This window comes from Ammodytes marinus (genome assembly GCF_949987685.1).
Source record: "Ammodytes marinus genome assembly, chromosome: 16".
NCBI classification, from domain to species: Eukaryota; Metazoa; Chordata; class Actinopteri; order Uranoscopiformes; family Ammodytidae; genus Ammodytes; species Ammodytes marinus.
Window position 1 is genome coordinate 27,605,105 of NC_137220.1, and position 126,657 is coordinate 27,731,761.

Here is a 126,657-nt window from a genome sequence, read left to right on the forward strand (position 1 = left end):
CACTGATATTATTACATTACAGTGGAAAAACTGCATTGATGAATTTGTGAACAAGGGCAGGTCACATTAAGGCTACCTTGAAATGCACTTCACTAAAAAACAAACTTGTGGTCAAGTCAGACCGGGCGGCAGACCAAGTGCAGATTGCTGATAGCAGATGGTTTAGATAACACGGCATTTGAACAGGAGCGATAAGTGACAAACTGCAGTGGCTGGAAAATGATTCCAGAAATTCAACCATGAATCCCCACGATGTAGGGTACCTCAAGAGAAGCCTCTAGCTATAGTGACCAACAAAGTGTCCCCGGCTAACTCAATAACGAGCACTTCGTAAAAAATCGCAATTCTAAATAAACATGACTTGCAAATAATAGATATTTGTGCAGTGATCTTGTAAAATGTAATAAAACCAATCGTTTGTGATGACATTTCAGTTCACACGTGGAACTATCACCAAACTAAAAGAAATACATGCAAAGGGTATTACCGTTGCCAGCATGTGATTCCGCTTATTTCTCCAGTCTGTCGCTACTTCACCGCTGCTCATCTTCTCAGCAGCATGTCCTCTCAGCTCAAGTGGCTGCGCTGTAATCCAACTTTCAGAATAAACTACCGCCGGCTTCGGAAAGAAGTCTGGTGTCCTGTCAGCGACCGCGAAACAGGTTTCAGTGGTTGGGCAAAAAGGCTTAACAGGGAAATGCAATAAAGAAAAGTCCTCGGTTCGGCTCAGAGGCTTTAGAGTGAGCGAGAGACGCACCGCTGTTAACTCGCGCTCCTTGTACTCGTGTGACGTAGCCCATCAGGGAGGAGGGGGATGTTTAAACCAGGACCAGTGTGTGTGTGTGTGTGTGTGTGTGTGTGTGTGTGTGTGTGTGTGTGTGTGTGTGTGTGTGTGTGTGTGTGTGTGCGTGTGTGTGTGCGTGTGTGTGTGAGTAAGTTTTAGATATGTGATAGATAGATAGATAGATAGATAGATAGATAGATAGATAGATAGATAGATAGATAGATAGATAGATAGATAGATAGATAGATAGATAGATAGATAGATAGATAGATAGATAGATAGATAGATAGATAGATAGATAGATAGATTCAGTAAAATTCCTATTTTATTTCTTCTATCTGTTTGCATGGACTCATACGACTAAACTATTTGATTGCACTTTTATTCAATTTAGCAATATACTATTTTGGGACCTGTGTGTGTGTGTGTGTGTGTGTGTGTGTGTGTGTGTGTGTGTGTGTGTGTGTGTGTGTGTGTGTGTGTGTGTGTGTGTGTGTGTGTGTTCCTGAGAGACTGAGCTCTTCACTCTAATTTCATAAATAGTTTATTGACTGAGTGAACTTTGCCCTGCTCCCTGCGGACACCTCATTATGTGTGTTCATATCTCTGTTGTGCTCTCAGTTGTCAGTTTTGCAGAATTCGTAATTTTTTTATCCTCGCACGGCCATTTCATTTTCTGCACCGAGCGGAACTAATGCTATTGTAAAAGGGGTTTCGCAGGAATAGTTTTGGGCTGCAAATGAAGGTGGCATTTTATATGACTGTCACTGAGAGGCCAAGTTGAGCAAAAAACAGCGCCTCACTTGGTGATATTCATCCCTGACTGAAGCTGAATTTATATATTAGGCAGGGACTAGTCTGGCATGACCACTTCCGCCAGCGTCTATTCGCTTGCGTCGAAAAGTAACGCAGCCCTGACGCAGCCCCCTCCTTTTCCGGTTGCTGGCTTTCCCCTATTGTGCTCCCCCTCAAATTCGGAAACAAGGCAGTATGGCGAGTTTTGAAGAGAACTTTGACGGCGCTGTAAAACTAGCATGTTTGGCTCTTTCCGTCGAAAATTGCAAAGAACTTCAAAAGATTTGCTTACAGCATTTGCTGAGGAAGAAAGATGTTCTTGCCTGTTTTCCCACCGGCTATGGCAAAAGTTTTATATATCAAGCGTGGCCTATTGTGTGCAGCGAGCTAGCAGGAGTAAAGTTCAATTCGACCTCGGAGGCTTGTAAACATAGTATTGTGTTGGTAGTTTGCCCATTGGTCGCAATTATGGAAGATCAGGTGGGAACCCTACAGTCAAAGGGTATAGCTGCTGCTGTGTGTGGTCAAGATCCAGAAACTGACGAGAAAATAGCCGCCGGCCACTACTCAATCGTGTATGGATCAGCTGAAACACTCGTTGGAGATGACAAATGGAGAGCCATTTTACAGAAGGACGTTTTCCGAGAGCGATTGGTGGGGATTGCCGTGGACGAAGTGCACATCACCATCCACTGGTAAAATCAAAATATGATTAAACATATCCATTTAAGTTAACGTTAACGGAATGATATTAGATGTTTTGGCTACTAGAATTTACACGTATGGGGTTTCAATTGTACATAAATGTTAATTACAATATTGAAGCCCCCTTATAGCCTAGTTGACGTTAATAGTAGCTAAATTAATCCTGATTTTTAAAACACTGAATTAGGGAAAAGTGCGTATGAGGGATGTTCCACTTCAAAACAAGTCAACGTGTGTCAATAGGCCTAAGTGTGTCAACAAGTCAACGTGTGTCAACAAAAAAGAAAAACAAGATTGAATAATCAAATAATTCCTAACTAATAATAAATATTGGCATTAATGTATTGTTTTTAGGATTTAAGCATATTTTTACTCGGACTGTAGGCTACTCGTTTCATTAATATTATCAATAGTCCCTAGTATAGCCTACTCACTTTGTTTCATTAGGCCTACTGATTAGTGTTCTTAAAGATATTAAGTCAATAACAGAAGAGGACAAAACACAGCTCATCAATGATTAAACAAAACTATTCTATGAGTACATGATTTTTTTATTACAGCATACAACAAATGCAGGGAAAGTGATCAATTTTTAGTTTTTGGTAGCCTAAACAGTACAGAGAACCCTGGCGGTTCTAGTGTCAAATAAACATTAAATTAGTTGTTTAGCCTAAGAATGGGTCTATGTATTAATTTTTGGGATATTTATAGTTGAATGTAAGCAACATGCATAACTATTCATACCTGCATTCCCCCATTTTTCCTTTTATGTTATTACTTTTCTTTGTCAGTTAATTTGTAGTTGTTTGGTTCATTTAAAATATGGATTATATTTTGTCTTTATGATGAGGCTTTCTGTTCATAGTATTGCAATCCTTTCATTAGATTCTGTTCTGTGTGTACTTGTTTTAAGATGTGCGTATATAACACACATTCATAATATACGTAGCCTATATGTAGTTAAATTCCACCCTTTGCATGATAATTGTCTTCACATGCTTTGAACACATACCTCTGCATACTCACAGTAGATAAATAAAGGCCCTTATTTTTCTGATTCTGTATCAACCCATTCATAACTCAGTTAAAGTAAAATATACTGCATAAATATTATTTTTCTCTCCTTGGCTAATCACGCTGTCTTGTATGTTTTTTACTTAAAGGGGAGAAAGACAGGGGAACGAGGCTCCCTTCAGAGAGTGGTGCGGAAAAGTTGGAGAACTAAGGTCTCTTCTACCCACTTCAGTTCCACTCCTGGCAATGACTGCCACAGCCTCCAAAGCAATGAGACAGAAGTTGAGGAATAATCTTGGTATGCAACAATGTATAGAGCTTGTTAAAAGCCCAAGCCGTGACAACATCCGGCTTGCAACCAAAAAGGTCTCCTCAGATCCAGCTATCACTTTTGCATGGCTTTGTGGGGAGCTGGAAAGTAAAGGCCCAAGGACAGAAAAGGTCGTAATATACTGTAAGAGTATAGCCGACTGCTCAATGCTTTACTCTGATGTTTTCAAACTTACATTGGGCAAGCGTGCATGTTACCCAGTAGGTGCCAAAGATGTGTCTGTAAATAGACTGGTCGATATGTATCATTCTGCAACACCAGAGGATGTCAAACTACATATTATGAACTCGCTCAAAGAACCAATGTCGCTTCTCAGAGTTGTAATCGCCACTTCAGCACTTGGAATGGGTGTTGATTTCAAGGGTGTCAACAATGTAGTTAACTATGGGCCGCCAACAAACATTGAGGCCTACATGCAAGCCTTTGGAAGAGCAGGGCGAGATGGTTCTCAGGCACATTCAATTATTTTATATCACGGCAGACAACTACAATGCCTATCCGATGAAATGCTCATGTATGTATCGGAGGCAAAACAGTGTATGAGAGTTAAACTTCTGCAGCTGTTCGATGGTGAGAATACAAAGCCTCTTGCACTCAAACATGCATGTTGCAGCTTTTGTGCATTATCTTGTGATTGTCAAGACACCTGTGATGTACATGCAAGTCCACTGGAGAAACATGCAGGGGAAGGTTTGGTCCATAAAGAAAGAACTGTCACAGATGAACAGAGAACCAGTCTTCGTGAACGCTTACTGAGCATAACACATGACATGACACATCAAGGACTTTGTGGGACACTCTCAGTTTATTCCACACAACAAACAGAAAAGAACACAGGAGAACTTGTTATCAATGAGGTGATTGATTCAAGTAGTAGACTCTTCACATTGGTTGACATTTTTTGCAATGTACAGGTTTTTAAGGTTGATAAGGCCCAGGCAATACTGAACATAGTGTCAGAGGTTTTTCGTGATATAGAGGAATGCTATGAGGATGAAGAAAGCATAAATGTCGAAGATGAATTTGGAAACATGACATTGTTTTAATAAGGCTTGTCAGTGCTATGTAGTGGATAAAAACTACAGACAACAGCCTACAGTAAAGAGGATATGTACGGGGTGCACAAAGCTTTTAAGAGTAAAAAAAACATATTTGTGTGAACTACACAGTATTTTATTGACTATGTCAATATGGAGCACATTTTAAACCTTGAAAACACAAGATAAAAATTCTAGCATTTTCCAAACTCTGTATGAATCCTTAATGTGATAGTAACATATTTTAACTTAGCCTTCCTATATCCTAGCTGTTTCCACGACCATTTTATGACGGTATAATAGCAATTTTAGGCACGACCAGCAAATGTCTCTGCATGAAGGATGTGTATATGGGCTGTGAAACATTTTGATATGCTAACTCTTTTGAAAGTCTTTTTGAAATGTGGGCTGATAACATTTTGTTAAAGTAGTGTTTTTTTAAAGCCATACTTTAATTAGTAGGTTTAAAATCCTGTTCTTTGAAATATGTCATGAATGTGTACTGTTTAATTTGTCTGAGATTAAAAGCCGCCATTTACCTGTTTCAAATGTAATTTCTTTTTGTGCTCATTTATCCATTGCAGCACCTCAGCAACGTTTAGCCTTTGCAACGGATTGGGGGTGGTATGTTTGAATGTGGTGTATGTTCTTCCTGGTGTAAATCGGAACACTTTGTTATTTTGAAGAACTGCCACCATTTCTGAGATGTCAGCCTCTTTGTTTGCTTCTGCATGCAGTCCTGATTCTGGCTTCATTTCACAGTCCTGATCGAAGTTGGTCATCAGCTCGGTTAGCTCACCAATGGTCCGACTTATCTCTTTGGCTATGTTGAATTGCATATTTGCCCCTTGTTTGGCCATCAGATCTTTTGTGAGCCGCACAAAATGTTCACAATTTAGATCCAAGGCAATGTTTTTCCCAGCCCCACCACAGGCATTTATGGTCCTGTTCCATGTGAGCCGATGTGCCACACTTGGACTCAGAAGGCCATGGATATCAAGCTGCAGCTTGAGTGCCTCTAGGCTGTATTTGGTCCTTCCTGCTTGTTTGAAGTGTAGCATTTTGTATTTCCAGAGGCGGACAGTCCTTTGTCCGTCCCCCTCTTTAATGGAGTCCTGGAAATCCTGTTCCAGTAAGGCAAGCTTAAGGAACCCACTGTGGTAATTGAAGATCCCATCTGTGTATTGGCTGCCCTGGCTCTCCACTCTCCTGGTCGTCTTCTCTCCATGGTAAGCCATGAATAAGTTGTGACAATTCACGACATGTTTTGTAAGCCCTGCATGGTCTTTGAATGTTGTACTTCTACAGTCCTGGAAGTCACACTTCACAGGTGTATTCTGGGCCTGTGGGTTCGCCTGTGTGTTCTCTTCATCTCCTGCTCCTCGGTCTGGCAGTACCATGTTGTCATTCATGACAAACATGTCAACTATATTTAAGAGGTGTGTGTGGAACCAGTTACCCTTCTCCAAGTCAGACTGGAAGGTTGCAGGTGGAGGGTGAGTCTTTGGTGTGTCTTTTGTATTCTCCATCGAAAAGTAGTGCATAGCAGCAGCTATGATGGAAGCATTGGTCACATCTCTGATGAATGTGTTGCTTGGCCTGTACTTATCTCCTAGAGCAGTTGCTGAAACATCTCTTCTGTTAATAACGTTACGTAGTTGGTGGAGTGTACCCATATCTGCATTTGATGTGGTCTTATAATATTCTTTGAGAATCAGATCTGTGAAATTCATGCTACAATGAAAATCTGCGATCGCAGTGACAATGCCGTTTTGTCTACCATGTAATGTGTTTGCATTCTCTACTGATCGGAGGGCAGCATCAGCATTTTGTTTAGTTAGCTGATCTCCAGTAATGATGATTTTTACAGCTGGTTTCATAAAAATGTCTCCATTGACATCAGTAGGTACGTAAGGGACATATCTGTCATGTATGTAACCAAGCACTTTTATCATATCTGCTATGTTTTTTTCATCCGCATCAAAGAGTCCAAGGGGTGTTAGATCAGTTTTTTTGGTCATTTCAGACGAGAATGCATGTGGTATGTGCCACTGAAGGAGGTCTCTGAATGGGCTGAGGCATTGAAGGTGGGATACCAACACTCTTCCTATCAGTTCAGCAAATTCTTTCCTGAGATGGTCTTTGTCATTCTGATTGGGTAGTATGTCTGTTAGTGGGACTTCTAGCACAGACCTTCTGTTTTCTTGTGGCAGATGAGTTGCACTGACTCTCTCCTCATTACCAACCATTATCATCCAATGGTAATTTTTTTTTTGGTTGATCATTGTTATTGTATGAGGGGTCACACTGCGATCCAAGTTATCTATTGTAATTTGGACTGGAAAGTCAATCGAATTGATCTGTAAACAAAGAACAAAATTAGACACTTTTATCTGGAATTACAGAAGAGTTGATGGGATGTGACAGTGAAAAAAACTACTACAAATTGTCAAAAAATAAAAAAGTTTGACATGCACACTCAACACTCACAGACTTTACCAACCTGATTTGTAGCATGAGGATGCACGGCGGTCTGAGGTAGATCTGTTCCACTGAGCAGAAGAGGTGTGGAGGTACCTGCTGCATTATGTTCCTCACTAGGCTGGAACAACATAGAAACAGAGTGAACCATATGTAAATATCAAAATCCACTCTGTATAAGCATAGCAGGATAAATCAGCTACGTTAGAGCTATCACATCCTCAGTTAACTGGGCTACAAGCACTACCAGCCAGGCTACAGCCGCAGCCCACCGGGCTACATCCTCAGCTAGCTGGGCTACATCCACTGCCAGCCGGGCTTCAACCAAGGCCAACTGGGCTTCAACCACAGCCAACTGGGCTACATCCACTGCCAGCCGGGCTTCAACCAAGGCCAACTGTGCTTCAACCACAGCCAACTGGGCTTCAACCACGGCCAGCCGGGCTTCAACCACGGCCAGCCGGGCTTCAACCTCAACCACAGCCAGCCGGGCTTCAACCACGGCCAGCCGGGCTTCAACCACGGCCAGCCGGGCTTCAACCACGGCCAGCTGGGCTTCAACCACGGCCAGCCGGGCAACAATCACGGCAAAAGGTCTACACAGTGGTGACTCAGTCTGCCCTGCAGTCTGATACGCATGTTGACCCACAGCTTCCTGGTATCAAAGGTAACAATCCAATAGCAAAGTGTAACATTAACTCAAATAAAAAGCTATGTGTGGCCAGAGGGCTAAGGGATGTAAATGGGAAACAAATCATTAATCAGGCAATCACAAAAAAAAAAAAGTGGAAAGTATTTCAAACTGTCAACCACTCCAGAATAATATGGGATCCCAAAGTTAAACCTAAGGGTTTATTTGGTGGTCATCTTAACATAAGAAGTATTGTATCGAAAAGTGACCAAATCCAGCATTTACTAATGGAATCAAATTTAGATTTTCTCTGTCTATCTGAAACTTGGCTACATGAAAACTCACCAACTGCAGCACTAAACATACCAGGCTATCAAATGTATAGAAGAGATAGGGTGAAATCAAAGGGAGGCGGGGTTATGGTCTATCTGAAGGATTGTATCCAATGTAATGAATTACTGCTGTCAAACTGTGATTTGTAATGTATTGGCTTGACTATCACTCTATCACCACAAATGTCTTTTGTTCTTATTGTAATGTATCGCCCACCCTCCTCAAATAATGATTTTTATGAAAAATTCCAAAACATGCTCAAGGAATGTAATTTTAAGAAAGAGGTGATAATAATGGGAGATTTTAATGTAAATTGGGAAGATAGATCAATTAGAAAGAACCTCAAACAAATAACCGATGGGCTAGATCTCTCACAGCTGATTAAAGGTCCAACAAGAATAACCCAAATAAACAAACAAATAAAATAAATCACATCACTCTTTTATGTGATTTATTTATAGCTTTTTAGCCATTTGTAGTTTTGTGTGAATACCTCGTTTTCTTCTTCTTCTTCTTCTTCCTCTGAACACAACAGCTCGCATGGTGTCATGACATCAGATTCTATCCAAATGGATGGATCATGCTCTGGAGGTGTCGTGCTGCTTACAGTGTTGTCCTGTGGTAAACACATATTTAGTAGTGGTTATTACATAATACCTGATAATGTTTCATGTGGTGTATTAACATAACTCGTTTATTTTGTAATACAACTTGCCTGGCATTCATCTGAGGCTGAGTTTAGCTGCTGTGGCGTAAACTCTCCATCTGCTCCTCCAGAGGTAGGACTTGATGATGTGAACTGTTTGCATACATTATCTTTCCATTTGAGGAACTTGCTGTCCCATGCTTGTGCAATTTCTTTCAGCTTTGCAAGAGCCCTTCCATCAGATATACAGACACCCAATCGATTTAACCGTTGAAAACAACGTCTTTTGGCCCCTCCTCGACACATAACCAGAGCATTCCGATACATGTGTGCTGTCATTGACTGGCAGCGTGCTTGTAGGAGCATCGACCCAGCCATTGGTAATTTGTATTTTTTGGTCTTCCTGTGAGACATTGGCCGTGTTCCTGAATCAGTGACCTCTGTGGAGACTGAACTTGCAGACTCTAAAAACTTAAGAAAGGTCGGTGCGTTCCTCCTCCACTCTTCAACAACATCCATCATTTTAAAGTCCTTTAAATCTTTGATGCTATTCTTTCGGAGAATTGATTTGAATTTCAAGCTCGTTAGCTTCTTGCACTCCTTTTTGACAACATTAAGCACTTCTTGCACCACTGCATCAAACATGCCCGGGACAGACACAAAGGCGTGTGGAAGTCTGTTGAGACGTCCTTGAACAATATGTTCAACAACAAGCTCCAAGGGTCCTTTAACAATCCGACTTCTCCTGCTGTGTGCCGTTGTTATGATGACCTTTGAAAACAAAGGATTACATGTGTCAATGAGTGGTCTTAACAACTGTAACCATTTTCTATATAATTTCATAATAATTTTCTTTATGATTCTTTAATTACTGAGCATTACATATTTAAATGTGATTTTCAGTTTAACTAAGTGTTGTTTCTGGTGTGCCTTTCATAACAAACCTTTGTTATTTTAGGCACTCTTATGCTTTCAGTAGTTGATGCACCATGAACAACAACAGGCTGTAGCTGTGGCTGAAGTGGTGGCAGTTGCACCTGCGGTGGAGTTGTCTGTGGCAGTGGCAGTGTTTGAAGCTGTGGCTGAGGCCTATCCACCAGACTAGAGACAGCAGCCTAAAGTGGAGAAGAAAAACATGTTACCGTAACATGTCTTAATTTAGCCTTGCTACCAATTCCACATTTACAATTTCCATGACATTTGATATCAGGATTATCTAGCCGAAATTTAAGAGTACATTTACCACAAGCTAATTTCTCTACAATATGTATATGTGTTGTGAAATGCTAACCTGAACGGATTGTGCTGACCAAACCACTGGTACCGTAGTTGCAGGTTTCCTTCTCTCTGCTCCTTCAGTAGCTGGCTGAGTTACATGTTGGGACTGGGGGGCAAAGATAACTTTATTATAGGCATAATTATTTTGGTGACAGTTATTAACTGTATTTGTTTAACTTATTATCAAAGAGGATGAATGAAATCAAAGTGTAAAAAAGTTAGGGGGTGATGCTGTTATGGAAATGAAAAAGCAAAGATGGTAAGTGACAAAATACTATAATACTGTACTGAAGGACATATAAGCATAACATATAGAAACTGTGTTAATGATAAGATAGTGAAGTTACCCAGTTAGGGCTTTAATTAAGAAATAATTACATGATTTAGTGAAAGGCAAGAGGTGAGATGTATTAACACAAAAAAACCGCTACACAGTTGTTAAATTTGAACACATAAGGGCAAAAGAGTCAAAGGCAAGTGAAAAAAAGGTATGCCAAGAAGAAGCTCGAGATGGGGTTATTACATGGTGATTTTGATTAAATAGAATGTGTTACTTAAAAGGTATGTTACAAAACAAGTGAGATTCTCCCTTATAGTTCCAAAAGGCACTCCATTTGAGGTGAGGTACGTCAGGACGAGGAATACTCCAAACATTGAAGTTTGTAGCACTTGGGGAGAAAATAACAATTATTGTTTATTTATTTATGACAAAAAAACAGATTGAAATTTAGACTATAAGCTAAACCTTATTATAAAAACATTATAGTATTTTGACTCATATCTATGCGTACATGCAGGTTAAATAGAGTAACATTAACACATCTCTGGACAGTATAACCTTAATTGGTGGTAAATGGCATTATATAGGCAAGTTTTCGAAATTGTTTGTGGAACTACACATCCAATCTTGTTTAATTTTAATAAAATGTAATTACTGATAGGACTATCTGATTTCATTGCAATGGCAGGACCTGTCATTTTGAAATTACCTTGGAAAAGCCCAGACTCCGTCTGGCAGGACTCTCCCCAGGGACGATGCGTTTGCTGCCATGACCATCGCGGGTTGGTGTGGATTTTGCGCATCTTTTCACTCTGACAGCGGCATGCGCGTTTGACATTGATTTAACCAATGAACCGATCCGTTCAACTTCACAACAGCACTTATGATATTTGTTTAACAGCGTTCTACAAGAACCACATACAAATTTTAAAACGTCTGTCGTTTTGATAGGTCCCGTGAGCTCCTCCAGGGCCAACGTGTATGGTGTCTTGACATCATTGTGAGAAAGAAACAAACTATGTTTGTTCTTTTTCACTATAAAAGCATCTCCACATAGGCGACATACATCTTTAATCGTTTTTTGTGGCGTTTGCGTTTGCGGTTGGGATTCAGCCATCTCTCTGACAGCCTCTGGACGTGAAGACGTTCCATCAAAATAAGTTCCCCCCCGGCACTATTTTGCATGTACACCGCTGCTGTTTCCCGGGGTTAGCCCCGCCCTAGATGATTGTGATTGGTTTAAACAAATACAAACAGGCTAGCCCAGTTTCCCCCGGTTTCCCCACCCGAATAGACGGCTCTAAACAGAGTGCTTCCAGACCATACTATTTGCTGTGCTGTAGTTTGGTCTGGCTTCGCGAGACTAGGCAGGGACTGCATCATGTAAAAAAACGTGGACTAGCTGTGTCGTAGCGTAAGGTCAGGTGGATGGGCTCAAAAAGGATAAGCTACAAAAAATGCATTGAATACTGTCAACGTTTCCAGAATGAATGGGGAAATCTTTGTGGTCCAACTCTAAAGCCTCATGGCATATTAAAGGTGAAGTAAGCGATATATTTACGTTAAGTGTTAAATCGCTCTTTATTCATAAAGTGATCACTTATATAGTGTGTGCGTTTCATAAAGCCGATCTCTCAGTCACCTGCTCTGCAAGTAATCGGCAAATAAACTTTTAGGGGATCCCTAAACTGATATCCAATCAGAAGAAAGAACGCTTCAAACCGGCACCCGTCTCACTGCCGGTGCACATGCAGAGCGACAGATGGGTGAATGTTTATGCACCTACAATGGCGGAGCAGGTAAAAATCCTTCCCAATGTCTGTTTTGATGGTTTTTATCATGTTTCATCACACTTGCATATCTGAGATGATGCTAGATAACTCGCTGCTTGAAGACATTAATGTGGTGACGTGGGGACGAGGGAGGGGACTGCTAACTGCAGTCAGTGACAGGAAGTTAGCTAAACTGACCATTCCGCTTACTGAACCTTTAACTCACAGTCTTGGGAATGTCCTGCACACTTGGCCCAATGAATCGATTACCCCGCCTTGCAGTGGATTTGACTGCATATCGCACTTTGAATAAAATCCCTCCCATGTCGACCCTTGCTGAAATGGAGGTGAAGACAGCTGTTTGCTGTTGCAGTTAATCCCTGAACCAAAAAAAACATTCCATTTTTCGTCTTGCAAAACAAACACCCACATAGAGTTTTTAACTTGAACTTTGCCCGTGCACAGGGTTCAAGGTCCTGCTGCATGTGTCAATAATTCCTGCAGAGCTGAAGCAACGTTCCTCTTGACAGAATTCTTCCAAAAAATAAAATGGTTTACGCCCTATTCTGCCATACATGAAAGTGAATCATTTGAATGAATGCTTGTTGAATAGGAGAAGCTTGGTGCCTTACACTGTAATTCTGTGATTACATTATACTCTTTGATGTAAGACATGTATTATAAAGGTTGACTGAGTGGTGATGTTAGAACTGCCTCGAGCCTTCTGGGGCTACTGTTTAATTCAAAATGCTACAATAGCATCTACCGCACAGACATCACTGACTTTATATGATATGCTTTTAAATCAGGTTAAAATAATGAAAAGTACCCCGCAGGTATTTTAATTTACAGCTATTTAATTAGCCTACTGGCCTATGTATATTCTGTTTGACTGAAATTCCAAATGTCCTCTTGCTTAACAACTATTTGATTAAAGCATTATAAAAGCACACAAGCTATACAATGTCTACAATTGGATTGGGGGATGTGAAAAGACACATTTCATATGTGCCCTTTGTACAATTGACTAAAATGTAATTAACTTAACTTAACTTAAACAACTAAGACATAAACCTTGTCCTTAAAAAAAAGACGATCAGGGTACAACATGGAAAACACATTAAGACTCTTCATACTATTTCTGAAAATAGAAAAGACCACATAGTGTTAACCCAGTGACAGTGAAAGTGTGTGTGTGTGTGCGTGTGTGTGCGTGTTTGCGTGTGTGTGTGTGTGTGAGTGTGTGTGAGGGGAGCAGCCCTCAGACCATCCAACAGAGGGAGCCAGTGAGTCAAATAAACACAGCTGAATTGACACACTGTATGTGATGAGACCATAGATACTGTAGTATATAAAAGGATGAGACTCACCTCAATTAAAAATGTAAATATGGCTTCTGATGCATACAAAGACTCCTACACTCAAAGGTATTGTTTTCTGCTGTCTCTGTTGAGGCTGCAATCTCTGCATTATCAGGACCACATTAAATTATAGCAGACAAATTTTTTTCAGTAACTGCATGCAAGGTTAATATTTAAAGAGAGATTATTCCCACTGCAAAAGGCAATGTGAACACTGGATGTATAGCTGAGATGATAATAATATCTTCTGGTTTTGGAGTAGGACTAGACAAAAGCTGGCAGGGGGAATAGATCAAATCAAATCAGTTTTATTTGTATAGCCCAAAATCACAAATACATTTGTCACAGTGGGCTTTACATTTCATACAATATGATATATGATACAATATGATACAATATGACACCCTGCCCTTACACCCTTAGCTCGGCTGAGAAAAAACTCCCAGTAAAAACCCTTTACCGGGAATAAAAAAAAATTAAAGAAATCTCAGGGAGAGTCAACAGAGTAAGGGATCCCTCTCCCAGGACGGACATACTGCAATAGATGTCATAAGTAGAGAAAATCACGAAGGAATTTGATCATTGACCAGGTGATTACATGGTAATACTAAGTAAAGTGCGAATAGTGTGGATGCAGGAAGACTTCAGATGCTGCCAGAGGATCCACACCGTCTCGTCTCCACCAGGGAAAACTAAGGTTTCCATCGCCGGGATTACATCCCACGTCTCCAGGTGGCGTTCTTAACCACTGCAACATCTTTCACGTTGATGGTCCATTCTCAGATGTTACCGGAGCGGGGACCAGATCCACACCGTCTCGTCACAACCAGGGAAAACTGGAAGAGGACAGACAGGCAACCAGTGAGCAAAGCACAAATTAATTTAAAGATTGAACAAGCAAGCGAATAGAAAGAGTACTATCCTGATGGACGGTGAATCAGTGCTGATGTGAGGCAATAGCAGGCGGGGAGCATCCGTTCCTAGGACGGCTGATTCCGCACAGAACTCGGAGTCAGTTGAGTAGCATGGAGAGTGCTTGGTAGACAGAGGGAGAGAACCCCCAGGGCAACGCTCAGCCAATCATGGAAGATAGACAGAGGAGAACAAATGTCAGAGAAATGGTATCAGTTATGCAATTAGCGTCGGCAGGACAATTTTTCAGTGGGAGGACAACCGGTACTCAGGCCCAGACAAACCGAGACCGAGGCAGCTCCTCAAGGCTGTTAATAATAACGCTATAACAATGTTAAACAATATGAACACAATTAACATTAAATTACATTGATTTACACTCTACCATTCCCCACCGACACACAATCGGCGCCAGCCCCCCAGACCCAGAGCCTGCCCCCCAGCACCCCGCCCCCAGAGAGCACGCCCCAGTGCGGCACTAGTCCCGAGGAGGACCGGGGCCATAGATAGAAAATAGAGTATAGAATAGGGAAATAGCCAAATGCACCGCTGCCACGAGGAGCAACCACAGCCTAAACCCCCAGAGGGGCGGCCCGTACAGCCCACTCGGGCCCGCCGGACCGGCCATGCCCAGCCCATGAGGCAAGGCCAGAGGCGCCAAGCACAAAGGGCGCGACGCATCCGCCGCCGCCATCGGCACACCCAGAGCTAGGACCGGCCGGAGGAGCACCGACGCCGGGCAGCGAAACACAGACGCCAACAGCGACGCCACAGAGCGGACCGCCAGGCAGGGATAAATGATTAAAACAGTTTAAAAACAGTTAAAACGAAAATTGCATAGATTGCTTCTATCCGCCCCACGACAATCTATTATCTCCCGAGGCGGTCAAAAGCAACCCGCGTCAAACGATTAAAAACATCGCAGTGCCCACCTACCAGTGCAACAATTACACAATCTGCACCCGATGCCCCATTTCCACCCCACCCAACGGTCCAGTCAGGCAATAGCACGGCGCCACTGCAGACGCCTGAGCACGCACCCCGACACCACCACCCCCCCGGCGACCCCCAGCCCAGAGCACACCAATGACAGCGGCAGGCAGTGCCGCCGCCCAAGTGCCCCACCCCCAGCCCCGTCAGCCGACATGACCACCCAGCCAAGCCCCGGAGGCTGCCGCGACCGCCTGTCCAGAGGCAAGGCATGGTCCCACCCCCCAGCAGCGGTGCCCACGGTCAGACGCCAATTTGCCGTAGTGACCGTGATGGGGCATATCGCGCAACTAGGTCAGACAAATATGAAGGTGCAAGCCCATTTAATGCCTTATAGGTCAATAGCAGCACCTTAAAGTCGGATCTGACATGAACCGGAAGCCAGTGGAGCGACGCAAGAACGGGGGTGATGTGGTCGTATTTTCTAGTTCTGGTCAAAAGCCTCGCCGCAGCATTTTGTACCTTTTGCAAGCTTCGAGTACTTGCCCTGGGAAACCCAGACAGTAGTACGTTACAATAGTCAAGCCGAGAAGAGACGAAGGCGTGTATTAATATTTCCGCATCAGCCATGGACAGACTGGATCGTATTTTTGATATATTCTGTAAGTGAAAAAACGCAGTTTTGGTAATCTCTTTGACGTGTTGATCAAAGGACAGGTTGGAGTCGAACTTAACACCAAGATTTCTTGCTGTTAAGCTTTGAGAGATAACGCAATTGTCGGAATTAATTGTCAGTTGCTCAAGCTGATTTCTAACGTGTGCGGGACCGATTAATAACAATACATTTTTTTCTGAATTTAAGAGCAGAAAGTTTTGCGACATCCAGCTTTTAACAGCGGATAGGCAGGCCTCTAAATTAGCGATTTGGGTAACATCATTAACTTTGACCGGGACATAGAGCTGAGTATCATCCGCATAGCAGTGAAAATTGACCCCTAAGCTACAAATAATTTGACCAATCGGAGAAATATGCAAAGAGAAAAGCAGAGGTCCAAGAACAGATCCTTGAGGTACTCCGTATTTCACGTCAATGAATATGGATGTACTGTTGTTGTAGGAGATGCACTGAGTTCTACCGGATAGGTATGATTTCAGCCAATCGTGGGCCGGCCCTGTAAAGCAGGTTTTCCAGCCGATCCAGGAGTATGTCATGGTCGATGGTGTCAAACGCTGCACTGAGGTCCAACAATAGAAGCACCGAGGCCGTATTGGAGTCCATCATCAACAGAGCATCATTAACTACTTTAGTGAGCGCGGTTTCAGTCGAGTGACGTGCCCTAAAGGCAGACTGAAACGGTTCAAAAAGTTGATTACTAGTCAAGTGATCAGAGAGCTGTTGCGCCACTACACGTTCTAGTTTTTTGGATAAAAAAGGCAAATTTGACACTGGGCGATAATTACTCAGATCATCAGGATCCAAATTGGGTTTCTTGACAAGGGGTTTCACCACAGCAGCCTTAAAGGAAGTGGGAACAGTACCAGTCATTAATGAAAGGTTGACAACATCATGTATTGTAGGACCCAGGGTTTGCCAGAGTTCTTTGAACAATTTGGCAGGCAAGGGATCAAGAAGGCAGGTCGTTGGTTTTGAGTTTTTGACTATTTCAGTCAGTTCTTCATACGGAACAGGCTCAAAGTTATTAAGTAAACCGATATTACGCTTACACGTAGCTATCATGCAATTCGTTGTACCAAAGGAACTGATTTGGTTTCTAATATAGGTAATTTTACTATCAAAATAGTCAATAAAATTTTGCGCAGTGTGGATTGAGCGATTTGATGATTGCGTTTTTTTTGTAAGTTTGGCAACAGTGTCAAATAACATTTTTGGATTACTCTTATTCCTATTAATAAGAGAAGAGTAATAGGCCTTCTTTGCTACATTCAGAGCACGCTTGTAGATAGATAGAGAGGTGAACAGTGTTGTGTTGTGAGTCAGCTGTAGACTGGCCTTTGATCTCTGTGCGCCCTTGGAGAGGAGACAGGCTTGTTTTCAGAGCCTGGTCATGCTCTTTGAGCCCATCCACTCAATTGGCATTTGGCAGCCCTCATACTTCCCATGCCAGACAAAGAGATCTGTGGCATACAGAACATTCTTTAATTGTTTTTCTGATTTGAGCTTTTTGACATATCGCTTGTTTGTGTTCATAATATACAGTACATTGTGCCTAAAACTCATTATCCAGTTCATTTAAAGGCATGTATTGTACATGCATGGGGAAATATAGTAACCATGAATACCATCCATTTTGGATTATTTTATGCTTCACTTCCTCTTTAGTCACCACATTAGCATCCATTGACACAGTTAAGGCTTTGAATAGAGGGCATCCATTAGAGCAATCAGAAAGTTTCAAAACAAAGTCTACTACACTGAAAAAAAATAAACATTGGATGAACTTTAAAACAATTAATTTCAGGTTACACCAAATTCATTTTTTACATTGAATCAAAGCTAAAATATTAGATGTGACAGATTACTTAAATTGTTTTGGTTCATCCCATGTTTATTTTTTTTTTATGACTTTAAATATTTCACTTTTCCAAGAACTGTTAAAAAAATCCAGATTAAATAGAAGAAGAAAAATGGTCTTCACTAAATATTGCTTAAACCCAGTGTGTGTTTGTGTGTAAAACGGTGTTGGGTATAACATGCTGTTCAGAGAACATTTTCAATACAATGAACTCTATTTCTGCCTCTGATTCAACACAATTTTTTTCCTAGTTCATCATTTTCATCAAACACTTCTGTCTTAAATTCTATCTCTCACTTGTCAAAGGTCACTTTACCTTTTTTACCGCTTTTTGAACCGCCTCGCTGATTCATTGGTTATGAGAAAGGATACGCCGCAAATCAAAGGAACTCACTTGGAACCAGTTTAACTCTGAAAAGAAACAGTCCATTGTGGAAGTACTTGAGCAATTGTTATGGCATGAGGTATAAGTGACGTCAGTGGCGGTAGCAATACTGGAACAACACATACATTCCCAAAGCAGGCAACTTGAGGTAACATTGGAACAGCCTATCTGTGTATGTTTCCATTTAAGCCTCCACGTCTGCTCATGTGATGGCCTGAGTGTTCTGCAGCCAGGTCCCCATCAGCAGTAATGGCAGGGTGTTCAAAGAGGAGCTGACAGATGTACAGTCATGCTGAAAGACTATCAGCTCTGTTCTCACTCTGCTCCTCTGACAGCCAGCTGGCCACAACACCATTCCCCCCCCCCGGCCAGTCTGTTAAAGAGAGCGAAGTGGGTGCATCTCACATCACACTCAACTCTATTTCCACACGCTTAAGTGAAAAGTGCAGTACCTTCTCCTGAATACACACTGGGTTGGTGGCACCCGCAGGATCTTTTACAATAGAGAGGCTTCAGTGGGTCATTCTTTTTTGGCAGACTTCCATCTTGTAATTGTGCACATGTGCATTCTGCCTCGTTTCCACCGAGTAGAGCGGGTCGGGTCGGAGCGGCTCAGAGCGGGACAGCTCGCTTTTAAGAATCTCGGTGGTGTTTCCACCGCTGACCCTACCCTTACTGGTAGGGCGGGGTTTAGCTGGACTTTGATAGCCGCCGCCAGAAGATGGGTCAATCTATCAGGCTGTGGAACAACTGTCAAGCCAGCGGTCTCTCGTTTTTGCTTGGTCAAACCAGCCGCTTCTTTATTTATTCCCCCCGTGTTGTGAGCATATTATGGTAATGGTAAATAGAGGCGGCTCGGTGCAAGCCGACAGAGACAGTGAGCGAACAGCGTTGGCTGCGGCAGCTACGTGACATTGTAGCAGTGGGACACAGTGTAGCCAACTGATTAATTTAATGACGAGGAAAAACACCACACAATAAACAGTGCTGCGCTCACATGTTCGCCAAACACAAGACTCTCTTCTCTCTTGCCGAGGTGACGCCAGACGGCGGAAATTATTATTTCGACCAATCAATGGAAGGCAGTGTGTAGCTCTGCCTTTTCGGCACCCTTTCAGGCGGCTGGTACTCCAACGGAGGAGTACCGAAAATATTAGCGGCTTAGAGCGGTTAGACTCGCTAATATCCGTACCCTACCCAACTTTTGGCAAATGGAAAGCCGAAGTAACCGGACCGAACCGCTCCGACCCAACCCGCTCTACTCATAGGCATTATATCTGTAACACTTTTATCCAGCAGTGTCTTACATTAGCAGCATACACACATATAATACATCGTGAATGTCACATTGCTACACTTAGAACTTCTCTTATGAAGACACATTTTTCTGTAATTACAGTTCTGAGAAAAACCAGTTTATATACTTCACAAGAGGAGTTAAAGTTGTTGGCAGTACCATTGCTATACACTGAAAAAGACATGTATAATCCTTACAACTATGTTTAAGCCTTAAATACATTTTATGTGTATGTCTTGGATTATTGTTTTTTTCACCAAGGGGTTCCTCTTTAAATTTTTAATGTTGCAGTGTTAGAGGAGCATGCAATTGAAGAATGTCAGTGCGAACGATTGCTCCTTTTTAAGAAGCTGATTGAGAACATATGTTTTGATGACTTTAAAGTTCAATTCAACCACCACTTGTGTACTTTAAATAATTAAATAACAAGGTGCGTGTTATAACCAGTTTCTGTTGTAATGAGCATCTTTCTGAGAAAAAATGACTTAAGTATTCAGGACATTAGAGAATTCTTTTTGCCTGGGTGGAGAGCTCAGTACTCAATGACAAAGCAAGTCAAACGGTGTGTATAATTATTCTGAGAACAGAGGCAGGTGTTTATTTCTGTGCTACAATAGAGCAGCAGCTCATGTCACAGAGTTTAAAAATAGCCATTTGGTGGATGGTGTTATCACCCTATTCACACAACTCCTGACCAATACAGACAGTGTCTTTTACTCCCCCTTTATGTTGTCAACTTAAAGCCATGCTTACTCCCTCTTAAGTAGGGTTAACATTACAGATGTATGTACTGTACGTAAATCCAATAAATGCAGTCTCCAATGATCAAGACACACATAGACAAAAAGAGCAGCCCAGCTGTATTTTTCCTCGGAATTACCCTAGAAGCAGTCTGGCAGCATTTGACAACAACATTTGTAAAATTAAGTACATGATTAAAAAGTTTGTTTAAATTAAAATATGTTAACAGGAAGATAAATCCAAGGATCTGGTCTTAATGTGGTAAAAGTTGTTTTTGGGGGGAAAGTATTTTTTATTCTTGCCTTCAGGTCACTCAGCTTTGCGGGAAAGCTGTCTGTTTGGGCCTGTTGAAGGAGAAGGGCCTTACCCTTCAGGCTCCCTGGCAGCTTGGAGTGCTCAGGTCCTGCCAGGTTTGTGCTAAAGGCTTGGACCTGCAGAGTGCTTACAGCAGAGGGCTGACTGAGGTTGCGTTCCGAATCGCATACTTTCTACTATATAGTATGTAGAAAAAAGATGTAGGATGTCCCGATTCTTGTGGCCAGATTTAGGATGGTTAGAAGTACCCGGATGTCCTACTTCATGCGGCCAAGATTGTTAGTGTTGAAAAGTGCATCCTATTTGGGCGATTCTGACCCACAATCCAGTGCGCACGTGAAGTGACGTAACATCGACGAAGCCTCCATATGAAAACAAACGGGGATGCGACGGATATAAAAGCAAGAGGCAAGATCAAGGCGCTGATGAAATAAGAGAGAAAAGTATGTCCCAATAGTATGCCTACTGCATCCTAACTAGATTTTTTTTATCGTCGGATGTAGTATGTAGAATAGAAAAAAGAAAGAGTATGCGATTCGGAACGCAACCAGAGTCTCTCTAATGAGGGTGAGCGCTTCTCTGGCCACAAGGCCTCAGGTTGAGCCACAGAGGCAGGCAGGATTTGCCACGGGTTGTAGACAGGTGATGTTGGCTTTCAACATAATCTCCAGTCTTCCATGTCAGATCATCTGGGCATCTTTACATCTGACAGGTTTGGCAGCGGGCCGGTTAGGCTGGGTCAAGTCAAGTACCTATCTAAAGCTGTTGTGGTATATGGAGCGATGAAGCCCAGAGGATGATGCTGGCTGTTCATGATATAGTAGAAGTATTTTGTGCAGAAAACCTCGGGGGTCCACACTCACTCAAACATTCAGGTGAGATTTGTATTTGATGATACAGCTTTGTGGGCTTTCATATGAATGTCGGTTACATTCACGCCATTAAGCCTGTCAGCTCCACAAAACTCTTATCAGTGTGGCAGCGTTTTCAAACTTGCTCCCCCCCACCCCCCTTAACGAAAGGTCACCACTTCCACCATGCTGGGCTGATTACACAATTCTGCAAACAGGTTTTGTATATCCTCTCATCACAGCAAAATGCAAACAATAAAATGATCAGCTAGCTGTGAAAAGTCTTTGTCAACATGATTTGTGTTTGTTGTTGCTCCAAAATTCATTCTCCAACACTGTATTGACTCAAATCATCAACATCTACTCTGTTATTAAGTGGTGTTTGACATTGTATTCATCACTCACCCAAAACAGCTTTGTTTAACTGAGCCACTGCTTTATTTAACATAAATAACATTTATCTAAATAAGATCTATTTGAATATAATTATGTATAATGAAGAGTGGAAGAGGGATTAAGGTAACTATTGTTTTCATGTAAGATATTGTCGGCATTTCTGAATTCTTTAAAGAGACTGCGGGTCTGTATTTCGCATGTTCAAAAACACTTATTATTTTGACACTGAGTCAAATCTAAAAGCATGTCCTGTTTTGTAGCTAGCTATGATTAATGCTTAATCACATCTGATTGTCTGATTCCATAATTAATTCCATTTAAAAGTGATTGCTAAATGAAACTCTGAGTTGTTTGTTGGTTAGCTGCTGCAAGACTAAGGCACCATAATTATGGTAATTACAGCATTAGAATGGTATCATTAGAAATAATGGCTGGGAAACCTGGTGGAATACGTATTCTTCCTATTTTGGCTGTAGGCCATTCGGTGAGTTCCACTGTATACGTTATAAACCCATTAAAAGGCATCAGTTCAGTAGCTACTCAAACACATGCACATATCTAGTCATTCCCTGGAGTGCAGCAAATACTGATATTCATGTCAACATATAAATGAAAGCCACTGCTGCACTGATGTTGAGACAATGTGTTGTAAGTAAAAGATGATGGCTTTTTCCTGCAGTTTGGACCATTGTGCTGTTTCATCAAATATCATGAATGAATCATAAACTAAAACTTCAAATCAACCCCCTCTGTACATTAATAATATATTTATTTATATATATATAGCACCTTTAAAAACAATGGTTTACAAAGTGCTTTAACAAAATACATACGAGCAAGTACAATCAAATAAATACATACTAATAAAAAAACATCTAAGACAGTGACACAGCAGCGTTCATGATTGATGATGTTCCCTCTAGGGTGTTTCTTTTACAGAAACAAGAAACAATGGAGTTTAAACTTAATGCTAACGTGCTGATGTTGAGCAGGTCATTTCTATCACCATGACCTTACCTTAATATTGATAACATTTGCATATTAGCTTGTGTTTCATTTTGGCAATTTAGTATTTAGTCATAAATCAAACAACTGGAAGTAGCCTACTTTGGACCTTGGGGCTGTAGATGACAAGTTAAAAAAAAGTGATTACAGTTTATTGTCAGGTTAAGGTGCGTACCAGAATCCATCCCTCTATGCATCCAATAGTCAAGACATTTAATTTAGAACCACAGCTGTTCCCCTCATGGTGGCACTAGAGGAAAAGTCTCAGGATCACCAAAGCCATAAGGATTCATCCTCTGGGGACCACACATGGGTTGACATCACCATCCCTGCAGCCATGCCACTACCATGACTAAAAATCAGTTTCACTTTTAGTCTGATGCTAGGTGTTTTTAAAGCAAGCACTGTGACACTTTGTACTCCTTCTCAGCTGGCGTGTGAGTGGGTGCTGTTTTGCAGAGCTGGTTGTAATACCCTGATGATCACGTTTAGTCTCTTGATTTTGGATATGATGTCTGAAGGTTAGCAAGTATGCATTAATCATACTTATTAATTACTTGGTTTTTCATCTAATTGGTTTGTGTAGCCATGACCCTGACACGTGCAGTGGTTAATGTCCCAGATGACCTATCATAAAATGCACTCACTTCAGAGATAGCAAGTTTCACTTCCAAACTAAATTGAAAAGTTTGCAGCCTGCATCTCTTTGATGCAGTTGAGACTGAACTCATTTCAGAGTAATATATCATGCCATCGGAAAATGTATCATTCAAACAGTGTTGTAACACAGTAGACACTCATAGCATCAGACCTCATACGAGCAGTTATAAAAGTAGTGAAATTACCAAGGTCCCAAACATCGACTAACAGTGTCAGGGAGCAATGGAGGTCGATATCCTCGAGAGCACTGGAAAGGGGAGAGCCCTGTTGCCGAGCTTGGAAGTGTATTGTGAGCATACTCCACCCATAGGAGCTGCTTGGACCAGGAGGACGGGTTCTGGGATGTGATGCAGCGCAAGGCAGTTCATCCGCTCAGTCTGGCCGTTGGATTGAGGATGGAAACCAGAGGATAAGCTGACCGTGGCCCCCAACAGCTGGCAAAACTCTGTCCAGAAACGAAAAGTGTACTGCGGCCCCCGGTCGTAGACAATGTCACAGGGAAGGCCGTGCAGACGGAAAACATGATGCAACATAAGTTCAGCTGTTTCCTTGGCAGATGGTAATTTGGGCAATGGAACAAACTGAGCAGATTTAGAAAATCTGTCCACAATAGTAAGAATAGTGGTGTTACCCTCGGGGGGAGGCAGTCCGGTGACGGAGTCGATCGAGATGTGGGACCACGGACAACGAGGAATAGGCAGTGACTGAAGAAGGCTGGAAGGGGCATGGCGAGCGATCTTGTGCTGAGAGCAAACACGGCAAGCAGCGATGAACTCCTTGGTGTCCTCTTCCATGGTAGCACACCAGAACCGTTGCTTCAGCAGAGCTAGGGTGCGCCTAACCCCTGGATGACAGGCAAGGCGAGAAGAATGTTCCCACTGGAGGACCTGAGAGCGGAGATTCACAGGCGCATACAGGCGATTATCAGGGCAAGCACTGGGAGCCGGGTGGTCGGCCTGAGACTGTTTTACCTTGTCCACAATGTCCCAGGTAACTGCGCCGATGACCATCTTAGTGGGGAGGATGTTCTCAGGTTGTGTGGGAAAGTGTTCGGATTGGAACTGACGCGACAGGGCATCTGGTTTGACGTTCCTTGAACCTGGGCGATAAGACAGGATAAAATCAAAACGATTAAAGAATAACGCCCACCTGGCCTGACGGGAGTTCAACCGTTTGGCTGACCGGATGTACTCCAGGTTTTTGTCCGTCCACACCACAAACGGATTATTCGCCCTCTCCAACCAGTGCCTCCACTCCTCGAGAGCCATCTTTACTGCCAATAGCTCCCGGTTTCCAACGTCATAATTCCTCGCTGCTGGAGACAATTTGCGGGAGAATAAGGCACATGGATGTAACTTTTGGTCTTTATCTGACCGCTGAGACAGGACTGCCCCCACCCCGGAGTCTGACGCATCCACCTCTACGACAAACTGGCATTCTGGATCTGGTAGGATGAGGATGGGAGCAGAAGAGAACCGTGATCTTAACTCACTGAACACCCTTCCTGCAGCAGGGGACCATTGGAAGGCTACCTTTTGGGAGCTGTCAGGGGAGCTGCTACAGAACTATAGTTGCGGATAAACCTACGATAGAAATTGGCAAACCCCAGGAACTGTTGAAGCTTCTTTCGAGTGGTGGGAACCGGCCAATCCACCACCGCTTTAACCTTGGTGGGATCCATATGAATACTTCCGACTGAAATTGTGTATCCCAGGGAAGACACCTCAGTGGCATGGAACTCAGACTTCTCCACCTTCACGAACAGCTGGTTCTCTAAGAGTCTCTGGAGAACCCTGCGGACATGCTGCACATGGTCCTGTTCAGACTTGGAGAAGATGAGGATGTCATCAAGATATACAAACACATTGAGAAAATCCCGGAGTACATCATTCACTAAGGCTTGGAATACTGCAGGAGCATTTGTGAGTCCGAAAGGCATTACCAGGTACTCGTAGTGGCCCCTAGGGGTATTGAACGCCGTCTTCCACTCATCCCCCTCCCGAATGCGATCTAGGTCATAGGCATTCCTGATATCAAGCTTGGTAAACACAGAGGGCCCCTTGCAAAAGTTCAAATGCAGAAGAGATGAGTGGGAGGGGGTACCTGTTCTTAATGGTGACATCATTCAGAACGCGGTAATCGATGCAGGGCCAGAGGGATTTTTCCTTCTTACCCACAAAGAAAAACCCTGCTCCAGCAGGAGATGAAGAGGGACGGATGAGGCCTGCTGCCAGTGAGTTGTTTATGTATTCGTCCATGGTCTTGGTTTCAGGGGCTGACAGAGAGTAGAGTCTCCCCCTGGGCGAGGATGAGCTAGGGAGGAGGTCAATGGCACAATCATACGGGCGGTGTGGGGGGAGAGAGGTGGCCCGTACCTTGTTAAACACCTCCTTTAAGTCGTAGTACTCCGACGGGACACCTGAGAGATCTGGGAACTCATTGGAAGAAGGGGTGTTGCAGGCAGGTAACAAAGCAGATTTCAGACAGACATTGATCACTCCATTGTAGAATGGAACCAGTTCTCCAGTCAATGTGTGGATTATGTTTAATTAACCAAGGATACCCCAGGATAACTGGCTGCTGAGGTGCATTTATCAGGTGAAAGGTTAGAGATTCAGTGTGGTTACCTGACATGCCCAGATGAAGAGGAACAGTGCGATGGGTTACAGTGCAGAGGAGACGCCCATCGAGAGCAGGAGCCTCAATAGGCTCGGCCAATGGTTCCTGGTTAATACCCAGCTGCATGGCAAGGCCCCGATCCAGAAGGTTAGTGTCGGCCCCAGAGTCAATGAGGACAGCGACAGTCCATTACAGTTGAGCTGGGCATGAAGTAGTGCTCGAGAGGGCCTTTCAGAGTTCCTGATACGGCTCACCAGCGCCCTCTGGATTCCTGGTGAGCCCTGTATTTTACTGGACAAGAAGACACGTAATGAACTCTCTCCCCGCAGTACATGCAGCAGTTCTCCCTTTGGCGCCGCTGTCGTTCAGCAGCTGACAGCCTGGTCCTGCCAAGCTGCATGGGCTCAACTGGGTCACTAGGGGCAGCAGGTGGAGGAGAAAATGTAGAAGTGGAAGGTGACGCTGGAGGACGTGGAAGGCTCCGGGAAGTGCTGGTCAGTGCCCTCTCTCGCCTCCTTTCCTGGAGACGTCCGTCGATGCGGATAGCTGTGGCGATGAGAACGTCTAAATCCGTTGGAGGGTCCCGAGCCGCCAGCTCGTCCTTGATGCCATCAGAAAGTCCGTTGTAGAAAGCGTCAGCCAGGGAGGTATTCCTGGCTGAGTTCCAGTCACTCTCCGCAGCGATAGTCCGGAACTCAATGAAATAATCAGTTACTCTCCGGCTCCCCTGAGCCAGGTTAAACAGACCACGAGCAGCCTCTCGACAAGGGGTAGCATGGTCAAACACCTTCCGAAGACCCTCTGAGAAGGCAGCCACAGAGGAACAAGCATGTACCCATCATGCATAGATTGTTTTCTTAATGTTGTGATGTCCTGTTTTCTTGGTGTCTTACTGTTGTGATGTTGTTGTTGTTGTGGTGTCCTAAATGTTGTGATTTTAGTGTTCGTATTGCGTTGTTGTGTTTTACTGTTGTGAAATTGTGTGTTATTGTTTTTATACTTCAGTTTCCCATCTTGACAGAGATGTATTACTCTGTTTCCTGCCCAGGGACTACAGATGAAAATTAGCTTATAGCTAAATCTGGTACTGCTTATGTGCTGTACATTGTCCCTGTTCAATAAACAAATAAATAAATAAATAAACAGAGAACCGACTGCTTCTCCCACTCGGCGGCGCCCCAGTTCCGGGCCCGCCCAGGTGATCATAAAAGCCACTCTCGACCTCTTCGTGGGATATGTGAGAGGCTGTAGTTCAAAAGTCAATGAGCACAGAGTCAGAAAAGAGCGGCAGGTATCTGGAGCTCCAGAAAAGCGCTCTAGAGCACTTAAGCGGGGCTCTGGACGGGAGACAGCAGGGACAGAAGGGCTGGTGGGTGGTTGAACCACTGGGGTCTGACTGGCCTGCGTGAGCTGCTGGAGCTGGCCGCTCAGAGTCTCCAATTGTTGATTGTGGCGTGCAGAAGCATCCCGGAAAGCCACTTCCATAGCGGTGAACTGTTTCAAATGCTGGTGTAGAGCGGCACCTTGTGCTGCCACTTCTTGCTTAATTAGCTCTGTGTCGGCTGGGTTCATTTTTTGGCCAGATTGTACTTTCAGGTTAACACAAAATGGCAGGCAAGAACCCAATAGCACGACAGACAACATTTCAGGTGCAGCAACAAAGTTTTAATAAGACAGACAGACAGACAGACAGACAGACAGACAGACAGACAGACAGACAGACAGACAGACAGGCAGTATGATAGAATAAGAACGCTGGAGAGCTATGTGAGCACAATAGACAATCTGGCAACTGACTGAGGGAAATTGAGTGGAATATATACTGAGGGGCTGATTAGCTGATTGGGAGCAGGTGAGTATGGGCAGACCAGGTGAATGTAATTAGCAGCTAGTGCAGAGCAGGAGGGAGTGGCAGGGTCTGAAATTACATGAGAGTTAGAACCAGGAAACAGACATAAGAAAAACTAAATTTTGGCTGAAGTTGTGACACACAGCATGTTTAAATTATAGTACATGTTTGTAGTGTTTCATGATAATGTTTTTTCTATTGTGTCTTAGATGAAGATTTGCTCATGTGGTGAGTCAGTGTGCACGTTGTCAATAACAATTATAATATCATTTTGGCTTTGGCAACTTGCCCGTCCACAGGGAATTATTCAAACGTCTGGTCCTGACTGGTACCACATACTACCTCCTGCAGCAGTGCCCATTTGCTATCATTTCCTAATTGCATGATTTAACAATGGCTTATGTAAGACGTGACTCAACTCTGTTACAATTATACCAACCACTGGAGCTGGCTAGAAAATGTTCTGTGTTCTGGTGTCTTTTTATATAAATAGGTCATTCATTATTTATTTGCAAGAACGGGAAATTGAAAAAGATTTGTCTATGATTAGATGTGTTTAGTCTTATTTATGGAATTCTTTATAAACTCATTCTCCTCTGGATATATTATCATTTTACTTCAAACTGTGGTGTGTTTCTATGTTCTTACATAATCTGGTAACACTGACACTTCTGGGTATGCCAAAAGGTAATGCTGAGATACAAACACAAGAAAGGAAATCGGGGGGGGGGTGTCCCACATCTCAGATCCTCTTGGGATCTCTCACTGTGTGCGCTCAATTTAAAATTCTACGCATATGAAACAAAATGAGATGTTTAATGGTAAGCAGCACTTTTGAATCAGACCAAACTTTATTGGATAGGGAAAAGTAAACCTGACCAATCATAAACTGTCCAGGGGAATTCAGTATGATGTAAACGTCATGTCACGTCTGCAGAAGCATCTGGTTCCAGTGGTGAAACCTTGCTGTCCTTGTCAAACATACACCCTGCATTCAAATCCCCTACTTCCCTAATATTTAGTATGCCAGAAAAAGATTTAGGATGTCCCAATACATGCACTTCAATTGTAGTATGCTGAAAATACATAAATGCCCCACTAACTCCAACTGTATTTTGCAGTATTCGTCTTTATTCTTGACATTTCTCGACATAATGAAAGAAAAATCTTCCTTATCTGATTTTTTTCTCTCCTGTGGCCCTTAAACTCTTCTGTACTTTAGTATGTAGTGTAGTAAAAAGAAAAAGTATGTGATTTGGAACACAGGGATAGTATGAAGTGTAGACGGCTACTGCCCCCGCAGGCCAAAAAGAGGTAAAGCAACCCAATAAGACCATTCTGTTCTTCGAGTCTATTTCTGTCTCTCTATAAATCTGGTTATTTAGACATCAATAAGACAATGGATCAATGGTTGTCTTTGTGTTCACATGGGAACAGAACATTGGGTTGTACACACCTAAGCACAGGCTAAAATGCAATTAGCCCCCCTGTAAAACAATCAATCCCAATCCCCCCTGACACATACTCACACACAGGCTTTACACTCTTACAAACAGTCTCTTTTCCACACTTCAGAGGGAGCCTTCCCTAGCTTGACTCAGGCTTCTCCATTTTTGAAGTGTTTTTGTGAGACAAAGCAAAGTTTTTATTTTTTTTCATTAGGTGATAAAAATGACAATACATGCTTTAGATACCAATGACATTTGCTGGTAGGCTTCTGATATAGTTCAGAGTCTCCAGTAATAATGACGGGCTGAAAGTGAGGATGAAACATATAACGCTCCAGGACACTCACACAGCATCAACAGACCACATGTCATGCCCAGGAGACCAGGGAATGAGAGTGGAGCAATAGCAAACATATCTTTAACCTCTGGTACAATTCAGTATTGGAAGAATTACTCAGCTCCCTCTCCTTATAAATAGGACTAGTCCACTGCAAGTAACATTTATTCTTTCTTATAAGTTACAGAAGTACCAACAGCAAAATAACTTGTTCTGTATTAGCTACAGTCAGGAAAAGAAGATTAGAAAATCCATTAAAAGTCCCACAGTGGGGAAAATGAAGGTTACAGCAACATCAGGATAGTGCAAATAATAATAACAAAATATTTAAAAAAATATAAAAATGTATAATATTATGCATGACATTGTTAGATTGTTCGTACAGATACATCGATGTGAAATCATCAAATGTAAGTTAGAGGTGGAGTATATCTATTTATTGTACAGTTAGGTAGTTTAGCCCAGTCAATGGTTCCCAACCCAAGGATTGGGCCCCATCATTGAGTCAAGTTAAGTACTATAGCTTCAAATAAACTAAACTACAAGTTTACACTTTGCGTTGATGTGATGTAAATCCCCTTTTGGTTTTGGAAGAGTTATAATCAATTTCATTTGAGGGGAGTTGGATGTTTGGTGATGAGAGACATGAACACTTGCAGGCATCCAACCGGGAGACTCGCTATACCCTCGGGATATCCCAAACTCCAGGAGATCCTCCCCTTCTGGTCAGTGTCAAATCAACCACTCTTTACAGAAACACACTTTCACTCAAGTTTGACGCACACACTGCATCACACTTCGCGGCACAGAAGAATATTCCACACTGGTGAGTAAAACCCACAACATTTGAACTTTTAAAAAACTCCATGGGTCAATTCGATTTTGTTAGATTGGGTTTATGCTCTGCAAGGTTTGTTACTAAGCCAAGCCTGTCACTCAATACATGTCCTCAAAAGAGAGGCAGGACTGAACAAGTGTTTCATGTTATGTCAACCTAAAGAAGAGGTTAACAAGATTTTTTTGTATAGGTGGTTAACCCTTCACCTACGCAACTTCAAAATCAGGTTTATATGACCAGTAACATTTTAGATTCTCACAGGTAAAAAAGATCTTTACGCGCCAACAAAATGATTTCGTCTTCAGCTAATGAACTGTTTCCATTTTATATCTACAGTAAGAACATATGTACTTTCATTTGACAAAAGCTGCAAATATTGTAACACTGAATGTATTCTATGTATTATATTTTTATTTATGAAACTGCTGAGTGATTTCAAATGATAAAAGAAAAAATAAATATGATGAGCAAATTATTAGTATTATTATTAATAATTGTATTCAGCACCTTATTAAGTGGTTCAAAATACTGTGTTATATTATTTGTATTTGTTGAATTTTTTCAGCAGATAAGCCTGAAGAAAAACACAATTGATTAGCCTGTCATTCCCCAGTCAGTGTGATTAGTCCTGCAGGGGTGTGTGTGGCCAGGGGGAGCCGGCAGCAGAGGGAGCTGAGAAACACCATCCACTGACGTAGCAAGGGAAAGTCATAGGTCTGACATTAAACCCCAATGGGCCTCTTGATGGCTGTACAAGAACGATCACAGCCTCTGGCTTCAATAGTCCATTCAGCGGAGAGAGAGAGCTTAGGTGTACTGCATGGGAAGACTCTCACAGTTTCAAGGAGGTCATGTAAATCGTCCTGAAATCAAAGCTGCTGAAAAATAGTCCAAGAGCCCAGAACAGAACCTTCCATTTAGGGCTCGTTTTATAAAAAGCTGATGAAAAAAAAAGAAGCTTCCATTTGTAGTCGTCCTGTCTGGTGCCAAATACAGAGAAACAACGCTCACATGGTTTGCTCAATCAATCCAATCATTAGTATTCATTTATTTTATAGTTTATCATCTTTTAGTGGTTAGTAATTAGCTTTAGGAAAAGCTGAAAGTCAGAAACAGCTTTTTAAATGTTCTAGTGCCCTTACTAGCAAGTGTACATGTGCACTGCAGAATGTGAACCTTGCGATTTTTATTTGGGAATAGCTGCCCTTTTATACTGCTGTGAAGGGGGTGGTGCTTTTAATATGACTCCCTTAAGTGAGTTAGGTGTTCCCGCATACATGGAGTCAAGGTTCCCAGAGGAAGGTCCACACACAGACACAATAACACGATAACAGCCCGAGGAGAAGCCCCAACGCTGTTTGTAACATGTTTTGGCTCTCAGAGAACTGTCTCGCTTTACTCTGCAACTACTTTAACTCCACTGGGATGACCACACTTTTGAGCATATTAGCAGGAGGGATTCTAATGAACAACAGTATATTCCACATGACACAGGCTGTATCATCTGAACTGGGCTGGAAAACACGATGAAGTAGGAGGAGAGCCCTTGATAAACACCTGGCTGTAATGGGACATTGTATGAGCGAGTGATGCCCAGATAATAATACATTATGTTAAAACCTGATCAACTATTCTTGTTTTTCTCCCATCAGGTTTTTTTGCAAGTGGTAGAATCATGGAGAGGAATGTATCTTCAACTCTCAACTCGAACTTCCTCCCGACTCAAGCTGCACCTCATAACACCACCATTGACATCAACGCCACGGTCAAACCCTTCAGTGTGTTTGACGGGTGTGACCACCAGGCGGAGGGCATCCTCTTTGACCTGGTCATGCAGTGCATCAACTTCACTGTGGGAATCCCGGCCAACATACTGGTCATCGCTATCCTCATCCGCAATCGCAAAGAGCCCACCACCTCTGACATATTCCTGGGCTGCCTGGCCTTCATGGACATTTACTTCAGTTCCATGACCCCTTTCCACTTACTTAACCTTTACCACTGGCAGAGCAAGGACATGTGGTCCGCCATGAAGTTCGCCTACGGTGTGAAAGACACCACCGCCCCGTTGTTTCTCTCCTGTATCTGCCTAGACCGATTCGTGGCTGTGCTGTTTCCAATCATGTTTGGGCAACTTAAACACATCAAGTACAGATTAGGCCTCACGGTGCTGGTGTTCTGCCTCACGTTTGCCTACTCAGCAGCCAAGATGGCGGGAGGCCTGCCCAACTTTGAGAAGGTGTTCACAGGTGAGGTCCTGGCAGCATTCACTTGGATGATTGTGTGTAATGTCAGCATCATGTGGGCCCTTAAGAAGTCCCGCGGTGCTGGCAAAGACCAGATGCATCCCATGAAGAAGAAGGCCTTCAAGATGGTGCTCTCTGTCCTCTGTATCATTGTGTTTAACTACCTGCCACCTGTGGCACTGTTCCCTTTTGAAGATCACTACCACCCTGATCTGTTCCGCTGCTACGTGCAGCCTGTGTGCTTTGCTTTCCTCAACATCAGCAGCACCATCCAGCCACTCGTCTATCTGTCTCGTCTGGAGAGGCTTCCTTTCCTGTCAGATGCCTGCGTTAAGAAGTGTTGCCCCTGTGTCTATGTAGGAAACAACAAAACCCCACCTGCACAAAACCCACCTGCTTAAATTCTACAACACCTATTACACATATGAGACCTTGTGTATGTTCAGTTTAAAATTGTGTCTCTAAAACATGATCTGGTATAGAAAGAACAAAAAAAATGTGAATACATGTTTTTATTTTTTAGTCACTGAATTGTTTTTCAAATATGTGAGTGATGAAGAGCAATCCTGAAAAACAATATGCTTCAATAAAGAGTCAACAGGTGGAAATAAATCCACATCTTTATTTTATGTTTTCATAAAGTGATCTTGTTCTGAACGAGTGCTTCGTACAAACGGCATGAGGTCCATGTGTTCAATAATAATTAAATTCTTTCAAATATTTGTATGACTTTGGCGCCATCATGTGTACAAAACACTGCACCGTACATTTAAATGAATACTTCTACCATATGCCTTCAATTTTTACTGTGCAAACACAATGATGATGAGAGAGAGAGAGAGAGAGAGAGAGAGTGTGTGTGTGTGTGTGTGTGTGTGTGTGTGAGTGTGTGTGTGTGTGTGTTCATAAAGTGCATGGTGCTGGAATGCTTACTAACATGACCCCCCCGCCCCCCTAATCCCATGTCCAACATAATATAATTTATCAGAAAATAGAAGAATAATACAACATTTACACAGCAGCTGCAGCATTCATTGGGAGTTCACAGGCAATTTAAAAGAATAACAAATGATCATAAACGACCATAACCCAATTATGTCCAACTATATTAGTATTTTTGGCTATATTTATGAACAAATAAATAAATAAAAGGAAATCCCTTAGCCCTTCTCAGTCTCAAGCCTAACCATTCTGTGTTTGTGCAGATTAAACAAACAAGATTTGACATGTTAATTAGTGAGTTTTAGAGGTGTTCGGACAGAGCCAGGCTAAAAAAAAAGAAAAAAAGTTCTTAGCCCCAGGATGCCAGGCCATTTCTGTTAGGACGGAGAAAAAACCAAGTGATAAAATGTTGCAAGCTGCAAAATGACTTGGATGAAGGATCATTTGGATGGCCTCTTAATCCTCTAATCTCAATAATAATTTAAAACACATCTTCAATTAAAACAGCCGTGGGAAACTCTTTTCTTTCAGGGTTAATAAACCAATTCTCAATTAATGACGCAACATCGTGACAAGTAACTTCTCTGGCATTATTCTCAATGGATGACTGCTCTGTGTGTAAAAATATGGTAGTAGACTTTCTTTAAATGTGTCTGTAAATGCGTAAATGAGTGTGTCATCAGCAGGATCATAGAAAGACACCATGCCTTTGTTGTAATCCAGTTGCACTTTGACTTGTTTGGGCGTTCTGGTCACCGTCAAAGGAGTAGGGGGCGAGGTCATTGCCCTCAACTCACCGTCCCGGAAACACAGCGTCCAGAAGCCGTTCTCCGGCCGAGCGGAGACCTCAGTGTTCCTAGGGACAGACAGAGAGGCCAGGCCCAGGAGCCAGTCCTCATTTCTGCCTGTTTCCACAACCCAATGGTGACTTCCTGAGCCCAGCGCCGCCATGCCTACCACCTCAGCGCTGAGGTGGAAACGCTCCGGGTTGTCAGGGCAACGGCTGGGCTGCTTGGAGTAGTAGAAGGAAGTGAGGTCGTCGGACAGGATGAGGCAGGGGTGTGCTGCGTTTGGGTCCAAGGTTACAGGAGCTAACAGACAGGAAATGAGCCATGCAGTGAGATTGATTGTTTCAAACAGGGTCTGGGTTGTACGAATCTACTCTTTCAACCTCTTGCACCTGAAGAAAATAATAATGACGCGCACTCACTATAGTCAATGTGGTCAAACACTTTCTCCCAGACTCGATCCTTGAGGTTGCCGAGATGCTTTGTCACATCGATCAGTAACCCGGACATGTTGTCTGAACCCAGCACTATGCTTTTCCCCCTGTAGTGACAACACATAGGCCTACCTTACACTGAAAGTTACACATCAAAAACCAGAAAGAGTGTGTGAATCTATACGTTTGACCTACCTCTCCTGAGTGGCTTTGAAATTCTGGAAAACAGAAACATTCACTGTCAAAGCGAGATGTTTTTGTGAACAATATATTTACAAGATATTATACTGGACAGCTACGGACCTTCAACAAGACCATATCCTCTTCCTTCAGCTCCTCCTGTATGACTGAGATGCTCTCTGTGAGGGACAGCACCTCCGCTGAAAGTTCTTTAAACTTGTCCTTCATCCCTGAAATCTTCTCCTCTTCTTCCTTCTTCACAGCTGCTATCCTGTCCGACTCTTCTCGGTAAAGGACCTGGTGTAGCTGCTCGAACTGGCTCTTGATCAATCTCTGTGTTTCCAGCGCCTGCCTCTGAAATGAGAAGATTGCAAATGATGTGTTTATTTGACTTTTTTTTTTTTTTTACTTTTCTTTTATTAAGAACAAGTACCCGTCATCTCACCACATCTCACCTTGATGTATTTCAATATGTCAGCAGAGGTCGTGTGAATTTGTGTGAGGTTGTCCAGTTTATCTTGTAAGCTCTTGAGGCATAGGGAAAGTTCATCCTGAAAAATCAAGCAGGCATTCATTCAGCAGTGATCAGATAGCTTAACAGCATGAGGTTTTTTTGTATTTTGAGTAGGCTACTTTGGATGTTTTAGGTCTGGAGACATGAGTGAGAGACAAGCAGGACAGACTTGTGGGACAGCATTCTATTCTGAGGTGTTACCTGTACTGTAGGTTAACAAGAACAGCAGTGTCTGCTTGGCCGGTTGCTATTTGAGTGTAATTGTGACACACATTGTAATGTTTATTCCCCCTTACCTTGCAGTCCAGCACTGCCTCTTCTACAGGCGAGCATTCATGATTCTTGTGCAGTTTGGAAGATTGACACACCACACAGATGGGCTGTTTGTCAACCAGACAGAAAAGCTTTAACATTTCCCCATGCAGATGACAGTTCATCTTATCTTCCAGCACTGAGCTTTGCCTCTTGACCTCCAACAGAGCTTCACAGACATTCTTCAGAGCCAGATTGGAGGGTGCACTGGACTTCGATGTTCTTTTCCTGCATATTGGACACTCACGTAAGCCCTTCTCCCAACAGCTCTTCAGGCAGCCCCTGCAGAAGCTGTGGCTACATGACAGCAAAACAGGGTCCGTAAAGATGTCACAGCATATTGGGCATGTGAGATCCTCTTCTGGGAGTGACATGACGAATCGCCTGTCATGTATAATGTGTTTAATCCACAGTTCAAAACAAGCATAAATTCTCTTGGTTTAAGCCCTTAACGATTCCTCGGTCAACAACATGATAAGTGAGCGTGCTAGTCTCCTGAAAGCCTCAGAGCACACTAACTGCCTTCCTATTGTTCTTGACATGAAGTAGCAAATGCTCGGGGTTTTCCTGCATGACTTGTGTGGGAGTAACTTAAATCGTGCGGCTGTGTGAAAGAGACTGTATGAAAGCAAGGCTGGGAAACAGGAAATGAAAGCCTATTGGCCAATCGTTGGACAGCTATAACAAAAATAACTTGCTGCTTGTTTGGAATGTCATCATTCAGGATATGAATGGGGATGTTTCACTGCTGACATACTACGTTAACAGCCGAAACTAAGTCTAAGTCGCTTTACAGTTTACCATTTAAACTTTGAGTTTGAAGCTGGCTAAACAAGCTCAGAGCAGTCAGAAATATCTTTACTATACAAACCAACAAGTCACTTATTGAAACTTATGGAATATGTGTTTATGTACTGTGTACTTGATATGAAAGGTTATTGATTATATGGCTTAGTAATATGTATATGTTTTATGTGACTTTCTCTGCTGCATATGTGATTTACAACACAGCTGTCAATTGGACAGTTATGCTGCATGCCAATGTTTCCTTAATTCGAACCATAGGATTATTTTTTACTAATCTGAAGAAAAAAAACTTGGATCCAAAAAAGATAGAATTTTATAAATGAAGCAGCCAAAGATAGATTAAACAACACTGTGAACATCTAATTCCTCTTTTGATATACTTCTGAAGAGAAGCAGCTTAAGATTTAAACATTTGGTACAGGTTTGTAGAATAATGGAATATAGATTCTGTAACCAAACAAGGTGCAGTATAGTGTTTGCCTTTTAGATTTCAGATTTCTTTATTTAGAAGGGACAGCGCACATTTATGAACATGAGCACCAAAGTTCAACATGTAAATGTGCCAGATTTAGCCATGCAGGCTAATTTTCACCTGTAGTCCCTGTAGGTAGATATCTTAAAAGAAACATTAAGAAAAGAAAAATACAAAAATACAAAACATAAACACAAAAACAAAATGACACAAGCACAGATAAGTAAAATGATACAATCATTTTTCCAACACATAACAGGTTGGTGACGTGTGAAAAATATGAAACAAGTAGCATACAGACAGATAAAAGTGCATGAACATTTGGCACGATTAAAACAAATAAGCATTTAAAGAAAGACAAAAAGCACAGACAAGGAGCATACAAGTGGCATGAATGCAGACAAAAACACATAAGCACAAACAAGTGCATACAAACAAGGAGCATAAACTCAGACACAAACACAATTAGTAAACACAAAGACAAACACACTATCCCAGATTATTATGGACGCATATTTGATTTGTCAGTAACCAGTTTTTTATAGATTTTGAGAAGGATTTGAGTGATGTAATGTTCCTTAGTTCTGTGGGTATGGTATTCCAAGTATGTGCTGCTCGATAGGAAAAGGCTGACTGCCCAAAATAACTTTTTCTATATGGTATTTTACAATCCCCTCTTGTGGATGCTCTGGTGGAAGAGTTTATATTTTGTTTAACAAATTCCTTTAGCGGAGGGGGAGCCATACCATGAAAGATTTTATATACAAGTAGAATGTCTGCCAACTTAATCATGTTTTCCCAGTTTAACAAATCCTATTTTATCAAGATTTTACAATCGAATTTGATTTTTTATCTAGCGTTTTCAAGGCCTGTTTAAAACGTGTTTCAACTGAGCGTAATGTGGTCCGTCCTGCCTGTGACCAGCTGGTAAGACAGTAATTAATATGTGAGAAAATCATAGCATGAAGGTACAACCTTGAGGCCTCTGTAGTTAAATTATTCCTGATGTATCTGAAATTTGATCAGTTGAATTTGATTTTGTTTAGGACTTTTTTAACTTGTGTTTTGAAAGTGAGCTTAGAATCTATCATTATTCCAAGGTACTTGATTTATTGCACCACTGAGAGTCTTCTCCCTTCTACTGTCACGTCTGGATCTGGATCGCTGTTTGCAGATTTTGAAAGGAACATACATACAGTGTTTTCAACATTTAGATGCAGACAGGAGTTTGCTAACCAATTTGAAATATTGACCAATGCAGCTGATAGTTCTTCTGCAGCTTGCTTCTTGTTTTTAGCATGTATATATATGACTGAATCATCAGCGTACATCTGACAGGTGACAGTAGGTGGACAGACTTCAGATAGGTCATTAATAAATAGACTGAATAACAAGGGACCAAAAATGGAACCTTGGGGTACACCCACACAAACTTCAGCTATATGTGAAATGCTATGATCCACTCAAACACATTGTTTCCTCTCTGTAAGGTGTGATTTTATCCATTTGATGACATCAGGTGAAACATTAAACTTAGATAACTTCGTAATTAAGACCTCATGATTAACTAAATCAAACGCTTTCTTTAAATCAAGAAAAACAGCCCCCACTACTCCACCCTTATCCAATTTAGCCCTAATATTTTCCAAAAGAAAACAATTAGCTGTTTCTGTAGAATGATGTTTTCTAAACCCAAATTGCATAGGATGTAATGGGAAGGAACCTGTATTTAAATGCACTGTGATCTGTTCAGAAATCAATTTTTCTGCAATTTTTGATACGGCTGGAAGAATGCTTATGGGTCTGTAGTTGCTAATGACAGTGTGATCCCCTGATTTGTATACTGGTGTAATTATAGCAGTCTTCCAGGAGCTGGGAAATACTCCTTCATTTATAGAACAATTTACAATATTTGAGATGGGAGGGATGAGTGTCTCCTTATGAGCTTTAATAAATACTGTGTCCATCCCATATACATCCTTTGCCCTTGAGCCATTAAGAGAGGATATAATCATATTCACTTTGGAGTTGGTAACTCCTCTAAGGGTGTATTCACACTGGGAAGGTCCGCTAGTTCACTTGCTTTGGTCCAGACCAAATAGAGTTTAGATTTTTTTCTTTTGGTGTGGTCCACTTTCATATTGCCCCTTTTGCAAGTGAACCAGCATTACGAAGCAAAACCACACGTGATCTGAGGTCATTCATTCATTGGACAGACATTCTGGGGTGGAGAGAGAAGCAGGAAGCACGAAGTGAAAACTGCGAAATATATAACTGATACGATATGGGGTTAAAAATAATAAATAAATAAATAGGCCTACATCTAGCCTATAAATAAAATAAAAAAACAAAAAATTATTGTTGTTTCATATGATTATAATATGTAGGCCTGTGTCAATGATGTGGCTTGTAGCCTACGATGTGAAACATAATATGTACTGTATTTTTGCTGCTGGACGGGCGGCTCGCGAGGAAATAGGCTCATGCTGACACACAGCTGATATAGCCGTGTGTCAGCTTTGTGTGAGTTCGGCGCAGCTCTGCTCCAAACTGACACGGGGATAGTATTGACGGTCCCGTAACATGGGAAGCAAAATAAAAACACGCACTTCATACAAAGCGCAGCGTGAACCTGTTGGCACTGTGCGGGAGACGCTCCCCTCTCCTTCATCTGATCGCTGAACACATCAGCATGTTTACGTGTCCTGTCTATCAAATGTAATATATTTGCTCGGGCTCCCGGTCAAACCACAACTAATCTTCCCAACAACGGCAACACTTTCCCATAATGTGAAGCTGACGGTGATTTATTAAAAAAGAAAAGGCACAGTGCTTCCTGCAATTGGGTCGGATCGAGTCCGGACAAATTCACTCCACAAACGAACTGCAGCAGAGTGCGTATGGAACCGCATCGAGACCACCTCTTCAGCTGGGTCTCAGATCGCTTGTTTGGTCCGCCCCCGAGTGCGATTGCTGTATTCACACATGTCTGAAAGATGCGCACCGAAGGTGGAAGTGCACCTGAGTTCGTTTCAACCGAACTAAACACGGCATGTGTGAATACACCCTAAAACTCAGAATGGGAGCATCTGCATCTAGAGGGGTGACAGAGTAATTTGATCCAGAAAAATTCTGAGACAGAGTTGTTGTTGAGTTTATAAACTTGACTTGAATCCTTTGTTACATTTCCCCCTGTGTTTAGTTCTATTGGTTTACTGATGGCATTTGATTTCCCTGTAAATTCTGCCAGATTTCTTTGGTATTCCCCCTAGATTCACGAATAGCATTATTAATGAAAAATGGTGCCTTTGCCTGCCTGAGTTCTTTTAAAACCTTGTTTCTTAGTGTGGTATAAGACCGCCTTTCATGAGCCAGTTTATTTTTGAGAGCCACATTAAGGGCATGATCCCTCTGTTTCATAAGTGACCGTATAGTGTCATTTATCCAAGGTAGATGGTTTCTTTTGCCTGGTTTACATTTCATTTTCCTCATGAAACTCTGTATAGTTGTTTCAAGTTTCACCATGAAAGAAGTACAATTATCATCTTTCATCTAACACTTTCATGTGCAAGCTGTTCATTCCAGTTGATTTGTTTAAATGCATTTTCCAGACTAGGTAACTGATTTTTCGGGATTTTAAACTGATCTAACTTTGGGTAGGTTACTAAATTTGATCTATTTTTTGAGTTTTCTTACGATCAGAATCATATTGTGGTCGGATAGCCCTGTGACCAAATTGTAAGATTTCTTTATTCTTTCTGGTCTATTTGTGAAAGCCAAGTCAATGAGTGTCTCTGATGAGCTTATTATCCTCGTTGGCCCCTCAATGACTTGTTGGAATTCCAAATGACTTGTAACACGTTTCAGCTCTTTCCTTTATGTTTTATCACTCCAGTTTATGTTAAAATCTCCTAATAAGATTATCTCATTTTTAGTATCACATTCCTTCAAAAGGGCATTAAATTTATCATAAAAGACAGTTTTTGTGGACGGTGGTCTATATATTCCAATCACAGTGAATGACATTTGGACTGAAATAATTAATTTGAGAACAATGCATTCTAAGTCATTTAAACAGGATATGTGAATTTGTGCACAATTTATACTGTCTTTGACATAAAATAATATTCCGCCACCCCGACCATCAGCCCTATCTCGTCTAAACATATTGTAGCCGTGAATGTTTAATACGTCACCAGGAGAGTTTTCGTGCAGCCATGTCTCTGATAAGCAAAGGAAGTCCAGATTTGATTCATACAGGAGATGCTGCAGTTGGTCAGTTTTAGGCTCCTGGAAAGAAAATATAACAGTTTTGGCTCAGTTAAAGATGAAGTAAGCGATTTATTTATGTTAATATAGGTGTTAAATCGCTCTTCATTCGTACAGTGATCACTTATAGTGTGTGCGTTTCATAAAGCCGATCTCTCTGTCACCCGCTCTGCAAGTAATCGGGATCCCACTACTGATAACCAATCAGAAGAGAGAACGATACAAACCGGCACTCGTCTCACTGCCGGTGCACGTGCAGAGCGACAGATGGGTGAATGTGTATGCTCCTACAATGGCGGAGCAGGTAAAAATCCTTCCCAATGTCTGTTTTGATGGTTTACAGATCTGAGATGATGCTAGATAACTCGCTGCTTGAAGACCTCAGTGCATGAATGTGGTGACGTGGGGACGAGGGAGGGGACCGCTAACTGCAGTCACTGACAGGAAGTTAGCTAAACTGACCATTCCGCTTACTGAACCTTTAAACAGACGTCATGTTAACTTTGAAACAACACAAACTGAACTGCTTTCATTTTAAAAACTATAGCTGAAGGAGATAAACTGCTCACACATGATCATATGTGTCTTAAAATGATAATCAGGTGCTCATTTGGACATTGGTGGAAGTTTTCATGTGGGCACCTGACTATTGTTCACAGACACATTTGGCAATCTATCCTTTAATGGACATATTGGTTAATAGGCTAAGTTTCTGCCCATTTGAAGAAAAAAAAGGAAGATCATCATCTTTCAACATATATTAAGCAATTACATTTCTACCTGACCTGTGTCTGCCTATAACATGTTCTCTATTGTTTTGTTTTCCTCTTAAGTAACCAGGACTGGGCTTGTGAAATCCTGCATGAATCAAAACCTGCAGGCTCTCTTTTTTCCCTGTCTTCACTTAGACTCGGCAAGTGAAGTGAAGACAGGGAAAAAAGAGAGACAAAGACGACGATCGCCTCAGGCGCAATTTTCACTCGACCACTAAATTGAAACATGTATTTTTCAAAATCAACATCTAGGCCATTATTCTCATATTTGATATCCTGGTCATGAATTGTGATTAAAAATTGATAAAAACGTGTTTTAGTATAATATATAATGTAGATGAGAGGCTGATTATTAAAACAACAGGTCACTTTTCGTTTTTCGTCTTTTGATTTCCAAACGGATATGTATTGAACGGAAGGTACACGGATTATGGTGCATTGGCTACAATGTGCTACACTGTTAAAGATGTAGGCTACAACCTCGACCTTGATGCTTAAGTGTGTAGCCACTTTGTGTATGTGTGGAGGGGGGTGTGAACACTCAGTCAGTGCGTGAGAATAATGACAATCTTACTGATGACTGATGCCGCTCCTCGCACCCTATCCGTCATGTCCACCAGGCCCGTTTCTAGACAGTTAAATTTGGGTGGGCCTGTAGAAATTTTAGGTGGGCACACTGGGCAGAGAGACCGAAGATGCGAGCGCCCTTGTGAGATCTCTGCGTCTGATTTTTGGCACATTTGCTGTGAATTGTGTAGAACACAATATGCAAATAATCTTTGAGTGTTGCTTTGTGGGAGATTTGATTCTTACATGTTTTTTTCCCAAATGTTTATGAATAACATATAATATACATTATATACAACATAGTGTATCTTTTTTTTTAATCGCAGTATTAACTGTAGGCAGCCTGAGCTGATTGAAGAGAAAGCTTCGGGACTGGGCAACCTGGATGGTGGTAGTCCAGAGCTATATACTATACACACTATATAGATATATAGTTTTTTTGGCTCCGATGTCCAGCTGGGTGAAAATAGTAGCCAGCCGAGGTCACGACCCTGCTAGGGGGTCCGGGGGTATGCCCCCCCGGGAGATTTTTTTTTACCTTTTTAAAGTGAAATGCATGAATCTGGTGCACTTTGAGAGGAAAATTAAGAGGCTAAATCTGAGGAATTTTGTGTGAACAAATAATTTGGAGACACTGGGTCGGATGAATTAGAAGCTATTGAAGAAAGACACATGGATTTTCCATAGAAATATACATTTAAAAAAAAATAATATGCAGGGTCCTCTGGGTTGGGCTTGGTGCTCTTTTTCTTTTACGGGACATATTTTTCTGTAATACTGTATAATGAATTCATTTAAATGCAGTGAGAGGAACGAAGCAGAAGAACTCTGTTGTCCAGTTATCTTTTTTTTCCACAGATGAGGCTGAAATAGGCTATAGACTATACACAGTGCATGGGCAACTGAGGGCAGCCCCATTTTCAAATATTTTTAAATAAACTCAATACACACTGTGCATGCCATGGACTTGAACGTGACGTGATCAGTTAACCTCGGATTACCTCACAGATGAACTGATTCAATTATTAAGCTATTAACTATCTACCAAAACATTGTATTCCTTTTATTGTATGATAATTTACATTTACATAATATGATGTTGATATCAAAAAAAAAAACTAAGTAAAAAACAAATTTGGGGGGGCCCCCCTGGCAGTCGGGACCCTAAGCAACCGCTCATTTCGCTTATGCCTCGGGCCGGCTCTGCTGACCAGTTACCACTATAAGCGGGTGGGTAACTTGGAGGCAGGCTGTCCTGCCCACCCAATAATACAATTAGAAGCAATGCATGGTAATGGTATATTCTTTAGTATTAATTAATGTATTTGACATTTTCTTGGACAGGGAATGAACAGGTCCGTCCGATAGTTTGTCTGGACTTCCACCTAAAAAAAACAAAAAAAAAATATATATTTTTTTTTTGATTGGGTGGGCACGGCCCACCCTGGCCCCTTGCTACCGCCGGCCCTGATGTCCACGGGTCTTGTTTCCTCCCTCTCTCCTCCGGTCCTTTGGTTGCCATGGAAACAGGGCTGGACTGGCCATCGGCCGTAATGGGCAATGCCCGGTGGGCCGGCAGGCATTTTGGGCCGGGCCCAAAATGACCCTCGGCTGTGTGACTCGGCCCTCGGCTGTGTGACTCGGCCCGGCCTGGCCAAGTCACACAGCCGAGGGCCGAGGTCCCTTCCCTCTCGGGAGTGCCATGGACATATAAATGTGCGTGCAGGCTGTCAACTAGGCCTACACCTGAAAGTTAAATAAAACTTTGTCCCAGGCCATTACTCATTATGATTGGTTCCAGGCTGGGCCTGGCCCAATCACACACACAGCAGAGGGCCGCCCATTCAGAGGCTGCATTGAATTGTATTATCACACATTCAACTTCTACTCGGTAATTATGAGCATCTGACGATGTCAGTTACATTCAGGGCCGTCGGACTGTGGTCAGGCTTGGGGGGCCCAAGGCACAGGGGGGTTGCACCCAAAAAAATAAAAAAATATTTTTTAATTTTTTTTACTGCCTCAATATAGGCCCCTGATCTTTGAAGGCCCAGATAAATGTTATTTAGGGAAAAAACAGACATCAGGGGGGGGGGCATTTCATTTGTCAGTACATTTTTGTTATTTTTTAAATAACATTGTTCGGGGCTACGAAGATCAGGGACTTATATTGGGCCTTAAAAAATACAAACAAAGGGAAAAAATTCCCGAAGCTGACTGGATTTTTTAAACATGTACATTTCTTCTTTCTGCGTTTTGGTCATTCTGTGTCTATAAATTATTCCAGAAAATAGTACTAAATAGCTTACATAGGAAACGGTTGATTTAGCCTTAGTTTTCTCCTCAAAGTGCACCAGATTGATGAATTTTACTTTAACATTAAAAAAAAAATCTTACGGGAGAGCATTCCCCCGGACCCCCCTAGAAGGTCCAGGGTCCACGACACAGTCTCCCAAATTCCTGTGAGAAACACTGTGTGTGTGCATGTTTATTAAGAGTCATTAGACCAGGGGTTGTGTTCAAGTACGCGTAATGATTTGGTCATTCATCAATAGAAACATTGTGTTGTTATCTGGCTCAGAGAGGGACCAGTCACTCATACGTTTTGGACTATAGACAAACATAGCTTTTACATGTTTGTATTGTAAGACCGCCTCTCAGAGGGCCCATCAGGACTTCCAAAATTTGGTGCAACGCCCCTGCCTCCGCATATCGTATAAAAAATCATGGTGGGCTGCCATGGCCAAAAATGCCAAGGCCGATTTTTTGTCCCAGTCCAGCCCTGCATGAAATGACGTCAAGTTAAAGCCCTATAGACGCTCATGAGAGGCGCTCCATCAGAAACATCCCGGACATGAGCCATGATATAGCCTAGTGAACCTCTACATTCCCTTATCTCCTATTTTACCATTGTCGAGTCCATCCATCCAAAATGCGTGAAATTGTGCATTTGCAAGCCGGTCAGTGCAGAAACCAGATCGGAGCCAAGGTAGCCTATTATTTTTCTTTCTTTTTTTTCTTCTTCTTTTTTTACTCTGTGTTCGGTTGTGCATTCTGGGCCTTGGGCGGGCTTTCATGTAGGGTTGGTTGCAAATAAATGAACTATCTAATCCATCCAACAAGAATAAACCCAGTGCGGTGTCCTGTCTTTAACTAGGCTAAAGCTTTGTGTAATTAATCACCATTGATGATTTAGTCATCGAAATTCTCTGAAGGGCACTTGGAACTTAAGACCCGTGCACGCTTGGATTTGCGTTGATTTGCAAACATTGACGCTCAAAGCGCTTGAAGTTGGCCTAGCGTATTTCATTTCAAATTAGCCTTGGATTGTACTGTCTTTTTTTTCAGACGTTGCAAGCCTTATAGTAGACATAATAGTAAGCTAATAATGTGGTAGTAACGATGTAGGCTAATCTTATTGCCACTGTAGAAGAAGCTCTGACCCCTCTGCACTCCAATTGCCAATTGCTGCTGAAAAAATGTCTGATTCCATTCTATTCGGAATGTTGTGATATTGTCAAATTGACACGATTGTATCTTTTGTAGGCCTAAGTAATTTGTAAGCTTGTGGATCTTTTATAGTAGCCTGCAGTGTGTTCTCGACTGTAGCATCAAAGACACTGTTCCATCAGATTATTGCTATCTGCTTGATGATTACTCCTGAAAGTAATCTGCATTTCAGACTAATAGACTGAAATTGAAATAGTCTAGCAGCTTTGCATATTTAAAGATAGCAAATGACAATGAAGTAGCACGCTATGGTATTTCAAGGTGTCATGCATCTTGGTATATGGTTACCTATGTTCAGCATTTTAAATCATTTGTATTGTATTTTTTTTAAACCTTGGGCTAAATCTTCCCATTCTCCTTCTATACCTTTTTTTCTCAGTTCTGGGAGGTGATCAGTGATGAGCAGGGCATTGATCCCACTGGTACCTACCATGGAGACAGCGACCTGCAGCTAGACCGGATCAGCGTCTATTACAATGAGGCTACAGCTACAGATCCATGTATAAAACGAAACAGAGCCAAGAGAACAATCTCTTTCCCTCCCTGCTCTAGCCGGCTCTCCTACTATGCAAAATCATTTGCATACATGTCTCTGTTTTTTCGAATTACAGAGAATGACATTGATAATCCAATTCTACCAGATTTCTGGTGGAAAGTATGTGCCCCGAACCGTCCTGGTGGATCTGGAAGCCTGGTACGATGGATTCAGTCAGATCCGGTCCTTTTGGGCAGATCTTCAGACCTGACAACTTCGTCTTCGGTAATGTGACTTTAGTGAAGATGCACCTATACCTGTAATCAAATGGTTGTGTGTTGATTCTTGCTTTGGTGTTTAACAAGAATAGTTTCCTACATCAATGAACGTTGATACTCTTCTTGACTGCAGGTCAGAGTGGAGTGGTAAACAACTGGGCCAAGGGCACAGAGGGAGCCGAGCTGGGGATGTGGTGAGGAAAGAGGTTGAGAGCTGCGACATCCTCCAGGGCTTCCAGCTCAATCACTCCCTGGGCGGAGGCACTGGCTCTGGCATGGGCACCCTGCTCATCAGGAGTACCCCGACCGCATCATACACCTTCAGCGCGGTTCCTTCTCCCAAGGTGTCTGACACTGTGGTGGAGCCCTATACAACACCACTCTCTCCGTCCACCAGCTTGTAGAAAACACAGATGAAACCTACTGCATTGACAATGAAGCTCTTTACGATATCTGTTTCCGTACACATCACCCACACCTATGGAGATCTCAACCATTTGGTGTTGGCCACCACGAGCGGGGTCACCACCTGTCTGCGTTTCCCCGGCCAGCTCAATGCTGACCTCCGTAAACTGGCCGTCAACATGGTGCCCTTCTCTTGTCTGCACGTCTTCATGCCTGGCTTTGCCCCCCTCACCAGCAGAGGCCGCCAGCAGCACCGCGCCCTGTCTGTGCCTGAGCTCACTCAGCAGATGTTCGACCCACGTCACGGCCGCTACCTCACCGTGGCTGCCGCGTTCCGGGGGCAGCATGTCCATGAAGGAGGTGGACGAGCAGATGCTGAATGTGCAGAACAAGAACAGCAGCTCAAAATGGCAGCCACTTTTTATAGGCACATTTTAACAGCACGGCCATCCAGGAGCTGTTCAAGCGCATCTCAGAGCAGTTCACCGCCATGTTCCTCCGTAAGGCCTTCCTCCACTGGTACACCGGTGAGGGCATGGACAGGATGGAGTTCACAGAGGCCGAGAGCAACATGAACGACCCGGTGTTCAAGTACCAGCAATACCACCACTGAGGAGGGAGAGTCTGAAGAAGAGGGAGAGGAGGATGTCGCCTAAAATCATCACCTCCTCAGCTTCCAAGCCTTACTCACATCACCAATCCCCCTCATCATTACTGAATGGTCTCCATCTTGACATTAATGTTTACCGATAGTAGTGACCATTTTGGTTCAAATGTTTTTGTATGTTGTGAAATGACTGAATTATTGGCGCCCTTTAATCTGGCCAGCCATTCAGGAATTTGAGATAGATTGATGTTTTAACTTGTGAAGCCTTGGAATTGGAGGATTAATACAATCTGATTCAAAGGCCACTTTGAGAGGCCTGTGAGTTTGTATTGATTCATTTGATATGTGCTCTGAAATTTTTACAGACCTTATTGCACCTCACCTTTCCGTCCTGCACATGCTGACAAGTGAAGTAGTGAAGGTCAGGCCAAATATAATAAATTGCACAGGGAAACGCTTAGGGTGGTTAGCCTGGTCCAACCAGACCATCGTACTTCATTTCATTTGTACAGAAGGTCTGGAAGTGCTGTAATTGGCAAACGTTGACTCACTTGGAGGCGGGTGTCTGTCGAAGTTTAAAACTATTGGATCTGCCCAGTGCCACTCTGGATTAGCCAACCAATCGCATCACGTTTGGTCGTCACGTGTGTCATGAGCCGGCTTTTGACGGTGCGTTCCAGTTGGACAGGGAACTCGGAAATTTCTGACTTCACTACATATTGTGGTCTATGGATCTACCGGTACCTGGCAACGGTAACTTGTTAAGAGCCTAACGTTTAGTTATTTGGACGAGAAAGGTTTTAGGCGTCCATACTTTCGCGAGCAGATGCACTGGAACATAGACAGGTCGGAACTCGAAACTACCAAGTCGGAAATCTCCTTCTTCCGAGTATAAAGGAAAGCAGCATTCAACTGAAACTGGAGCTCTGTTCGCTGATTGGACGGCCGGAAATTTTCCTCAGCTAGATTCCACTAATACCACCCAGCCCCAGACTGACTACTGAAGGGAAAATGAAATTTGGCCGGAAGTAGGCGGGCGGGCGGAGCCAGGCTATAGGGTGGTGGTCTTTTACTGAATATGCTATCTTTGACTGATAATGAAGTGTCCACTTATATCAAACAGAAGACCACATTAACTTGTACCTTGGGAATCAAGATCCATATAATAAAAGCAATAGTCGGATTACCCCAAAAAATTTAGATCTGTACTTGTGGAAAGATACAGTCAGGGAAACTGAAATGTTTCTATGTGAAACACAGTAGCATAGCAGAAGAAAGTTATCATTATGACACTAAAGCAGCTCCTGGGGGAGACAGAAGGACTTGTATCAGTTTTCAAAGAACATTCCTGTGAAGGAACAGTCTGGTCTGTTTATATAAGTTCTACCTGTTCTGTGCTCCTAATCAGCTGCATTGTAGATAGGCTTCTCTAATCAGCGGGATGAATATGTTCTCCATAACTCTGAGCCAGTAACTGACAATGCAATATTATCAGTATGTGCTGTATGTGGGGCAAAACAAAGTAATTTAATTTTCCTTAATGTGAATTTTAATTTCAAATAAAACCTGCCTTGATGTATTGACTTTTTAGAGAAAAAGTTGATTTCACTCCAGAGCTAAAGAATCAACTGATTTGAGGGGAGCCTGGAAGTCGGGACCATTCCATACTTTACCAACAAGCTCATCGCAAGTCCAAATTAAGATAGACAGCAGTGTTATTTAACATCCACCAATGAGTGTACAAATGAATGCATGTTTTTGCAATACTTTGTCTACTGTAAATGATTTTTTCCACAGAGACTCATATGGCTTCAGAGTTTCAGTGACTTTATCAGGTACAGTCAGGCAGGTTGTTACAGGAGCTGAACTTTTCACTCTGACTGCCAAGACCCCTTATCTGCCTCGCTATTTTATCATCATGCAACTAAACGTACAAATGTACATAGTGACGGACTTGCTCACATTCTTCTTCAATGTTGCCTTAAAGGCCTACTTCACCGGTTGGAATATGAAGGTGTATTGAACTCGGAGATCCTATGAAGTATAAATGTGCAAATAAAATTTAAATCGGATCATCCTAGCCTGAGAAAAGGCAGAAAGAGTGTTTTATGGTCTCACTGTCTAACCCTACATTTCTCTTTCTGTGATGTCACAGAAAGAGAAATGTAGGGATGATCCGATTTCAATTTTTTTTGCACATTTATACTTCATAGGATCTCCGAGTTCAATACACCTTCATATTCCAACCGGCAACCGGTGAAGTAGGCCTTTAAGATATGGTACACATTTGTTGTTTTTAAATGTTCCACTGCTTCCAAACATCCTAGTGACTGGGAGTGCTTACAATAAATGTAACCATACCTTTAGTAACATCGTGCATTTTAGGAAAATAGGATGATGTCCTCACAGAGGCTTTAAATAGTTAAATTGCTTTGTAATGTTGACTTAGGCTATTCGACATTTTTTAAATTCTTTAAAAAAAGAAACCATAAATACACTTGAATATATCAAACATATCTTCTTGATTTTGATACTTTATGCATTGCATTGTTGAGTAATTTAGACCAATGTGACATTAAATATCTATAATATAATAATTATTTTGATTACTAAAAGGTGCTCAGAGGAATATCAGTTCGTCTTCATTCTTGCACCCCCTATGGACAAAAGCTGTAGTGTTTTTACTACACCAGCTGTTGTTCCTGGGTGAGCGTGCCATGACAAAGACCTTAAGAAAAAACATTAAAATAACATTCTTTGCACTGATGGTCTCGTTTGCTGTGACATGTTATTTATGATCATCAGAGGAAACAATTTGACTGATTCAGAACTATTTAAAAGTTCCTCGTAGCACCTTTAAGAAATACTTTATGTGTAAACATTTGCTTGCTTTTGCACAATGTCACATTATAATGTACAGTAGTCTTTCTAAAATCAAGAGACTTTGCACTGTGAAAGGTTTTCAATCACACCTAGTAGTAGGCAAGAATTCGTATGTGACCATTTAAAATGCAGAGGACTCATCAGAACTGACAGAAGCAAAAAATATATATATAATAGTTTGAGGTAAAAGATTGCTTTTAGATTGTGCCAGTCACAGTGGTTCATAATAGTCTGAATCAAATCTAGTACAGATACATGGTTAATGATATAAGGCCACTGAGACAAGTCAAATATCTCTTAACTAAAATGATAGGTGGTGATAAATACTGCAGCTCTTGCTTCATTGGTGCAGAAAGAATGTTCCAAACCTCCTTGAAATGTCCAATTGTTCTTAAAATCCGAGAGATCCCTACATTCAGCTGCTTTTTAGTGCCATGCAGGAGCCATTCGGTGCTGGTTGAAAAGAAAGACATTAGGAAATGCATCATGTTCTGCTTCAAACTTTGCCAACCTGTCCTCCCTTAAACCTGTGGAGATTTGTCTTTCATTGATTGGCTCAAGGAGGAGAGCCTTGTCACGCGGGAACTCTATATGCAAACGTTTGCAGTCAGGGTCCTCCAAGGAAGTTTTCTATGAGCATGAAGCCCAAACAATCTCAAATAAGTCTTTCCTCCTTTGGTAACTTAAGTGCATCTGGTGTTGTAGCGCTGCTTGTACCCGTCTGTTCCTCTGCACTGGGCCTATACGTCCCTTCAGTCTGTCTCTTCTTTCTCACCACGCAGAAGAGCCACGCGAGAACAGCCAGCACTATGGCCAGAACACCCAGAGTGACAGTAGGGGCCACGATAGCTGCAATGTTAGTTACCTACAAAATGGGGGGATAATAAAACAGGACAAGGGGTCATTTTTGGTTTCACAGGAAACTTTTCTGAAGTCATTTTACTGGTCATGATATAAAATATATTCACTCACCGTCGTGTTGTTAGAATGGGTTTCATTTGCAAGATGAGTAGAATTCCCTGTGAAAGAGCAGAAACGTCATGAACAATCTGGTCACAAACAAAAGTAGGTTCAGGATCATTCTCACTGCTTGCCTGTGTCTACTCGCACCATTACGGGTTTCCTAACTGCTGGTAAGCTATTGGGGCTGTCCATTAACTAACTAGTTAACTAACAATCTGGGGATTTCTTTAAGTAGTTTTAATTGATGAGCATGTGTTATCGCATGCTACCACATACGTACTGTATATGCACATGTATTCAATACTGCCGTTACCTAGTTTCTCCAGGTAAAAGATGGAGGAAGTTAGCAGGAAAGTTATGCTGTGTTCCATACAACACCCAGTTGTAATTTCCGATTTCCGACCTCAAAGAGTTGCAGACAACTGGGAAGTCATATCTTTTCCGACCTCCTAAGTAAAAATTCGACCGGAACGCTGTTTAAAGTCAGAGTTCCTACTCGGGAACTCGGAGCAGATCCATCTACCCCGACTTTGGGGTCTGATGTTGTAGCTGGGAAATCCTCCACTTCAAAGTTGTATTATTCTTGAAAATGAATGGTCCATGCCAAGAAGTTGTCCACTACATAACCTTTCCCACCTGCCTCATAAAATGCCAAAATGATAATTTTTACATTTCAGTTTTAGTAGGTTTACACAACTGAGATATAAGATGTGATGTAAATTTATATTAACTTAGATTCAAATAAAGAATGGAAAACATGAGCTCGCCAGAAGAGACTCCAAGCACTAGTGTAATTGTGCCCAGCCTAGAAACAGTCTACAGCTATACAGTAGCTTGTATTAACAATCTTTTTTACACACTACCAGTAGGCACGTTTTCTCATGTTCAGATAGAGCCGAGCTAGCTGTTGTGTCCAGTCTGATTGCTGAGCTAAGCCAACTGGCTTCTGGCTTCAGCAACATATTTACCATATAGAGATGATAAGGGTCCACGGAAAACATCCGCACAAAGATGAATATTTAAATCGAGTTGTATTATTACGTGTGCAAAATGTATTTGTGAGATGTGACTGCCACTCCACGAATGTCTAATGCATGTCCATAAGATAAAACACAAAAATAGAGCCCCAGCTCGACATTTCTTTGGTTGACCAACTAAGTGAACTAACAGGCGGCATCACTAAACCCACTATGACCTTTGAAACTTAGTCATTCATTCACATGAAAGATCAACTCTAAACTTGAATGCAGTGATAACTTCATTTTACACAAATAGAAAAACAGAAAGTAGTTGTTTTGAGCCTTTTTGCACCATCATCTATCTATAAAGCAAGAAATGTCTGTCTGTCTGTCTGTCTGTCTGTCTGTCTGTCTGTCTGTCTGTCTGTCTGTCTGTCTGTCTGTCTGTCTGTCTGTGTTCCTGTGGCTCGCATATCTCTCTGAGTTTTAGTCAGATCGGCCTGAGGTTGGGTTACATTTAAGCATGCATAAGCTACCTGCTTCCTACGGGCACTGCACTAGTAGCAACAAATACAAAACGCAGCATGACAAATAACCTGCCACTTTATCCATGAGCAGCCATGTGATTCCTTCAGGCACGTCACTAAACTACATTGTAACTACTGGACCAGCAGAGTTAATAAGGAGGAGAAGCTCAGGAATGCAGAGTGCAGACTGCTGCTATATAGTCGGCCGAGTCAATTGCCAAACAAGCTTTATTTAAAAAAAAAAAACATAACTCAAATCTACTGTTTTTTTTCGTTGTTAGTTTGCATTTAACATTACAAAGGTGCTGAGAATGGTTTTAACACTATGATGAAGATTTTGTTATCCAAACCTAAACCCTTTCCCTGCCATTTCCCCTGAGTCAATCATTCACTAAAGGTAAACAGTAAACTTTGCAAGGACATCAGTACAACTTGATAACAAAAAGCAGGGGTTAAAGGAGAAAGCCGAAAGCATTGTAAAATGTAACTGTTTTTATATGTAAATAATATTGATGAGTTTAAACTAGATCTAAAAATGTCTCCTAGGGTAGAGTGCGTTTACACAACACTGATGAACCTGTGCATGTGTCAGATTTGCTCTGGAAGGTCCCCCAATGTTTCCTTTTTTCTATTCACCTGTGCAGGATTGAATGGTGTGGTGCGTTTGTGTGTGCTGGTGTGTGTAGGTGTGGTCAGAACGATGGCGTTATCTGTGTGGGAGTTAAAGGAAGATAAAGGAATGGGTTAGTGACTCACCCCACACAGGATTGCTGCTCAATACCAGCAGCAAAACACTCCCGACCACAACCCCAGGCCTGGCCACAGCATCTGAGCACGCTGCCATCTCTGCCTCCATGGGAGCAGCTGGGCCAAGTGAAGGCAGACTGGGCCTTTGGGGCATCAGCTCGAGTCCATTTCATTAGGTCCAACATTCACCATGGTGGATTTACCCCTAGCAATGAAAAGCATACAAGAAAAAGTAATGTAGAGTAAAAAGTAAGCAGCCTAAAGTAAAGAATTGTTCTTTCTAAGTAGGCTATGAGCTCACTTTGACACTCTTATTATACCCTTTAATAGGAGTCTTGAGTAAGGAAGCTATTAGACCATACAACTGAACTGAGTCACACATTCAGCCTGATGTTGAATCACCATAAAACCTGCTCAGACCGAAGGAAAATAATAAGCTATTAATAGAATGTGTATTAAGAAGTGTTTCCTTCCTTCTCATTTGCAACAGTAGTATTACATTTATGAAGAAGAACATGTGTTATACAAGTCATTTTCCACAAACTCTGTTAGACAACATAGCCGCCTACCCTAGATAAGGCTGCTCGCAGGTGATCGCAGCCAAACCGCCCGGGAGGCATCGAACAGGTTGATTCCTCGCAGATATCACTTCCGCCTCACCTTGTCAAAAAAAATGAAACTGCAACAAATGATTTAGTCCAATGAGAATGACAGGAAACATCCCGAGACAGGAAAGTCTATCGTGCTGGACAGCATCCTCGACTGCACTACCAGTTTCTCTTATTCTATGTAAAGCAGTTCCCCCCAACCCCCGTCTGTTCTCAACTCGCCATTGGTCACATGGTTGAGTTTCGTGTTACATTACCTGAGCGCAGTTATCCACCTGCTGCAGCTGAACGGACAGATACTCCTTTGTATCAAAGTCGAAGAAAAGCGCAGTTTACTGAAGCAGAGCAGACCTGCTGTCTCCTATAGCCTGACTAAAATCCTCAAAAAAAGTCTTGATATTATCTGAAAAAAATACATGATCACATTTGTGTCACATTACGCCTATTCACCTCCTGAATTTTGATTTGAACGGCACTTTTTCTGAATAGCCTATGGTGCCGGGTTGGTTCTAGGCTATTTGCTCCAACCTGCTGGAGTAGGCTACCTTGACTGCCTACTCCCTGTCCAGCTCTTACCTAGCAACCTGTCTGACGGTGGTGGTGGCATGAAATAGCGCCTCCACCGGGTATCATGTTACCCACCATGAGAACGGATATCAACATTCCTGAGATATTTTAAGGATGAATTCGGCGGGCAGCTGGTCCACTGGTCTCTAATCCTCACCTAATCTCTCCCTTCTCAGACTCAAAGGGGCAGAGAACATGTATGCTACATTCAAGAGTCAAGACTAATCTGTGGTGGTGGTGGTCAGATATTTTCTTAATTTGGACAGTTTGTAAGGGCAGTGAGGCGTTTTGTAAAAACAGAGAACTGCTATGGAAAATAACTGTGATATTACAGTAGTGAGTCAGTCTTAGATGGTGCACCTATAATGCTATAGCCAACCATGTTTGTGGGGTTTCGTTTTTACTGTTGTTTGACACACTAGTTTGTAAACGCTTCCATACTGAGAAATACAGAGATAGTTTTGATAGGCTGAATCAACTTTTTGTCAAATGAGTTGGCAATGGCTTGAATGTAAAAGATACACACTGTAGCTTTAACTAATTACAACCCCTAATTGAAAAAGTGCCGTTAATCCACATGAAATGAAGTGGTGAATGATGGTCATAAGGAGAGGTTTACTGGATTACATGACACAGCCCATGATTATCTTTTAGGCCTACTATTTTAATAGAAAAACTATTAACAAGTTGTAGGCCTCTGTCTTGTTTTATTTTCTATTCATGGATTTATTTTTATATATGTTTTTCTTCAATCACTGATAGATCAGATGATGACATTTTTTGTAAACTGTAAGACTAGCCTCTACGAGATTTCCAGTCAAGCCTCTCCATGTTTGACCTAATGGCTGATGGAGACTCATCTTAATAATACATTTTTGTGGTGTGGTTATCTTTTCAGTTGCTTAAAGGAATATACATTTTAGAAAGGCTCTCTCAGTCAGTTGTCCCATAGAGTATGACTGCAGGCATACAATGTGCACAGGGTGTGGAAACATCACATGCACAGCCACAGACAAGATATAATCTTGCTACAAACAAAAACAACTTCGGAAAGCTTTAAGCCCACATTTTGACTCAGTAGAGTACTTTTTTCAACTATGTGTTTGTTTGTTTCCCTAAAAAGTTGTATTGTGGCATTTAATTTGAATTCATTAGGTTACATTGTGACATAAGTAGGCCTTAATCTTAATCAAAAGTAGCAAAATATCTGAAAAATATGCATTGAGTTCAGAGTTAATAGATTAAACGTTTCTGTCACATTGCAATAGGCAAATTTGTTTGGTGGAATATTTTCTGTCAGTCAGTTGTAGTTTTGTAAGTAAAGGCCTCGCCTGCTGGGCCACTGGGGGGCGATAGAGACACATCGTTGATGGAGGCGGGGTCTCTGCCTGTCACGTGCGCACCGCTTCCCGTTGTCGCTCGCGGGGAAGCCTGGGTAGGGTAGGACTGTGAAAGCGGCGGGAGAACAGCATATTTATCCTCCAGTTTAATTAAAGCTAGTTTTTCTGAACATTAAGTGAGTAGCGAGGGTTTAGTCGTTTAAACAAGTATTAATTTAGGACAAACCAAGGGTGTTTAGCAGATAATACACAAGACGCTTTTCACTGTTTGTGCCGTAGTGTTGCTTTTAAGCGTTCCCCGGGAAACTGGTTTGTTTTTGGTTAGCCCCCTTTTTTAGCGCTTCAGCAGCAATGGCGAAGGTACAGGTTTTGAATGTTGCTGTCCTAGATAACCCAAGTCCATTTCGAAACCCGTTTCAGTTTGAAATAACGTTTGAGTGTATGGAGGACCTCCCCGAAGGTAGGTGCCACCGCTGAAAAGCTGTTATTAGTGTGTGTTTGAGGCCAGAAAGTGAGCCTGCTACTAGTTCAGACAGTACTGGTGATTGCCCAGAGCTAGCGCTAGGTTAGCTATGTTTTCTATATGTCAAAAAGTCGTCCAATTTGTTAAAGGTGACATAACGTAACACGTTAATGGCAAAGTGATTCTACACATCTTGACTGGACAATTTCCTCATGGTGAATTCATCTCTAAGATGTCTTGTAAAAGTTGGATAAGTGGAAAATATAAATATGCCAATGCAACAGACTGAGTGAATTCAACTAATATCATTCATGTTTTCCTTATTTAGTATGCTAAACGTCTCTTTCAATGGTTAATAGAAAATGTGACGATCATTATTGATGTTCAAGTAATTGATTAATTCTCTCAGCAGTATATTGATAACTTTCCTTTTTCTAGTTAAACGTGACTTCAGTTTCTTTGTTTTGTCTTTTATAGACCTGGAATGGAAGATCATCTACGTAGGCTCAGCAGAGAGTGAAGAGTATGACCAAGTCCTCGACTCTGTCCTGGTTGGCCCAGTTCCTGCTGGAAGACATATGTTTGTGTTTCAGGTGTGTTTGTTATAGGAAAACTTAACTGAAACAGTACTTTGTGATCCTTTATCCACATAGTATATATACTAGGAATTGCAATTTCACAACAACTTCTTATAACACCCTTAAAAAATAATCATTGCATCCTCTTGCAATAGCATTGTAGACAGTTTTCCTTTCTGTGCGTGGCTTCCTAATTGTTCACAAAACAGTTTGAAAGATACCATTTTCGCACATCATCAAAAGTGAGTAGTTGTTTTTCAGCCATAATATTTGGATGAGATGCTGTACCAAAGGAGAGTGGCTACTGGCTACCAGGGCCGGAGTGGGACTAATTTTCAGCCCTGGAGTTTCATACCTCACTTTAGTATGTTAGTCTGCAATAGCCTCTGTTCAACACCCCGAGCCGACTACCGACTTGCCGTACGTCCTGCACTTGCGCGGGATGACATTAGGAAGGCTGTAAGTGCTGCTTCAAAATGTAGATTTAGATCATAAACCACCTTATAAACCATTTTTGGTGCCAGATCAGTCAGGCATTATGAAATGGTTAATGGAAACACCGTTTGAGTGAAGAAACAAATCTGAAATTGAAGAAAACTACTTTAAATATGTTTGAATTTAAATACCATAATTTGTTATTCACTGAGAAATCAAGTTAAAAGCCCTCGAATACAAATATATTTATGAAATATAGATGCACATGACTAGTCGGTTAAACGTTTAAGCGTCCGCTGACTCACTTGTCGGCACCAGAAATATTAGTCAGTTAGTAATTTATTGCCCACCACTTGGACTTGAAAATAAAGTGTGTGTGTGTGTGTGTGTGTGTAGGCCTACAGGTGTTGGCTGATAAGAGAGGGAGAGAGAGTTAAAATGGTGAGAGCAGCACAAAGCAAAGTAAAAAGGTTTTCTTGATCACTGTGATGACTCTCGTTCAGTCGTGTTTTTTTTTGTTTTTTCGTCAGCTGTTATAATGCTGTTATATTGTGTGTTGTTTTGGGGACGAACCCAAATCACCACACATCGGCACTCGGCGGTCCGGTGATAATCAAACAGTAGCCTACAGTAACATTTAAAAAGAAACTTTATAAAGACATACTTAAAATAACGATCTCTGGATTGGAGAACGTGACTGAGCAATCGATGTGCGTAAATCCATTTGGTAGGCCTATGTATGTCAGATGACGGGCCGTTATATTAATAATAAACAGCGTGCAGCACATTACAACAGCATTAACATTAACAGCTTGGTTATTGTCTAGAAGAATGTTAAGGCTGAAGGGCTCCTAAATAGTTTACATTGTGCTTGATTTTCTCACTGTTTTTTAAAAATAGACTAGTCTAAATTAAAACTGTAACTTTAAACGTTGGGGAAATGAGTTGTTATGTGCATTCCTAAAATGAAGACATTTGGTTCTATAAGTAATCAGCATGCTGAACATTTATTTTAAATGATTTTCACTGCAATACGTATACCTATTGATTCATCTCAAGTGACTCATCTATGCATTATGGCGTCCATTTTGCCATTTAAATGAACTATGTTATAATCCACTCACAGAAAAATAATTGCTTGAAATAGACTGACTGACCCTTGTGCCATAATCACCATTTGACAAGAAGCTGGTTTACAATCCTGTAAGGACTTTATACAAAAAGCTGCTTAATTTTTTTGCAAATCAATATTGTTGTGTTTTTCTTCTAGGCCGATGCCCCAAACACTGGATTGATTCCTGAAAGCGATGCTGTTGGTGTAACTGTAGTGCTGATAACATGCACATACCGCGGCCAAGAGTTCATTCGCATTGGCTACTATGTGAACAATGAATACACAGAACCTGAGCTTCGTGAAAATCCACCCATCAAGCCAGACTACACACAGGTAATTGTTGATTCCTAGATGCTTTGAGTTCTATTGCCAATGTGACTGCCCTAATGCTTATTGCACTTGTTTAAAATAATACTTAAAGCTAGGGCTGCAACAACGAATCATTAAAATCGATTACTAAAAGCGTTGGCAACGAATTTGGTCATCGATTCGTTGAGTCGCACGATTAATAAGTCACTTGTAGGCGCTGCACTGTTTACATCCAGCCACCGACAGGTTCATGCACGCCCACAGCGAGCCTTCCGCACGTGAAGCGGTGTGGGAAGGTTATAGTGTGAGCGGCCACAGCTTGTATTTTGGTCATATCTAACACTGGACTGTAGGCCTATATAAAAGTGTTGTACCTTTGCTGTCTTTGGGTTAAAAAAAACTCCTTCAACTCAGTATCCGTCTAGTCCAAAAAAACTCTGTCAGATGCTGCTGCTGCAGACGGGCTCGGAGAGTCGGTCAGTTAAAAATAGTAATCCAGTTTTTAAATCCATGTTAAAATCGGAAGGATATAGAGCTAGTTAGCTTCAAAAAAGTGGCAAACAGTCAAATGTGATGTGTTCAGGCCGGCTCAGTAATATGATTGATGTGTTCAAATGCAACACAAAAAAAAAGAAATCTGAGATTTTGGCGAAAACTTGTCTTCCCAGCAATATAAAATAGATAGTAAAGATGGAATTCTGACCTGTTTAATGTCCTATCTTGAGCTATGATCATATCAGCAATTAAAGCAATAATACAAGTTCTATTTCAACAATAATAGAAAAGTATCAATAGTGATATCAATAAAGACTTGGATCGTTAAGGAGTCTCGAAAATGGTATCAATATCAATAAAAATTAACGATCTCCTGTCATCTGAGAGAAATTAAGATGATTACATTTTTTTTAACCGTTAATATTAGGGGTGGGAGTCTCTTGGCACCTCACGATTCGATTCCGAGGTCAACGATTCGATTCAAAATCGATTCTCAATGCATCTCAATGCAATTTTTTTTTACGTACATACCTATGTGTGATTTTCAAAAATATATTTACATACACATCTGAGTTTGCTACTCAGAGTCTGCTAATCACTTCCTACTTTTGTGATGATCATTAAATACAATCAACAGATGAATTACCTTCTCTAATATTGTATTAGAGAAAAGGCTTTTCTTGTCACAAATATGACTTTCTATGACCAGTGCAATAATCAATGCAGCTTTGAACACAATATGGGAGTATGTGCAAAAAGTATGGCTTGGAATTCAGCTCTCATACAAAAACGTAAACAGACACAAAGCCAGTGCAGGTCATATGGGTTTGCTGCTCTCTGCCCTTTTTTTTTTAGCATAGTGTTTTTTATTCTGAATGAAAAAGTATAACAATACAATGTATATCACACAATGTGCATGTAACACTTGCAGAATACAAATGAATGAAATTTTTGTTTTTTTACACCCAAACCCCCCTCCCCCCCACCCCCCATGGCGAACATACACACTACCCTAGATGACAAACAGTGACCCAAGTACAGAGCACAAACAAAACAAAAAAAGCATTAGAGTGCAGGAGGACATGTCAGTTAATAAATAATAATAAAAGATAACTTAAGAATAAAGTCAAAATAAAATAAATAAAAAATAATAATAACAGCGATTATTATAGTAAATTAAAAAGGACAGAAGGCTGGATGGGGAGGGGCCTGAGCTACAAGTCTGCAGAGAGATTTTTCAATTTGTCGAAGTGTTGTATAATTGGGCCCCAAGTAGAACCAAATTTGTCAGGTTGACCCCGAAGCGAAAACTTAATTTTTTCTAATTTTAAAAAGAACATAAGATCCTTCACCCACACAGTACAACTTGGGGATCGGGGTGATTTCCAGTCCATCAGAATTCTCCTACGCGCTAGGAGGGTTGAGAAAGCAATAGCATTTTTATGTTTATTGTTTAAGTCTGGATCTTTATCAGAGTCTGTACCAAATATACACATAGAGGCATTGGGTTGAAGGTTTAGGTTCAAGGATTCAGAAAGGAATTTAAATATGCCATTCCAGTAGTCTACCAGTTGTGGGCAGGACCAAAACATGTGCGTAAGATCTGCAGGTGAATTATGACATCGATTGCAGCTATCTTGTACATTTGGGTAAATCTTTGAGAGTTTGGAATTACAGTAGTGTAAGCGATGCAGTACCTTAAACTGTATTATGCTTAAGCGTGAGCATGATGAACTCTTATTCACTCTGATTAAAGCTTGATTCCAAAATGATTCTGATAAACTCACTCCCAACTCTTTTTCCCAATCTCCCTTAATCTTGACAATATTAGTCTCAGCCGCTGAGTTAATAATCTGATATATTCTGGATATACAACCTTTAAGCTTTGGTGGTGAATCCAAGATTCTTTCATATAATGATTCCTGGGGTAAGTTAGGAAAACTAGGGTTTAGAGATTTGGCAAATTGCCGTACCTGGAAATAACGGAACAGATGGTTTCGAGGGATATTATATTTCACAAATACATCTCCGGAGCTTCCAAAAACCCCACCTATATATAATTGACCAATGTTAGTAATGCCGTTTTTAAGCCATAAATTGAATGCATGATCCAGTCTAGAGGGAAGAAAGAGGTGACTATTATGGACAGGAGTTAGACTAGACGCAGCAGAGAGGTTAAATCTTTTGCGGAACTGGGATAAGATTTTCAATGTTGTAATTACTATAGGGCTGGATGAGTATTGTCTTGGGGAAAGGGGGAGACTGGAGGTCACCAACGATACAAGGGAGCAAGAGGGGCACGAATTAGCTTCAATTAGACACCAGTTAATTTGGGGGAATTTAATCCAGTACATTATTTTCTGTATATTTGCAGCCCAGTAGTAAAATCTAAAATTGGGAAGAGAGAGACCTCCTTGAGTGCGGTGTCTTTGCAACATCACTTTATTTATCCTCGGTAGTTTATTGCCCCACAAAAAGCCTGTAATGAGCTTATCTAAAGTAGTAAAAAAGAGTTTAGGCAAGAAGAGTGGCAGACACTGGAACAAATACAAAAAGCGTGGAAGAATGTTCATCTTAATAGCGTTAACCCTGCCTGCTAGTGAGAAATATATCGTTTTCCATCTGTCAAAGTCTTCCTTAATCTTAATCAATAATGGAGAAAAGTTCCTATCATACAAATGTTCATATTTCCGAGTGATATAAATACCCAGGTATTTAAATTCAGAATTACATTTATGAAATGGCAGTTGCATTTCTGGGATTTCAGTAGCCAAATTGTTTAAAGGGAAACATTCACTTTTTGCAAAATTCAATTTATATCCGGAAAATGGCCCAAATTGTCTAAGAATTTCTATTAATGCCGGGGCAGATTTAGCTGGGTCGGAAATATAAACCAATAAATCATCAGCATAAAGAGAAGCTTTATGCTCAGTGCCCCATCTAAGAATACCACTAATGTTTGGTGAGGTTTTAAGAGCAATTGACAACGGTTCAATCGCCAAAGCAAAAAGTAACGGGCTTAAAGGGCAGCCTTGGCGGGTACCTCTATGTAAATTAAAATATTCTGAATGTAATCTATTTGTAATGACTGAAGCTTTGGGAGAAGAATACAAAAGTTTAACCCATGACACAAATTGGTGACCAAAACCAAAGTTCTCCAAGACCCTAAACAAATATGGCCATTCCACCCTATCGAATGCTTTCTCCGCATCTAAGGAGATAACCATCTCTGGAACCTCTTCAGATGCAGGTGAATAAATAACATTTAGCAGGCGGCGGATATTACTGAATGAGTGGCGATTGGTAATAAAACCAGTTTGATCATCGGAGATGATCTGGTGTATAACTGTTTCCAGCCGCATAGCCAAGGCCTTCGCCAATATTTTATAATCTGCATTTAGAAGAGATATTGGACGATAAGATCCACATGCATCTGCGTCCTTCCCAGGTTTTAACAGCAGAGTAACTGATGCCATAGTAAGAGTTTGAGGCAGGGTTCCTTGGGCCAATGACTCATTAAACATGTTAAGCAAAAGTGGTGATAGTTTGTCTGAAAATTTCTTAAAGAATTCAATTGGAAAACCATCTGGCCCAGGTGTCTTCCCACTTTGCATGGCTTTGATTGATTTTGTTATTTCACTTATGTTCCATGACTGTTCTAGATTCCCGGCTTGATCGTTTCCAATTTTAGGAAAAATTATACCCTCAAAGAACATTTCCATGTCTGTATCATTAGGTGGACTTTCAGATTGATATAAAGTAGAGTAGAATTCTTTAAAGACATTATTAATTTCAGATGGGATTATTGTTAATTGATTTAAGATATTTTTTATTTGGGATATATGCTGTGAATTGGCTTTAACTTTAAGCTGGTGTGCCAGTAATCTTCCCGCCTTCTCACCACTTTCATAATTGAGTCCACGTGCCCGCAGAAGTTGCCTCTCTACTTTACCGGTTGACAATAAATCATATTCCTTCTGTAAATTCAATCTCTGCTTGGAAAGGTCTGGTGATGGTGTCATTGAATTTTGTGAGTCTAACTCTCTTATAGATTTTAAAAGTTTGTCTTGTTTTTCTCTGCGTACCTTATTTTGTAAGGAAGAAAAAGCTATAATTTCTCCCCTGATGACAGCTTTGAGAGTCTCCCAGAGAAGAGAGGGGCTTACATTGTCTTTCTGGTTGTTTATGAGAAACTCATCAATGACCTTATTAATCAAATCACAAAAGCTTTTATCACCTAGCAGGAGAGAGTTGAGCCTCCACAGAGGGCGGGGTTTCTGCAAGAGATTAAATGACAGATCTAGGATTAATGGCGCATGGTCTGATTCCACAATTGCAGAATATTCTGTATTAGCCACTGATGGGAGAAGAGTTTTATCTATAAAAAAATAATCTATACGGGAATATGAATGGTGTACATGTGAATAGAAAGAAAATGTTTTCTTGTTGGGGTTCTGGAACCTCCAGGGATCAATGCATCCAACCTGATCCATAAAGGCTGATAAGGCCCTTGCCATTTTTAATGGAGGTATTAAAGCAGGGTTGGATCTATCTAGATTGGGGTTAATTAGACAATTTAAATCACCTCCAAATATCAAGTAATAAGAATTTAGAGAAGGAATATTGGATATAATTTTCTTTATAAAATCTTCATCATCCCAATTGGGGGCATATACATTAACAAGTATCACTGGTGTATGAAAAAGTGATCCAGAGATTATAATGTAGCGGCCATTCGGATCAGAAATAACATCTGCTGCGGTAAACTGAACTTTTTTATGGAAAAGAATTGCCACTCCCCTTGATTTGCTATTGAAATTGGAGTGGAATATTTGACCGACCCATGGTCTTCGTAATCTAAGATGATCCTCTATTATTAAATGTGTCTCCTGTAAAAAAATTATTTCAGATTTGAGTTTTTTAAGGTGAGCAAAAATTCGAGCTCTTTTAACAGGGCCATTTAGCCCCTTAACATTCCAACTGACAAATCTGGCAGTGTCTCCTCCTGTTATTACTCCACTTAACATTACTTTACTCTGGGTTTATTGTTATATTCTATTTGTGAAAGGTAGAGGTAGTGTGTATCCCAAAAAACTCTGAACACCCTGAGAAAAAAACAAAAAAAACTAAAGAGAACAAAAACAAAACAAAAAGGAACAACTTTAACACGTTCCATTCCTATGCTGGTCTCCCTAACAGGGGCTAGCCGCAGGATTCCCTTATCTTGTCCCCCGAGAGACATTTCCTATATTTCTCCTACTTTGAGAGAAAACACCCAACTTATTCAAATCCTATATTAAATGTAGTGTATAATTTCCCACAACAAGTACAAACCAACTGCATAAAAGCTTACATCTGAGCCACAAATTAGTAAAGATGAGTAGTCGCCTCATTAACAATTAGTGTGAATAGCAGTTACCAATATCTGCATCGGGGCATGAGAAGTGTGTGCGCATTTCTGCGCACCTGCTCACACAGTTCAGCTCTTACATTGTCTTATCCAAATTAGCCTGCAACGCGCCGCTCATAGAAGGCCCTCGCTTCTTCGGGGGTGTCGAAGTAGAACGATTCTCCATCAAAGGTGACGCGCAGACGTGCCGGGTGTAACAGTCCGAAGCGGATGCCTTTTTTGTACAGCTCCTGCTTAATGCCATTAAAAGTAGCTCTCTTTTTGGCCAGGTTAGCACTCATGTCTTGGTACACTCTCAAAGTCACATTGCGGTGTTTCAGTTCGTGTTTCATTGCCCACCTTAATGTTTTTTCCTTGTCAGAGAAGTTATGGAAGCACACGATGAAAGGCCTCGGCTTTGGGGATCCTCGTTCCGGTAGCGGGCCGGTGCGGTGCGCACGGTCGATGGGCGGGGGTGACGTGAATATCTCCCCGAGAGCCTCCATCAGAAAGTCGGCTATGAACTGCTTCGGCTCCTTGCCAGTCTCGCTGCCCTCCGGTATATTCACAATGCGAAGATTAGATCGGCGCGATCTATTTTCCAGGTCTTCTACTCGGTCTAGGAGGTGTTTGTTTTGGGACTCCAGGGATTTTACCGTTGCTTCGGTCAAAGTGATCCTTTCAAAGTTTTCTCCCACTCTCGTTTCGGTTTCGGTGAGGCGTTTATTAAATGAGTTCACATCCTCTCGCAACGCGTCAACGGGGGCTTTCAATGACTGTGACGTGGTTTGTATGAGCTTCGCCATATCCTCCTTCATACTGGCTCGTTGGTTTTCAAGCATGGCTGAGAGTTGTTGAACCGAAGCGGGCTCGTTAACTTCGGTAGCTGGCTGAGTGTTTTCTGTAGCGGAGCCTGCGCTCGTCGCCATTTTGGCTAGCTGTTCAGGTTGCGAATTAGCACGAGTTATGTAAGCTTGAATTCCTTGTTGTTTGCGGCGTTTTGATGGCATATCTTATTTATTCCATTTCCAATGCGCATTCGGCGGCTTGTTGTGAGGCAAAAAGTGAAACAACGGGACCGTATTGAAGGTAAATAATGCAAATTAGTCGGGAGCCTCTTCTCGCGCGTCTGTTCACTACATCGTCTAACCCGGAAGTCGCTCTCTGCCCTTTTGTCGCCACTTTTAACAACTCGCACTTGTGTAGTTTGCATGTGCAGTGGTGCAGGAAATACTAATATTAAATACTAGTTCCCACCCCTAGTTAATATTTACCAGTTAAAAATCTTATCGGTTGACCGGTTTACCATGGACATCCCTTATATACTGTATACATGTACACTCACCGGCCACTTTATTAGGTACACCTGTTCAATGGCTTATACAAACAAAAAGATAATCAGCCAATCACATGGCAGCAATTTAATGCATTTATGCATTTAGACGTGGTCAAGACAATGTACTGAAGTCAAACCGAGCATCAGAATGGGGAAGAAATGGGGTTTAGGTGACTTTGAACATGGCATGGTTGCTGGTGCACGGCAGGATGGAGCCATACTTTCATGTTGTTTAGGCCAAATTCTGAACCTGCCATCTGAATGTCGCAACTGAAATCGAGACTCATCAGACCAGGCAAGATTTTCAATCTTCTTTTGTCCAATATTGGTGATGCTGTGAGAATTGTAGCCTCATTTTCCTGTTTTTAGCTGACAGGAGTGGCACCCGGTGGGGTCTTCTGTAGCTATAGCCCATCTGCTTCAAGGTTGGTCGTGTTTTGTGTTCAGAGATGGTATTCTGCATACCCTGGTTGTAACGAGTGGTTATTTGAGTTACTGTTGCCTTTCTATCATCTCAAACTAGTATGCCCATCCTCCACTGACCTCTGACTTCAACAAGGCATTTTACGTCCCCACAAATGCCGCTCACTGGATATTTTTTCTTTTTCGGATCATTCTCTGTAAACCCTAGAGATGGTTTAGAGTGAAAATCCCAGTAGATCAGCAGTTTCTGAAATACTTATACCAGCCCTCCTGGCACCCTCAACATTGCCATGTTCAAAGTCACTTAAAACCTCTTTCTTCCCAATTCTGTTGCTCGGTTTCAACCTCAATAAGGTGTCACGTCCAGGTCTACATGCCTAAATGCATTGAGTTGCTGACATGTGATTGGCTGATTAGTTATATGTGTTAACAAGAAAATGAACCGTTGTACCTAATAAAGTGGCCGGTGAGTGTATATCATACATTGTATGTTTTTTTTGTGTTATCCCAGTTAAGTTTATTTTAAAAATGTTATCATTTAATATTACTTTTAATAGTTCCGGGACGTTGGAGCAATAACCTGGTGTTTTGACACTGCAGTCTGCACTGTGAATTTGAAGTAATGTTCAGTTTTTTAATAGAGATGCGGCATTTACAAATGTTTCTTTTTTTATCCGATTCATCGATTAATCGAAAAAAATAATTGACCGGTGAATCGATTATTAAAATAATCATTAGTTGCAGCCCTACTTAAAGCAGAAGTTAGCGCTTGGATCATTTTAGCTAACTTCCTCTCAGTGACTGTGGTTACCAGTCCCCTCCCTTGGCCCTACGTCACCACATTAACTTGCGGCGGTCGTTGGAGCAGCAAGTTATCTTCTGGAGGACGCTTGTTGTCAACATCACTTTTTGTCAAAATCAATTAATATCTCCTCATGATCAGCTGCCTGTCTGTCCTGTGTGTGCGTGCTGGTGTTAATACCATAGATAGTAAATAATATGGATGTAGCATCCGGGCTGACCTCAGTTATTCACACGGCATCCAATAATCCTGGTTTGTGCGCGTCGCCATTTTGTGAGATTTTTACTCCGCCTCACGTCGGTGGGAGGGAGATAGCTGATGTATACCTCCGAGGCAAAGTGAGGGACAACGGGCGGAGAGCTGTCACTCAAGATATCGCGCCAATACATTTTAACTTCCAAAAGAATAAAAACTAGCGTGGTCCAAAAAAATTCACCCCCCTCAGTGTTGTCATGGAGATATGACCTAAACATACAGACTACAATGTTTTTTTTTATCCAGGCCTGAAATAGGTGTAATAATGCTGTGAAAACGGCATGTTTAACATTGGAGTCAATGAGAAATGGCTTTCTTCTGCATCCAGCCGCCAGTGGCAGTTCCGGGGTTACTACAGTTGTGGTCACTTCCTTATTGGATGCTGGTAAAAATCGCTGAGGTTGGGGCTTGGTTAATACACAACCTAGGCTCTGAAAACAGGTATGTAAACAAAGGGGGCCCTATGGGGGCCTAGGCTATGTATAAACACTGGATTCTTTTCTTGTACACATTACACAAACAGTACGTACAGGTAACAGATTGTGAGGAGATATTTACTGATTTTGGGAACCAGCATTCTCCAGAATAGCTGACTCCACCTTTTAGATTTTAAAAGGTGGAGTGTTTTTTTTTTTAACCTTGAAAATAGCGTAAACGAAGGTAGTCGTCAAGCAGCACAGTGCACTAATACATTAAGGAATTAAAGCTTTTATTGCTGCTAAACCTGCACTTTGGAACAAAAGTCCTAAGATTGTTTGATCCTTCAAAAATGACTCATAATCCAATCAAAATACTTGATTAAATACCCAATGAAGCAGAAATGTTACTATGTTCCTGTAATCAATGTTATTCATTTAGAAAGGAACTTTATTAATGAGCCACTGCAAGTTTTGCTGTAATAACAAAGAATTTTGTTTGTAGTTGACATTTTGTAATGTGACCAATATTACACCTTTTACTCATAGTTGCAAAAGAACATGTTGAAATGAGTGATAACAGTTGCAAAGTTCTTGTGTAATGCTTTTATTAAATCTTGATTGTTAGATGAATAACTTTGAAATTTGTATCGACATGGATGGATGCCAAATGAAGGTTGAGCTATTGCCAACTGCTTGTATTAGAGCACATACCAAAGTATTCATATGTATTTCCATCTTCCTTTCTCAGCTCCAGAGAAACATTCTTGCATCAAACCCTCGTGTTACCAGATTCCATATAAACTGGGAAGGCTGTGCCGAGCGCATGGAGGACTGTGAAAATGTGGATCCCACATCAAATTCCATGCTCCCTCCATCCTGTTTGCCAGGCAAGGCCCCGCCCATGGGGCTACAACCAGATAACTCCATGGACTGCTTATAGAGACCAACCTCTGCCCCAAAGGTGAAAACTCACAGCACCAAACCTTATTTTTGGAGAATGCCCGTGGACATTCTGGTGTGGATGTACAGACGGCTTTGCCTTACGGCTGAACATTTTCAAAAACCAACTCTCATTTTGGGCTTCAGTTGAGTGTTTGTTCCAAGGAAGATTACGAGCATCTCAATGGTATAATGGCCGCTTGTAGATAGGGGTTCCTTGCCATGAGGTTGAAAGCAATATATTGAAGTAATTTAACTCACAGAAGGGAAAACAGTAACTATGAAATGCTTCAGCTGAACCGAAACGCAACAGAAAGCTGATGTGTGATTAACCTTCCTTCCTTTTGTTGGTGCAGAACTGATATGTACTCATTGAAAAGGATTTCAGCACTGAAGCAATAGGCAAATATATTTTAAATATGTTGCTTTACAGGAATTTAATAATCTGCCTTTATATTTCGGGGTCAAATTCCTTTAGCACTTAAACCTCTTCCCACTTAGATTCTGGAGTTTTGGATGGGCTATGTAGGGGCTATATCACTTTCTCCTGTGTTTTCTTTCTTTCTTTTTTTGCAGTTTTGTGTTCCAAATAAAAGACCATTGTATTTGTTATGTATCTGCGTATGACATATGTGACGGTGAAAACTGTTTCTTTGGCTTATTTGATCTTTTTATCCTTTCTTTTCCAATTCTGACCACATAATTAGGAAATAATACGAATCACTTTGAAATGTAATCCTTGTTAAGAATGTATGAGGCAGGCTTTTGATTATAAAGGTTAACGCACACCAGTGTGCCAACCCTGTCACACTAATATCAGCTGAGTATCCTCTTATATTTTCACATTTGACTAAAAATAGCCTGTTAACGTCATGTCCAATCACAGATCAGACTGGTAAAGGGGTTGACTAGCTGCAGAACTGGCTTTGGGAAAGGGAAATACTACTTTGCAAATAATGATTGTAATTGCGTGGCTCTATTTGATTAGTGTGCTGCACAAAACTCAGTCAGATAAATAAAAACAGCTGATAATTTAAAGAAAAAACAAAGTGAACGTTTAGGGCGTATGGGCTACTAGCAAGTCTGAGAGGCGGGACAAACCCATTACACAGACGAATAGCATCGATGCATTGATTGGATGTATTGATGCTTATCCAATCAACTCTTGTATTGCGATTTCTGTCGGCTCAGTGTGTGTGTATTTAGCCAATCACAGCCAGTTATGGGCGGGTCTAGGTGGATGGATGACTGGAGTTTCCCTTGCGGTCTGAAGATTAATGGAAGGGGTCTGTTGATCATAGGAATCGACTATCAGATGGTCTCTCCAAGGAAACCATTGCACTTGATGCTTGGCTTCAAACCTAATGCGGAGATATCCATTTGAAATAACCCACAGCGGCAGAAACGAACAACCCGGACACCACTTTTGTTATCCAGGGCTCAACTGAAAAGGGCCTGTCTACCCAGAGATATCCCCCTAGTAAAGGCTAGGATACGACTTCGAGGGACGCTAAGAGCTAATGCTTGCGTATTCGTTTGATAGACGGAAGACTCCGTTCAACTACCCGTCTTGTGCCACGGACTGGATTTTGGATAAACCAAACCGCCTCTGGAAATAAAGAACAGTCGAGACGCATCTTGATTAGTCGGAGCTTGCTTGGAAATTGAGGTGCTAACACTACAAAGCTAAACTCCACTAACCATCTCTGCTATAGTTAGCTGACGTTGCTAACTTGGCTAACCAAAATCGTTTTTGAGCTGCTTACTCGGATATTCTCGCTTGGTTGGAGTCTCCCCGAACAGTACGGACAGATATTGGAGGAAATATATTTACACTGGCTAGTCAATGATGATAGCTGTTAGCTAGTTGTTGCTAGCTGTCAGCTTAATTGAGCCCAGCGACTGCGTTAGCGGTGTAGCATCACTCAACGACTTGTAAAGGAAGACTCAATCCGAGCCCAGAGACCCCACCATCAGCCTGCCACCATGGGCAACACGCCCACCGCAAAGAAGGGCAATGAGATGGAGAGCGGTGAGTAGTACAACCGTAGCCTCGGCCGTTAGCTAGATTACGCTACATGTGTTGTCCCTAATTTCCTGTTTGCCATAATGGCAGCGAAATGAAGTACAACGTAACATCACAATATATCAAGGCCCAAAGACCATCCACAATGACACCTTACTAAATTGCCCTCAATATCCTCTGATTTGGATAACCGATTGGGCAGATTATGCTCAATTGTACTGTGTTGCCAACTTTACATGAACGATACTTGTTCACACATCCACGTTTAAACCTCATCCAATCGTTTTTACTGTAACATGTTCATCAGAATTCAACAGCAGAGGATATTATTCATTCTCTCCGCTTATTCTGTGGGAAAGCTCGTGATCCAAAGCCCCAGGTCATTCGGTGGTACCAGGGAGGATGACAACTAACTGTATGCAACAGTCATAGGTTTCTTTCGTTGTCATGTCTTTCAGTTTCCCCCCTATCATGCGGTTATTAAAGGCTGTGATAATATTGCCTGGTTTATTTTGTACACCTTTTAAAGGTGTGTGAGGGGGGGGGGGGGGGTTGTGTAAGAAAAATCTAGGAAAAGATTTGGAGCTAGAGTGGAGATCCACATATTTCAGGGTGTTTATGTAAGAGATGCGTTGAATCTTAATGCAATGAGGACCGGTCTTAGCTTGGCTCCGCCCGCCCACCTACTTCCGCCCAAATTTCATTTTCCCTTCAGTAGTCATGAAATGAAGTACGATGGTCTGGTAGCATCAGGCTAGACCGGACTGTGTTGAGTCCCAAAGACTGCGTTGGAAAGTAACATAAGTCAGTGAATGGGAGTTGGCTGTTATCAGAGAAAAGAATAAAAACAACAGGCTGGGGTCATATGATGCATGAGGGTGATCTTCTCCAGGCAGAAACTTGGGAGTTGAGGAGTCTCTTGAACATCATGTGATGAGCAGCATTTAGAACAAGGGCGCTTGTATGTGACACTACGTGTGTGCGCGTGCATCTATGCATGTTTGTGTGTTGCAAAGAGGAAGATATGCTCTTCTCTTGCCAATTGTTTTTTGGGCATTTGTGGGCCCCACACAACTTTCTATTTTGTTGATAAGCTTTCCAAACATCCTACTGACAAACATTTTATTTACTATAACTAAAAAGGAATAAAGGGGACATCTGCATAGGCTTTACAATAAATGATACTGGTCTACATTATGAACCCCCAGTGGTTAACTAGTATGTGAAGGGCACCCCATTTGTTTGTCAACCTGGTCCAAGCCTTTGGGTTTCCTTTTTCCAGTCAGGATCACTGTCACTACAAAAGGTCTGAGAGAACATTGTTTTATGTTTTTTTTTTTTAATCCATGACACTATAAATTACACTCAAGAGTGCGAAGTCCGAGCATGTATCTGCAAAATGAGTGTCAGCTCCATGTTGCTGGTAGAACCTATGTGTGAAGAATGGCCTCCAGTCCCTCTGTAAAATTTAACCCATCAATGGTAACCCTTATTACAAGGTCCCACAACTTCCAAATGATTGTTATTGCTCAGAAATTATTATTATTATTTTTAATTCAGAATAATTCATGGGAGTTGGAGGGGATTGGTCAGAAGCAGGGACAGAGGAGGTGCTGCAGGGGGGGATTTTTCAACAAACCATGCTACACATCCTTATCAGCCTGATCGCGAGTCCACCCTGATCCCCAGAGACGGGTGGTGAAAACCAGGAGTCCAGAGCACACACACACCCAGGAGCGCCATTTCTCACAGAGCAGCTAGAGATTGAGGACAACATGGCAGCCAGTTTTTAGTTCCTACAGAACATTGATAGAATGAAAGAGTGGCGCAGTGTTTGTTTCCCTTGACGTTTTCCAGGCTGCAATAGTAGATGGAAGAGCCGCTGCACTAGTATACAAAGCTGATTTCTGGCCCACAGGAGGAAGCAGGGCGGACCGACACTGTCAGCTGTAGCAGGAAGTGAAGGAGCTCTGGACAGGACAGTCCAGCCCAGGCTCTTCACAGTTGGCCATCGCCCTCTACAGCAGTATAAACTAAACAGTCAGCCAGGATGATTTTAAGTTTTGCTCCTTAAGTATCTTGGTGGCAATCACATATTCTGGATTTCAGGCTTGTTTAAAACCCTCTGCAGGGTTCGACATAACGTATAGCCCGATGGCCCGGGGCCAGTAAAATCATATGCAGGGCAAGTTGATTGGCCAGTCACTGTCCCGCCCGGGCCAGTGACTGGCCAATCACAGTTCAGTATCTTTTTGTAGACTACCTTTTTTGTAGACTATCATGGTTCATTGAAATGCGCGTTGAGAGTCGTAATGAAAGCAGTGTTTATTTAAGACTCAATATAATAAACCTAAAATTAAATATATTTTTTAATGGACAACCGATGCGTGGGCGTTTTGACAGGTGGAGCAAGAAGCGGGTGCACTCTCGCTCCGTTGACAGAGCTGCCTACCGTCCGCCTGCGAGTCGACAAATCAATCGACTTGCTTTGCCCCCTTTCTTTCTTCCCACAGCAGAGGTTGAGGTGCAGAAAGTGATAACTGCGCTTTTCCTTTATCTGCCACCGTAATGTTACAGTATTTGCATACAAGCCCCAATGGTAATACAAATGAGAGGCGTTATTTAAACGCTGTGAATGCGTCTCCGGTGATTGTGTCGGTTGTAGACAGAAACGAACGGAGGGACTCCGCTCACTGTACAGTTCCTATAGTCGCGCAGTTTGGCACTGTGTTTTCAGGCTCGAGACATTCAATCAAATCGCGGAAGTCTTTCCCATTGAAATCGCTAACGGGGAGAATATCCCCGGTTATTATTTTAGCCACAAACCACAGTTCATCTGCGCGGCGGCTCACTCGCTGGCGAGATCACACGGTGAAACGCTGCTGTGATCGGACGAACGCATTGTGTGTTTCTAAGGTGATTTAACGTCATAGTCTCAGACGAGCGTTTAACTTATGCTGCATATTTTGCACTGCATTGTTTTTTATCAATAGTTTGAAAAAATGGTCCCACACCGGACTCTTATGTGAAGCTGACACTTCATGGAGAAGTGACACTCCTGCAGCGCGCTCACGACCAGACGTGAACTCACATACACGGTGAAATATCCCATTAAAAAAACGGCATAACCCCCTGATTTTCGTATTTCTATTCTATTTTTAAAGTCAACTTGAGCGCAAGTGGAAAACCGGTCATTCGGTCGACACATTCACATCCCTAATGCATATAGAGAAAGTAAAAAACAGCCTACCACACCACAAAGAATGATCAGACCTTCATCTCTTATTTTTTTTTTATGTTTGAACATGACTTCTGCAGGTGAACTATTCATTAAACTGCCCAAATTCAAGAATAAAAACAATCAAAAATCATAAAATCAAACTACTGGACTTTAAAATACTGGCCGACTCTTTCAACATACTTTCAGTTGTAGGCTTCTAATTCAATATGTTTGCCTGGTTTTATATTATGTGTATGAGCAATATCAACATTTCATATAATTAACTAGAATAAAAATAACCAAATCTAAAGGGAATATCTATACTGTTACAGTATAGATATTCCCTTTAGATCTGGTTATCTTTCTTTATTTTTCTAATACAGGTATTATAATTATTGACACTAAATTATGAAGAAAAAAAAAGTGTGTGCAGGGCCAGTGAAAATATACAAGGGGCCAGTAAAACTCAGATCCACTGGCCCGGCGGGCCAGTAGGAAAAAAAAGTTATGTTGAACCCTGCCTCTGGATATACTTCAGTTTGGAGACTCTGCGCTGGCTATCAGCTGGTTTCCTCCTGCCTTGTATAATGTCTGTTATTCACAAGCTGGCAGGAAGGCTGTTTCAACGAGCCAGGCCCTGTCTAGGGGACACAGGCAGTGGAGAAGGAAGACATGAGCAGCCACCACAGGAGGAGCTAGAGGCTTGCTGCTGGAGTGAGTTTTCAATCTGGATCTGGATAGTTGGCAGCATGTGTTCAGGATGGGGCTGCTCTCCAGCCTACGTCACGCTAGCATAGCTACTCACAGGCTGAGCTCAAACTTGTACATTTAAAATGATCTGTTGAACCTATTAGTTTAACAAGCTGCTTTCTTTGCTACTTGATCATGTTTGTTACTAAAGAAAGTATCGTGACGAGAATGATCTTTAATACTGGCAGACATTGTTTGTATTGTTATTCATGGCCAGCACCCAGTGTGTGCGTGTGTGAGTATTTCCATACTAATACGTACACACACACAGAGCAACCTGTTGTTTGTCCATGCTTTATTGCCTATTGTTTTCTGGTGTCAGTTCAAAGGAAGGCATTCCTCGGTTACTGTTGGAAGTGTCTGTCAGGTCGCCATGATGCAAAGCATAACATCAGCCCGTAACTATAAAGCAGTGTCATTATTAAACTAATCAATGTTCCTCTACTTAACACACTTCTTTAACATTTAAGCAAAACCTGTTCTCACAGCCAGCGACGACACGAAGAATGGATGCATTAAATCTTGTATGTTTTGAATGTAGTGATATAATGAAGTGGTTCCCTGTCAAAGGGCAGCCCCCTATTTCTGTAATTATCTGTGTGGTTCATGTCCTGTCCCTACTCTGGTTTGTGTAACGGGCAAGTTTGTGTTTGGTTTGCTCATCACTTCCTGTCTCCAGTTATAAAGGGCTGCTTTTGTTATAAGCCTGCACTGGTTACAAGTGGACTTAACTGTTAAAATGCCAATCAGACACCTCAAATAAGCTTACAGCACTGAACTTCCAAGTTGGTAGGCGCTGCCATACTGCCAGGGAATCACCCTGTCCCTGAAATGCAATGTACCAGACCAGCAAGCAAAGCAAAACTGAGCATGGAGCTTGTGATAAGGAATAGCAAAAACATGCATAGTGGTAATATTTGCATTATTTGGTAATATATGTTGGTCTATTATTAGTATTAAAATTACTATACAAAGTAGACACAATGTGTAAAATATTCCTTAACAGTAGCTAATTTATAGATGATTTGCTTTCAGCCTCCCCCCTTTGAAACATATTGGAAGGAAGTTGAAAGTTAACCAACCAGATGTGTGGAGAATGATCACATTACATTGTATTAAAAGGCATAAGTCTTTTTAAAATAAACTGTTACCTTGTGAGTGTGATATACTGATGTAGCATGTCTAATTCTCAACAACATATACACAATGAGACAGACGGATGCTTGCAAATGACAGTACCTGCCTTCCATCCACATGCAAGTGAGTACGTGAAATTGAACATTTAAAAGTTTGACCTGGCAATCAACTCAGTCCATCAGCTACTCTGCTCCTGGATTTCATGGTCACACTCATTTATCTAGACTATTTCATTCTTACCATATGCTGTTAAGTGACTTCCTATTGGTTGTGAGAGTATCTGCATTTTTACCAGTCACAGTAAAATATCCACTGTCATTGCACTGATGACTACAATCGATTTCTCACCTTTTACACAAATGAAAACATCTTCCTAGTTTACATTAATGTCTGTTTTACCCTCTACTGATTTGCACCACATGGTGATGTATGCAATCTGAACAAAGCCTGGTGTAGACTGGGGCCTGATTTGGCGCGCTTCAGTTCGCCCCAGTATAACCCTTCTGTCCCTGCGTCAGAGTGGGCCATCCAGGCCCAGGGGAGAGATGTTCCATTGATTTTCGGATGATCAATTCTCCACTGGCATCCCATTGGTAAGGGAGAAAAGGTTTCACTTTGGTTTCACAAGGCGTTCCTTGTGTCTACTGGCAGAGGCACTTTGTATGAAAACACCCAGATCAAATGTTTCATTGTAGATGTGAAATCTGCTAACTGGGTCAAGTTTTAGTTGAATCTAGATGTATCATCTCAAGGTCTTGACTTAGGCCTAGTTTTTCATGGGACCTCCTCTGGGTTGGATAAATATACCCACCAGTGATTTATGCCCCTCCCCTTGGTGATGATGCCCCTGTTCAATATCAATATATTCCGTGTGTGTGTGTGTTTGGCATGGGACCGAGCGGCAGAGAGTAATTTGTGCACAAAAGAAATATTGATACAAACCAAATCAAGGGTCCAATTGATCTTTGTGCGTGTAACGGGAGCATTGCTGCTCTCCATGTTAAATTTGACAGCACACTGGGTGTTATCCGCTGAAGTTGGTCCCCAGCAAAGTGGCAGTCACAGGAAAGACTGAAATACGCGTGCTGTCGGCAAGGACACTTGACTGGTTTCTCTGGATGAGTGGCGCTGCTGATCTGACCAGAGTGCTCTGAGGGCAGGATAGGTGATGAGTCAGTGACGGTGAGGAAGAGTCCCAGGAAGAAGAAGAGGCCAGACCTTTCAGGGCTAATGTGTGACCGGAAGAGCTCCAGAAGGCCTGCAGGGAAGAGGGAGTCATCCTCGCGCCCAAGTGAATCAGGGTCTCGCTCGGCAGATGGTGCAGCACCAGAGGTACCCATAGTCATCCCAGATGGTAAGGAGTTTGGGCTTACGGGAGAGTTGGGGTGTTAGGCCTGCAATCACCTTGGTAGTAATGGCAGCCGAGCCTCCCTCAATCTAGCAGGAATGAAGAATTTGTCAACTGTTGATTTGGCCGTTTAGCTGCCAGCTACTGTTGCAGCAATGCCCACATCAGCGCAGTTCCAACTTATGAAAGGGATAGCTTCATTTGTGGCTCTTTTTTTGCTTCGAAGTAGAAGTTGAGCAACTTTACGGGGAAATGTTATCTCCCTGTTGACCAGTCTGCTTGCATTGCTCTCTGTGGGAGCAACAGAGCTCTCAACGTGTTTATGCGAACTTTGGTCTCTGTCGTTCTTGCTGGCTTTCTCCCATCCTATTGTTGGGGCTGCTGGTCTTTGGAGAATTAGCAGGAAATCACATTAGCTAGATGAGGATTAAGCTGCTGTGTAGTTTTCAAGTGCATGCGTGTGAGAGATGCTCAAATGTTTCATGAGAAAAAACATAGTAAGGTTAATATTTGTTTATAACACTTTCATAATATTTACCTCCATTTTTTTTTTTTTTTTTTTTTTTTAGATTCCAGGCAGAAAGAAATATCACATCATCCCAGCATGGTTTATGTTTCTGATATTGTATTTGTTCATAATAATTACTAAATATAATAATTTTTAGTCAGCCCTATATTTGTGAGATTTTGTAAAAATGTTAAGCATGTATAACTTTAAGCATCTACTTGGGCAGCTATAGTGTCCTCACAACTAGTACACAGATAGTATTATGGAGGAATGAGGAAGGACTGGTTATCTACATGTTCCCACTGAGCAGTGTGACTGGCCCCATAAAGGTGAGGGGAGAAAAATGACATACTGCATATGACACTGTGCAAAGCTGTCAAAATCAGTCCACAGCGTGTATGTGCGTTGTGTATGTCGTAAATTGTTCGGAGACCAGCTGTAGGTTTCTGCTAAAGAAAGGCATTGTAGCATTTTGTAAAACTGCACTTCTGGCACAGATCAATGTATTATGCCATCTATCTATTATTCCCCAGTGGAAAGACTTAAGTCTAGAGGTTCTCTTGTGTTAAATGGGTTTTAGTACTGAGCGTGGGAATTAAATATATAATGCTGACCATTTGTGTTTAAAAAAAAATGCAGTAGCATGGGGATTGCGGAATGGGGCAGTGGCTGCTTCCAGAATATGCCATCTGAATGCTTGTGTCAAGCTGTATGGGTGCTATGATTGAATCACAGCAAGTCCTGTCACAATTTGGTAAGATTGACTCTGTCTCTGTCACTCTAGTTTACGGAAGTCATTCCTGTAGCCTTGGCGTTCTGTTTTGGGTTGGTGTCTTCGCGGAGAATGAGCCTCTGTCTCCTGAAGGTTGTCTTGCAGGACTGCTGTGTATTTTGCTGCATTCATTTTAAGGTACAGGTCCTGCTCCCCACATCATGATGCTGACACCACTAGAAATCATATTGGGGACGATGAGGTGACGCTCAGCGTTTGGCTCCCTGAACAAAAACAGCATTTAGTGTGATGTTAGACCAAAGGCCACATTTTGTTTAAGAAGACCATTACATTTTTTAAACTTGTTCTATGTTATTGAGTCTCCTACTTGCCTTCTGGTAACACAAGCTGAGATGTCACACAAATGGCTTTCTTTTTTCACTCTCCCATAACGTTATACCTGAGCCCTGTTAGCATCTTCAGCTTTGTGAGAGGCTGTCTTACACAGACTATGTTGTTGAGGACAGCCTTCACCAGAACCTTTTAAGCTGTCATACCTAGTCTATTAATTAAAGGATTGACCCCCTGCCCCTGTACTCTTTGGGCCTTGGAGTATTTCTCAGTGAACTTGTCATGAGTTGTTTTGAAATCCTTTTTTCTTCATCAATCATACGTTTTTTTTGCAGGGACATTAACTCACCAGTTGATGGAGCTTACGTGTGTATTTAACCTTGAGATACTTCACGCACATTGGCATTCTACAGGTTATCAGTCACTATTCATCTTACTATGTGGCTTCTAAAAGCACCTTTGGTGATTCAGTTGTGATATAGCAACAGGAAATGACTGTTAGTTGTTCTACTACATTGAGAAACTGGTGCATTATTAGTGCTGCTATAAATACAAGAATTAGTTGAATTCACAAATGCAGTTGTGACGTGTAAGCAAAAAATACAGCTGAATGTAGCCTCATCAGCTGATCATGTAGATAGTATTTATGTTCATGTACACGTTGGCACATAACTTGTATCATACTTAGTAGCTGGAGTACCTATTTAAGTCCTCCAACAATTTATTGTAAAACACCAACATTGTGGTCTTCCCTGGGTCTTGGTGAGTACAGTAGGTGACCTACACAGAATCCTATAAATCTGGATTAGGGTAGCAAAGGGGTGGTAACGTTCCATGGGAAGTTAAAGTGTAACTAAACTAAACCAAAAGCTATTTTTTCAGTAGACAACCAATTTATATGGGAATTCTGATGTGTTGATGGTCCCAGGTCAAATTCTCCACAATTTAGTACAAAGTATGGTTTTTCAGCTATGGTTTGAATCTGCCTCAAGACTGACTGTTCTGTTGGAAACATGAGTACTGCGCATACACATTTTTCTATTGGCTGATGTAGTTGAGCAAAACGTGTGTCTTTTACTGAAACGTCACCAACGACCCCCTCCTCCCCCTGCCCATCCCCCTGCTATAAAGCCAACACAGCATCTTACCTTTTGAACAGCGTTGCCAGGTCTGCTTTTTATAAGCCACTTTGGGCTTGTTTCTAAAGGGCAGTTGCTTATTGGGCTTGCCGCCCTTGCATTATGAAGTTTAAGTTTCATGTTATCTTCCTTGTTATTTTACTAGATTAGTCTACTTTATAAGTGATAAAAAAAAATTGTTCACAATCCAAACAAAGGAAGCTTAGTATTTCTCCCTTCATACAATTAATATTATATAGGAAGTTACACTATTTTTATAAAAAAAAATTGAGTGATTTCAGGAGTAAAAGTGAGTAAAGGTGCACGAGCGCCAACTAGCTTATTTTGCCATGATCAGTAATCGCCATACATGAAAAACAAGGTCTGCAGCCATAAACTGAACACAAAAATAGCGGTTAAGTTACTGCTAATACAAACCAAACATTTCCTGCAGCTTCACTTTAAAATTATTTAACTGGTGAAATGTGAGCTGACTTTTATTTTGAAGCACTGAGCAGACAGGAACTGGAATGAAGGTAGCGCCTCACTCTCAGCGCTCTCGCTTCTTTTACAGTCTATGGTTGCGCTTCGATAGCAGCTAATGCTAGCAGCATGTCTTCAGTGTTGGAGTTCTACCATGGACCTAATGAGACCCAGCCATGGACTGTGAATAAAGGTCCCAGCTAGAGGTGGTAACGCTAACTTTACGATGCTTCGTTAACACTGCAGTCCCAGCTGGGTGCTTTTTTTAGTGTCCACAGTGAAGTCTGAATAAACTGTGATTGAACAACTGCTCCCAAAACATTCACAACAACCTATTTGATTTAGCCTAAGTTGTACAAATTAGCCTGGCCCCGCCCGCCTACGTATTTCCACTCAATTTTCATTTCCCTTCAGTAGTCAGTCTTGACTACATGTATGTTAGTGGGTTTTCTCAGCCAGATTTGTGCCGGTCCAATCTGCGAACAGAGGGAGTGGCTGAGTACAATAACGTTGAGTTTCAGTTGTAGTCAGAAGCCGGCACATGACATACGTCACGACCAAACGTTATGCGATTAGGGCCCGTGTCCACCTAACGCCTTTTTCCCACCGCAAGCGCCTTTTTTCAATTGATTCCCAATGAGAAGCGGCCGCCTCGGGAAAAGGCGGCCGCTCTGAGAAAAGGCGCAGCGCCCAGCGGTTTTTTTCGAGCGCTTTTTGTCTTTTTGTGCGGCCGCTTCGAGATTTGCAAGTTGAAAAAAGTTTAACTTTTCAGAAAGGCGGTGGGGACGTCACCGCCGCTTTTTTCAACGGGCCAATCAGATAGTAGATCGTCGGGACTCGTCGCCTTGGCAACAAAGAAGACGGAAGAGAAACTGCTTTTTCCGTCTCTGTTTACCCGAAACTGTACGAAAATAGTGACTTAAAATGACCAGAACAGAGGGAGGAGAGCCTGTTTGTGGGAGCAGATTAGGCGAACACTTGATTCTCTGTATTTTTTATCTCCTACGGATCGTTTCATGCGCACACATCAGCCTACAACTTGCTCCGTGTGTGTTTGCAGGAGCCGTGATAACTCCTCATCCAAATAGAGGATGGTGGAAAGTATTCTCTGTTTCATAAGACTACTCATATTAAAATGTAACGATTTAAATAGAAAACAGCAAACCTAAACAGTTAAACCAGTGTTGATAGGTCTGACTGACAGGTGACGATCAGCATTTTCTCTCCCCCGATCACAGCACTCTCTCTCCCAGCTCATAAAACGCTTGAAAAAAGCGGTCGAAAAAACCGGTTGTAAAAAACGCTCAGTAGACACACTCCCGAGCGCACAGCCAGCGTTTAACGCTGGAAAAAGGCGTTAGGTGGACACGGGCCCTTAGTTGGCAGATCCAGAGTGGCACTGGGCAGATCCAATAGTTTTAAACTTCAACAGACACCCGCCTTCAAGAGAGTTAATGTTTGTCAATTGAGCGATTCCAGACCCTCTTTAAAAATTAAATTAAGTACAATGGTCTGTTAGGATCAGGCTATGTACAAATACTTAAAGGCTACTAAATATATTAGGTGATTGTTTTGTGTTTTATAGTAGAATATGATTTTCAATAAAATAAATAAAACGTTTCAAGAATGTGTTATGCATATTGTAGAGATGGACAAGATTACATTTATTATAGGCTATGTTTTGTAACATGGATGTATATAGGCTACACATAAATCAATAAAATAATAAATCAATACCAGCTCAGTATACTTAACATGATGCAGATCATGTTTAAAAACAGAACTGATCAGTTAATGAGATTTTAGCCATTCCAAAAATGGAACTTGCAACATTTCTCTTTTTACTTTTAACAAATTAAAACCAAAACATTATATCATCATCACACAGCATAAGTTTACCATTAGACAATGCTTCAATATCAAACTAAAAGAATGCCAATAAATAATTTAATGCATGGGCAGCAAGCACAAATAAGTGACTGTGCTTTATAAACAAGCCCAAAGTTGCTTGTAAAAATCTGACATGGCAACACTGGCAGGCCGAGTGTGGAAGAGAATAGAATACTGGGGCCGGTTTCCCGATAACGTCATCTCTTAGCGCGCTACGAAGACTCCTACGTTATGACTTACCAAAGTTGTTTACCTCTGTAGTCGTGGTTCCCGAACGGTCTCTTAGGAGTCTTCTTAAGAAACAGTCCCTACGTGGCTCGTACACGGCGCTGTCCAGTGCTGAAATCGATGGCTCAGAGTTCGATTTTCCATCTCCTGCTTATTTCATGCGAAGCTGCATGACAAGTCTTTGCGAATAAAAGATTACTAGAAATCCTTCTAAGCCGAAACATTTATTTAACACCTCTTGCTTTATAATCTAAGTATCTTTAAGAACAATAATCACGTTTCGTGGTGGGTCAGTAAGGAAACTGAAAGTAGAATATCGCCAATGGCCTATATCAATAAAAACAGACGGCCCAAACAGCGTCCAAATGAGCTAAAATCCTAAATACAATAAACAGTAACATGGCACACTTATTTTAAGGTAAGCTTTAATTGATTATTCATTAATTTTTTCACACGTTTACATGTTTTGAGGCGGAGAATCCGACGCACACTGCGGAGCTGTCAGCTGAGCCGGCTCAGCTGACAGCTCCGCAGTGTGTGGAACACAATGCGATGGTTCTAGTGTTAACCTTGGTCGAACGTATTACCATAGCCTATAGGCCTACTGATTTAAAAAAGGTAGCCTAGGCTATAGAAAAATATAGAAACAGCGGAGGAGATTAAGATTGTTTCCAGCAATTATTTTCTTCATGAATGACTTGTGGCAGTTCTATGCGCAACAGGGATGTCACTCGTGTCCGTTTTACGCATGGTGCTTACGGAAGGAAATGTGGGGGTCTGTAGTAGCCAAGCCTATCTCTGGCGATGCCACAGCGATCGCAGGGACTTCACTTGTCATTAAACTTATACATCTGACTGTATTTCATATCAAAGGGACACAGCGATGACTGTATTAAATATCAAACTGATAAAAACGATCCGACTGTAGGCTGTAGTGTATCACGTATAAAGTAGCCTATTTTCATATTGACGGACATCGCATCCAATCAGTTAATGCTGATTGTCAAGTCAGTTAGATGACTATGTAGGCTACTTATAGTTTGAACACTTTGTGAATCAGAGTGAATGGTATTCTGCTAACATATATAGCTTACTTTAAATGTGATGTACGCTATAGTTATCGTTTTTAACAGTTTGTTATTTAATACAGTCATCGCTGTGTCCATTTGATATGAAATACAGTCAGATTTATTAGTTAAATGACACAAATGAGAGCTGAAACATCCCTACGGTAGAGCTAAGAAGGCTCTGCGGGCGCTCCAGACCAACCTTACCAACGTAGGACGTACGAAAGAGATTCGTAGCAAAGAACGTTTCGGGAAACAGGCGAAATGTTAAGTAGGAACTCTACGTAGGGGTTACGAATGACGTAGCGTTAAGAAGGCTCTACGAAGGCTTTGGGAAACCGGCCCCTGGTCTGTATGGGTTAGTCTTTACTGTCTGAGCCCGCCTCCCAACACCGCCCAAGTTGATGCACTTTTTTGAATTTCAGGGAGGAGTCAGTCCAGCCTGAACTAGGGGGGTTTATTGGAAAGGACATTTTGGAAAAATTCTAAATTGGGAATGATGGGAGTTACCTAGAAATAGGGGGGAATTTAAATGAACTGTATCATACCCAAATATAAACATATTTACATTTAGTTTTTTCAGGCACACATCCATGCAAAATAATAAAATAAACATTACATTTGAACAATTTATTTGAGTGAATTTTAACAAGTTTTAATATGTTTTATTGAACAATCAATTATTTCATTGAACAACAAAAACATGAATGTTGAGTAAAATATTACTCATCCCTCGACCCCACCCATTCAAAAGGTAACATGCCCCCCCTCCCTCCATGTGATGGAGGAATGCACAGTGCTTGTAGGGGTGCTGCAGTAAGCAGTGTGCTATGTGCATGTGATTGAGGAATAGCATAGATATTCTCAAGTGTACTTGAATGAATCTGATGGTTTTAGTCAAGATTATGCTTAAATATATATTTTCCCCCAACTGTATTTAAAATCACTTTTAAGGGCCAACCTTTAATTTAGTAAATTCCCGTTAATTCCCATCGAAAGTTTCCAACATTGAAAATTCTCAGAATTTAGTCTGGATTGTGTTGTTTTTTTAAAAGAGAAGGACCTCTCTGTAATAAACATGCACTTTGTTCCTAATTACAGTGAAAGAGTTTCTTGCCAAAGCCAAAGAAGATTTCCTGAAGAAATGGGAGAATCCTGCACAGGTGAGAGGGTGAAAGAGGTGTGTCTGTGTCTCTGTGTGTGTGTGTGTCTCTGTCTGTGTGTGTGTGTGTGTGTGTGTGTGTGTCTCTGTTTGTGTGTGTGTGTGTGTGTGTGTGTGTGTCTGTGTTTCTCTGTGTCAGACTCATGGAAATAGTCCCGCCCCAAAAGCAAATGAAGTCCTATTTATGTTAGAGGGGCAGTGCACCCTCTGCTGGAATAATGTGAAATACATATATATTATTTGTGTTTATTTTTTTAACCATGAGACTACCTCTTTTATATAGACTCAATAAACAAAATTAGATCATTTCTATTTCGCATTAAAACAGCACGGGCTATTTATAAATACTTGTTTTTGCATTTTAAATTAGTTGGTTTTAAGAAAAGACTATAATGGAGGACTTTTTATGATATGTTGCTGGCCAATGGTTATGTATCCTTCCACCTTACTGAAAGCCCATTCTACCCCACAGCAAACTGCTGGATTGGAACACTTTGAACGTTTGAAGACCCTAGGCACTGGTTCGTTTGGTCGAGTGATGCTGGTGAAACACAAAGAGTCGGGCCAGCACTTTGCCATGAAAATACTTGACAAACAGAAGGTAGGATATTATAGACATGATATTCAAGATAAAGACCACTTGATGAATACACATGAATGCTTGACTTAGGTGCTCCAGCTTGTTTTTTTTTTTTTTTAAGATTATTTTCAGAGCATTTTTGCTTTTATTAGATAGGTTGGAGAGACAGAGTTGAATTGGGGCAGAGAGGGGAAGACATGCTGAGAACTGACCCGGGCGGGATTCTAACCCGGGTCTGCTGTGGGGCCTGCGCTCTGACCACTGCGCCACAGCGTGCATTTGATATGATAAAATCTTTTCTGTAGAATTTGCATTTTATTATTGTGCCAAGACTGGGAAAATATTAATGAGTGTTAATATAAGCACTTTTCTATTTTTAAACTTTCCAACTGATGTCATATATACTAACAAGTATACACCCTGAAGTTAACTACAAAGTGGAGACCAACTTTGTTGAAAGAATTTTTTTTTTTTTTTTAAGTTTCTGTTACAAATGAAAAGTCCTCACCAGTGTAATGTCACAATGAACTGTAATCTATGGCACCACGTGGGCAAAAGGGTCATGGAGAAGGAGAAGGGACTTTGACAGAATTCAGTTGTTTTCTAGCACTATAAGTTCTCATGGTCAATCAATCTTTGAACGGCATGAAAATCACTTGTATTCTCCAGTTTATCGTCAATGAAAGAGTTCTAACATGTTGATGAAACGGATCATGTCAGGCTTAGAGTAAATCTTGAGTGAGGATGTAGTTTGTGTTTTAATGCTTGGCACTTCTCCAACATGAGACTGTTGGATATAGTATTGAGCCCCTGTTTTGCTTGTATAATATGCACAGTTATCCTTTTTGACCACCTGTTCAACCCTAACCCTAGGTAGTGAAGCTGAAACAGATAGAACACACACTGAACGAGAAACGTATCCTGCAAGCTGTCAGCTTTCCCTTTCTGGTGCGACTGGAGCACTCTTTTAAGGTATGTAATATGAGGTTCATCTGTCCATCTTCCAAGCATGCCACCCTCATTATATGTTTATTTGCTTTTATTCATGCCAAAGTAAGACTTTGCTCATGTCACTACAGGACAACAGTAACCTGTATATGATAATGGAGTATGTACCCGGGGGCGAGATGTTCTCACACTTAAGGAGAATCGGTAGATTCAGGTAGGCAGACTTTTTAATGAACCCCTAATATGTCCACGCCTCACTGACCGACTGGTAACAATGTTCCTAATCTGTTTTTTGTTGCAGTGAACCACACGCCCGTTTCTACGCAGCCCAGATTGTACTGACCTTTGAATACCTTCACTCGCTGGATCTCATCTACCGGGATCTTAAGCCAGAGAACCTGCTCATCGACCAGCAAGGTTACATACAGGCAAGGATGTCCATTTTGTTTTCTTAGCCATCAACAAAACATCATGTTTGACTGGCCTGTGTGTGTGGTCAGTGCTCAGAGCAGTACACTTTGTTCCCTAGGTAACAGATTTTGGATTTGCAAAAAGGGTGAAGGGAAGAACCTGGACGCTGTGTGGTACCCCAGAATACCTGGCCCCAGAGATCATCCTCAGTAAGGTAAGTGCTCGGTGCAGCCCATAGTCAATGTACTGCTCTTTATGCTAAGGGCAGGGGATTTCATTTAGGAAACCATTTGATTGTTTATTTATTTATTATTCTTTCGGACAATTCCACACAATACACAATTATCTCTTTCACATCATACATCATACTTTGTGTTGTCCGAAGGGTGACGGAAGAAGCCAAAGGCTTATCAGGTCCCGCCCCCAAGTATACGGCCCCCATTGTTGCCGTATACTGAGGTGTTGTTTACATTGGATACGGTAAGGGTGCATCCGCTAAAGTATTTTTGCGGATGTAGCCTATCATTTACATAACAGCAAACGCAGGCTTGAAAACCTAAACTTTTCAAACCACCTCCAAGGGGGGAATCTTTTGAAAACGCAACTGCAGCGGCACTCTGTGAACTAGCTAAACCAGTCTCTCTGGTAACGCTGACACAGCTTTCTTCATTAAAAAACACTATCCATAGATCAGCGCGCAGCAGTTAAGTTACTGTTTAAACAAACCGAGCTTTAAGGATGCGGCTTCACATTAAAAGCATTTCACTGGCTTCACATTAGCATTTCACTGGACAAATGTGAGTTGGCTTTTATTTTGAAATAACAGGAAGGTAGCCGCTGACACAGGCAGCCCCTTCACAGCCCTGCAGCGCTCCAGTCAATAGCAGCATGTCTTCTGTTTTCACGAGTTCTACGCCGTGAAAAAATAGGACAGAAAGCTTGTCATTTGCAATTCTTGTAACCCTAAGCTCACACCAAAAGCTTCATGAACGTTAGTGGCATTCATTTTTGGTAACAGTAAATGGATTGTGTCACTTGCGACTACTGTCTATGCGTAGGCTACTACAGCCATTTCAGCCCGTTTTTTCGAAGCCGTGTGAACGATGAAAGTCTTCAAAACTATTGCGGAAACTTTTGAAAGCGTAGGAAACTTTTGAAAGCGTATAGGGAAAACCTTTCCGTTTTCACCATGTAAACACCATGTAAAGGACTCTCGTACGATATGCTGTTTAATGTCTATTTTCAACACTGTGAGAGTTTTTGTTTGACATCATATTCCTTTGTGTTTTTTCAAGGGTTACAATAAAGCAGTGGACTGGTGGGCTCTGGGAGTACTGATATATGAGATGGCTGCTGGTTACCCCCCCTTCTTTGCAGACCAGCCTATTCAGATTTACGAGAAGATTGTTTCAGGGAAGGTGAGTTTCCATAAGCCTACTTAAATAATCCTCCTTTTTATATTGGTAAGTAGTGAGATTGTCCCAACACAACAAAGTGCCCAATTCTACAATGTTACACTACAGTAGTGGTAGTTTGTAAGCTATAGTTTGCATCTTAAAAATGGTATCACATAAATCATACCAGTATTGTTATAATCAGGTGTTTAACAGAGATAGTAGTAACAGTACACCAGTCTTAATTATATGAAGAGGATTGTGTTGGTTTTGTGAAATGCGTGCAGCTCAATGCAAAGACTAAAAGTAAAGGATGATCATCCAATAAGGGAACTCTTGCTTGTTTGGAGGATTGTTGTAAATAGCATGCTCAAATGCCTTTTGACATTGTAATAAGCTCATTCATAAGCTATATCCCATTCCTACGCGGTCTATGAAGGCTATAGCCTGTAAAGGCCGATTCGAAGGCCGAACGAGCGTTGTTAAACGGGACGGTCTCTGCAGGTCTCAGTTTGCATAACAAGCCGTTACCTTGCGTGACGACTCGCCGCTCCTGTGCTGCCTAGCAACCCTGATTGCTGCCAACGGAAACAGCCTTGTCAATGGAGGAAAAAAGAAAAAGAAGTTGCCTACCAGACGAAAACAAAAAAGTACAAGAAGAAATAAAAGAAAAGACAAGAAAAAAAGAAAGGAAGAAGTTAAGAAGATGGAGCAACACGTTGCTGTTGTTATTTTAATTTTAATTTTATGCCATCTCTGGAAAAAAAGGCATTGAATCTTGGGATATGTTGGGCCGCGAAGAATCACAACACATCTGTTGGACCCTTCAAAACTGTGAAACGAAGGCTGCATTTCTCGGCCGCATATGAAGGAGCCTTCCAAATAGAACAAGCCTTTGCGCGCCGCTATGACGCGATCGGTCTTCAAATGCAGCCTTCCTAGGCTGCAACCCCTGGATTGAGATTCAGCCCTCATCTCGCACAGCCAGACCGAACTACAGCTAGCAGTATGGTCTGGTACCAAGCTATGTATATCGTTTTGAGTAGAGGTTGGAAAACTGGGCTGGCCTGTTTTCATTTCTTTAAACCAATCATAATCCTCTCAGGAAGCCGCAACGTGTCCTTTTCAACATAGTGAAATTTGGAGCTGACCATGGACCTATAGGGACATATTATTAAAGGCCGACCAACACCGTTTATGACGTGTGTGTGCAGCAACATTATGAGCTGGATACTATCAAAACGTATCAAACACAGGTGCACACTTCCTGTTGTCTCCCGCTCTGAGCTTCTGAGGCTAGGCTACAGCAGGGAAGAGGAGGAGTTTGGCTTACCTGACGCCAGCGCGATACCCATTGTCTATATCCGGTTAGCAAGGCAACCATAGACTATAGTGAGGTGTCTTATTATTGGCATACCTTAATTTGCCTTATTGCATCACCAATATTGGAAAACTGCTTTACATTATTTAAGTTTTTTTCTACAAATGTAGTGGCCTTTTCTTTGTAAATGTGTTTTTAGATTAAATATCTGAATGTATAAATACACATGAAGGTTCTGTTTCTGATGAAGATGTTAATGTGAGTGTTTGTTAAAGCACCAATCAAATGATGGCATTTCATTCAAAATGCCTTAGTTTGGAGTGAAGTTGAACACATTTGATATAACAATCTTATTAACAGAGTACCAGGGTGTTTGTTTCGGAGTACCTTGTCATAGAGGTAACTGCTAACTTGCGTCCTGGTGATTTCACAGGACACACACAACAGCATATAGTTTTGTTCGTTTATTAGGTACATACACCAATGTCAATCAGATTGTAGTTTCCAGCAAGTCATTTTGTCATATGACTACATTGAATGGTATGAATCAGACAGGCAACTTTCCTAGTATTAGTCAGTGTTCAACAAAGCATTGCAACTAAACAGGTGACTATGAACATGGCATCATGGTGAACGTTAGGCTAGTTTTAGTATTTGCTAAATGGCAGCCATCTCTGACTGTGCATTAAAGGAGTCAATGGAGAACAGAATTGTTCAACAAGCAGACGTGTCTCAACCAGACAAATCCTATTCAAATGTTACACTATCATTGTAGATCAAAGCACTCATACGCTTGCACACTCACACTGCGTTTACCATTTGCAGGTTCGCTTTCCCTCCCACTTCAGCTCAGACCTAAAGGATCTGTTGAGAAATTTGCTCCAGGTGGACCTGACCAAGCGCTTTGGCAACCTCAGGAACGGAGTCAATGATATCAAGGGCCACAAGTGGTTTGCCACCACCGATTGGATCGCCATCTACCAGAGGAAGGTGAGAGTCCCGCCTCCTTGCAGTACTCAAGTGTAAAAATAGATCCCGCCTCCCTTTTTCTAAATGTGTGTGAAGATAAAAGTGATGCATCCATCCAAGGCAAATGGCTTTAATGAGACTTTGGTCAGTGGGAGTGTTATGATGATGTCACACCGTCTTTGATTCCTTTTATGTTGGGGGTCAATAGTAAAATGCCTCAAACACACAGAAACATGTGTTTCTCTCAAGTTTATTTCTTTACATAAATGATGGTAGGTTTAGCGGAATTACAGGTGCAAGAGGAAATAGAACATTGTCATTCTTCATTCAACATTACAATGTGAATGTTAACAGAACCCCATGTTGTGGTCCACACAAGGTTTATTTGTATCAAGTCTGAATCACAACCGCAAAGGGTTTCACAGAGTTCACAAAATGAAGAAAGAAAGACATTGAATGAGCTCCTTTCTAACCTTGGACCCTTTGGTTAGAGCTGGCTAAAGGCTTCTCAGAGCTTCTCCCTACCTGAGCAGTCAGGCAGGCAATGAGTGCTGACAATGTGCAAACAAAGGGTCAATTCTGATAACTATAAACTGTCAGAGGATTTCATTTAAAACACATTTTTCCTTCATTCAAGCAGTAAAAATGCTACATATAATACAAATCAATTATTTCATTTGTTAAAACAGTGATTCTTGAGAACCGGGACAGAAGGCTGGGACAAAATGTAACTGCTGTTATCTTTAAAACTAAAAATATCTCAAATTGTAGATGTTATTAGGGATTAAGAATAGAATGTCTGGAGCACAATTATCCCCTTAAATTTAATTTTATTATTATTATGTCAAACACATGACACTTGTTATCTTCTCATGACGTCAAAAACAGTGTCTCCACAGAGAAGGTTTCAATCTTTCATATGCAATAAAACCTATTAAAAATGTACTTTAATTATTTAAAAAGAGCTTTTTTCATCAAAGGCAACTCTAAATAATCTCTCATATCAATAAAAAAAATGTAACATGAAAATGTGTTTTGAAATTTGAAACACATCTTGATTGCTGTTCATTTTAAAGTAAACATTCTATTACACAGTTCAACTGAAGAACATAGAGGAAAATCGATATAAAATATCTATAGTCATATACATTTTGAAAATATTTGTTGTGGCCTCTGTCAGTCTTGGTGAATACTTGTGATCACAATTCTTCTCATGGGTCTAGCATAAATTGAGGGAAAATGAATGTGTTTTTGGTGTCTGACGGTGTTGACACAAAATAAAGAATGTCAAGGTAAAAAGCCCATTTTGATAACAAGGACAAAAGCTGGGAGGTTGTGTCAAACCTTAGCTCAGTAGCTTAGTATATGTTGGAAACATACATGTCATTTAATTTGCCTAAACATAAGGTTTGTATTTTTTCAACATTGCACCCTGTTTTGTCCCACTTCTCAAGAATCACTGAAAATACATTTCTGGGAAGTCAAGGAAATGACCAGTTATTGGAAATAAATGGGTTGGCTTCAAAGAAAGCAAATGACAGCACATGATCACAAAATGAGTGCTGCCTGATCACAGACCGATTATAGGAAAACTCGTATTCCAGCTGATTTCTTGATTGTAAAATGTTTTCAATGTAAATGTAATCCGCTAATGTTATTTTACCCAGCTATGAATGAAGATGTCTTTTAAACAGCCTCTATAGGGTCCGACCCATAGGGAATGTTTGGGGCAGATGCCGATTATATCCAAATAAAAATCCCATTATCGATACTGGCCGACAACAAATATATATTGGAAAAAAAATACTTTTCTGAATCCTTAAATATAGATATATAAATACATTTTCTTTACTGTAATATGCATTGTCTAAATAAAATAAAGTGTTACACATATGTCTAAAGTTGCATGGGGCACTTTTAAACTCAGACATTAAGTATTTTATCTTAATGCAAGTCATTAACAGTCTGCTATTAGTAGCAGGGGCAACTGTCAGTGTAGTGTAAATGAATTCAATTACAACACACCTGCTGCTGCAGCTGTTAAGCTATTCATTTAGGCCACCTCCAGGGCGGCAATGCATTTCACTAAACAGGATTGCTTGATAAACAACTTTTTTTTTTAAAGAAATAAGGCATTTTTTTCCGGCCTATGCCAATTATTATGGGAGAGGCTATAATTGGCCGGGCCCTATTCTCTTCATCTGTGTGTGCCTATTCCAATGTGGTCCAGTAGTTTACGGTGCCTGCTATAGCTTTAGTGCTCTTTATTAAACCACACTACATCATTCTGATGGTGTTTAATGTCTTGTGTGTTCCAGGTGGAAGCTCCCTTTATTCCTAAGTGCAAAGGCCCTGGTGACACGAGCAACTTTGATGACTACGAGGAAGAGGAAATCCGAGTCTCCTTCACAGAGAAGTGTGCAAAGGAGTTTGCTGAGTTCTAGATTCCAACTATGAGTAGCAGAGAGAAAGAGAGACAGGTATTTAGAAAGTAAAAAGGGGGTCAAGAAGGAAGTAAGCGCTAGGGTGGACTATTAACTTGCTTATTTGTAATGACGACAACAATGTAAAATCCCCCCCCAATGGAAAAGGTAGGAAAAGTGATGAAGGATCCAACAGAACCAGCAGTGTTGCCTTCTGATTGTTTCTCAACTGTTACCTATTCATTTTACTTCTCCCTCTTGTGTTTGTGGCAGTGGCCCGAGGAGCACAGGCATAGGTTATGGCTGTCCAGCTATACTTGTATCTTTTCCGATGGTGTAATGACATGTTTTCAGTCTTTGCAGGTTGAGGCATTGATTTTCTGCTAAGGTACTGAATCTGCTAGGCCCCCTTCTTGAAAGTGCCCTCACTACAAGCTTTTTTCAAAAGAGTGATTGTTGTATTGTCACCCTGGTTACCCCTCCATCTCTCCATCCTGAATCTGTCCAAGCAATACCAAGTCCAACAGATGTGCCTATCACAATGCCAACAGGTTGTACAACTGTGTTGAAAGCATTGGTGCAGAGCTTTGGCCATGGTGGCATCAGCCCTTATGCTTGTTTGGTTTTAAAGTTTGAAAAACATTCTGCACCGGCCTTTGTCTGCACAACGTGGCATGATGTTTGGGTAGGTGATGCACTCACAGTGGTGACCTCTTTGATCAGAGTGAAGATGATTCATGGCAGTACACTTCTAGGTCTTACCCCTTGTGGGGACCTGTGAAACATGGTAAACATGAGGTCTGCATTTAAGTCTGTATTTCTCTTAGCTGAATTTATTAGTGCATTTTAAGAATCTATTGGTGATCATTTTGTCCTTTTTTATGTCATTCTTTGTGCTTGTGTGTTATTTAGTGCTCAATGGTGGGTTCAAAGAGCTGTGATTTAGCAGCAACTAACATGGTGGTCACACTCCTGACTATATATTGAATTCATAGAAATATGAATTATTTATATATATATATATATATACACACACACTCACCGGCCACTTTATTAGGTACACCTGTTCAATTTCTTGTTAACACATTTAACTAATCAGCCAATCTCATGGCAGTAACTCGGGCTGGTCTGAGTATTTCAGAAACTGCTGATCTACTGGGATTTTCAGGCACAACCATGTCTAGGGTTTACAGAGAATGGTCTGAAAAAGAAAAAATATCCAGTGAGCGGAAGTTGAGTGGATGAAAATGCCTTGTTGAAGTCAGAGGTCAGAGGAAGATGGGCAGACTGGTTTGAGATGATAGAAAGGCAACAGTAACTCAAATAACCACTCGTTACAACCAGGGTATGCAGAATACCATCTCTGAATGCAAAACACGACCAACCTTGAAGCAGATGGGCTACAGCAACAGAAGACCCCACCGGGTGCCACTCCTGTCAGCTAAGAACAGGAAAAAGAGGCTAAAATTCACACAGGCTCACCCAAAATTGGACAATAGAAGATTGGAAAAATCTTGCCTGGTCTGATGAGTTTCGATTTCAGTTGCGACATTCAGATAGCATGTTCAGAATTTGGCGTAAACAACATGAAAGCATGGATCCATCCTGCCGTGCACCATCAACCATGCCATGTTCAAAGTCACTTAAACCCCCTTTCTTCCCCATTCTGATGCTCAGTTTGAACTACAGCACGTTGTCTTGACCATGTCTAAATGCATTAATGCATTAAATTGCTGCCATGTGATTGGCTTAATAGCTATTTGTTTTTAACAAGCAATTGAACAGTTGTACCTAATAAAGTGGCCGGTGAGTGTGTCTAGATACTGTATATATAGATATATATATATATTTATCTAAATAAAATGATCGAGATCATGAAATAATCCATCGTTTTCAACATTGTCTCATAGCTGTGAACCTGAATTAAGATTTCATAACTAAACCAATATAAATTCTGCAAAATGAGGACATTGCAAAGTTTTCTGTACGTAAATATGATGGTGGTGGATTTTCATACACAAAAAAAAGTAGCAAAACGTTTCAACAAAGTGTGCATGTTATTTTTGTACAATATCATTTTTAAAGAAAGTTGGCAAAGCCTTGAGCTGAGGTACCTGAAATCATGGAATACATGCCTAACTTTGAAAGTTAAACCCAGTTAAATCACGTCAGAAAGTTCTTCTGGGCTTTTGTTAACTATTCAGTTTAACGGCAACAGTTTGCTTATGATTGTCACTTAAATTGTGCTTGTCACCTTGATATTTCTTTCCCCCTTTCTCTTGTATATACCGTACACATGTAACACCTTCATATACATTTACAGTCCAACCAAATGTTTTGGGACTTTTGAGATTGGAGTGTTTTTGTTTCCTTTTTCCAGCTTTCTATGTAATAAATTAAACGTAGGAAGCGATCCTGAAGCTGGCCCCTTTTTGCCAAGTTGATTTCTGTGGATGCAAGACAATCGCAGCCCAAATCCTATTGCTGGTTTGTTGACTGAACACATAGTTTTGTTTTGATGAAGGATGTTTGTCTCTCTCCTCCCCCCCCCCCCCCCCCCCACCCGAACCCTCCATAGGCCCTAGGTGCTAGACTTTGTCCATCTCACTGAAAAGCTTCTGTGAATTGTTTGATGTTGCATCAATCTATTTGTCATAAAAGTCTTGTAACATGACATTTTTGAGAATGTTTTTCCACTCAAAATGCTTTCAGTAGGCTTGAGTAATTATTTTTGACAGTCTCTTAATGTAATTGAGATCAAACGCAGGATACCTTTTTTTTTTTTTAATGTCTTGAATTGTCTGATGGAGATGTTTTAATGCTGTTTGGACAACATGATGTGTGTTTTTGTGTCATCCATGTTTCTCTGGTGAGCTTGGTTTTTTCTTGCATGTGGTGAAGCAACCCAACAGCAAGACATCTCTCCTGGATCTCAGACATGTTTTAGAGAAATCATTATTTCCAGTGATTTAACCTTTTGATTTGTTAGAGCATCACAGTGAACAATGCAGTGCATAGCCAACCAACTTGTCACGTCTTGTTTGAATTTAGTGAAGCACACGCCACACCCCTTTCAAATCCCCCTATTTAATTGATTTGCGCTAATTTGAAACTTTTAAGACACATTAAGCACATTTCAAATCGTGTCTTTCTGTTGAGACAAATGAGTTGGTGGATAGAAGGCAACGTCACTTCAGACACTGAGTCTATCATCATTTATTTTAATTTTTTTTTATTCCCATACAATATTTCTTGTCAATTGTCTTTAATTATCTTCTATCACCTAACACTACCAACTGCTCTGTGCTAATGCTAATTTGAGTTATTCTCCTGTGTTTGCCTTCTACTTTCATCAAATGTCCACACACTTTTCATTCAAACATAACACTTTTTACATCTTGAGATGTGTTTGCGTTCATATTTTCTAATTGTATTTTCAAAAAAAAAAGAAGCAAAAATGCAAAAACAGAAAACAAATCTTTTTCCTCATGACCTGGGTACAGTGATGGTGTAGTCTATTGTACCTTTTGGGAAACAATACTGTATATCCTTGCCTTTTGACAGTCTTAACTATCTTACCCTTCTGGAGAACTTGACAGATACCCTTAGAACACAATGAGTATGATAAAAACAAAATATACATAAATAATATTTTGCAAAAATGTATCATTCCAATAAACTTTTACTTGTTAAGACTAATATGCCTGGGCTCTATGTAAATGTGTCTCTTCACTGCACATTGTTTTTTTAAAGCCTCCTGTTGACAGGTGTTGAAAACTAGCTAATACACTGAAAACAATGCATCTGGTTTGTCCAATGAGATTGTCATGTCCATGTCAAATAAAATCTACAATACAAAAATAACATGACTTGCACATCTCAAAGAAAAGGTTCTGGCAGACTCGGGCAATTCTAATGTTTGGATCAAAGGGAGCACACTTGTTGGTAGGTGACGGGGAGTTGACCTGTATGTTCACTCCTGTGGAGTTTTGGTGAATGTTTTAAGCAGAGGCTTGCATCTGCATTTGAATAATGTGTTTTGTTCATCCTGTCACAGGATCAGTTTCCAGCCAGCATTCGGCACCCCTCCAAATGTATTCCTATACTCGGTGCACTCCTTTTTGGGGATTGCATCAATCTGCATCAGTTTTATGTGAGGGGCCTAGACAGATAGCCAGGTGGTTTGAAAGCAATATATTTATGTATAACGCAGTGGCACTTGAGTAACAGTACAGAAACCTGACTAGAGAAATGACTCTGTTACAAGTCAGATACAACAATACCACTTGAGTAAGTACAAAAGTATCTGATCAACAGTATTTAGCTTGTGTGGAATGAAGGTTCCAAGTAAAAAATAATGAGATTATTATGAGTTATACATTAATGTTAAAACAGGTGTGTAGCTGGATGAGGTGGAGCTCATGTTGTATAGGACTCCAAAAAAGAGTTTTTTCATTGTGGATTAAAGTATTTATTTGATTGTTTGTTTGCTTGGTGGAAATGAAGGAAAAGCAGCTGGAATCATGACACTTTGACATTCAAAATGATTTATCAAAATAGTCAATAGCCTATTCATGTTTGTCAGTCAAGTTAATTGACTAATGTTTCCTATCTGTGCTCGTAGGCCTATACTGTTGGGTAGCCTATAGTGCAAAAATCTTAATTGGTAACGTAACATACTAGTTACTTAAGTTATCAGATAAATAACAACACATTGAAAGGGCTACAAAGCAGTTATCATCTGATCAAATATCGATTTAAAAAATAAATAGTACTTAAATTGTGTGTTGTTGTATGTTTACAAAGAAAGAAAGTGCAGATTCATGTCATTATGTAAATGTCTATCTGATCACTTGAGACCTAATTATTTACTATCAATCCACTAGCAGCATCAGAAAACAATGATTTTCATTCAGAATAGATCCATGGTCCATGCATCAAATGTCAATGTGTTTGGGAGGCACAGTATGTTCCACGTCTATTGAAATGGTGGGATCACTTTTTGTTATCAGTTAAAAAGGGTTTATTCCGTTTTAAATTAGCCTATAATTCTGAAATTGATTCAGTTACGTTTTTTATTGGAATCAACAAAGCAGTAGGCTATATTGTATTTTAAGTACAGATTTGTTAATGTGTTGTCTTTTAATAATACATGTTTTACTGTCTACTTAATTCCTTAATAATGGAACTTAATAGTTGGTCTCACTCTTTTTAACTCTTGAAATAAAAGACAAAAGGTGGTCTTTTATTCATCCATTATGGCGAACAGTGACCCGTGTGCGCGCGCAAGTTCCCGAGCCAGGACTGCAAATTCCACCTTAACACATGTCTCGGGTGAAACTTTCTCTGTAACTGCGTCGGTCCACCTTAAGCGCACACGCAAACGCAGGAGGCATACAGCAAGGTTTCCGCTTCTCTGTTCAGGCTCGGACCGCGGCTCACGAAAAACACCGTGTGTAACATAACGTAGAAGGTTGACGCACTAAGGTGAGGAGAAAAAAAAGCAAAAAGAAAGAACCCACCGAGCAAAAAAAAAAATATGTCTGAATCCAAGTACCGCGAGTGGATCCTGGACACTATCGACTCGCTGAGGTCGCGAAAAGCCCGGCCGGACTTGGAGAGGATTTGCCGAATGGTCCGGAGACGACACGGGTCCGAGCCCGACCGAACCTGCGCAGAACTGGAGAAACTGATCCAGGAACAGACCGTGCTGAAAGTTAACTACAAGGGCTCAATTTCGTACCGGAACGCCGCCAAGGTTCAGCGGAGAAGCAGAAAAAAGGACGATGTAACGTTAGCGACGGCTGCGAGAAGGAGCGCGGTGGAAGAAGCCAGTCATTCTGACTTGAGCAACGGGGACAGCGCTTTCGGTCCTGTTGACCAGGACGAGGAGGATTTGGAGGTAGGCTACGTTGATGAGGAGGAGGGTCTCATTGTCATATCATATCTTAAACTAACAGGTGGAGATAAAAGCAAGACGCGGCGAGTTTGTGGTTTGTCTCTTTTTTGTGTGTCTGTCTGTACACTGGGAGTGGTGAGGGGAGTGATTTGCAAGTGCACCCAAAACTGCCGCAGACGGGGAGCGGCGGTTGGACCTCGCTCGAGCGCTGCCGAGGTGGAGACGAGAGAGAGAGAAAATAAACTGAAGGTGCGCGTGTTGTCAGGACAGGAGTGTGTCTTATCTAACATGGGGCCCGTTGAATATCACTTTAAACTGGTTATTCAGGCCCACAAGTAGTAGACGTGAAAAGTTGCATCGCCCTGCCCGTCCGCAACAACCCGAGCCTCCATTATCAGCAGCAGAAAGCGCTTTTCAAGCCCCAAAGTCGGCTTTGAGCGAAGGGGAGGGGGGGTTCGGCCAAGCTAGCAAGAGACGAGTAGACGTAGAGCGGAAGTGTAACGAATTCGCTTTCAAAATAATAGCGTCCAAATACGCTCTTTCCAACGAGCTTTTAGTATGAAAGACGGGGCTGGAAATGCTTGCTTTTATTCTCAACGATTTAGAAATGTGGGAGTGGGTGAAGGGGGGAAAAAAGTCTTCAACACCGCGGATGTAGGAGCCTGATGGGGGACGCTGGGACATTGTTCGGTTGTTAATTATTTAATTTGTTGTCCTGGATAAACCGAGGACAACAACCCCAGGCGAAAAAAACAAATGTCAAGAGCCATGTCCTGACGCATGTTTCGTCTGCCCGTGACGAGATTTCACCCCTTCGGTCTGACTTTAAGATATGTGCCCATCACAGTTTTTTGTCCTGTAAACTGCCTCCAAATCGATTACTTTTGCAACCAAAGTATTCATAACACATTTTTCAGTTAATTTTTTGCAAACTGCGTCTATATTTCGGGTGATGGAGGTTGCCGACGCAGTGCATAAAGTCGAACCCCTAGATCCATTGTCGGACAAGCAGCCAAACCCGGTCACGTCTTATGCATTATGTTGGCTGTTGTTGTGGCCTCTCGTCTCGTGTAGCAATGACATCACTTGTATCTGTTTGGGAACTATTTGTTGACAGTATTCTATGATGAACCACATCATTGCAAAGTAGGCTAATGAATACCGGGAGACCTGAACTAACGCAAAGCGACCGCAACTGTTCGCCAACGGATGGCGGATGCCCGATGCGATGTGGGTTAAGCTGAGATCACATTTACTTTATGTTCCCTGAGAGACGTGTGTGTCGTTTCAAAAGCAAATACAATTGATTACTTGGAACATAGCGCTTGTCGGGGCTTGTTATCCGGGTTCTACCTGATTACCAGGGTCAAACAGACTACAGACACTGACGTGTCCGATAACGGACTCATTCGCGTTACTCTTTCTGTCCGCTCGCGTTTACTGCACATCGTTGACCCGGTGCAAAGTCAAAGTAGAGACCGAGGCGACTGGTGTTCGCTCTGAGCGGTGCGCTGTGTTGATCTGCTCGTCGAGTTAAAGCTTTTTCTCTCTTTCTCTCTGGGCTCTGCTCTGCGTGGCTCGGCCCCGTGAAGCGCTCTGTAAAGACAACAGACACAATGGCGAGGTCTTTGCCGCGGCTCCCAACTCCATGCGCACTTTTGAAGAAATGTTCAGGAAAAACCCTGAAACGCCTCCCAGCGGCCCTTTCTGTATTCTGTAACGTGCTCGAATGATCAATAAAGCAGGCGTCTAAGAGCGGGACGCACCGATCTAAGCGTCTGTTTCTATGCGAGACCAGATGAACATCCTGCTAGATTGAGATCCCCAGGGCCACGGTGTTTAACGTGACCGTGTCTCGGTGAAAGTTATGTGAAACGCTATGTTTGAATGACATAGCTTCCAAGCGGCTCTTTGCTCAGTAGCAGGGAGGGCTTTAGTGCGCGCGTGTGCTCGACTACTGAGTCTTGGACACGCAGTCGCACACAAGGTAATTTTTTACTCCGGTCTCCATCGACCAAAAATCCCAACCTTACGGAATGAATGTGCATGTTAAAACTAGTTCTATGTGCAATCACATAACATTACAGTCGAGTATAGAATCTGTGGTGAGAAAAGGCTCCCAGTCTGCCCGCATAGTGAACACTGCACCGCAGAGAGGGACGAAGGCAGACAATAATTTACCACCACAGCGGTCAAATTGCGACATCTTCTGTATGAGCGTGTTTCCATGTGACACGCTGAGCCTAGTACTCAGTCATAATAAGAAGCCCCGGTGACATTAAGGGCTTTGCAGCATTTTAAGGTGGTGTCAAATCATTGACTGATCATTTTCTTTCATTGAATAAAATGTGTCCTGCATTCTCTCAAGCTTACTGTTCCCAATGATTCCAAGCAACCATTTGGAAGTACTGTCTGGATGTTTTATTTGTTTTACTTCATCATGTAGACTTCATCATTGTAAGAGAAATGGAGGTTTAAACGTGGAGTCAGGGATTTTGGTGAATGCTTGTCAAAAAAAATTCTCAAATCAGGTAATATGTCCTTATACCATCCATTGCCTGTATGTGTGCGCTGGAAAAAAAATCCAGTGTTATACACAGCCTAGAATCTGTAAACGGGCATGTTGCTAGCTATGGTGGCCCCCTTTGTTAACAAACCCTTTTTTACACACCTGTATAGAGAGCCTAAGGCTGCATTAAGACATGATTTGTTTTCAGTTCACACACAGTACGTTCAGGTAGTGAGTCGTGGGAAGATTTTCACTGATTTAGACAAAAAGGTGATTTGGTCAACAAGTATTCTATAAAACTGATGGCTCCACCTTTAACTGTTGCCCCCATGCTTGTGTGTTGCAGGCGGACACCTCTCTGGTAATGGACACAGACAGTAATGCGGATGAGGAAGGGGCAGATGAGAGCAGAGATGGGCAGGACGGACCGTCTCCTGGCCGCGTTGCAGATGGAGACGCTGCTGCCTCTGTGAACTGTACAGCCTCTGTACGCGCCGCCTCTGCCCCATGCTCTCCCTCTGGCCCCCGGCCGGGCTCTGGCTCTCCCTCTCCCTCTGGCCCCCGCTCTGTGGCTCTGGACTGTGTGTCTGTCCAGAAGGCTGCTGAGAGGCCCAGCTCCTTGCCCCCCTCCAGCCCCCGGGCCCTCACACACAATGACTGGGCCTATCATTCTGCTGCGGTCTGCCCAGCCCAGCGCCAGCACCAAGGAATGCAGAAAGACAAAGGTATTCGCACTGCTAGACATCTAAAGTCTAATGTGCACCCCCAGTATTGTGGAGCACTCAAACATTTTGCAAGCTTTATGCTCAGTTATCATATGAAGAAAAGGATGATAATCTGTTGACAGTGCTTTAGTTAAAGGTGGAGTCAGCAATCCTGGAGAATACTTGTTGTCAAAATCAGTGAATATCTCTTCACGATCTGCTACCTGTCTGTGTGCGCTGAAAAGAACAATCAAAAGTGAATACAAATCCGAGACTATGTAAACTGGTAAGTTGTTAGACCCGGTTTCCACTTGTCTTTAACATGTGTTTTTTGTGATCTGATCACATGAAGACAGCTCTAACTACTGTACAAGTGGAAACACTCTCAGGACGCATTGAGATCAGATCACAGAAACCACATTCGGAGGTGGTTTACGTCGCTTGTGTCCGATGTGTCCGCATTCAAATAATAGTGTAAACAGCTATGTGACTTTTGTCCAGGGACCTCCTACTCAACTGCCGCCCCCTGCATGAGCGGAAATACGTTGGAAATGCATCACTGGCATTCATGCAGCTTTTATAGAAGCCTCATGAACGTTAGTTGCATCCGCAAGTATTGCAAATGACAAGCTTTCTGTCCTCTGTTTTCATTTCACAGCGTAAATCTGAAAACACAAGGCAACGACTTCCTGTTCTTATCTGCTTAAAAATAAAAGTCAACTCGCGTTTGGCTAGTAACAGGCTTTTAATGTGAAGGTGCACAGGAAATATTCTGTTCACACATGCAGTAACTTAACTGCATATAAAGCCGTGTACTGTCTGGTGGTGATGACAAGAGTGTATCAGAGGCAGACGTTAGAAAAGCCGCCCGGCGAGCACACATCTTTCACCAGCCAAAGTGGCGTAATAACTTACTCCCCTAAGACTATTTACCCGCATTTGGCGAGTGTTAATGTAGAGCCCTCTAAGCAGTGTTGTGCATCGCTCCTCCTTGTCTAAATGAGACAGTAGCCTATCTCGTCAACCTAGACTTGTAATTATCTTCGCACGTAATACATTCTAATAGCAAATGCGATTAAAACTGTGGCACTGTACAGCCCTGAATGTTAATTTGTTTGTACCCCACCGGTTAAAAACAGCAATGCAAACGGAAATGATGTACGTGTTGATTTACATACAGAGCGGGGAAACGTAATAAGATCACAAGTAGACAAAGAAGACATGTGTAAATGCTAGGTGTGAACACACACTGAGCTGTCCACTTCTGATCGGATCACAAAAAACACATCAATAATCCCAGCCTGTTTCCACCTGGGATTATTGATTATTGATTAGCTATGGTGGGCCTGCTTTGTTACACCCTTTGTCTTCATACCCATTTACAGAGCATAGGCTGCGTATTAACACCTGGTGAGGGGATCACGAGGAGATATACCCTGATTTTGATAACAAACATTCTCCAGAATTGCTGACACCACCAGTAATGCATGTTTAACACAGTAGCAGGTGAAAATAAATCATTGTCATGATGTAAGTAATGTCTTCCTGCAGTAACAGGTGTCATCATACATTGGTTTGTTAGTACCAGTCATTCAGCTATTCATTAAAAACCACCTGCAGCTGCACTAGCAGAAGAATTAGCCAGAATTTCAAGCTGAGACAGAATGGATTGTATCAGCGTGTAATGTAAATGATTCACTGTGTGTTAGCAGCCGTCCTGAAGCCAGCACTCAACTCTGCCACCACCAGCCCCGTGGCTTTAAAGAAAGAAGATGGAGGCAAGGCGCAGGACAGCGGGCTGTCACCTGACCAGTTGGTTCCAGACTATGCAGCAGGGCTGGTAATTGGCCTGCAATCATTCTGTGTCAAATAACAGCACTGTGTGTCTCGCTTCTTTGATCTCTCTGCTTCACACATGACATTTTCACAATTCCAATAGTTTTGTTGCATTTTCTGGCCAACAGGATGAGACCCGAAATGTATCTGATGGAAGACCACAGACTCTGATCCTGCCACCTGGAAACTGTGAGTCACATACTGTCTGTTTTTTTGTTCTTAAAGGTTCAGTAAGTCGAACGGTCAGTTTAGCTAACTTCCTGACAGTGACTGCAGTTAGCAGTCCCCTCCCTCGTCCCCACGTCACCACATTAATGCACTGTGGTCTTCAAGCAGCGAGTTATCTAGCATCATCTCAGATCCATAAGTGTGATAAAACATGATAAAAAACATCAAAACAGACATGGGGAAGGATTTTTACCTGCTCCGCCATTGTAGGCGCATAAGCATTCACCCATCTGTCGCTCTGCACGTGCACCGGCAGTGAGACGGGTGCCGGTTTGTAGCATTCTCTCTTCTGATTGGTTATCAGTAGTGGGATCCAAGAAAAGTTTATTTGCCGATTACATGCAGAGCGGTTGACTAAGAGATCGGCTTTATGAAACGTGCACACTGTATACAGTAAGTGATCACTGTATGGATATAGAGCGATTTAACACGTATATTAACATTAATATATATCGCTTACTTCACCTTTTAAAGCTGCTGTGGAACCTGCATCTGTTTGTATCAGAACATATTGATGGTCGGTTTTGAATGCGGTTTTAAATACTCTTCCGGCTGTTATTTTACCATTTTGAGTGTGTGTGTGCCTCAAGGCTTGCTCCAGATTTTTGAAATGCTTCACAAACTTGTCCTGCTGCCTTCCAACCAGGTGGTGCTCACTTTGACTGTTAAAGGTTTTTGCTCAAAACATGGCTACCCTTTGCAACACTGCATCACTGGTGTTCAAAGGCAATGGCTTTTTGATGCCGATTAGCAGAGCCAACATAAATCTTTTAGATTTTGTGCATGGACTTGATTAAAAGTTACCAGGGGTAGAGTTCCCATCCACCACCTCACAGGCTTTGATTCCTCGCTAGAGATTAGGCTAAATTGCTTGTTTAAACAACAAGCACAATTTTCTTGCATTTGCAGTGGGATGCTTACGGAGTTTGTTTCCGATAAAAATCAATGAAATGTGGTTTACAGAATTTCTGCTTACTGGGACATTATCAAGCAAAAAAAAACAAGCAACACACTACTCTATAACCCTTAAAATATGACTTAGGCAATTATGCTATTAGGCTAACAAAAAGTAGATGTAGATGTAGAGTAAAAGTAGAGTTAATATGATTTAGGCAATACGAAATGTGGAGTGCCTCAGTTTAGGTTTTGAAAAAGGTTCCGAGGACGTTTTGATGTGGCCCGCGAATCAATTTGGCCGATTTGAATCAATTCAGAAAAATAAAAAATATATTCTTCATGGAGCCTGTGCCATATCCGCACGTTGCATACGCTCCCAACTGTTAGGAAACTTACGTGGCTTACAGCTAGGAATGTCTGCTGAAAGTTCCACAGCTCACGATTTCAAGCATTCAGGAACCTGAATGTTGTCTTTTCCTTTACAGAAATTAAGACATTTCCACCATAAATTGATGCCGAAAAGGCACAGATCGGTGGATAAAAATCCACCAGAATGCAGGAAATTCAGTGTTTGACATTAAAATGTTTTGGGGGGAGCACCCCCATACCCCCCACCTACAATTTGTCCCCCGAAAATGTTGAAGCGAAAACTAGCCATTGTACGCAGTTTATATACTTACTTAGATATGTTCTTTTTATTTTTCGATTAAAAAGAAGGTGTGTCAGTCTGGCCCTTAGAGTGATTATCATATCGTAGAGTGGCCCTTTGTGACTTAGACAGTACTGTAGCCTTGTGTTGCAACAGGAGGAAGGATGGCTGTTAAGTTGATAACTAATGTTTTGGTATTGTTATGTTCTGAGTTTCTAGGGCAACGTAAAATAAGTGTTCCTTCCACCTGTTGTCAAACTGTCACTTTCCCCAGAAACCAGTGAAATCAACTCTGTTTAGTTTTTAAATATTTATTTTATTAGTTTTAATAATTAAATAAATAATATTGCATGTAGTCTTATGTTTTCCCAGAACGCGTTATGATAGCTACTGAAGCAGTGTTTTATGGTGGTAACATCAGTAGCATATTTGTAATAAGTTTGATTCCATTTTGTTTTCATTTCTTTCACAGGCACATTTAAGAACAAGATGGACATATCGTCCTTCACAGCAGCCGAAGACAATCTACTGAATGGTAAAGGTGATGAAGTGTGAGTATCCTTTATCAAACAAGTTATTACATTCTCTACTAGATATAGATTAAAACAAATCCCTAATATCACCTTCCCCCTTTTCTAATTTAATACTCCTTACTTGACAATCATTTTTCAGTTATTGTGTGTAGTAATTCATCTAAGTACTTATGTGGCACATTTACAAGTAATAACTAGTCACGTGAATGCTTGAAGCAACACATTGAGAACAGCTGATAAAAGGACATAGTTGTGATGTATTTTAATCTTTGTCCAGCTCTGTGAAGAAGGAGAATGGGAGCCACAACTTGTTGCTGTGGACTGTGGCGGATGTGGCCAGTTACTTCTCAGCTGCAGGCTTTCCAGAGCAAGCTATGGCGTTCAGATCACAGGTAAGTGCACCACCAGAAAACTGCCACAGAGGGCGCTACATGTCAATGGAAAAGCATACACACCCTGCATTTTAGAGGCAGTTCATATAATATGTGTTGCACTTGCACCCAGGGCCGCTGCTACGCTTTTGGGTGCCCTAAGCAGAAATTGTCAGTGATGCCCCCCCCCCCCCCCCCAAAAAAAAAAAAAAAACACCCAGAAGCTCGCGTCCGCAGGGCGCGAGCGAAATTTTTTTGCCATTGCAAGATCTCTGCGACTGCTTTTTGGCACATTTGCCAGCATTTACTAACAGAAAGAACAGCTTAACTTGTGAAAAAACTGCCTTTGCAAAGGAATTGAGTGATAGGATCATAGACTGATTATGAGATAATGGGCCCCTGGGCTTACACTCTTAAAGGGCCCCCCACTTGTCCCTATCCAGTCAGGTACACTGAATTTTCTACACGGATACATACAATTAATGGCAAAAACATATTAAGGAAGTCAGTGTTTCCCACAGGATCTTGGGGTATTGTTGGAGGGACCCTGTACCTTGTTGGGGGGTGGGTGGAATTTTTTTTACCTTTTTAAAGTAAAATGCATCAATCTGGTGCACTTTGTGAGGAAATTTTAGAGACTAGAGAGATATCAAATCCTGAGATGCAGAAGGAACATTATTTTTCAGATTTTTCTTAAACAGGTAGCACTCTTTACTCCGCAACTGTAAAAACAGTAGATTGGTCTGCAGACCCATGTTCTATGATGGAGAGGCCCATTTCAACAGATAAAGGGTGGATATGAACAATTTAGAATTCACACATATAAAGTTTATTTGTGTATGTGTGAGGGGGCCTTCCACCCCCTTAGACAGAGCTACTAATGCTGTTGTTTTTAACTTGCTTTTGTATTTCTCCCCTACTAGTTGAGGGGCCCATGATGATTTCTATCTTGTTACATTTTAATGAGTACTTATATTTAGGCTATTCCTTTTTGGACCCTGTTATTGACATCAGTGACTGAGCTCTTTGACTATGCAACATGAAAAGTTACTATCAGTATCTCTGGCTAAGGGCCCCCCTGAGCCCTTGGGCCCCTGGGCCTGTGCCCGGTGTGCCTGTGCAGTAATCCACCCCTGGATAGGTTACACAATTAAGAAAAAACAACGATGGGCCTGTTCATAACTAATTTATATATTTTTTGTAATGTAATGATTATCATGAACTTTAAAAAAAAATAAACTACTTTGGGGGGCCCCCAGACGATCTCTTTTTCCTTTTTAATTAAAAAAAAAAAAAAAAAAAAAAAAAAATTATGATTATAATTTTTTTTTTTTTTGGGGTGCCCCCCCAGGAACTTGGTGCCCTACGCAGTCTGCGTACTCTGCGTATAGGGAGCGGCGGCCCTGCTTGCACCGGCCAAAAATGCTGTATGCTGGGACCTGTGGTAATTTATTTGTGTACATCGAACTGCATGACAGTAGAAAATAGGTGGAATACAAAGTCAATCTTTAAATCATTTTAGGGTTTCCGTAGCTAACTTACACATAGGTGAGACTTGGAAGGCAAAAACAGTTTTTGGAAGCACTGGTCAATTTTGAGATTTTTGGCTATTTTGCTTCCATAACATGTCTTCTTTAATTCCATTATGAAGTTCCAAAATAGATGGATATATTTATTTATTTGTCACATGCACAATTGCACAGGGCAATGCGTAGTGAAATTATTCTTGTAAACCAGTCCGGCTCTCATTCAACTATATAAAGTGCAAGATTAAAAAAATGATTAGGTGGTCACTGGGTGGTGGGCTAAGTTACATTGTCAGTCTGGTTTAACAGTCTGATGGCCTGGGGAAAGAAACTCCTCCTCATCCTCTCTGTGTTGGCCCCCAGCAGACGGTAGTGTCTCCCTGAAGGCAGCAGGGTAAACAGACTGTTGTTGGGGTAGCTGACATCACTAGTGATCTTTATGGCTCTTTTTCTGCATGGTTTGATGTGAATGTCCTGCAGATTGGGGAGGCTGGTCCTGATGGTTCTCTCAGCTGAGCGGACCACCCTCCTTAGAGCCAACTGACCCTGCTTGGTGGCGCTCCTCATCCAGGTGGTGATACTCCCTCACAGGATGCTCTCTATGGTGGTTAGGGTTATGTTATAGGTTATAGGTTCTATGGTGGTTAGGGTTATGTTATAGGTTCTATGGTGGTTAGGGTTATGTTATAGGTTATAGGTTCTATGGTGGTTAGGGTTATGGTATAGGTTATAGGTTCTATGGTGCAGGTGTAGAAGTTCCTGAGCACACTGAGTGGGAGTTTAAAGTCTCTCAGTCGTCTGAGATAGTAGAGACGCTGACGGGCTTTATTCACCACGGTGTTGGTGTGACAGGACCATGACAGGTCCTGTGTGATGTGAACACAGAGGTATTTAAAGCTATCCACCCTCTCCACCAGGGCTCCGTTTAAGCTGAGAGGTTGGAAGTTTCCTGCTGAAGTCCACTATTAGCTCTTTGGTTTTGTCGACGTTCAGCTTGAGTTTATTCTCCTCACACCAGTCCACTAGATGTTTGATCTCAGAGCGGTAGACAGTCTCATCATTGTTTGAGATCAAGCCCACCACAGCTGTGTCATCAGCCAACTTGACCATGATGTTGGAGTCTAAGGTGGCAAAATGTACCTTTTTTAGGTGTTTTTTTTCACCAAACCTTGTCTGTATATTTCACATTTACAACCATCTGAAACTAGCCTGGTCCTACCAGACCATCGTACTTCATTTCATTTGTACAGAAGGTCTGGAATCGCTCAATTGACACACGTATACTAACTTGAAGGCAGGTGTCTGTTGAAGTTTAAAACTATTGGATCTGCCCAGTGCCACTCTGGATATGCCAACCAATCGCATAACGTTTGGTCGTTATACGTTTGGGCATAAAAATCTGGCTGAGAAAACCTGCGAATATACCGGAGGCCCAGACTGACTACTGAAGGGAAATGAAAATAAGTACATAGGCGGGCAGTGCCAGGCTATTCTTCAAGTGGCATGCAAAAGTATTCATACCCCTTGAAATTTTCTACATTTTGTCACGTTACAACCACATACGTACATACGTTTTATGTGTGATACACCAACACAAAGTGGCGCAACATTGTGAAGTGGAATGAAAATGAAATGTGGTTTTAATTTTTTTTTATAAATAAAAAACTGAAAAGTGTGGTGTGCAAAAGTATTCAGCCCCCTGAGTCAATGCTTTGTAGAACCACCTATTGCTGCCAATACAGCTGCAAATCTATTGGAGTATTTCTCTACCAGCTTTGCACATCTACAGACTGATATATTTTGTCCATTCTTCTTTGCAAAATAGCTCAAACTACAGATTCAGCATCAGCAATTTTCAAGTCTTTCTCAATATTCTCAATTGTATTTAGGTCTGGACTTTGACTGGGCCATTCTAACACATGACGATGCTTTGATTTGAACCATTCCATAGTAGATCTGGTTGTATGTTTAGGGTATTTGACCTTCTGGAAGGTGAACCTCTGCCCCAGTCTCAAGTCTTTTGCAGACTCTAACAGGTTTTCTGCCCTGTATTTGGCTCCATGTATCTTCCCATCAACTCTGACCAGTGTTAGTTTCCGCCACACATTGGCCCTCATTTATCAACCTTGCGTAGACCAGAAATGTGTACGCACATTTCCACGCAAACCTCGGCATTTATCAATATGGACGTGAGCGTGGGATACGCTCAAATCCCACGCCAGCTCTCAGCTCGTGTACGCAAGTTTGTAAACAGCATGGACTCGCAGTGCAGGCTGTGCCGGGTAGCCGATTAATTTGTTGGACAATTATTAGAAGATAATACAAATGCAGTGTTTGCTCAGACCGAAATAAAGATATTAATCACTTAAAAATGTGCAGCTTATGGTGTGCAACTGAGTAGGAGCACTGATTCAATAGTGCGCACACCGGCCACTTAGGAGCGCTGCATGGGACTGCGTAAGGGCAGTTGTCTCCGTCTGGAGCAGCTGGGCCACAGTATTAAATATGTAGTAGGCCTACACTGCTCTTTATGATAAAAAATACACGGCACAACATTCAGCTTAACATTTTATTTATTTGACGCACTTTTTAGATGTTAGTTCCTCTTTTAATGTGTCATTGATCGCTTAAGCGAGCGATTTATTTCCACCGTTAACCGGCACGTTTTTCCGATCTGCTGGTGGAGCAGGACAGTGGGCGCTCTCACAGCTGATCGTTGCCGGGTCGGCTTGTGCAGCTGACGGCCGGGCTGACCACTCGTGCTGTCATACAGTAAAACGCAAAATGTGTTATTTTTAGTTTTTACAACCTTTTTGAGTAGTGCTATCTAAAAGGGCCAATACATTCTAATCATTCAAATCTCTGCAGACCTGTATTTCTTTTATGGGGACCATTACCGGACAGTTGGTGCGTCTGTTTCTCCTCTACCACTTATATTATGCCCGCACCCTCAGTTGGTTGCATTTCAGAACAGCAACACGCTTTTTTAGTGCCGATTTTTGAGTCAGACCACTTTTTCTTCATCTATGTAAAGAAATGGCGACATATAATTGTATATGCTGTTTTATAGCATTTGAGCGATAGTAGCCTACTGATGTAAACCTAAAATGCAAAATCCTCAGCTGGAGATCGTTTGTTGTCAACACCAACGCTGTTGACTGCAGCAGTTATTTCCTTCCTAACTGCTGCCTTCTGTCGTTCTTTGATGGCGCTTGTAATGCTCCGAAATGAAACTCTTTTTTTTTCTACTTTTGCTGTTATTCTGTTAATTTCTACTTCAGAGAAGTTCCTCTTCTGTGCCGTAATGCGCATATCCATGTCGTAAAACCTCTGGGCGAGGCCTCTAAACTGAGAAAATATAGGGGCGTGATACGATCGTTTTCAGCCGCCGCATTTATCAATAATTGCCTGGCGTACGCTGAGATTGGCGAAATACGACTGTTTGATAAATCCCATGCGATACCTGGCGTAGGGAGGTATTTGCGCCAGAATCTGCACCAGTTTCCACGCAAGTTTGATAAATGAGGGCCATTGTGTTTTGCATTCAGGCCAAAAACGTCACGTTTGGTCTCATCTGACTATGCATGGCTTTTGGCAAGGGGTGGAGGAAGGTGCTCTGTTCAGATGAGATCAAAATTGAAGTTTTTGGCCTTAATGCAAAGTGCAATGTGTGGTGGAAAACTAACACTGCACATCACCCTATACACACCATCCCCACCGTGAAACATGGTGGTGGCAGCATCATGCTATGGGGATGCTTTTCTTCAGCAGGTACAGGGAAGCTGGTTAGAGTTGATGGGAAGATAGATGGAGCCAAATACAGGGCATAAAACCTGTAAGAGTCTGCAAAAGACTTGAGACTGGGTGTAGGTTCACCTTCCAGAAGGACAACTACCCTAAACATACAGTGGAATGGTTTAAATCAAAGCATAGTCATGTGTTAGAATGGCCCAGTCAAAGTCCAGACATAAAAACAATTGAGAATATTGAGAAAGACTTGAACATTGCTGTTGACAGACACTCTCCATCCAATCTGATGCTGAATCTGTAGTTTGAGCTATTTTGCAAAGAAGAATGGGCAATAAATATCAGCCTGTAAATGTGCAAAGCTGGTAGAGAAATACTCCAATAGATTTGCAGCTGTAATGGCAGCGATAGGTGGTTCTACAAAGCATTGACTCAGGGGGCTGAATACTTTTGCACGCCACACTTTTCAGTTCTTTATTTATAAAAAAAAATGTAAAACCATGTTTCATTTTCATTCCACTTCACAATTAAGCGCCACTTTGTGTTGGTCTATCACATGAAATCCCAATAAAATAAATGTACGTATGTGGTTGTAAGGTGACAAAATGTAGAAAATGTCAAGGGGTATGAATACTTTTGCAAGCCACTGTACATCAACTAAACTTTCCATAATCATTATTTTGAATATTCTGAAGGTTATTACTGGATGTTTTTTCACATGTTCATTTTCTTATGATGTATTTTCTTCTTGGAAACGTGCCGAAAATGCAACAAAATGTAAACTTGATTGTTTACATTTTTCTGGCAAAGTTCCTTGATGACATTTATCCAATATTCAGTCCAATATTTCACCTATTCACATGCAGCGTCTCGCCTTAAACATATAAAGCATTCAGACATATGATAAACATATAAAGCATTCAGACATATGATAAACATATAAAGCATTCAGACATATCCCTTCAGATCCCTATAGCTGAAGCGTTGCAAAATATGTTGTCTCTCCCCAACAGGAAATTGATGGAAAGTCCCTTCTCCTCATGCAACGCAGTGATGTGTTGACTGGTTTGTCTATCCGCCTCGGCCCCGCCCTCAAGATCTATGAGCGCCATGTCAAGGTGCTGCAAAGGACCCACTTCCTGGAATACCAAGACATTTGAACTGGTGGTTCTAAATAATGGACGGACAATGCTGCATTGACCCAAAGGTGCATGCAGCGCCTTCTCCCCTTGGGATCCTGCCACCCACCTTCATATGCAAACTATGTCAAGGGTGGGGGGGGGGGTTGCTACGGTGAAGTAAACTTTTACTGTGAGAATGACCAGAAACTGAAAGACACTCATCCTACCTCTCATTATGGGTCTTTGGTTTTTCAAGTGGTTTTCCATTTCACCTGTTTGCATTGCACTGCTCATTCAGAGTATATTTTCAAGTGAAGGAGCAATGACCTTTCTGGAAGAGTAAGAGACAGATCATTCAGCCATTGAAGAAGACTTAAGCCTTGCCTCAAGTGGACCACCTATGGGCTCATTTACTCAACCTGACTGCAGCGTCTGTGAGCAAAGTGTTGTCATTTGAGATTTCGGTCCACAATTAACTTTTGGGTCGTAGTTGCTCTAAAATGTCTCCCATGCATCCTGTCTAATACAGAGCCTTATGTTGGTCCAGAAACTGTTTGTTAGCTACACAGACAAACATAAAGCACATCTGTTGTGTGCTTTTTCCTTTTCTCATATGATGAGTGGAATTAAACATGTGATCAAAGTGCTAGCGAAGTCAGACTTTCCATATCAAAGGTCTGATTCCTGACATATCATGACACTTATACCTATTGGATGTTGGATTGTTTCTTCAGCATCTCTACCACAATCAAATATGATATGCTACTTCCTGCTGGCAAGGCAATATTTTTGCATTTTATTTCCTTTTTTCTATCTTATTTAGATTTGACTGTGGTCTGACCTCATACAGTGGCATTTTTTGGGGAACAATTGCAGATGTGACCAGGAAAATGTGCAGACCAATAGAATTTGCTTTCATACATAAGCAACATAAAGTAATAAACTTGTTGAAATGTAATTGAATACTGAAATATGTTGTTTTAAATTGAGTACAGCTGCTCAGTGCCTGTTTACGGAGCAGATATCTTGAGGAAATGCAATACTTTATGATATCATCCATTTATAATTTGGTCCAGTTTTTGTTTTTGTTTTTTCGAATTTAAGTCAGCCTTATGAATTGTTACATTCCATATGATGTAGTCCACATCTCCAATGTATCTCATTCTGTTCTTATCTGTAATATTGACACTTCTTCCAGAGTCACAAATAAAGCGTTCGTCTCTGTTGTTTTGTAATGGTTTATTAGACTCACAGTCGTATTGATCATTTTCCTAAAGAAAACAGAGTGTGAGGACAAGTCAAGCCCTCTACAGTCTCAATGAAATATTGTAAACAAGCTTTCAATCTCAGATTTAATGTCCTGCTGTACACTAAATGTTCTCCTCGCAAAAATAAAAATTACAGCAGCACATTTTACTCAAATAAAATCAAAGTTCCTCATTTTAATCTGAAGGTACAGGCACTGCAGCCTCATGTGAAATGCACATTGAGTGCAATGGAATAGAAGAAAATGAGTTCCTTATCCAGTCTGTGTTTGTACTTGCGAAACTCTACAGATTGGACCAAAAGAGAGAGAGTTGGAAAACATCTGCCCAGTGCAGAGAATGCACCAGCAACTGTATATACATAATACACTGATGGTATTTTGATGAATTTCACCTTTTCAGTTAAACAAATGTTGCACTATACACTCATCTATTGTAAGAAGTCTACATATATAGGACGTGTCTGTGCAGTGTCAGCAGTGTTTTTCTCTCAATTTGTTTTTCTATACCGCAAATACACTTGACCCATGTCGGAAAATGCAGGAATCCACATTCAACTTCTTATCCAGATATTAATAGCATATATTAGTGTAAAGGTCACTTGGATCAGTAAAATATCATATAGAGGCCACACAGTTGTCAGCTCCAGGCTGCACACTAGTTTGATTATCTAGCCTCTTGGTTTTCCAGGCTCTCTTGGAAACTTCACTGATTAAGGTGCCAAACGCAATGAGAATAATGTCATTTCTTAAAAACTAAGCAACACTCTCAATCAAACATGTCACAACTCACCAAAGTAGCAAAAAAAACAATATTAATCCTCTTGTTCTTCAATATCTCATACAACATTAAATTAAGACTTTGCTGCATTGAACTCTGAAGGCTTTCTTTGCATGTAACAGTCCTGTATTCACCAGTCCAGTGCTCAGAGTAACTGTAACTGCCACTCCTTGCTATGGACATGTAAAAGAATGTGTTACATGGAGTCCATACGATCAAAATCCATCAAGTGCTGTGAAGCTCAGCAGACACTATTCTGACTCCCAGTGGATGGAGAGGCCCCCGGCTGGATGTGTGTAGCAAAATGTTTCCCCTGCCAGACTCTACAGGATGAAGGGGAGTATGGAGGAGCGCAGGGTCGGATAATCTCTGAACTCCTTCAAGTAGCTGCGGTGTTTGCCTTTGGCCCACACAGTCATCTGGATGAAGGCCACCAGAGTGAAGAAAGCCACAGGCACACACTGGGTCATCACTGTGAGTCCCATCCAGGAGCCCAGCTGTGAGCAAGAAGTTGACACGTGCGCACGCACACACACACACACACACACACACACACACACACACACACACACACACACACACACACACACACAGCGTGGCAGTGAGATATGGTACATGGTGTTGGACATAACCAGTAGATGGCAGCAATAGTGCATTTTATATTGCAACTAAAATACAGGTAGTGTATTAGAAATGCTACTGGAATGCACAGGTAGGCGCACACACAACAGTTCCCATCAGTATTTAAATGATGAAATATTGACGTTCACTTCACAACCAATAACCAAACTAACATATTTTACATACAGTTTCTTACTTATAATGATGTCGAAAATCTACAATAATTTTAAAAAAATCCAATTATAATTTAACATTAACAGATTCGCTCACAATTGTTAACGTCTGTGTTAAGGTCCTCATGTGAACACTAAAACAGCTTTAGCCTGCTTTAATCATCACTCCTTTTGGCCAGTGAAAGATCACATCTCAATGCTCTTCATCATTCTGTTCATACATGTTGTCCTTGGTCTCTTACATTGGAAGCATATTAAGAAGGAATCGTTCGTTAACCACAATGAACAAGAGGAAAGATTACGGTATTAAGAATAACATGTTTCACTGAAAAATAGTGACAAGCATACAAATCCTAAAATTGTTAAGGGCTCTTCTCATTTTAATCACACTGATAGACTTACCATCTGTTGCTGACTGTTAAGCTAAACACATTTTCTACCTAACCTTTGATTTATTTCATAGGAAAACATTTCACAATTTATTAAACTTTTTGTAAGATTGGTCTTGTGTATCTGCTTACTTCATATGTGTAGTTCGGACAAGAGACCAGCCAAAAAATCCACGTGAAAGGATTTTTCGTCGGGTAAGGAATCTTCTTGGTTTTTGCACCTGAGATGATACATAAACACAAAGAACACATAGGTCGGTACTGATGGCTGCTTTCATTCATTTTTTAAAAATCCATTGATGTAAAAATGCAAATGAAAAGCATCTGCATTGTTAGACAATACTCACCTGGAAGTTTGAGGTTACGCAGGGCAACATGGATGGAAAAATTCCCTACTTGACAGAACTGGGAATAAAAAGACATCCAAACATGATTATTAACATTACAAAAGATAAGTGGCTTCAATATCTGGACGGAGCCTTGAACATACAGTAAATAAACAACTGGAAGAGGTTTCATACTTACCAAGAAAACGTAAAGTCCTGTATTTATCTGCTGCTGCCCGTAATCTGTTGATGTGCCACAGAGAAATGTACTAAGATTGAATTCAAGTTTTTGATTGAAGAGTTAGATAAGAATTGCAGTGGTCTGCACTTACAGGGTGTGGTGTAAAGAGGGTGGTTGATGTAGTACGCCATCCAAGCTGCAGTGCACCAGTAATAGCCACAGTTCTGGAATAGAAAGAGTGACTAGAATAAGTCAAACTGTCACGATAGGGCTCTACGTAGCCTTGGCTCATTTTTCTTGAGATTATGAACGCTGCACACAAAGTAATAACACACTGTATGTGACATTCAAAGTTCAAAATGATGAAAGTTTACTGACTTTAAATATGTTTCTGAGAGGCATGGTTCCATGGGAGATACGATGGACAAACAGAGTCTCCAGAATCCTCTTGATGTAGTGAAAGGAGTGACATATGCAGGCCAGGCTGCAACAGGACACACACACACACACACACACACACACACACACACACACACACACACATACACACATTTACATATTTAGCTGTGATTAATACATTGCCTTGCAGCAGTTCATTATGCTTGGCCCTCACTTGGTGTCACCAACAACATTCACAAGTGTGTGTCATGTTAAAGGGGTCATCTGATCTGGGCAAAGCATGGGATTGTGTGTTACACTGCTGAAAACAGATCTCGAAAAAAAACACGAGCAAGCTGACACTCACTGTACAACCCAGTTCTTGCTGCTGGTGAAGTCATATTTGGGAGAGTAGATGAAGGGAAGGCGGAAATAGAACATTAGGTAGATGATCAGTGGACCAACACATTCTGACAGGAACACCTGAAGACAGCAGAGAGAAGACAAACATGCTTTCAATTTTGTTTTTTCTTGTTGTTTTTTTCTGCAAGATGCATGAGAAGAAGTGCAAAGACATGCTAGAAGGCAGCATAAACAGAACAAAACATATAAGTTGTGAATGAATCCATAACCAGTATTACAATGACACCACTAACAATGAACCTCTCTAAAAGAAAGATACATTTACCAGTCAAATTGAAATATTTCCTCCCTGCTAGATCACCATACGCTGCAATGTAGGATGACTAGCTACGGTACTATCTAGGGTACTATCTTGTAATGGAAAACCACCTCCAGAAATGTACCCGATACCAAAGGCGGGTAGAGTAGAGTAGAGCTGATACCATGTAATGGAAAAGCAATGTTAGTCAGTCCAAACCCATAAACCCTATGCCAAAGGGAAAGCATACAACTAACAAAAGAAAACAATAGGCAAAAACAGTTGATCTACTTTTCCTCAGCCCTGACAACCATTTAGTTTAACAATTAGTATTCAACATATACCCATGGAGCAAAAGGGGACACCAACAAGAACGCATGTAATACCAGCTTCCCACCCATTATATAATCAAACGAAGCAGCACAGCTGACAGTGAAAGCAATGACTGAATCAGCACCTCCTGCAGAGGCCTGCATGGCTCAGCTCGGCGTGCCAGACCAACAGCTACTGGTGGTCTCAGCTGGGCCCTTTATGCTCCCCACCAACATTAGCCTTAAGCCTGGCAGGGTGCTGGGAGTTGCGTCAGCGTGGGTAAGGACAGGGAATGTAGAAGCTGGGTGGGCAAGGGTGAGTAAAGAGGCCAGTGAAAGGCAAGTGAGAGGGTCAGGGGAGATAAACACCTTTGGGAGAAATGGGGCCGTGAGATTATATGTCCTAGGACAGAGGACAAGCTGTGCAGGAGTCGAGAGCAAAACCAACCACAGCAAATCACCTCTATCTGTCAGTGTGGCTTGATATTTATATTCAGGAGTTATTGAGTGGGTGAGAGAGAGAGTCTGTTTATATCTGAAGCAAGATAATCTTAAAAGACCATGCCAGGGGGTTTGCATTTTGAATTCTTTCTACTTTGCAGACCATTTAGCCTAATAGTCAGCTGAGGGAACTACATTGCATTGCATGCATGAGCTTTAGTTTGTGGTGGCTGAGGACAAGCATGCAAACCTGGATTTAAAAATGACCAAGTGAATTCAATCATCTCTTGCATTTCAAAAGTTTCTGTTCCGAGGATCAGATCTTGCTTGCTGGTGCATCCTTGAAATGAGCAACAGGAAGTTTTCTCTAAACTGCATGTTATTTTATTTTATGAAGCGATACCAAAAGAAGGTGGAACGTGGGAATCAATTTAAAAACATATTTCTCTACACTTTGTGAAACTAGCTTACAATCATGTAAAGCATGCATGACGTGTCATAGGCTCAAACATGCACCAGCAGTGTATGGTCCTAAATAGTGTGTGTCCGTGCACATGTGGACTCACGGTTCCCCACGTGAGCTGGGGTCCTAGGTCGCTGAAGTAAAAGCTGGCTGTGGTTCCCACCGGAAGGGTCTGCAGAATTTCCTCATCCCTAAGACACTTGGCCTCTGAGAAACATGACATATTGTCCATAACCATCAGAGATACGACCAGACAACATCATATAACGTCATCATCACAAGACCAACGCCTACTATATCAATCAAGTGAGCTGGGTATATGAAAGATTCATTTGTAAAAAAAAAAAAAAAAAAAAAAAAGCAGACGCACTTGGATCCAAACGCAGGGATTGTCTGGCAGGATACCACTTTGGATCTGTCAAAATGGAGAGGAACTTTACTCTTGGCATGCTCGAGCGATCATTTAATAAACATGAATAAAGGAACACATAGACGATGTAAATCGAGTAATAACTTCTTAAACTTACTCACATGATTTATGAAACAAAGCTTTGATATCCAAAACAGTTGAAGTTGGCTCCACCTGAAATTAAAATAGAATAAATATGAAACCCATACTTAAAAGACAAACATACATCAAGGAGTATTATTAATAGCAACATTATTTTGACATTTACAGGTCAATTTAAAAGACCAGAGTATGAAAAATAAAAAGCAGAAGACATCTGTATTACTGTCTTTGTGAAACTTGCATTTGCCATTTTCTTTTGCAATGTGATACCTCCTTTTTTAACACATTTTAATATATATATTTGAATCAACATATGTATATATACTGTATATATAGACTCTGTACATTTATACAAGCTTCCAATCATCTGTGTCTGCCTGTAGGCCCACTGCATCACTGGCATGTACTGTAGCTTGAACAGAAAATTCCTGTCAGATGAAGAAGGAATTCTCACCTCCTAACTGTAACCCTTGCTCAATAGAAACGTAAATGATAATGCACTTGCCAGGGCTGTCTGAGGTAGTGAGAGTAAAATAACCTGTCTTTATTTATCGTTGTGTATGATTACTGAATATTATTGTCCAAGTATGTTGTGTTTGAATATGCCTGACCACAAATTAAGTTCCCTCACAGGAAAAATAAAGTTATTTGAATTTGAATTTGCTGACTTTGATGAACCTGTACTTTAGCTAAAACAGTCATGTTCCCTTTGACTTCTGTGCAAAGTAATCACAGTATCTGCTTGTGCTGCTGTATTTACTGACGGGACTGAATATTCCTCTATAAAGGAATCCACCGGGAGTTGATCAACTGTAGTAATTGATCATAAAATTTCAAGGACTCCTTATCTGTGATCAGAATGAATCATGCCAATAGTATTTTTTTAAATCATTATGGTAAATAGAATAGGTGAGTGTAATCAGAAACACTCCGACATGCTGACACCCACCTTGTCCAGCAGCAGCAGTTTCTCTTTAGTCTTTAAATCCACGATCTCCACCTCAAAGTAAACAATCCTTTTGGCCTTTTTGGGCGGTTTTGGTTTTGGCCTCGGTGTGGACTTCTTGTCATCTGCCCCATTCACCCCAGTCTTTGCCTCTAAAGCGAGTACATCCATGTTTGATCACAAACTTTAGTAGCCTGGAGAAATAATCTCTGATATGTCCAGTGACGTTGGTTGTGCTCTGCTCGTATGGGAAGCAACCCCCTGCTCACTCCCAACGCAACTGTCAGTCCAACTCAAGCCTGTCGTCTTTGGTGTCTTTTGGCCTCTCCGAATAGCCCTCCACCTCCAGGAGAAGAGGGACGGAAATATGTGAGACCATAAACACTAATTTCCCCAAAATGGAGTGTATGTGTGAGAGAGAGTATAAAGGCAAGGGCGCCGGGAATGCACAGAGGAAAAGTGGAAAGAAATCTGGCCCAAGAATCACACTGCTTCTCACCTGAAAAGAAGCCTCTTCATGATCCACAGCCCCCCTTCATCCAACAAAACGCACTGAAGACGAAACTGGAGAGCCCCAAGACATAATCCACAGCGCGCCATCGGCATGGCTAAATATAAGTTGCCTGATTTGCTGTGCACTAGCTCGGTAACCTTGGGAAGCCAACCTACCCAGTGACAAATGCCAATGTGCTCTCATTAGACCTATAAGACACATATCCTGTCCGCTCCACTTCTCCCTTGGTTACACAGTGACGGGCCCCATTAAAGGCCTGATCCATGAGATGAAAGACCTCCACATGCCAACACATCCCTTCCCCCCAGACCACCTGTGTGGCTGCTATTCTTTTTCTCCTTCTGACCTCCACAACAGAGACCCACATGTTTATTTCAGGGTCCTGTGTGCTTCACGCTTTGCGTACTGAAAGAACCACATGGTTTCTAATTTACTCTAGGGAGGTTTGTAGTGGGAGAAGACTAAAGAAAACGCTGATTGAGAGAATATCAAAGATGCCTTTCAACACTCAGGGTCAACCCCTCATTGCACATAGCCATGTGCGTATCTATATTCTGTGGACTATTTATATCCAGTGGGATTTGGCCAAGCCAGGAGCAAGCGGCAGTATCCCTATTTGCATTCCAAGATCACGTGTTGATGAATATTGTATTGACACATTCCTGTGATAAACCTATGGCAGAAAGAAAACCATAAATAGGGGGAAATAACCTCATACATATATACGCTGAACTGGACCTTCTTCTTTTTCAAATGTGGTAACACTTATATCTGACATGAGAGGAATGCGGTTACATGGGATTCCATGGGATCACTGATCCTCAGAGTGTCATAGTTTGAGGGATGGTAATTTTTGCTACATTGTCTGTCTGTCTGTCTGTCTGTCTGTCTGTCTGTCTGTCTGTCTGTCTATCTATCTATCTATCTATCTATCTATCTATCTATCTACACTCAACAAAAATATAAACGCAACACTTTTGTTTTTTCTCCCATTTTTCATGAGATGGACTTAAAGATCTAAAATTCATTCCAGATACACAATATTACCATTTCTCTCAAACATTGTTCACAAATCTGTCTAAATGTGTGATAGTGAGCACTTCTGCTTTGCTGAGATAATCCATCCCACCTCACAGGTGTGCCACATCAAGATGCTGATCTGACATCATGATTAGTGCGCAGGTGGGCCTTAGACTGTCCACAATAAAAGGCCACCCTGAAATGTGCAGTTTTGTCTCACAGCAAAATGCCACAGATGCCACAAGCATTGAGGGAGCGTGCAATTGGCATGCTGACAGCAGGAATGTCAACCAGATCTGTTGCTCGTGCATTGAATGTTCATTTCTCCACCATAAGCCATCTCCAGCAACTTCGCGCAGCCATTGAAGAGGAGTGGACCAACATTCCACAGGCCACAATTGACAATCTGATAAACTCTATGCGAAGAAGATGTGTTGCACTGCATGAGGCGAATGGTGGTCACACCAGATACTGACTGGTTCTGAGTCCCCAGACCCCCAATAAAGCAAAAAAATGCACATTTCAGAGTGGCCTTTTATTGTGGACAGTCTAAGGCACACCTGTGCACTAATCATGATGTCAGATCAGCATCTTGATGTGGCACACCTGTGAGGTGGGATGGATTATCTCAGCAAAGCAGAAGTGCTCACTATCACACATTTAGACAGATTTGTGAACAATGTTTGAGAGAAATGGTACAATTGTGTATCTGGAATGAATTTTAGATCTTTAAGTCCATCTCATGAAAAATGGGAGCAAAAACAAAAGTGTTGCGTTTATATTTTTGTTGAGTGTATATCATTACATCATTCTCATTCAATCTCATTCTTATTCTTATTGCAGGTATGTATGTGGGGGACAGGAGTGGACCTTTAACATCAATGGACTGGTAATATGTCTTTATTCAATGAATGATCCCAATAAAACAAATGCAGAACAATGTAAATCAAAGACTCAAAAGATGGAAAACAACATGTGGGTCTAGTCCTGTGTTCTGAGTCCCAGGCTGTTCTACAATCATATGAAAAAGTTTGGGAACCCCTCTCAGCCGGCATTATAATTGACTCTGCTTTCACAAAAAAAATATAAAAGTGGTATGTCTTTAATTTACCAGGAACAGCTAAGTACTGGGATGTTTTCCAAACAAAGATTTTTTGAAAAGCAGTATTTGGTTGTATGAAATAAAATAAGATGTGAAAAACTGGCTGTGCAAAAATATGGGTACCCTTGTGGTTTTGTTGATTTTAATGCCTGTAACAGCATGTAAAACTGATGAATTTAAACACAAAGTTGGTTGGATTATGTTGTTAAGCCTTGAACCTCATAGAAATGTCTGTTTAATCATGAGAAAATGTATTTTAGGTGCCTAAATGCAAGTTGCACTTCTCTTTGACTCTCTGCTGAAGTGAGACAGAATGGGATCATCACAACTGCTCCCAAAAGATCTTAAAAACAAAGATTATTCATTATCATGGTTTAGGGAAGGCTACAAGAAGCTTTCCCAAAGGTTTCAATTGTCAATTTCTACTGTAAGGAACGTTGTCAGGGAATGGAAGGACACAGGCACAGTTGCAGTTAAACCCAGGTCTAGCAGACCAAGAAAAGTACAAGAGCGGCGTATGCGGCGGATTGTGAGAATGGTTGCACACAACCCAAAGATCACCTCCAAAGACCTGCAAGAACATCTGGCTGCAGATTGTGTATCTGTACATGGTTCTACAATTCAGTGCAATTTGCACCAAAACATCTGTATGGCCGGGTGATGAGAAGGAAGCCCTTTCTGCGCCCACGCCACAGATACAGTTGCATGGAGTATGCAAAAGCTCATTTAGACAAGCCAGATTCATATTGGAAGAAAATGCTTTGGACTGATGAGACAAAAATTAAGTTATTTGGTCTTTATAAAAAGCAGATGTTTTGGTGCAAATTGAGCTGAATTGTTGAACGATGTACAGATACACAATCTGCAGCCAGATGTTCTTGCAGGTCTTTGGAGGTGATCTGTGGGTTGTGTGCAACCATTCTCACAATCCTCCACCTATGCCGCTCCTGTTTTTTTCTTGGTACGCCATGCCTGGGTTTAACTGCCACTGCGCCTGTGTCCTTCCATTTCCTGACAACGTTCCCTACAGTCGAAATTGACAATTGAAACCTTTGGGAAAGCTTCTTGTAGCCTTCCCCTAAACCATGACAATGAACAATCTTTGTTTTTCAGATCTTTTGGGAGCTGTTTTGATGATCCCATTCTGTCTCACTTCAGCAGAGAGTCAAAGAGAAGTGCAACTTGCATTTAGGCACCTAAAATACATTTTCTCATGATTAAACAGACATTTCTATGAGGTTCAAGGCTTAACAACATAATCCAACCAACTTTGTGTTTAAAGTCATCAGTTTTACATGCTGTTACAGGCATTAAAATCAACAAAACCACAAGGGTACCCACATTTTTGCACAGCCAGTTTTTCACATTTTATTTTATTTCATACAACCAAATACTGCTTTTCAAAAAATCTTTGTTTGGAAAACATCCCAGTACTTAGCTGTTCCTGGTAAATTAAAGACATACCACTTTTATATTTTTTTTGTGAAACCAGAGTCAATTATAATGCCGGCTGAGAGGGGTTCCCAAACTTTTTCATATGACTGTAGCTGATTCTGATTGTCCTTTGCTCTGATCCCCAGAAACTAGCTGGCTCTAAGGGGTCATGTGTTCTGACCCCCAGACTGTGTTTTAATCTAATTGGTTCTATCTGTCATTTGAATGTTAATTAAAACATTATGAATTAAACCAGCTTTTTTTGAAACAATTATATTTTCATTGCCCTTCATCCTGAGGAAATTCTGTTAATTTCGATTGCTAGGAAACATCCTTAATTAAAGGTGAAGTAAGCAATTTATTTATGTTAATATAAGTGTTAATTCGTACAGTGATCTTATATAGTGTGCACATTTCATAAAGCCGATCTCTCCCCTACATATGTATGTGTAAAAATACAAGATCGAAGTGTGCATGCACGGAAAGTTTTTTTTGCTTGCCGTCCACAATGAATGGGCAGCAAAGGCACTGCTTATTCTCAGTTTTTTCGTATTTGCCACATTTCTCATCATAACGTCTAAACTTTTTCCCTTGTGTGGTGTTCATATTGTTGTTACACAGCCAGTGTTCGTGGGTCTGGTGGACCCACTGCATTTTAGGAGGCTTTAATTCAACACAATCAAACATTTTATGTTAAAATACTCAACAGATGTTTACTTCATCCTATTTGCAAGAAATATAAACAGCACATATGGTTAATATTTGCCCTTTACCTTTGTTAGATCCCATTTATGAATTAAAGTACCACTCGTTTTTTGTCTGTTTTTGAATAAAATGTAATAAAACAAGAAAAACTATTATAAAAAAGATATTAGGGGAATAAATTCAACAAATTTACAAATGAAGCAGGGTTTTTCACAACTTTTGATTTTAATTTATTTGAACTTAATTGGAAATTTAACCCATTCAGGTCAGTTTACACTACAAAACTAATGGGCTGGTCCTAGGGCTGGCTGCTGAAGGCTGGTCCTGTGTCTTCGTTTTGGAACTAGCTGATGCTCAATCTCATTCTCTTCTTCAAAGTCACTGTCAGACTCTGAAATTTCAGAAATGTGATCGTCACTGTGATCTCATCACTGCTTTATGCAGATGATGTGGTCCTGATGACATCATCGGTCTGTGACCTTCAGCTCTCACTGGATCGGTTCACAGCCGAGTGTGAAGCGGTTGGGATGAGGATCAGTACCTCTAAATCTGAGGCCATGGTTCTCAATAGGAAACATATGGATTGTCTACTCCAGATAGGGAATAAGTCCTAACCCCAAGTGAAGGAGTTCAAGTACCTTGGAGTCTTGTTTGCGAGGGAGGGGACAATGGAGC

General features: G+C 41.5%; 8 protein-coding genes across 10 annotated transcripts; 5 read left to right on the top strand and 3 right to left on the bottom strand.

Moving 5' to 3' along the window:
- Positions 1-32,240: 32,240 nt before the first annotated feature.
- Positions 32,241-33,212, top strand: LOC307263487 (G-protein coupled receptor 183-like; the record flags this gene model as incomplete). The annotated part of the gene is made up of 1 exon (XM_080044634.1): positions 32,241-33,212. The coding sequence occupies one exon, from the start codon at positions 32,241-32,243 to the stop codon at positions 33,210-33,212; it is 972 nt and encodes a 323-aa protein (XP_079900760.1).
- A 493-nt stretch (positions 33,213-33,705) lies between these two features.
- On the bottom strand, positions 33,706-36,473 carry LOC307263263 (zinc-binding protein A33). Its single transcript, XM_080044382.1, has 6 exons — positions 35,966-36,473; positions 35,611-35,706; positions 35,279-35,509; positions 35,171-35,193; positions 34,964-35,082; positions 33,706-34,844 (listed from the first exon to the last, which is right to left on the bottom strand). The coding sequence occupies exons 1-6, from the start codon at positions 36,353-36,355 to the stop codon at positions 34,306-34,308; spliced, it is 1,398 nt and encodes a 465-aa protein (XP_079900508.1). The 5' UTR covers positions 36,356-36,473; the 3' UTR covers positions 33,706-34,305.
- A 9,328-nt stretch (positions 36,474-45,801) lies between these two features.
- tubb4bl (tubulin, beta 4B class IVb-like) lies at positions 45,802-48,193 on the top strand (the record flags this gene model as incomplete). Its single annotated transcript, XM_080043929.1, is given in 11 exon segments — positions 45,802-45,858; positions 46,759-46,869; positions 47,021-47,068; positions 47,070-47,144; positions 47,271-47,316; positions 47,319-47,500; positions 47,503-47,597; positions 47,599-47,881; positions 47,883-47,971; positions 47,973-48,140; positions 48,142-48,193. Coding segments are annotated over 11 exon segments (1,206 nt in total).
- A 2,334-nt stretch (positions 48,194-50,527) lies between these two features.
- crb3a (crumbs homolog 3a) lies at positions 50,528-55,288 on the bottom strand. Of its 2 annotated transcripts, XM_080043631.1 has the most exons (5): positions 55,089-55,288; positions 54,793-54,902; positions 54,233-54,428; positions 52,000-52,046; positions 50,528-51,892 (listed from the first exon to the last, which is right to left on the bottom strand). In XM_080043631.1, exons 3-5 carry the CDS (start codon positions 54,375-54,377, stop codon positions 51,683-51,685), a joined length of 402 nt encoding a protein of 133 aa, XP_079899757.1. In that variant the 5' UTR covers positions 54,378-54,428; positions 54,793-54,902; positions 55,089-55,288; the 3' UTR covers positions 50,528-51,682. The 2 variants fall into 2 exon arrangements, with proteins under 2 accessions (XP_079899757.1, XP_079899758.1); XM_080043632.1 differs by having other exon boundaries at positions 54,793-55,288.
- Positions 55,289-56,843: 1,555 nt separating this feature from the next.
- asf1ba (anti-silencing function 1Ba histone chaperone) lies at positions 56,844-70,298 on the top strand. The gene is made up of 4 exons (XM_080044442.1): positions 56,844-57,198; positions 57,679-57,794; positions 59,485-59,661; positions 69,505-70,298. Exons 1-4 carry the CDS (start codon positions 57,090-57,092, stop codon positions 69,694-69,696), a joined length of 594 nt encoding a protein of 197 aa, XP_079900568.1. The 5' UTR covers positions 56,844-57,089; the 3' UTR covers positions 69,697-70,298.
- A 1,356-nt stretch (positions 70,299-71,654) lies between these two features.
- On the top strand, positions 71,655-97,486 carry prkacaa (protein kinase, cAMP-dependent, catalytic, alpha-a). Its single transcript, XM_080043743.1, has 10 exons — positions 71,655-71,727; positions 85,635-85,696; positions 86,168-86,296; positions 87,149-87,247; positions 87,355-87,437; positions 87,525-87,651; positions 87,753-87,848; positions 88,930-89,052; positions 91,175-91,339; positions 93,637-97,486. The coding sequence occupies exons 1-10, from the start codon at positions 71,682-71,684 to the stop codon at positions 93,760-93,762; spliced, it is 1,056 nt and encodes a 351-aa protein (XP_079899869.1). The 5' UTR covers positions 71,655-71,681; the 3' UTR covers positions 93,763-97,486.
- Positions 97,487-99,188: 1,702 nt separating this feature from the next.
- On the top strand, positions 99,189-114,865 carry samd1a (sterile alpha motif domain containing 1a). 2 transcript variants are annotated; one of them, XM_080043153.1, is made up of 7 exons: positions 99,189-99,643; positions 102,496-102,874; positions 104,563-104,693; positions 104,818-104,878; positions 106,936-107,014; positions 107,274-107,388; positions 113,654-114,865. In XM_080043153.1, exons 1-7 carry the CDS (start codon positions 99,281-99,283, stop codon positions 113,798-113,800), a joined length of 1,275 nt encoding a protein of 424 aa, XP_079899279.1. In that variant the 5' UTR covers positions 99,189-99,280; the 3' UTR covers positions 113,801-114,865. The 2 variants fall into 2 exon arrangements, with proteins under 2 accessions (XP_079899279.1, XP_079899280.1); XM_080043154.1 differs by having other exon boundaries at positions 104,566-104,693.
- A 1,232-nt stretch (positions 114,866-116,097) lies between these two features.
- Positions 116,098-121,380, bottom strand: tecra (trans-2,3-enoyl-CoA reductase a). Its single transcript, XM_080044427.1, has 11 exons — positions 121,211-121,380; positions 120,282-120,333; positions 120,121-120,165; positions 119,854-119,957; positions 118,242-118,357; positions 117,875-117,980; positions 117,648-117,720; positions 117,515-117,558; positions 117,337-117,394; positions 117,122-117,210; positions 116,098-116,303 (listed from the first exon to the last, which is right to left on the bottom strand). Exons 1-11 carry the CDS (start codon positions 121,376-121,378, stop codon positions 116,130-116,132), a joined length of 1,029 nt encoding a protein of 342 aa, XP_079900553.1. The 5' UTR covers positions 121,379-121,380; the 3' UTR covers positions 116,098-116,129.
- Between the last annotated feature and the right edge of the window lie 5,277 nt (positions 121,381-126,657).

Coding starts and splice junctions, on each gene's coding strand:
- samd1a (XM_080043153.1), top strand. CDS start 99,281: ATGTCTGAATCCAAGTACCGCGAGTGGATCCTGGACACTATCGACTCG. Junction 107,015..107,273: donor AATGGTAAAGGTGATGAAGT/GTGAGTATCCTT, acceptor ATCTTTGTCCAG/CTCTGTGAAGAAGGAGAATG. Junction 107,389..113,653: donor CTATGGCGTTCAGATCACAG/GTAAGTGCACCA, acceptor TCTCCCCAACAG/GAAATTGATGGAAAGTCCCT.
- tecra (XM_080044427.1), bottom strand. CDS start 121,378: ATGGATGTACTCGCTTTAGAGGCAAAGACTGGGGTGAATGGGGCAGAT. Junction 120,166..120,281: donor AGCTTTGTTTCATAAATCAT/GTGAGTAAGTTT, acceptor CCATTTTGACAG/ATCCAAAGTGGTATCCTGCC. Junction 117,211..117,336: donor GCGTAACCTCAAACTTCCAG/GTGAGTATTGTC, acceptor GTATCATCTCAG/GTGCAAAAACCAAGAAGATT.
- asf1ba (XM_080044442.1), top strand. CDS start 57,090: ATGGCGAAGGTACAGGTTTTGAATGTTGCTGTCCTAGATAACCCAAGT. Junction 57,199..57,678: donor TATGGAGGACCTCCCCGAAG/GTAGGTGCCACC, acceptor TGTCTTTTATAG/ACCTGGAATGGAAGATCATC. Junction 57,795..59,484: donor GACATATGTTTGTGTTTCAG/GTGTGTTTGTTA, acceptor TTTTTCTTCTAG/GCCGATGCCCCAAACACTGG.
- crb3a (XM_080043631.1), bottom strand. CDS start 54,377: ATGCCCCAAAGGCCCAGTCTGCCTTCACTTGGCCCAGCTGCTCCCATG. Junction 52,047..54,232: donor GAGCAGCAATCCTGTGTGGG/GTGAGTCACTAA, acceptor GCTCTTTCACAG/GGAATTCTACTCATCTTGCA. Junction 51,893..51,999: donor CCCATTCTAACAACACGACG/GTGAGTGAATAT, acceptor CCCATTTTGTAG/GTAACTAACATTGCAGCTAT.
- LOC307263263 (XM_080044382.1), bottom strand. CDS start 36,355: ATGTCACTCCCAGAAGAGGATCTCACATGCCCAATATGCTGTGACATC. Junction 35,510..35,610: donor ACATATTGAAATACATCAAG/GTGAGATGTGGT, acceptor TTCTCATTTCAG/AGGCAGGCGCTGGAAACACA. Junction 35,194..35,278: donor AGGATATGGTCTTGTTGAAG/GTCCGTAGCTGT, acceptor TCTGTTTTCCAG/AATTTCAAAGCCACTCAGGA.
- prkacaa (XM_080043743.1), top strand. CDS start 71,682: ATGGGCAACACGCCCACCGCAAAGAAGGGCAATGAGATGGAGAGCG. Junction 85,697..86,167: donor AATGGGAGAATCCTGCACAG/GTGAGAGGGTGA, acceptor TCTACCCCACAG/CAAACTGCTGGATTGGAACA. Junction 87,438..87,524: donor AGGAGAATCGGTAGATTCAG/GTAGGCAGACTT, acceptor TTTTTGTTGCAG/TGAACCACACGCCCGTTTCT.